Here is a 121,896-nt window from a genome sequence, read left to right on the forward strand (position 1 = left end):
CACTTCTTAAATATCTCCACACTCACTTATGATAGGAATATGTGGCCCTGGCTTCTCCATGAGTAATAGATAATGGCCCTGATTGTATATATCATAGCTCATGTGCCGCTATCCCTCCCCCACACATGAACACACACATACACACACACATATATACACACCTACACATACATACACACAGAGACACACATACACACATATACAAACACATACATACACACATACATACACATACACACGCATACATATACGCATACATACACATACATATACATACATATACATACACATACATACAGATACATACACACATATACACACATACACACAAAAATAAATACATACATACACACATATACACATATACATACACATACACATACATACACAAATACATACACACATATACACATACATACACATACACATACATACACAAATACATACACACATATACACACATATATAATACATACTAAGACTCACACACATACACACATAATACACACATGCACACATACACATATATACACATATACATATACATACATATACATACACATACATACACAAATACATACACACATATACACACACATATATAGTACATACTAAGACTCACACACACATACACACATAATACACACATGCACACATACACATATATACACATATTACATACATACACACATATTTACACACATGCATACACATGCACACATATTTACACATACACACATATGTACATATTTATACACATACATACATACACACATGCATACACATACACATTTACACACATGCATACACACATATGTACATATTTACACACAGACATACACACATACACTCATATACATACACACATATACACACATAATACGCACACACACACACACACACACACACACACACACACACACACACACACAGCTCTTGTGTGTGCTGGACAAGTGATCTATTACAAGGCCCTAATTTGACTTATTCAGACTGACTTGCTTCACTAATCCCTGGAGCTAGGATGGTATAGAATGTTGCTATTTGAAAGGTGAGTTCTGGAAATATGAAGATGTTAGGAGATGCCTTAAGTTAAAATACACGTTATATGATTATAATCTCTCCTTTTCCCTGTAGGAGTATCTGCCCCGATAAGGTCTCTATTCATTTTCCTTAATGTGGTACACGGTTCTTACTTGCCAATATTGCCTTTAATTTAAAGATTAATTTTCCAAGAGTAAAGAAAACCTGGGTGGGTTCATGGTTAACATAGTGAAAGCAGGGGAGTCTTGCTTCCTCATAATCTGCAACCTGGAAGGATCAGGCCAGTTAGACCTGCTGGACTGAAACCTCCCACTCTTCCAGGCAGTGGTCTCGCAGGAGCCCCGCCCTCAGCTGTGGAAGGAGGAGCCCCGCCCACAGCTGTGGAAGGCAGGTCCCTGTTCCATCCTTAGCCTGACTTTGCTGGCTCTTCAGTGAGCAATGTCTTCAGTGAGTGTTCACTGTGGAACGAGGCTGCGAGGGGGTGCCTGCTTCAGACTTCCTCACTCTGGAAGACTGTAGGAAAGGCTTTGGGAATAGCTCAAACTTCAGTGCGCATCAAGATCCCCAGAGGGGTGTACAGATGGTTGGCCCAGTACTGGAGCTTCAGATCACTGTGTTGGGGTTAGATAGGGACTTTGCATTGGAAGCCAGCTCTCTAGTGACTCTCTGGTGTGTTGGGGCATAATTACTGAAGGAAAGTGACTTTTCTCGTGTGGGTACTTCTTTCTGCCCACAGAGACACATCTGTGGTGTTTCAGGAAAGCCTGAGAAGCCCTGGTTTCTGGTCAATCCCCCTGCCCCACGAGTGCTGATAAGAGGAGGGACCTTCCAAAGCAGAGACTTTGCAATGAAGGAGTCCTCCTTCCGGTTGTGTATAATTTAGCAGGAGCCCGTTCATTATCTTCCTCTTCTTGTCTTCTCTGTCTAGATCCTTCATTGCTCTGGGCCTGGCTATTCCAGGAGAGATGACAAAAGTTTTAAGACACCGAGTATGTGTGACTTTGCTTGACTCTTCAGTGACTCTTGACTTTTATTCATGCCTGAGAACTTCAAGGAAGAGCTGCCGGCTGCCTGAGAGGTGGTTCAGAGGCTAAGAGCCTGCACTGCTTGTCCAGAAGTTCTGGGTTCAGTTTTCAGAAGCCACACGAGCAGCTTACAACTGCCTGTAACTCAGGCTCCAGAGGCTCTGATGCCCTCTTCTGACCTCCATGGGAAACTGCGCTCACATGCCCACACACATAAATTTTAAAAATAGAAAGAAAAAAAGAAAAGAAAAGAAAAAGAAAGAAAAAGAAAAAAGAAAAGAAAAAGAAAGAAAAAGAAAAAAGAAAAAGAAAAGAAAGAAAGCGAACTGAATTGCGTGCCCTTCCTTGTTACCACAGAGACCACACACTTTGAGAGAAGGGATAACGGCTCATTGTCATCATGCCTTCTTGGAGCATGTCCTGCAGAGTTCATCCTCAGTGCTGGGAAGCCAAGGAGGTAGTGTCTGAAGAAGGGATTTGCTGAGGAAGTCATTGTCCCAGCGACTGATGCCATGGCTGCTATTCTGAGTAGGTCATTCCCCTCCATGCTCTTGTCCTTGTGTCTGTCTGTCTCTGCTTCCATGGTGGGGTGGGGCAAGGTGAAGGCCCTCTTAGGCTTCTGCTATGGCTTTGGTTGGTGTTTCATCACCACAATAGAAACCTACGAGGGCATGCACAGGTCACCCTCACATGTAGCTCCACTGCCATCTCACTCTCACACACACATGTACAAATAAATAAAGCACATGTCTACCAGAAGACATTATTTATTTTGGCACAGTAAGATATTTAGAGTGGTCGAGAAGAGTTCTTTAGCTCAGTTAAGTTGTCTGTGGAAGGCGTGTAGCCGTGGCCTTCACTGTTTCACGCTGGATCCTGTATGGATGGACTGTGGGTTTTTACCCTCTCATGTGTGCATATATGAGTATGCATGTGAGTGCATGTGTATATGTGCGTGTATGATTGTTCAAATATGTATGCATGTGCACATGTGCACAAGTGTGTATGTGTGTGTGTGCATGCTCCCATGTGTGTGTGTGCCAGAAGTTGAAATCTTGAATTTTTATTGATTGTTGTTTATCTTATTCATTGTATTAAAGTCTCACAATTGAACTCAGAGCTCAGTAGTTTGTCTAATTAGCCATCTTGCTCCAGAGAACTATTCTCTCTCCTTTTGGAATGCGATGAGTACAGGTAAACTGTCCTATTTACCCGCTGATCCTCACACCACTGAGCCATCCCCCCACCTCTTGTCTGTGACTTTGACACCTGAATTTGGGGAGCAGAAACGATGGAAGAGAGATAGAAACATGGCAGTCACTACCCTGATTCTTCCTGCTCCACCTCTCAGCTTTTTTCCACTGTCCTGGAACTTCTCCCTCCCTTGTTCTCCCTCAGCACTGACCCCGCCCCTTGCCTCAGGACTAACCCCGCCCCTTGCCTCAGCACTGACCCCGCCCCTTGTCTCTAGGCAGATGGAGAACTCAGTCCCCAAGGGTACCTGATTTCCCAGAGGCAGGCAGAGGCTCTGAAACATTGCTTATAAAGGGAATGGTTTGTTTTCAGGAGAACACGGACTATTGTTAGGCAGGCTCAACCCAAGCTCACAGTGAGTGTCTAACCTATAGACAGCTATGTGATGCCAAACAAAACGCAAATTGCTAGTCAACAGTGAGCACCCAGTGTTGGGAGACAGCATCTAATTCTCCAGCATGCTTAGACACAGTGTGGGTGTAATTGTCAGGATTAGAAAGCCACTCCTGTGAAGTGGGCTCTGCTGTGCATCTACCCCGGCAATTCAGCGAGCACAAGTCAAATCATATGGATTTGCATCTCTTTGCTAAGCACCAGCTACACCCACTCCAGAAGTCAAGAGATCCTAGCTAATATATGTTAAATAATACATCACCCAAGAATGGTTTACGGCCGACACCAAATTCCAACCTCTGCCCCAGACCTTGGTATGGTTGGGATATGGCATTTACTCTGCCCCTCTTTTTCTTATTCCAGACTCTATTAGCTATGTCTTTTTGGTGCCGCACATTTATAATGATATATATATATAATATATATATCATATACATATATATAATCATATATATATATATATATATATATATATATATATATATATATATATGCTGATGTCTCCAATGTGCAGTCTGTAGAAGTTTGTCCTGGGCAGAGTTGAGCTCTGATTTTTAGGTCTTCTTTCAGTTAGGTGTGGTTCTAAAAGACAAGCAGCAACAATGGCCTTTTCTCACTCTTGTTTGCTAGCTGGTATTAACACTCAGAAGGACACCGAATTCGTGTTTTAAAGCAATAGTGTTTGTCCACCTTGGTCCCCAGGTAGCATCAGCAAAGTCCGATTATAGGAGTGAGAAAACCCTTCTATTTTGTTAAATTGCTTCACTTGGGGATTTTCCGTTGTCACAGTTATCCAATGAGAGTGGCCCCCTTTCTCTACGGGAGATCTAATCCAAGACACTTGGTAAGGACCTCAGGTCACAGTATCAAATACCGTATATGCTCTGTTGTTTGCACACACACCAACAATAACATTTTCCTTATACGTCAGTGAGAAGAATAGAGTAGAACCACAGGCCAGCAAGACCCGTGTGATGCGTGCTGTTCCAAAAGGCCCAGGGAAAAGTTAGTTTCCAGACCAGAGTAACTGAAAGCCCTGAAAACCTTTGGATGAGGGCCATGACTACAGCATAACACTCAGCTTCACTGAGGATGAAGACACAGCAGTGTCCGCTACTCATTACAGCTTCCTTCAAGCTGGGTGCTGCTCAGAGCTATGCACTGTAGGCAGCTCCCCCTGACATCCCTGGTGTGTGCACTGTAGGCCTGTTCTCCTGACATCCCTGGTGTGTGCACTGTAGGCCTGTTCTGCTGACATCCCTGGTGTGTGCACTGTAGGCCGGTCCCCCTGACATCCCTGGTGTGTGCACTGTTGGACAGTCCCCCTGACATCCATGGTGTGTGCACTGTAGGCAAGTCCCCCTGACATCCCTGGTGTGTGCACTGTTGCCCGGTCCCCCTGACATTCTGGGGAGATCCTGGTTTCATTATTTTCATCGAGTAGACTGGGAAGCTAAAGCAGGAAGTTGTTGCAACTAGTGTAACAGATTATCCCTTCCATTGTCTCTGGTTATCCACTTGCTATGTCATTTTGTTGTTGCTTGTTTGTTTGTTTTGTTTTTTCTTTAAATCTTATTTTAGACTGGGTCGGAACATGCAGCCTAGGACATCCTGAACCTCTTTAAACAAACCAGGCTGGCCTCAAACTCATAGAGATCTACCTGCTTCTGCTTCCGGAGTATTGGGATTAAAGGTGTGTGCGACCATCAGACGTCCTGCACTTGAAGAAACTGAAGTGTGTGTATCATCATTGCTGAATGGCTTGTGTCCTCTCACTGTGCAGGAGAGCCACATTTCCATCCCATCAGCCACTGGCAATGGTGTGGCTTAGCTGACACTCTTCTTTCCCTTGCCTGGGAACAGAGTGTTCCAGACCAAACTGGACCTTCAGCCTGGATCTCTGAATGAGGAAGACACAGGGGCAGAGCCTCTTCTAGCCAGCAAGGGAGGCTCAAGGGAGTAATGAGCCTTTGTTTTACAGCTGCATTGACTCCACTGAATCCAGAGAGAAGGGACTAATACACTTATATCTCCATCTAAATACTTTTATGAGACTCCAGAGCCAGCCAGGGCTCTTAACCAAGGAACAAATTACCTGTCAAGCAATCTGGAACACACATATAGGAATTCCCGATGGATGAACATGAAGGAAACAAACAAACAAACAAACAAGTAAGTCAGTTCTCATGTTGCACAGGGAAAAAGAAGATGCCTGCAAGTTTAAAGAGAACAGAACCAAGATCTAACCTAATCCTGCAAATGGGTTTCTTGCACAGTGCCTTACTGCTCTCCGGTTGTCTCACGCAGCTGTCTCATGCGGCAGCTGTCTCACTCACAGACGTCCCCGCCAGTTCTTTTGTTAAGATCTGACACCGTAAATGAGGACTCTGTGGCCAAGGATTGGACCCTGGGGAGGAGGGTGGAGGAGACCTAGCTAAGATTTTATTCAGTAAAAGCATCATCAGTTCATAGTCCATGGTCCCGGATCAAAGCTGAGTAGTGAAGAGATACAAACATAGGAGGAAAGGGTTAAAGACCTCAGCTCAGTCTGGGCGCACCTGCACAGAGGGGAATCAAATCACCATTTGGATAAAATTTAGCATTAACTTTCTGAATTGCAATTAGAAAAGTTGATAGTCTTCCTGAATTTATAATTGTGTACCAATTCCAATGGCTATCTGAACACTGATCACTGAGTAAAGTGATTCTTCGAAGGTTTAAGTAACCATTTACCAATTAGCAAATGCATATGATTGGCTTGGGGTATGGCTGGATGAAGGCTATAGATTAAGGCACCTTTAAAGGTACCGAAGGCAGGTAATGTTGCCTTTAGTTAATGCTTTTGAATGGATCAAGCAGGTGCATATTTTAGGCAGCGTAAGGATGAGGCTTGAATCCCATTAGCATGGTGACAGTGATTTCCAGGACCCTCTCTGTAGTGCATCCTAGTTATTTCTAGAAGCAACTATTTGTCACTATTCAAAATACATTTTACCCCGAATGGCTGCGTGCCGCTTTGCTAGACTCCCAAGTACTTCAGGTACCGTGAGTGGAGGCTACAGCTAACATGAAGCTTCTAAGCTTTGGAAACATTTCGATACCTTCTCAGCATAACAACCGATTTCCACTTTCCTGTTAAGAGCAAATCTCATAGTTTGGTAAAAGCCCAGGATGAATTTATTTTCTTTCGGCATGTACACGACAATTATTACAAAGTGAGGAGATCACAGGTAACATCTCATTAAGTTCTAAATCTGAATTAATTACATTCAAGCATCCGACTCCATCAGGCGTAAAGTTCCCATGCAAACTATTGCAAATGTGATTTGGAAAGAATGATCGCTTTGGAGAAAAACAAAACCTGCCTTTCTCCGTGCTCCTTTCCCTCCTCTTCCTCCGCTTTTCTCTGGCCTGCTTTCCTTTCAAGCCCACACGTTACTTCCGTTTTATTTGATGGAAGGTGAGTTTTTGTTCTGTTCTGTTTTAGGGAGAGCTTCCCTTTATGCTGATTCCCATCAGCACTGAACCCTGGATGGCAGACTCACTTTTTACTTGTAAACATCTGGGGGATGGAGCTAAGGTTCAACAAGCTTATTCACATAAGCTAATGAGCCTTCCTGATGTTTATTCTAAAGCTGTTTTCCCATTTTTAAACAATCTGCAAAGTAGAAAGGGTTTGCAAGAAGGAGAGAACAAAAGCATTTGCTCAGCTCAGAGGAAACCATCTATATGAATCCTGCAGACACAGTAAAGACCTGGGCTGTAGGCACAAACATGCTGCTTGTTGTTGTTTCGGAGACACGAAAGTAAGGCATCCGTGTAATTTTTCAAAAGTAAGAATCGGAACTACATGCAGGGACGGACCTTAGGAAGTCACTCCTTAACTGATCCTATGTGCAACGGGTAAACTGCTTAATCTGGAGTGCGCTGTTGACCACCGCAGGCACCTCATTCAGTAATAAGCCACCAGAAAGTAAGCAAGTCATAGTTCAGAAAATTAGTACCGAATCTATGAGCATGGGATCACTATGAATAAAGGCTATTGGGCAAGAAATCAACTGATTATCACACGGAATTCACTGGAGCTAAAGATAGAGCCGTTTCCCATTCTCACTTTCTATATAGCCTTCTTCTCTTTTAAAGTTTGCGAGAGAACTTGAACTTTAAAACGCATAGGCAGGCCACTTTCTCTATCCAACAGCCTCTGCTGTTCTGTGCCTCTAATCTCCACTTTCCTTCTGTTGGTAATAGCAGATGGATCGAAGCCAGAGTACAGCTTGTTTAAGTCCCAAAATATTCTACACATCACTTCTATTTCAGATAGCAAGCCGTATAAATTAAAACATGGACAAACTTGTCAACAGCCATCAGGATCTGAAATTCAAAAGCCAGTGTAACCCCTTACCCCTTTCCCCATGGTCAAAACACACAGCCCCAGCTTCACCAGCTAGAGGTGAGTTAAGCATCTAACAGCTGCATACATGCACACTGCTTTAACCGCCTTCCAAGGGCTCAGCATGCATTTTCTTTAGGAAACATTAACATGTCCGTGGTGTTGGAAGCCCAGTTGTATACCAAGTTGTGTTTGCCTTTATGTATAAATGACAGACAAGTCAGTACCACCTTAAGATCAACACAGAGATGTTTCCTCAAGAGAGGATTTCCTTAGAGCTGCTCCTGGCACTTCTACTCCCTAAACCTTGGTGATTTGGTGCTAATTTTAAGTTGTACCCACTGCGTCCGGATGCCACTGCTTAGGGCCTTTTACCTGACTGGTGCGGTAGCCTGCGTTAGTTTTCATCAGCCCTAATCAGTTGGGCCACAGTCTCTGAAGGAAAAAAGCTAAGGAGACCAATGTCTAGTAAGGTAAGATGGAGTGGATCTCCGTACTCACCTGAATCAATGTCCAGATGAACTTGAATGCTTAGACTCTCTCCCTGTACAGGTTCTCCTTTGTTTATATCAATAGGAATGGTTCCTGAACACCTTACTGTGTCTGCAATCATGGAAACCAGTTACCTCGCTCATAAGCTGGCTAATAGAGCTCACTACTGGCTTCTACCTCCCTAACTCCTGCCCCTCATGGTGCTGAGGATCCAGCCAAGAATGGATGAAGGGCAGACTGTTTCTCTACCCTCTTGGATCTTAGGCCCCTAGGCAGGAGTTGTTGGCTGGTCTCTTACTGGTCAGAATGCTATCATGGCACCTTCCCAAAACTCTATGTCTAAAAGAAAGTTACAGAAGGTTGTGGGGGAGGCAGGAACCCATGGATATTTTCTGTGAGTCAGATACTTGGTTCAAATACAACTGATTTCTTTGGGATCTGATTGTGTGTGTGTATGTGTGTGTGTGTGTGTGTGTGTGTGTGTGTGTGTGTGTGTGTGTTTCCTTTCACTGAGGAGGGATCCTCTCTATGTTCTCAGGTCAGCTTCAGTCTTTTGTGGTTTTGGTATTTACTTTGAGCAGTTACTCTGAAGCACCATCATGCATGAAATGGTTGATTTGCTAGCTCCTCCTATGTGCCATATAATTCCACGAATAATCTGACACCCGTATTCAGCACGGGCAGGGAATTTTATAGGAAGAGATTGCCTTCCCATGACCAGAAAATCTAGTGCATGCTAGGAGCAGCTAGCTATCCTACCAGGGAGGTGAACCCGGGGCACCTTGCTCTGGCCTTGGTGCTGAACCCGGAACCTGCTCAGAAAGGCATCTATGGACAAGAGAAACTTTGCCATGTTGGAGGAGAGCCTGAGCAGGATCTAAGTGCCCTCTCGTGGATCACTCTTAGGGAGCTGGACCCAGCCGATACCCTAGGATACCCATAGGGCACACGGTGGGCATATCTTTGCCTGGAGCCAAGAAAGTTTTGTCCAACGGTTTTTCCTATCACTGGAGCTGCTATGTCCCCTCCCACCTGGGTCGCCATGGAGACTCAGCTCCTTCCTTCTCCAGGCAAAATGGGCGAAGCTTAGTTAGCTCAGCCCTGACTGTAGCAAGCCCACTTTCTCGGACATTGTCCTTCTCCATTTTTCTTTTCTCATCAAAAGAAAGGTAGCCAGGGCATAGTGCTTGCATGGAAGTGCATAGCTCTCAGTACCTGAGAGCTCACCAGGACCCCGGGACTTTGGAGAAAGCAGTTGGGAGCACACTGAAGCTATAATGGATTGCCAACTCCCAGACACTGGAGGGTTTCCTCCCCCCACCCCTGCCCTGCTTTGTGGGGAAAGTGGAGGTGGAGAAGGGATTCTTTGGAAAATTCTGCTGTTCCCTTTCCACTAAGCTCAGATTGTTTCTGTGACCTTTTCTATGAAGATCTGTTCTCCCCCACCCCAAGACTCTCTCCATATTGAACCCTGTATATATACCTGTGGATCCACCCAGGGCTTCACTGGGCTTGGGGAATAAGAATACCATTTCAGTTAAAAAAACTAACCCAAGCTTAATGTCTTGATGCAAGTGAACCCATACCCAGGAGAGAAGCTAAGTCGGTAGACTCACCTAGCCCACACTTGGTGTGACCCTGGTGTTTCCTGCTTTCAGTTAGTTTTACTTGTAGGGACATCTTAGTCCCTGTCTTCCATCAGCGGCGACACATCTCGGGTTTACTGATGAAGACCATGTGAAGTCCTCCCCTGTCTCACAGCTTTCGCCCTTCCGCTCACTTTTCCTCCTTCGCATCCTCTCCTCTTTATGCCCAAACAGAACAAGGCTACTGAACAGCTTTCCACCAAGACAATGGGCTTTCCCAACTCTCCCTGCCTACCCCGCCAGCCAGCCGCCCCTGCCTGCGGGATCATCTGTGTGTTTGATCTTCACTAGGGGTGCGGAGTGAGGTCCACAGTAGCTGACCCATTCTCTCGCGCCCAGGGCAGGCAGACCCCTCCTCCTGCCACCCACCCAGGCGAGTTTTTAAGCTGCTAATGAAAATCCTATGAGACACATTTCCTTTTGGTTATGTAACCAAAGGCAGCTTTTCCTGCCTCTGGTGGACTTCAGCATCATGTCTCCGCTGAGAAGGGAATGCAAACAGTCACAGTGGGGCTGGGGACCTGGGAGCCAGGACCTGAAGGCTCGCTCGGGGATCCTAGGACACGGAACATCTGGCTGGGATCCATGCCAGCTCCTCGCCTTGAACAACTCAACGCACTGCTTACCTTGTGGTGGACAGGGTAGGTTCACTTCATCCTCATCGCCTCTCTTGGAACGGAGCAAGATTCAGTAATTCACTCCACGGTGGATGGCAAGGGAAGAAAATACAAGAAGAGGAGGAAACAGACCAACTGGAAGCAGATGGTCCAATTTCACATCAGCCCCGGCAGGCTTTCGGGAGACTCCATTCTGCTGCTAGCGGTTGGTCCAGCTCCTGCTCCAGCTCCGGCTCGCCTGTTCCCGCGGATCCCCACCCTCGGCCCGCCCAACCTCTCCAGCCAGGTGCTGCCGTCTGGTGACTGGCTCCCTCTGGCTGGAGGGCTGGGCGCTGGGGCCACCGCGGGGCAGAGGAGTGCGCGTGTGGGCAGGGACGGAGGAGGGAGCCCTGCTGCGAGGAAACTGGGGGAAAGCCTTGAGTGGCAGGGGGAATAAATCCTCGTTTAGGAGCAAAGTGATAGATCTCGTAGGGAAACGTCATGAAAGCCGCAGATTCAACGAATGCTACTCGGTTCCAGCCCCACGGGCTGAGCCGCGCTGTCAGCGCATGAAGCGACGCGTCTCTGGATAAAAGCGGGCGCAGCGCCGCGCGCTGGAGAACCAAGGCGACACAGTGATCAGCGTCGCTGCGAGGCGGAGGGGCGGGGGGGGGGGAGCGGAAGAGATGGAGCCAGACCCTAGCCGCCCACCTTTCGCCCAGCCTCTTGTTCTTTTTAACCTGGAGTGAACTGGGGCGCTGAAACGGGGGCGCCACATCCCTCCAAAGTGAACCGAGAAGTAGGGGTTTCTATTGTTGGTGTGTGTGTGTGTGTGTGTGTGTGTGTGTGTGTGTGTGTGTGTGTGTGTGTGTAGTCTTTGACTCTTAGATGCCCAGGGACACCCCCCCCCCGCCCCATGTCACTTAATAAGTCCTAAACTTGAGGATCTGTTTATGCCTGCCTGTTATAGCTTCTCTTTTGGCTTTGACGAAATGTGAAGAGTGGGGTTTCTTCACTGCTTTCCACTGGCTGAAATCCCTCTGGAGATCATATGTGGTCAGCATAGCCCAGAGGGGCCTTAGCCAACAAGATGGGCCTAAGGGTGGGGGACTGCAACCCAGGGCTTTGATCGCACAGATCTAAGACCAGGTCTGGTGCTATGCTTAGTCCATCCTATCCACCGCTCCTGGGACCTAGTGCTAGCTCCCCCCCCCCACTTTAGTTAAGCTTTTGCGAGCAGGTGAGCTTTCTGAGTATAATCCCACTGCCTAAAACACACTCCTCGTGGACAGCCACCTACTTTGGGTTAACCTGCTCTGTATGGTTCTTTCAGGGGTGATCCCACAGTGAATCCCAGTTACAACTTGACGTTCCTTTGCGGACACTGCAAGCAGTAGTTCCTTTCCAAAGCCTTCTCACATCTAGCTCCCACCCAAGTGCAGACCCGTTTATGCATTTTTTAACCCAAGGAGAAATGGTTTCGCAAGGAGACTGTAAAAGTAATTGACACTATTGGCCGATAGCTCTATAATGGCCCGATTAATAACAGGCTATTCTGTTTACTTAGCAGCCCAAGTAAAGAGGCGACACAACTCAAGAAGGTGACCCTTTCTGATGAACAGACTCACCAAGATCTGCTCTTAGCAGATATTTTATTGAATGATATTTTAGTGAATGATATTTTATTCTGAACTCATGCTCTAAGAGTACTTTTAAAAGCTGTGCATGCATGTTCATGCGCAAGTGTGCATGTGTGTGCCCGCGCGTGTGCCTGTGTGCATGTGTGCATGTGCGTGTGTGCGTGTGTGTGTGTGTGTGTAGGTGTATGTGCATGTGTGTGCATGTGTGTGTGATTACCCACAGAGTATAGAAGAAGGCATCAGGTCATCCAAAGCTTGAGTTACAGGGGATTCTGAGCTGGCTGGTGTGGGTGCTAGGAGTAGAATCTGGGTCCTCTGTAAGAGCAGAGCAGGCCCTCATGCACTCAGTCATTTCTTCAGCTCCTATTCATACTTTTGTTTCCCTTATTGGTCACAATTTATTGTAAAGTCATGAAAGGCCAGCAACAGTCAGTCTAGAGAATACATACTTTTTATTTAAAGTATAGAATAGAGTTTATTCAGGGCATAGGGAGGGGAGTTAAGAGGGTGGTAGGGCAGAGAGAGAGAGAGAGAGAGAGAGAGAGAGAGAGAGAGAGAGAGAGAGAGAAAGAGAGAGAGAGATAGAGAAATAGAGTAGAGGCTGGCCATGAGCACATGGAGAGAAAGGGGAGGGGAATGGGGAGAGAAGGGGCAAGGGGGCAAGGGAGAGCAAGAGGAAGCAGGAGCAGGAGCGAGAGCCAATCCATACTTTTTAATGGCACAGGCATCTAGCCTCTCAGGAAGCTTGCTTTCTGAGATAACTTTGCTACAGAAAGGTGTTTACTTCAGTTTGCATCAACAGCTGGGTCCTCCTTTCCCACACAGGCTACAAGTTTGTATTTGCTGATGATTTTTCCCTGAGGGGTTGCCATCTCAGTTGCTCACGCCTCAGCTTTTGTGTGGCATTCGGAGGCATTACTATGCACGCCATGCGATCTCACGCTACATAAGGTCTGCTGGGCTTAGCAATTGTGTCAGAAATGAAGACAAAGCGAGACCCTGGCAGAACAATGCCCTAGGGGCCTAGGGGTGTTAGCTCTGGAACATTAGATCAGTTCTCAGTGCGCCTGTGTAGAGAGCGCTTTATTTAATCCACAGTGCTGCTGTGGGCATGGCCAGTCTATATTTCCACCAAAGTTTCCAAAGTGTCTTTCTCACAGGGCACTCACTGGAATTAGAAAGTGGAGATGTGTTCTATCTACATTAACGCCACCCCTTCTCCCAGCATGAAGCTGCAGCTAGGGTTGTGTGGTCTACTGAGCTTCAAGAATAGTGCAGAATTGTGCTCTGAATGGGACAGGTCACATTTAATTGGTATGGTACGGTATTCCCTGGAGCTTGTATAGGGATCTGCTTGAGTGTAACTCAAGAATCACCACCAACACCGGGAGGGCAGGTCAGCTGTGCTCAGGGCCTGCAAGATGCTACCTCAGAGCCCTCAGGGACCCATCGCACCTGCTGTGTCTGTGTTGTCAGATGCCAATCAAGTGGAGACATGTCACAGTGTCAAGTGCAGGCCAGGCAAGGGACGAGGAGGATTTCCTCCTAGGGGTAGAGCTGTGCTCTGAAGCTGATATTGGCCCTGGCTTTTAGGATTAATTAATTATACAGATGAGTCTGACCCCTCCATATATCAAACCTTAATAGAGGTCTATTAGCCAGTAAAATCAACAGAACAAATGATCTCTGTGGGGCACCATTTGTTTTGGCCTAGCCTTTCCTTCAACATTAGCTGGGTCAATTTACAGCTCAGTTTATCTTCTTGGTGCATATGTAGACCAGCCTTGCCCTGAACTGGTGTGCAGGGGTTTTCTGGTGGCTTGGTCAGGGGCTTGTTACTGGCTTAAAATCTTGGGTTCCCATGGAAACACAGTTCTGCTCCTGACAACTCCCCTACAAGTAATATCAACGCCCACCCAAACTTAACTCCTAATATATCAGAGGTCATAGATGAGCTTTAAATTTTGATTGTGGTGGTTGAAGAGTTTTAATTTATCCTAGGGGCTGGAGAGGTTGCTAAGTAGTTAAGGGCACTGAATACTCTTTCTGAAGACCTGAGTTTGATTCCTGGTATCCCCATGGCAGTGTGGATAACTCTGGCTCCAGGGGACACAACACCCTCTTCTGACTTTCTCAGGCAACAGGCATCCAATGGTGCACAGACATATGTGCAGGCAAAACACCAAACACATAAAGTAAAAATTTAAAAATACATTAGAAAGTCATTCTTTCCTACCATTCTGCTTCCAAAGGACTGGATGATTCTGTCAGGTTTGTTAGGGGGAATAGTTGAACTTCTTTTTCCAACCCTGTCTACGCACTGCAAGATGCGCTCTTAAGACCCATTCCCAGGCGTACATAAGGAAGAGTCTTCTGCTAAGTCATGTAGACCATCTGCCTCAACCTCAGTATTTTTAGGGCTCACCTTTAGCACAGTCACCCCCAGTTATCAGTCATAGTTTCTTTTTCCCTTTGGCACACTTCAATTTTCTACACTGCTTTCTCGTGTTGGAACAATACTCAGGATCTTAGTTAATATTAAATTAGAATCATTTGTAAGTATTTTGACATGCGTTTTTTTTTTTTAGTCTAGTTCCACGACTTTGTAAGTGAGTATAATCCAGAGACTCCTTTGATCGTCTCCTCCCCGTAACGATGTGTTATTAGCTCACTCTGCAGCAGGTAGAGATCCTTTCTAATCACACTGTTCCCCCAAGAATTCATTAAAGTACAATTAAAAAATTATAATAGCTTCAAATACATTTCAGAAGACCACCAGGGGCGAGGGTGAGATGAACAATTGTGTAAAGGAAGGCCATTAGTCTTCCCGCACCTCTTCCGAGAGGTTGTTCCAATTATCACAGCATTTTCAGGGAAGGAGAACTCAAGGACGAAAATAAGCAAATTGAATGTGTGAGATGCTCTTTCCTTGGTTAATCATTGATGAGATGATCCAATTCTTTGTGTCTTTTTCTCCCTGACACCAGTAACAACAAGGCTGAGTTGCAGAGAATGATGTCAAAATCTCCTCTCTGGGCCATCACCTACCTCTGAGTCATCGCCGCGCAGGAAGCAACCATCAGCAGAGGATCTAGTTTGCTCTCAGCGGAGGTATTTGCCTGGGACACCCTAGCTTCTGAGTCTCTTCAGGAGCCTGCTCCTCTGCCTACTTTGCCTCCTTCAGTTAAGACAACAAGATTCAGACACTTGGGCAGGCAGCCCCAGCCACCCAAAGGCATACCAACCAAGTGATGGCCCTGGGTAGGAGTCTCCTGCATTGCATATGAGACTCAGACATGGAGCTAGCATACTGAATCTTCATTAGAGATATTGCTAATGGATATATACATATACACATACACATATACATCATATACATATACACATACACACATACATAATATACAAATACACATATGCATCATATACATATACACACATATCATACACATATATATCATATATACATATATACATCATATGCATATACACACATCATATACATGTATACATATACATCATATACATATACACATACCCATAATCATATACATATACACATACATCATACACACATATGTATATGGAGAGGAGGACAAAAGAAGGGATACTGGACCTTTACCTTGGCTGACAGCATATAGAACTCTGGAGCTAAAATGGCCTTCTGAGTTGCCCTGCGTTGGACTGAAATGGCCTCAACCAGTTGGGTTACTAGATGGGTCAGTGAGGCAAAAAACAGGGTGTTGGTCCAGGTGGCCCTTCTGTATCTGACAGAATACTGATTGAAATGGTCTTCTAGTATCTAGGTCAACAAGTCTGCTTTGGAGACAGTTCTGGCATGTCATGTCTACTAGTGTATGTGCGTGTGTGCATGTGTGTGTGTGTGTGTGTGTGTGTGTGTGTGTGTGCGCATTACTAATTCCCAGTGTCACTGTGACTATTGCGTGTGCTATGCATGTCTACATATGTGGTTCAGGGAAATAGAACAATCCCACACAGAAAATGATGAAGTGGATGGATAGATGTTTAGGAGTTAGAGTGAGCTGAACACCAAAGTCAAGAATAGATGCCCAGCATAGAGGTAATCTCATTTTCATGTGGTCTATGTGTAGTGGACCCAAGAGATTGAACGTTTTGCTTAGGTGTGACCCCAGAAAGACAAACCTTCTAGGCTGAAGTAGTGAGTGATGTCCTATGTTTTGGCTCTTTTGGCTAGCTCCTTCCTCCGTCCAGAGTGTGCTATATTCTAGTTCATCCTATGAACCACAGGTGAGAATAGAGGTTTGTCTGGGACGGTCTAAGGTTACTCAGGAAGATGTCCTTCAATCAGAGGTTGGAGTACAGTAGCTCAATAAATGCCATCTGTTCATAACAAGCTTGTCATGTGACCTAGAACTGACACCTATCTGTTTTCTAGAAGGTCAGGAAGTGTATGGGTTCAGCTCCAAGTCCAATGAGATTTCAATCTAGTCTCACCTTTTTCCCCTTGGTAAAATTGGAGGAAACTTCTTGCTAACTCTTGGTTAGCAAGCTTGATTTCAGAATTAGACACCATGGTAGAAGGATGATGTGCCCACAGCAGGTAGTTCATAGCCACCTAGAATTCTGACTGTAAGGGATCTGATGCATGAACTTGTCCATGTCATCTGTTTTGTAGTTTCTCCTGAACTTTGGAGGGGGAAGTCCCATTTGGGGTCAACTACCCCATGCCACTTGGAATAACAGTGTCTTGTACTAATACTATTTTTATAACAAAATTGCAACAAATACAATAGTTTTAAAAAAGATCCATTTGTTTAGCGCACAGCTGAAGAGTCAGAAGTCTAACAATTCTTTCCTGAGTTCTCTACTTAGGAGATCCATGTTAAGATCAGCAAGCCAGACAGTAGGTTCTTGTCTGTACTTCTGGGGAAGAATTCACTTCTAGGTCATTGGTAGAATTCAATTGCCTGCCTTTGTATAACTGAGGTCCCCGTGGTCCTACAATGGAGGATGTTCCCCAAAACCCCAACTGCAACCATCAACGTATGTATTATCTGTCTGAGAGCCAGGAGTGGAACACTGAAACTTCCCCACGGTTCATTTCTCTAGCTTCTCCTTCTGAACCAGCAAGAAGTCTCCTCGTCTAGCTGGCTTATGTGGTTAGGCGAGGCCCACCCAGGTCATTTATTTATTTAGTGATCAACTGACTTTGAAACCCAAATCATGCCTGAAAAACCCCTTCACAGTAATGCTTGGCTTGAGAACAAATAGAAGCAGTATTTGATATTGGATTTAATATCAAATTCAGTGTCATAAATATTGGGACATCTTGTAACTCTGCCTACCACATTACTATCTAAGGGCATTTCATTTTTGTAATGTATAAGTAGACATAATTTGTTCATCTTGTTCTCAGTAATATCTGATATATATATATACACATATATATCACAGACACAAACACACACATATGTCGTATTCATCTCGTTTTCATTGTCTGATATGTGGCAAAGAAAGAAACATTTGTTACAATAACTGTTGATGTCTTTGAGCCTTTCAAACATCAAAATATTTGATATCTGATCAAGGTGAATTTGCTAAGTAGCCGGATGGATGCTCTATTACACGGTACGGTGCTCCTGATAGGCGAGAGTTATGCATGCAAACTCTTACCATCTCCATCTGCATGGATGCATGAGGGAGCACATGCCTGTGAAACTTTTTTTTTCAGATGATTGGTGTTTTTTCTTGGATAGTTTATGTATTTACATTTCAAATGTTATCCCCTTTCCCCCTCTTCCCTCACCCCCCTCTCCTGCTTCTATGAGGATGCTCTGCCTCTCACCTCAATACCCTGACATTCCCCCACACTGGGGAAATGAGTCTTCACAGAACCAAGGGCTTCTCCTCCTATTGATGCCACACAATGCCATCCTCTGCTACATATGCCACTGGAGCCATGGTCCATCCCTGTGTACTCTTTGGTTGGTGGTTTGGTTCCTGGGAGCTCTGGGGCATTTGGTTGGTTGGTATTGTTGTTCATCCTGTGGGGTTGCAAACCCCTTCAGCTCCTTCCCTCCTTCCTTTAACTCCTCCGTTGGGGTCCCATGCTCAGTCCAATCATTAGCTGCAAGCATCTTAATATGTATCAGAAAGGCTCTGGCACAGCCTCTCAGGAGATGGCTATATCAGGCTCCTGTCAGCAAGCACTTCTTGGCATCAGCAGTATTGTCTGGGTTTGGTGGCTGCGTATGGGATAGATCCCCAGGTGGGGCAGTCTCTGGATGGCCATTACTTCAGTCTGCTCCACTCTTTGTCCCTGTATTTCTCCCCATGAGTATTGTGTTCCCCCTTCTAAGAAGGACTGATACATCCACATTTTGGTCTTCCTTCTTCTTGAGCTTCATATGGTCTGTGAATTGTATCTTGCATTTCACTTTTGAGGCAGAATCTCATATAGCTCAGCCAGCCTCAAATCCATAAGTAGTCAAGGCTAACCTTGATCTTGGGTCCTCCTGCCTTCTCATCCAGAATGCTGGGATTATCAACAGGCACCCTGATGTCTACTAAATGATAGCATCAGATGGACAACGTGTCCAAAGTGATGTTTGGATGAGAATCTAAGAGACATGTTATTACTGATGGGGCAACAGGTCTGCAATGCTGTATCTTTCTCCTGACCCTCAGCAAATCTAATTCCACCAAGGCCAGAGGCAATTAAAATGAACAGAAGGTACTTCATTTACATGGGCTTCCGGCATGGACCGTGGTTTCCAGCTGGATCTCATCACATGATTTCACAGCCATATTCTTCACATCTGTAGCTGGTCCTACGGTTTGGAGAGGAGAAGGGGCGTTCTGCAGATGCTCCTCACTACCCAAGCCAGTGCATAAACCTGACCATGGGAGCTGTTTGGTTGCTCAACAAATTGAAAGACGGCCATACATATTAACTTGGTAGGGCAGAAAAGAATGAGTTCTAGGAGAACCATGTGGGAGATTCTGCAGGTTTTGGGGTGTCAGGTTCATGCAGTGACAGAAGCAACTAGATCTTTCTTCACTCATGTTGGTTAGTGTGTAAGCAGGTTTGTTGTTGCTCGAGGGTACACCTTTGTTAGGCATTATACCAAGGAACACAGAGGAGTGTGGTACCCCCAATTCTTTTTAAAACTTAGATTATTTTGTTCCTACATATGGGTGTGTTTTGCGTGTAGGCATATCTGTGTACCAAGTGCATGCTGTGCCCAGAAGAGGTTGGTAGATCCCCAGAGCTGGAGTTATGAGCTGACATGTAGGCACCGAGGATCAAAGCTGGGCGATAGAGCAGCCTGTGCTCTTAACCACCGAGCAGCTCTCCAGCCCCATCCCAGCTACTTTCTGGGACTGCTCTTACTCAGATTTAAGAGGCTACAAGGCATTTGAGCCATAGGCATTGTCTGATACACTGAGGCAAGTCAATGTCTGCAACCGAGATGATTTTAGAGCATGTTTACTTGAAGGGAACTGAAGAAGAAAAGCAGCTCCAATTTCTGGACCTGTGTGTGCAAACCAGAGAAAACGTTATATAAATGGCTGGAGGTGAAGGGCTCTGCAGCCTCTGGCTGACATCGTCACTAGGAATTGCGGATCACCAGTTTGCAATGGTTCAGGACCCTGGACAGAGGCAGGGATGTGGGCGTACGCCTTCCCGCTGGACTTCAGACGCCAGACTGCCTGTCATTGGTGCATAGGTACGGGCTCTCCAACTCGTAGAGGAAGCGTAGAATTATTATCTCTTGGTGTTTTTATTTCTCTTCTGATGTGTGTTTTTGCCTGCAGACACCGACTTCACAGCCAGGGTCATGTAATTGGATTTGAAGGCACACTTGCTACACATCAGCGAGTTTACAGGAATGGAGAATTCTACTTGATCTTGCCATTTCCTTGAACCGGGACAAACCATGCGCCTATTTTACCTTCGACGATACATCCTGAGAACAGCAAAGACTTGGCGCTATTAATTAGAGCTGCTGAAATATTCAGAGTGCTTTAGAGGGAAAATATTCTCGGAGATTGTGTTCTTAAGTAGTTCTGCTTTCTAGGGATTTAAAAACAAGCTACAAAAACAAAACAAAACAAAACCCTTTACACACTAACATAAAAAAACCTACATCTCCTGCATGTGCTCCGTCTCACTCTACCGAGCAGCGATTTCGGGTGGAGTTTAGATTCTATCAGTCTACACTGCCAACTGCGTTAGGAGGGCAGGCTGTTTCCTTCTCTGGGATTCCGACTACAGAGAACAAAGGCCCTTGGATGAGGATGCAAGCAATAGCCGAGGGGTGTCTGTTTCACGAGTGCAGGGGGTCTCGTGTGCAACAGAGGTGAAGTCAGTCTTGGTCTGCAAAGCTGCCTTAATGACTCTACAAGGAATGCTCCCCTTTGTCCACTTCCTCCCTCACTATGTAATTTGATGTGATCCCTGAGAACCTAGGGAAGGGTGTGTGTGTATGGGTGACGATTGCCAAATAGCTAATATCAACGGCAGAAGCAGGTGTTCCTGCATCTGGAACTGGCACCACTACAACCCCACCTGTTGTAAGTTGTCCTCTGACTTCCCTATGCATCATGGTATGCACACATAGTTGAACATAACACACGCACAAGCTCACACGCACACATACACACATGCACACACTTGCACTTGCACATAACACAGGCATTCATGCACATGCACACATGCACAACAGGAAACAAATAAAATGTAAATAAAAAGAACTCAATTGGTATTATTTGTCTACAGCTAGATTACTGTGAACACACATCTGATCTCATCAAACATTAGCATCATACTGTAGTGGATTGAATGAAAATGGCTCCTATGGGTCCATAGGGAGTGGCACTAGAGGTGTGGTCTTGTAGGAGGTGTGGCCTTGTTGCAAGAGGTGTGGCCTTGTTGTAGGAGGTGTTCTTGTTGTAGGAGGTGTGGCCTTGTTGTAGGAGGTATGGCCTTGTTGTAGGAGGTGTGGCCTTGTAGATATGGCCTTGTTGCAGGAGGTGTGGCCTTGTAGGAGGTGTTCTTGTTGTAGGAGGTGTGGCCTTGTAGATATGGCCTTGTTGCAGGAGGTGTGGCCTTGTAGGAGGTGTTCTTGTTGTAGGAGGTGTGGCCTTGTTGTAGGAGGTGTGGCCTTGTTGCAGGAGGTGTGGCTTTGGAGGAGGAGTTCTTGTTGGAGGAGGTGTGGCCTTGTTGGGGACTGGCCCTGTTGTCAGAAGTGTGTCCCTGAAGGTGGGGGGTGGACTTTGAGGTTTTAGAAGCTTGAGCCAGTCCCAGTTTCATCCTCTCTTCCTACTCCTGCTGAACCAGATGTAGAACTCTGAGCGTCTTCTCCCATACCACGTCTGCCCTGCACACCACTGTTTTCCCCCACGATGATAATGGACTACACCATGAAAACTGTAAGCCTGCTCCAATGCAATGTTTTCCTTTATAAGAGTTGCTCTTCACAGCATTAGAAACCACGACTCCGACACATACTTTGAATGCTGTCAATAAAACTCAGTGCAAATTTGTTTTCTCCCTTGTATAAGAACTAATACAATATTTTAGATTTTGCCTATTCACTCAATACTTCTATGTAGTCATTTTCCAAACAGAAGATAGTCACTTAGCTGGCATAAATATAATATGTGTATGCACAGTATGATAATTAGAATAAGTGTTTTAACACATCTCTTTATTAAGCCATAGATTCAGTGCAAAAACCAAGGGTAATTTGAGCAGAAACATTGATAGCAAGTGACCAGTTGAAAGATCAAAGACTAGAGCATCGAAAACAATACTGAGAAAGCAAACACAGAGTGCATACAAGCCAGACTTAAACACTCCCCGGAAAGCTACAGCACTGAGCATAAGGCAGAAAATTGCGTTAAAATGCTGGACGTACCAGGAAGGAGGAAAACAAAATCCTGAGGTTTGCAACATAGTTCTGGCAATTTAATTTTGACAGATATGCAAAGGCAAATGAATGGAGAAATCAGAGTCCTGCAGACAGTCATGGAGGGATGGAAGAGTCATCTATGGACGAATGGGCCTAGTCTACATCTTCTCCTGCATATACAGTCAGCTCAGAATATATCATAGCACATGATGCCATTAGCTTTCATAGCGACATGTCGAGAAAAACCCTTGTGACTTTTGTTAGTTTTTATATATCACAGCCTCTACTGGGGCACATGACGCCATTAGCTCTCATAGGGACACGTCGAGAAAAACCCTTGTGACTTTTGTTAGTTTTTTTTTTAAAACCTTTAAATATGATATGAAAATGTGATTCAATTTAATTAATTAAAATAAAAAGATTTTGCACTTTGAAACGCTCTTTTAATCAAATAAGAGACAATCCATAGGCAGGGAAAAGTCTTGACATGAACAGAATCTGTCAAGAAATATCTATATCTATCTATCTATTTATCTATTTAATATTGTATAATATAATAGATATATGTACATGCATGTGTACTGCATATACATGTATATATGCATATGTATAGATAGGTGTGTGTGTATATATGTATAAATGTACATACAATACATATACATCATATACATAATATAATTTATATGCATATATATAATAAAATATATTTATATTTGAATTCACACATATAACAGACTTTTAGCAATACTCTCTACTGAGGAGTTAGAGACAGCAGACTCTGGCTCACTGGCTATCCAGTCTACATTATTTGGTAAATTCCATTTTAGTTAAAAACCTTGTCTCAAAAAACAAGGTGGATGTGTCCTGCGAAGTGACACCTGATGTTCTCCTCTGTCTTTTATATGCATGTGTACACGCATGCATGCACAGCCCACACATGTACACACACACACACACACACACACACACACAGAGGATCTTTAATTTACACCACTGAATAACTACCGATAAAGCATGGCGGTGCACAAAGTTCTACGATCCCTATGATGACAAGGTCGAGTCTCCGATGGTCCAGGCCCAATGAGAGCATCAAGCCCAGAATGGCTGCCTATGCCTGGGTTCTCACAGGGCTGATGCAGCACGAGGACCAGAATCAGAGATTTACGGTGATGAACGTGGGCGAGCTGGGCTTGGACAGGCCCATGCATGTTGATTTTGAATCCAGGACTGTTTGTATCTTTCAAACTACACAACAGAAAGGGATAATTTTTAATTTATGTAAATCATACCTTAGAAAATGTGGCTTAAAATAACCTAAGGGAAAATGAATACAGTTCCAGATAAAGAATCCTGGAGTAAGTCATTGGAGGCACACCTGTGCTACACTGCTGACACATGACTCCATACGGTGACTCAGGGCTGCAGGAAGTAGTCCTGGGACTGCAGGGCCACGAGAATGTCCTTGCCTACTCATTTTGGTTTTGTAATTAGTTTATAAGCGTGTAACTATAAAATGATGTTAGTACTGTTCATGTGTGATACACGTGAGCATACAGTGTGCGCTGGTGGCTCTGCGAGAAGCAACATGTCCACATTTCACGTGAAAGAACCCACGTTGAAAGTGTACATTTTGATCAAACGAAAGGGAGAAGAAGGTAAATAAGAAAACTAGGATGCCAGCTAGAAAAATTAAGTGCATACCAGGAAATACTTAACATAAAAGAGAGTGGTTTAAAAAGAAGGAAGAGGGGAAAAAAGAAATCACAGAAGGAGAATTTGCAGGCCTAAATCCACACAGCATGAACAACCATATTAAATGTTTGCTGATACTCTGTTATAAAAACGGTCATTGTCTTAGTGGATGGGACATCAAAGCCTAAGTTTGCTTCGCCTATGAAAGTTGTACTTTACACTCACATGGATAAATTAGTTGGGCATAAAAGGATAGAGAAGAGTTTACCACATGAGCAGAAATGTCAGAGGCCTGGATGGTTGCACTAGAACCACACAGAATAGACCTGGTTATGAAGAACATCCTTGGAGACAGCTGGGGCATTGTGTCCTGGTGCGAGGACAGACATAACCACACTGGTCTCTGTCTTTTGTATTTCTATATGAGATTTTTTTCCCACCAGAATCATGCTAGATTTTGATGGAAGTTGTGATGGATTCATAGAATGCTTTCGTAGAGTGGTCATTTTCACAGAATTAATCCTGCCACTCCATGGGCATGGGAAGGAAGGGTCTTTCTATCTTCTGACATCTTCTTTGGTTTCTTTCTTTTTCCTTTTCTCTCCTTTCCTTTCCTTTCCTTTTCTTTTCTTTCTTTTTTTAAAAGCATCTTTAGATGTTCATTATACAAATCTCTCACTTCCTAGCCTTATTCCAAGATACTTTTAGGATACTGTGAAGGATAGTATTTCTGATTTCTTTGTGTTCGATGAGGCTAACCATTTTCTTGCGTTAACTTTATATCCTGCTTCTTTGATGAATGTGTTTACCATCTATAGGAGTTTTCTTGTGAAGTCTTCAGGACCTTAAAATCAGGTCATCTGAAAATAGATACTTTGACTCCTTCATTTCCTACTTCAATCCCCTTTGTCTTGATCTGTTCTGTCTGCTCTGTTTGCTCTTGCTAAGGCTTGCTGTAGTCTACTGAGTAGGAGAGCAAAGAGTGGGCGTCAACATCTTGTACCCCATCATTATAAATTCTTTGAATGTTTTCCTGTTTAGCCCGACATTAGGTGTGGGCCTGCTGTTCAGGGCTTTATTCTGTTGAGATTGCATCATGAGGGGATGTTAAATTTTTCAAAGGCCTTTTCTGCATCGAATGAGACAATCGCCTGTTTTATTCCCCCTTGAGATAATTTATGACGTGGATTACATCTGTTTATTTATGTACGGTGAACACCACACCCACAGACTTGATCTCGCTGGATATGCATGTGTAGACAAATGAAGCTGGAGCCTCCTCTGGAAGAGCAGTCAATGCTCTTAACTGCTGAGCCATCTCTCCAGCTCCACTGTTGTACTTTCTAGAGCCCAACCCCCAGTATGAAAATAAACAACCTTTGTACATTCCCGTAAATCCCCTAAACTCGCACTTCGTGCATTTATTACAGACTCCTTGCTGACTTTTGCTTTAGAGGATGCAAAGCAAACTTGATTAGGCTTTGTCTCACAGCGAATGGAAACGTGAGGGCTTAAGAAAATACCCACTAACGCTGTAAAAAAAATGGCTGATTTAGAATACAAATGGCGTTTATTTCATGTGCTGTACTAAACCACCACGATCCATGAGGAAACCTTTAAATTGTATTTATTGTCTCTTTTTAGAGAGAAGCAAACCACACAGCATAGTTGGATCATTTTTCATTACAATAGTTGGTTGTGTAGATCCATTTTAATACTGAAGAGAAGATCGATTACCAGTAATAACTTGTATATCTCAAAGTGGCTGATTAGGCCAGATGACCATGCTACTTCAGCCAGATTCCGTCCCTCCTAGTATGGTACAGGTTTCCCCTCACATCCGCCAATACTCCATTGATTCTGGAACTTTTGTTTTTTAAGTAAATAGTGGGTGTTTTAGGGTCTACTGAGGAACTTGTGGGCTTTGACAAGAAAGGGCTCATAGTGTTGGTATTATGTCTAAGCTCCACCCCCATGGCTGCCTGGCAACAGCCAGGTATGCTCCGCCCTACGGTTGCCTGGCAACAACCAGCTGTGTCTAACACTATATAAGAGGCTGCTTGCCCCCTCCTCATTCGCTCTTTTCTCTCTTCTCTCTTCTCTCTTCTCTCTTCTCTCTTCTCTCTTCTTCTCTCTTCTCTCTCCTCTCCTCTCCTCTCCTCTCCTCTCCTCTCCTCTCCTCTCCTCTCCTCTCCTCTCCTCTCTTTTCTCTCCTTGTGTGCCCTCTTTGTTCCTGTCCCTTCTCTCCTCAACCCCCCCCTTGCCCCCACGTGCCCATGGCCGGCCTTTGTTCCTTTCCTTTTCTACTCTTCTTCTCTCATTAAACCTTTCCACGTGGAACCATGTTGGTTTGGTGTGTTCTGTTTGGATGCGAGCCGATATTTGAACCCTAACAGTGATTGCTTCTCCCTATGTGGAAGAAGCCTTTGCTAGGAAAGCGGAAGGGAACAGTCAGTGTGGAGTACTGAACATACAAAACAGGCATGTTTCCAGACTCTGTCTGCTGAGGGTCAGTGTGAGAAACACTCTGTAGTCTATCCTAAACACCTCGATTTACAAGCTGCAGGCTGAGGTGCCCAGTTTTTAAGAAAGGCAGCACACTATCCTACCCGGCTGCATAGCAGCAAACCCCAGGGCACCCTGGGAGGTTGAGCGCCCTGGAGAAACTAGCTATATAAGAAGTGGTAGCTTATCCCTCCTGCTTTCTACCCTGCTATGCACAGTAACTGGCTCCTGGCATTTCTTTTATTTTTATGAAATTATATCTTTTTGAGAAGAGTAGGCACCAACCGGCATATAGGTTTTACGTTGGTATCGTGAGATTGTAGAGTGAGGTGGGTTCCGGTCAGCTAGATAGGCACTTGGGTTACCCAGTTGTTCTGAAACTCTGACCACCTCTTTCCATGTATAATTTAAGCCTTAGATCTTACAAGTAGACCCCAGTTCTGTTGCCGTAGCTGGGTGACTCCAGCAGTTGTGTTTGCTCTATTTATTTATTTTTAGCCAGTTCACCTATTTATACAATGAGGTTTGTGATAGTTCTAATAAATGGAGTTGCTATGTGAGATTAGACAAGACAGGTTTTGGTGTGTTCACTTGGCCTCATGTTCGCCACAGATACACACCCAGTGCATGATGGGATGTACTCTTTCTTCCCTGGGGCGCTGGCAGAGACTATCTGCTCACACACCATCCCTCCCCCCCCCCCCCCCCGCTCCCGCCCCCCCCAGTCTCCCAAAAGCTCCCTGCTGTAGGCCATTCTCTCTATTCAGACTCTGTGAGGGGCTTTGGAGTATCAACACCCTACAAAGATACTTCACAATGGAAGTGTGCAATTGTGTAAAAACTAAAAGATCTGTCACGTCAATCAAATAAGAACTTGTCCATCGCCCCATGCCCCTCCCACGCCGACAATGCCGGCTGTGCCCTGTCACTTCAGACACATTCTCTTTTCCAGAATATTATATAAACAGAAAATTCATTGCATTCTCCTCTGCCATCCTGCATAATTACTGTCGAGCTGACAGACGTTCTTCCCATCAGTAGTTCACCCCTCCCCCCACTCCGAGCCTGTCGCGTGCATATGGACGTTTTGGTTTTCTTCCCATCCAGTGATGGGTCTCAGAAGTTCTGGGTTGTTTTCTGTTTGGGGATAATGTAGTGAGAGTTGTGGCTTCTTTAGAAACCCAGTTATAGTACGTGAATGCTTTTTGTTTCAATCCCACGCTGCTTCCCAGCAGGTAATTATAATTTACCTAATGGACTAGAGGGGGCAAGACTTTAGTCAGCCGCCGCCGGTAGTTTAATTCTGGGGACTCTGGAGAGGGTGTAAATTGGAGAGCCCTGAGAGGGCTGGTGGCGGCTGCTGCCCCTGTCGCTCCTGGTTGCTGTTGAGGTTGGTGAAGAAGTTGGAGATAACCTGACAAGGAAGATTGGGCTTGCCCCAAGGAACCCAAGGCCCCTTATTAGCAGGCAGTAGTCTGTTTTATTGCCTGAAAGAGTCCACGCCCCCTTCCCCCTCTAGCCTTTCTTTCCTACTTAGTTTTGGGGGGTTAGAAGGGAGTTAGAGATAGGAGAACCCAAAAAAGTACTGTAAAAATAGCACCAACGGGGTAATATAAAACAAACCACTATGAACATTTGTGTGTACAAGTATTTTTATGCATAAAGTTTGTTCCTGGCTAAATGCCTAGGCATAGGGGGCCTGGATGTTATGGTTGGTGTGGATTTAGTGTTTTAAGAAACGACCAGACTGTTCTGTGATGTTTACATCTTCCGACCTCCCATCCCTGGCAGCGACTGCCTGTCTGCCAACACTAGATCTCATGGTAGGCACAACCAAGTGTGGTCAGCTGTTTCCTGTGTGTTTATTTGCCATCTGGACATCTCTGATACAGCAACCAAGTAATTCTCCACTTTTAGAAGTGTGCTTTTAAAAACGTTTTTGTTTTATGTGCAGTGTGCTTGCCTGCGTGCCGGCCTATTGCCTGCAGAGGTCAGAAGAGGGTTTTGTATCCACTGGGACTGGAGTAAGAGATAGTTGTGGGCTGACAAGTGGGTGCTGGGAATCGAACTCAGGTCTTTTTATAAGCGCATGTGTTTTAACTGCTGAGCCATTTCTCCAGCTCCTAGACACGTGCTTTTAAATCCTATTTGTTTCTTTATTATTTTTTTATGATTTATCTTAATTTGAGTCTTTAAGATAATGAGGCTTTTTTTTTAACCCCTCTGCTGATTGATCACTTTTGTTCTTTTTTTTTTTTTTTTTTTGGTTCTTTTTTTTCGGAGCTGGGGACCGAACCCAGGGCCTCGCGCTGCCTAGGTAAGTGCTCTACCACTGAGCTAAATCCCCAGCCCCCACTTTTGTTCTTTAAGGGTGGCTTTACTACAGGTTTAGGTCCACAGATGACTGGAAAGCACAAGGTTTCTTAAACTCTCCATTCTCCCTGCTGTCTTGTCTTCTAGGATCTCATCTCAGTACTGTGCAGTCTGTAGTTCACATTTAAGCTCCATCTGGTCCATTTTGTGGGTCGGGACCAATGTGTAATATTATCATGTTGAATATTCGCATCCCCTTAAAAATCTACTCTCTCTGCCCGCCCCTCCCCCAAGTCCCCTTTTATATCTTTATATTTTTGCCAATTCAAGAATGTCCTGTGGTTGGAATCTTATAGAGGAGGCTTTTCTGACTGGCTTCCTCCACTAGGCTATACGCACCCACGGTGGTCCTTGCATGACTCCTAGGGCTGGGCAGGTCCTGTCCTTCATCAACAAATTTCCCTTGAGTGAGTTGTGTAGGCCTGTGACCGTCCACCATCTGAAGGATATCTTGGTTTCTTCCAAGTGTTTTGACACTAACACTGCAACTATCAGCATGTGAACTTTTATGTGGACAGAAAATGTCAGCTCCCAGATAAATGTGAAGAAACACAACTGTTAGGCTGTGTGTGAGTTGTAGAAGAACCCATAAATAAAAAAAAAAATAACGGTCATGTTGATTCCCAGGAAGCCCCATCCCCACTGACCGTCTCTTCCCAAGCAGATTACTTTGGCCTGGTGACATCCGATTATCAGTCTCTCTCTCTCTTCATGTTTTAGCTGTCTATATAGGAAATATTTCCCATATTTCAAGTCACAAGTATCTATTTATTTTTATACTTTCCCTTAGAAGTTTTACATTACCGGTTTTACAAGCAGGTCTAAGACCAGTGCTAGATTTTATTGTTGTCGTTTTGTCTGTGGCAAAATGAATGGATTTCTATTTTCTATGTGGTCAGGAAGTTAATAGTTCAGCGCCATTTGATGAAAAGACTTCCCTTTAATTGTTGGATTGCCTCCAGACCTGCATAAACATGTGAATGATGCATTTACCCGTGACGTAATTCTGAGGCCACCATTATAACCCACTGCGTCCTTCCTCCTGATACCAGTTCCACAGCCCTTTGGTTACGATAGTTCTACAGTAAACGGGACCGCAGCCCTTATTTTAAACGATTCGATCCTGAGAAACAGCCACCTCAGCCATACTTTCCATTTCAAACCAAGTGTTTATAAAACACGCAGCAAGCCAAAGAGGAAGAGCAAAAAGCAGGCAGCAGAGAGCTCTCAAAAACCCAGAACGCAGTCTTGCGACTTTCACGGCATCTTGCAGGAAGACCAGAGGAGCCCTGCAGAAACAGCCAACCATGACAAGGTCCAGGTAGACCCTGAAAGGATGCCTTCAGCTTCCCGTTTTCCTCTCCGATCCAGATGTCTGTAGTTTTCCCCACCTCGTCACACAGACGACCATTTACACAAGCATGGAAGGAGGGGCGATTCTTGCCTCTGATCCAAAGCATAAAGTCAGGCTGTGGCCTTCAAAACCAAGCCATTGGTGGGATTTTGTAGATACTTTTAACCCGCCAAGACAGTTTTCTTCTGTTCTTTGTTGAAAGTTGTTTTCTGGGGTGGATGCTGGGAGTCTGCTAATATGTCTGTCTATGGTGATGATCGTGTATTTTTAGCTTTTTAATACAATGAGTTATTTTATATGAATTCTTCAACATTTTCACATAAATTATACATGAACATAACACATTATGGTTTTCATATAACTTTGAATTCGAAGTCATATATTATTTTTAAGCTTTGCTCTTTTTTTGGATTGCTTTTTTTATGTGTCAATTTGATTTTTTAAAACAAGATTTATTTATTTTATGGATGTGGGTACACTGTCACTGTCTTCAGACACACCAGAAGAGGGCATCAGATCCCATTACAGATGGTTGTGAACCACCATATGGTTGTTGGGATTTGAACTCAGGACTTCTGGAAGAGCAGTCAGTGCTCTTAACCGCTGAGCCACTTCTTTAGCCCCAAGCTTTTTTTTTTTTTTATGCAGCACAGAGAAATTTCAAGTGGGTAAAGGTGCTTGCTGACAAGCCCAGTGACCCAAGTTTGGACGCTGGGAGCCACATGCTGGGAAGAAAGAACTGACCACCACAAGTTCTCCTCTGACAGCTGTGTTGTGGCACACTATGTAAGCCCCTGCACACAAATTAAAAACAAATGATAAGATTTTAAAAGTGGAAGAAAAGCTTTTGCTTTTGCTATGGTAGAAACTGGTTAACAATTTTATGTCACTTGTTTGCCTGGTTTTAACCTCAGGTGACATCACTGGGCTTAGTGTCCCCCTCCCTCCTCTAATTTCCTCCAGGGGCTTGCACAGAACTGGTCTGTAATTTTTGCATTCTCTGGTGAAGTAGCCTAGGCTTGGTGTTCTCTTTGAAGAGAGGCTTAAGCTATAAACTCACTTTCTTTAACCAATACATGGCTACTATAGTGGATCCCTACCTGTGAAGCTGTTTCCTGATGTTTTCCCTACTTTTCACTTGGGTCAGGGGGATCATACAAGAGGTCCTCTCTGTCTCTGTCTCTCTCTGTCTCTGTCTCTCTCTGTCTCTGTCTCTGTCTCTCTCTCTGTCTCTTTCTCTGTCTCTCTCCGTCTCTGTCTCAAAGAAGGAATTTTGCTCCCCTCTCCTCAGAAGGAACATTTTCACCTAATTCTCACCATTCTTTCTGACCTAAATCCCTGACTATTTTCCCTGACTTTTATTTCCGTGACATTTCTAGAATGTTCTAGGGCAATCTTTCATTTGTTTACGTTCTTGTTCTATTTTAAAAACTTGTTATTTTATGCATACGAGTGCTCACTCTATCTGCATGTACACTTACCTGCATGCCAGAAGAAGGCATCAGATCATACTATGGGTGGCTGTGAGCCGCCATGTTGCTGCTGGGGTATGAACTTAGGACCTGTAGAAGAACAGAGAGTGAGTGCTCTTAACCGCTGAGCCATTTCTCCAGCCCCGTGTTCTTTGTTCTTAATCCATGTCTTGGTTGTGTCCCGTCTTCCTCACCTTTGCTGGGGTCCCTGTAGGAGACTTGCAGTTCTCTTGGTTGGAACGGAGGATCTTCAAGCACAAAGGCTCATAAACTGATGCAAGAAAACAGAAAAGGCACACTGGTCAGCACTGTCCGGTCCATTCGTCAGGCAGACATCTTTGACCTTGCTCTTCTGGTGTGCTATGCCCTCGTGGTCCTCATTGTTAGTTCTCCCCCTTTCTACTGCTCCCATTTTTCTAGTGCTCCCCCTTTCTAGTGCTTCCCCTTTTTTAGTGCTCCCCTTTGTCTAGTGCTCCCCTTTGTCTAGTGCTCCCATTTGTCTAGTGCTCCCATTTGTCTAGTGCTCCCATTTGTCTAGTGCTCCCTTTGCCTAGTGCTCCCTTTGTCTAGTGCTCCCTTTGTCTAGTGCTCCTTTTCTCTAGTGCTCCCTTTGTCTAGTGCTCCCCTTTCTCTAGTGCTCCCTTTGTCTAGTCTCCCTTTCTCTAGTGCTCCCTTTCTCTAGTGCTCCCTTTCTCTAGTGCTCCCTTTGTCTAGTGATCCCCCTTTGTCTAGTGATCCCCCTTTGTCTAGTGCTCCCCTTTGTCTAGTGCTCCCTTTTCTAGACTTCTCTCTGAGGATCCATGAGGCAGCCCCAGGTAGCTATCAAGTGACAGGAACATCTGATCCTCTTACCACTCAGCCTGTCTTACTCCATAGCAGCCATTAGAATTATCTGGAAGGATTGTCGTTACTGGGACCCGTGTGGCGTTTTCTCAGGTTTGGTCCAGGATGAGGCCTTGCCTGGGATGGGGGAAAGGTACAGGAATACCACACTCCTGTGCTTGCCGACTGCCATAAGCCTCCTCCCAAGTAGATCAACCTGGGCAGGCTTTGGCCTGGTAACCATGGTAACCGTGGTTATCTTGGGTACCACCCCTCAATAATACTGCAGTAAGAGGATCCTTACTCCACTGGAGAGTGAGCAGGAAATGGGAGGGGGTGGTTCTTCCCAGACTTGAGTTGAGGCTGGGCAAAGGGATTGGTCTGCAGACTGAGCTTGCAGAGTTGTGTTCCCTGGCTCCCGGAGGCCCCTGCTACTTCTGTCCCATTGATAATTATCGTAAAGGGAGATGACATCTGCACTCACATAGCTTCCACCCACCTCATTGTAAACTCTGCCACAAGGAAGGGAGGAAGCCACTGGGCCGGGAGAAAGTTAGAACTTCTTTTTTAGTGTGAGGACCTCCGGGAAGTGGATTGGCTTAGCAGCCTGCAGCCTTGGTTATTCCTTCCAACTCTTGCTTGATCCCACTATAGGGAGAAGGTGGGCAGATGTGGATACTGCGAGAGACTTGGGGAAGCTGCAGCCAGTGACTGGCTGTGTAGTATTGGGATTCACTACAACCCTGGGCCTCAGTGTACCCAGCTATATACGGACATACATTTCTGCATCTGTTTCTGTGACCTTTTATGTAGAAAGAATATTTGGGTCTCAATTTACCCTCTTTTGAGAAATTCATAATAAATGTGTTTTTGTTTGTTTGTTTTGTAACAAATTCTCTCACAATCAGCAAATGAAGTATCTATTGATTTCTGGGTATGACACTGTGGAGAGAAAACATTTGTGTGACCAAAATCATACAACTGCCTTGGCAGGAAAACGAATGGCTGGCAGGTTATTCTAGCACCTGGTCTTCACCTTCCTGACAGGTTAGATGCACAGATCAGGTGCCTGTTCTCAAAGGAAGCAGGACAGCGAAGGTGTAGATCAGGACTGTCAGTCAGCACTTGCTCTAAGTGACAGGCTGCATGCACTGTGACTACAGCCACACCAATTTGTGCCCAATACACAATCAGATTTGGCCACCAGCCTGGGGAGATTCAGAATAGGAACAACAGAATTGGTCCTTCCCCTCCAGGAGGACAAGAGGGGATCATCGTGGTAGCACAATTGAATGTCGGAGTCAGTGACCTCAGAATGGAGCTTCATGTGGAGCGCCATGGAAGACCTCTGACAAAGGCACGGTCTGCCTTTCTGAGCTCTGGTTGGGGCAGATGAAAGTGGAGTGCCAGTCACTCAGAAAGCGGTGAATGATTCGTCAGTTTCCATTGACATTCCTTTGAGAGCATCAGAGATCCTGCCCCCTGGGATGGAGAGATTTTCTGCACAGTCTTTGCAGCAGCTGGTTCCACAGGAATCTTCTCCCTAGGAAGAAAGCTTGGAGGTGGGGGCTGGACATTCCCACCATCTGAGAGGGGGCTCCTACCTTGGACTCTGCTCCTTGTGACCTGATGCCTAGTTCTAAGTGAGATTTGACGGCCATTAGTACCTTCTTAGGTGATTGATGGATGTCCTTTAAGACTTCAAGTCCACGTGCCCTCTCAGATAGTGGCAGATAGAGTAAAAGGAGAAAGATAAACCTTTGCTTTCCCAGTTTGATTTTGATGAGCAATTAACAGTGAATTTCTTTGACGCCATCTTACCTAAGATAGTTTTGGTTCACTAAAAATCCCAACTCATATGTGTGTGGGTGGGGGTTGTTGGGGGCAGCTATGAGGTAAGGGCCGTTGGCTTTTTATATGCAGTCACATGTCCCAGCTGTATTTAGTGACAGGAATGTCTCTCTAGTCTTTGTCAGAGCCCGGTGCTCCCTTCTCATGAGTCTAGCTCTTCTCTTTTGATTCTGTATAGAATTGTTTGTAGGTCTAACTGCACCCCAACACCACATTGCATTGGTTACTAAAGTGGACATTTCTGGTTTCTTTGGAGACTCAGTTCTGCATGTGATATTTTTCTGGAAACTGTGTTATGAGCGGATGTTTTTCTAGAAGCTGCCTGGAGAAAGGGCATGTGGTGTTTTTGCTAGGGCAGAGCTTGAGAGAACACATGGCATTTGGAAAGGGTACAGATATAGCCCAGGGGGCAGTAGATGATGATGCAGTGTGGCATTGGCTCACCGTGCCACGTTTTGCTGATCATCATCTCTCATGACTTCTGTCTTAGTCAGGGTTCCTATTCCTGCACAAAACATCAGGACCAAGAAGCAAGTTGGGGAGGAAAGGGTTTATTCAGCTTACACTTCCACATTGCTGTTCATGACCAAAGGAAGTCAGGACAGGAATTCACACCGCTGGGCAGGAACCCGGAGGCAGGAGCTGATGCAGAGGCCATGGAGGGCTGCTGCTTACTGACTTGCTTCCCCTGCCTTGCTCAGCTTGCTTTATTACAGAACCTAGGACCACCAGCCTAGGAACGGCACCACCCACAATGGTTCTCCCACCCTTGATCACTAATTGAGAAAATGCCTTACAGCTGGGTCTCATGGAAGCATTTCCTCAAGGGAGGCTCCTTTCTCTGTGATAACTCCAGCTTGTGTCAAGTTGACACACAAAACCAGCCAGGACAACTTCACAGAGAGAAATGCACCAAAGAACTTCTGATGGTGCTCTAGAGGCTTCTGGTAACTTCCATGGACTCAGGCCAATTGACAGAGCCTCAAGGTTTCTTCTGGATCAAACTGCTGTTGCCCATTCATTCATGGTGTTTGCCAGGAGATTGAACTACCACTGCCGATTCGTGTGAACTGAACTGCTGGCATCCTGACAACATAGATCGATTTTTCTCCAAGGAACTATTTCTAAACAAGTTCACATCCTCCTTTGCCCTAGTAACCTTCCCTTTCCACTACCTCTGGTAGGTGGTGGGCTAGGAGGGAGGGTCGAGCATTTAAGTACAGTTATGAAAGTAGGTTTTGAAAAAAATATAATCCTACAGGTTACTGCTATTTAACCATCATTAATGAAGTCAAGGAGTGGCCTTCACCAGCTAAAGAAAGGAGTTGAAGCCCCCAGGGAGAGGTAGGATGAAGCATCTTCTGGCCCAGTACTTGATGGTGCTCAGAATGGGATGCTGAGATCCAGTTTACCTTTAATGAAACAAAAGTCCAAAAGACTTGAGAGGTTGGCCCACAGATGTAGCACGTAATGGAGAAAGGTGTAGAACCCAGCTTCCTCCCCATCAGAACCTTATTAATAGTCAAATAATGATGTTTGTATAATGAGTTGACTTTTCTTTTCAGCTCACGAACCAGCTACACTATTTGCAGTATTAAATGCAACCCTATATGGTAGCCCTATATGTATTTCTACAATGGAGTACTGGTGTATTGTTTATGTTACAAGTGAGGAAACTGAGGCACAGAGAGGTTAAGTGATGTGTGAAGTGTTGTGTAGTCGCTGGGTTGCTGGAATGAAACATAAACTGGGGTGGGAGGGAATGACCAAGCCTACGCGTGTTCTAAAACAGCGGTTTTCTGTGCAGTTCTTAGGCCCGACGTGTCAGCAGCATTTGGGGCTTGTTGGGAGTTCTAAGTTCACACCCAAGGTAATTTCCACAAGGGAAAGCATCTGAGAACAGTGATGGAAGCCATCTTCCAGTAGTCACTGCTTGCAGGGAGCCTCTCTGATGGAGGGGTGTGTGTGTGTGTGTGTGTGTGTGTGTGTGTGTATGTCTGTGTGTGTGTGCGCGCGCGCGCGCGTGTGTGTGTGTGTGTGTGTGTGTGTATGTCTGTGTGTGTGTGCGCGCGCGCGCGCGCGCGCGCGTGTGTGTGTGTGTGTGTGTGTGTGTGTGTGTGTGTGTGTGTTCTGTGTACAGACCATTGGTCAACCTCTAGTGTCTCCTACTTTGCTTCCTATTACGTTTTGAGACAGGGTCTCTCTGACCCTGGAGCTCAGCAGTTCAGTGAGTGTGGGCAGCTGCTGAACTACAGGAGCCACTCATCCCTGCCTTCCCGGTGTGGTGCAGTGATTGTAAGTGTGAGCCACCATGCCTGGCTTTTATGTGTGTGCTGGGGGATTTAAACCCCCGTCCTCATGCTTGCCTGGCAGGAGCATCACTGAAACATCTCTCCAGATTCCAAATTACATTTTTTATCACTCTGATTTAATTTCACATAGACACTACAAGACCATAGGCTGTCCAAGGAATGCTGGCTTGGATTTCTGACTGGCAAAGCTTCCGCGTATAATACAGAGCTGCCTGGTTACAAGCGGATAAATAAGATTTTTTTTAGTATAACTCATGCAATATTTGGGATATACTTGCATGAAGTTTTTGCTGCCATTGGTATGTGGGATTTAAATTTGAGTTCCTTGCTGTCGTGTGTGGTGAATATATATCCTGCTGAAAAACCTTCCAGCAACAGGCTCCTGGTAGGAGAGTAGGAATTCCTGCCTCCTATGTCCTACTAACTAGATCTTGTGGTGGGCGTGCTGGCTAGCTTTCTGTCATTTTGGAAGAGGGACCTTCAATTGAGAGTATGCCCCCATCAGATTGGCTTGTGGGCAAACCTGTGGTACATTTTCTTGACTGATGATTGATGTGGGAGGGGGATCACTGTGGGTGGTGCCATCCTTAGGCTATAAGCAAGCAGGCTGAGCAAGCTGGGAGGAGCTGTCCAGTAAACAGCACCCCTCCATGGCCTCTGCATCAGCTCCTGCCTCCAGGTTCCTGCCTTGTTTGAGTTTCTGCCCTGACTTCCTTTAATGATAAATGGTGGTTATGGGAATGTAAGCCAAATGTACCCTTTCCTTCCCAAGTTGCTCTTGGTCATGGTGTTTTATCACAGCAGACGAAAGCTTAACCAAGACAGTGGGGTACAGGCTATGTTTATGTTGCCTATAAAGCTTTGGCATGGCAGACACTCGCACCTGCCTCTGTATTCAGTCCCACACAATGGAACCACGAGACAGAGAGGAACAGGGTGATTCAGGGACCTGTAAAAAGTGACTCTAATTTGGCCGACTCCAGCTGGAAAACAAAAGCTGGGCTGCTTTGTTCTGGGAGGACGGAGGCAAAAGAAAATCAACAAAAACAAGCAGCAGACACATCCGAATGCCTGAGCGGTTTGTTTAGCCCTCGGAAATGCCTTAATGTGGGGCTAGATGCTCTGTTTTATAAATCTGTAATTACAAGTAGCTTGTGTTGCGGTGATTATAAAATTGCTCTCTGTTTATTTAGAAACTAAATGGCATTAATTGGAGAGTGGGGAAGTGATGTTACTTAATTAACCTGAGATGGTAGCCTCTGTTGAAAACCTACAACTACCAGCGCAGGTGAGTGAGTGACCGGGGGCAGCCATGTTCTGCTACTGAATGGACTTTTAATGGTATCAGTGGTTGATGGCTCAGCGGTTGCTTCTGGAGAGAAGAAGGTTGGTGACTGACTAGGCCGTGAAGCTGGAAAGAGCTTTATTTGCAAAGGTGACAATATGGGAGGGCATTTTCCAGAAAGATAATAAAGGCTCCCTCTCTCTCCCCTCCTCCCCCCTCTCCCATCCCTCCCTTCCCCCACCTTTCGCCCTCTCCTTCCCCTTCCCCTCCTCTTTCTCATTATCTTTTTATTCATTTTACTCATAAGTAGGATACTCCAAAGCAAGGGTACAGTATAATATACACAAACCAGTAACATCCTCACACCATCTGCAAGTACTACATATTATACATGACTGTGTAAGCTAATTTATAATTTTAATTAGCTAGTTAATTCACTACAATAATTTTGTGTCTGTGTGATGTGTGCGTGTGTGTGCTCATATGCACATGTGTACGAGTGCACACTTTTGTGCGTTACTGTGAAGGCCAGAGGCTTAGTATTCACCTCAGTCACTTTCCACCATGTTCGTCCTTTGAAATGGCATCTCTTAGCGAATCTGGGGATCACCAACTCATCTAGACTGGCTGGCCAGAAAGCTCTAGAGGTCATCCTGTGCTTTTCAGCCTGTGCCACCATGTAGCATTAGACTTACAAAGAAGAGCTGCCACATCTGGCTTTGCCATAGGTCTTGGGCTCCAGACTCAGATCCTCATGACTGCACAGCAAAGCACTTGACCCATTGTGCTGCCCCTCCACCCCAGCTTTTGTTCATGGACTGCAGAGTAAGTCGGTTTGAGAAAGCAGAATCACCATAAACCAGCGAGGGATGTGCTGCACTGTGGTGTAATCGTGGCCATGACACCACTAAGTGTTAAGAGTTCCTCAGTCTACTATTGATAGAACTGTATGCAGTCTACCATTGATAGAATTGTATGCAGTCTACCATTGATAGAATTGCATACAGTCTACCATTGATAGAATTGTATGCAGTCTACCATTGATAGAATTGTATGCAGTCTACCATTGATAGAATTCAGTCTATCATTGATAGAGTTGTATGCAGTCTACCATTGATAAAACTCTATGCAATCTATTGATAGAACTCTATGCAGTCTACCACTGATAGAACTTCATGCAATCTACCATTAATAAAATTGAGTTTCTGAACACATGACTGTGCATTGTTGACTTAGCTCCACACATTTTCTTATAGGAATGTATTATATATTGAACATAATCCCCCTGCCCCACTTTTATGCCCTCACCCAAGAAGGGATTCCTTACCATACTTCTCAGCACCCCAGGTCCCCATTCTCCAACAACCCTGCAACTCTCCATTCTCCCTGGTTATCAGCTTCTCCACCAGCCCTGAAACTCTCCATTCTCCCTGGGTATCAGCTTCCTACTGTCACAGAGAAGGGAGGTTTAGGAAGGAACACCCTAAGCTATAGCCATCCAGGGGCCAGAGCAAGACTGAACAAAAGCTAGAAGTGTGAAGGAAGCTCAGGCTTTGTGGTCTCGCTGCTCTCTTCCCTCCTATTCGAGTGGGGATTTCATTCTTCATGCTAGTTTCTTTCTTCCTCCCTGGGATTGTCTTATGTAATTCAGGCTAGTGAAGGAGCCAAGCTTAATTTGGTGGAGTGAAAAGAAATGCACCTTTGTTTTCTTAAAAAGAACTAATGTTTGCTTTGTCTCTTATTTATGAGCACAATAAACAGAGTTCTACTGGAGGGAGACGGCAAATGTGCTGGAAAAGGACAACATATTTATAACACTATGATTGTAACATTAGAAATGGGCAAATTAAAACCATCCCTCAGCACAAGGGATGTGTGCATGTGTAGAAAATCCCATGCATGTGTTTCAGACTTTTCTATGGGGTTGTTCGCACACTGAGAGCCTTGGTAATGGGGGAATTGGATCTGAAGCTGATGTATTTAAAGAATCATGTATTCTCATGAATGAGCAAAAGCAAAGCAGAAAGCCCCAAAGCTTCTGGCTTCTGGAAGCTTTGTGATTTGAAAATGCGGTCATATACCTGCCTCACAGGGCCTCACTATCATCAGAGCCTTCAAATGCTGAGTGGAACACCCAGAAGGTTCACTCATAGCTACTAGGGTAGAGAGAAAATGAGCACATATTTCAAGAGTCAGAAGGCAGGATGTTTGTCATTCTTGAGAGAGAGAGAGAGAGAGAGAGAGAGAGAGAGAGAGAGAGAGAGAGAATGAAAGAGAAACAGAACTAGAGAGACAGAAACAGAGATCAAGAGAGAAAGTGAGAGAAATAGAGATAGAAACAAAGAGCAAGAGAGAGAGAGAACAAGAGAGTGAAAGGCAGAGCAAGAGAGAGTGAGACACACACAGAAAGTGAGAGAAACAGAGAGACAGAGACAGAAAAAGAGAAAATGAGAGATATAGAGAGACAGAGAGAAACACACAGAGAGCGTGAGAGAGTGAGAGAGCGAGAGAGAAAAAGAGAGAAATAGAGAGACAGAGAACAAGAGGGAGAGCGAGACACACACACACACACACACACACACACACACAGAGAGAGAGAGAGAGAGAGAGAGAGAGAGAGAGAGAGAGAGAGAGTTGAGTCTAATTTTTTCTAAGGAAAAGATTGAATTGTTGGTGTTCAGAAGGGAACTGGGTAGGCTGTACCAACATTTGGCCTTGAAGCTCATTTACTTTCCTGGAGGGAGTGTGGATGGATGCAGGCTGAGGGTATTTTAATTTTTGGTTGATAAGATTTTGTTGCACTTGATTAGTAGAGACCTTTGGCTTCTCTGCTAAGTGTGAGTGGAACAGAGGGGAATGTTAGAGGACCTTGGCCAAGCCTTGCAAACCTTAGGCATGTCTGACCAGTGGGGAGTCCTGCAGAGCAGGGCAGGAAGCTGAGATCCAACAGCATCCAGTCTCGTCAGACCGTATCGCTGCTGTGGTGTAGTTACATAAAACTCTAACATAGGAGAAGGCTGTAGTATAGAAAGCAGGGGCAGGGGTGGGGCAGGGCTGTGTGCAGGTAGACTCTTGACTGTGCTGTGTTAGACCAGCCAGGCTTCTGGAACAACAATGTTGATGGCTTGGCAAGAGTAGATACTCGTTGCTCACAGTGTTGGAGAGTGGAAAGACCAAGGTTGTGGTACACAGATTTGGTGTCTGGTGAGGTTTTACTTCTGGTTCACAGAGTGCATCTTCTTGCTAAGTTCCCTTGTGGCTGAAGGGCTGTGGGAGTTCTCCGTGTCTTTTGCAAGAATACTAATACAAATTGTCAAAACTCCATTTTTGTGGCCTATTGACCTCCCAGAGGTCTCACCCCCTGACATCACACATGAGGGTCTCAACATTTGAATCTTGGTTGGCAGAGGGATGGCAAATGTACAGATACCATGTAAATCAAAGCCCAGTAAAACTGATCTTTGAAAAGAAATGTCAGATGGTTAGACGATAGTAGCCGTGAGCTCAGCAAGGGGGCAGACAGATGTGAGCTTTTGTATTACAGATCCATCACTTATGAGCTGAGAGGCAGATGTCTGACAGCTGCTTATCCTGACTAAGCAGTGTTTTCCCCACTACTGCCAACCTCCCAAAGATTGCTGATAGCTCTAATGGCGCACACCAAGTGAGAACAGAGACGCACCAACCAGTATTGCTTTCAAGTGTTTCCACACATTTTCCACACAGGTGTCTCTTGGGTAGTGCAATACAGGGGAAAGAAAGAGCTTTTCAGGGAGGATTTTGGGCCGGAAGATTCTTAGCTCGGTGTCTGCAGCAAGAAAGCAATGAGTGGGTATTGTGTTACAACCTGGCTGTGAAAATCAAATGTGACAATGGAGGTGGAAATTTCCACAGTCTCACAAATAGGAACCAGCTAAGCAGATCATGTGTGACTCTCCCTTTCTTCTTTATGCCCCTGGAGTTTCTGGTTACAGAGATGAATCATCCTTATTATAAGGAAAAGAGTAAAAGATGCAGTGGGTCTGGGGTAAGTGGTTGGGTATTGTTTTGAACGTGACTATGAATAGGGATGATGGGCTATGTTCTGAGGTAAGTGAGAGAGGGAACTATATTACTAATTACACCATGATAACTGCTATTAGTGGGGATGATCTGGGCACATGGAAGACAATTGCTCATCTACATGTAAGGGATGTTTAAGTAATGTTCATTCTGTGCCGCTGGAGAATAAAGGACCCCAGTCTGGGGACTTGGTTCATGGGTAAAGCACTTGCTGTGCAAACATGGCAAACATGAGGACCCAAGTGTGGATGCTTAGAACCTATGTAAACAGCTGTGTGTGGTGACATGTGGCTGTAACCCCAGCAGTGGGAGAGGAGAGACAGGCAGGTCCTGGGACTCACTGGCCAGCCAGTCTAGGTGAAAGAAATGGTTAGCTCTGGGTTCAGTGAGGAACACTGTCAAAAAAATAAAACAAAGCACCTTAGGGGAAGACACCTACCACCAGTATACACGTACACATGTACATACAAATCACACACACATACCACATAGGACACACACACACACACACTCACACATAAATTCACACTCATACGCTCACATGTATACTCACACATACACACTTATACTCACATATACACACACACACTCACACGTATACTCACACACACACACACACATACATTCACACACACACACACACACACACACACACACACACACACACACCAACCAGCCAAACAATCAATTGAAAGTGGCTTTAAGGTATTTAGAAGAATCTAGGTTTGCAGTGCAAGTTGTACATGGTCCTGGCTCACCTTGCTCTGTACTACTACTTGACTTCCCCATCAAGATGCCTGAGGAAGTGCACCATGGAGAGGAAGAGGTGGAGACCTTTACACTTTATGCAGAAATTGCTGAGCTCATGTACCCCATCATCAACACTTTCTACTCAAACAAGGAGATTTTCCTCTGGGAGTTGATCTCTATGCTTCTGATGCTCTGGACAAGATTCAGTATGGGAGCCTGAGGGACCCTTCCAAGTTGGGCAGCGGGAAAGAGCTAGAGATTGACATCATCCCCATCCCTCAGGAGTGCACAGTGACTTTGGTGAACACAGGCATTGGCATGGCCAAGGGTAACCTCATAAATAACTTGGAAACCATTGCTAAGTCTGGTACAGAGGCATTCACAGCAGCTCTCCAAGCTGGTGCAGACATTGCCATGATTGGTCGGTTTGGTGTCAAATTCTAGTCTGCCTATCTAGAGGCAGAGACAGTGGTTGTGATCACAATGATGAAGAACAGTATGCCTGGGAGTCTTCAGCTGGTGGATCCTTCACCGTTCGTGCAGACCATGGTGAGCCCATTGGCCAGGCTACCAAAGCGATCCATCACCTCAAAGAAGACCAAACAGAGTGCTTAGAGGAGAGGAGGGTCAAGGAAGTGGTGAAGAAACACTCACAGGTCATAGGCTACCCCATCACCCTCTACCTGGAGAAGGAAGGAGAGAAGGAAATCAGTGATGAGGCAAGAGGAAGAGAAAGGTGAGAAAGAAGAGGAAGATACAGAAGATGAGGAGAATCCTAAGATGGGAGATGTGGATCTGATGAGGAGGATGGCAGTGGCAAAGATATGAAAAAGAAAACAAAGAAAATCAAGGAGAAGTACATTGACCAGGAAGAACTGACTAAGACGAAGCCTATCTGGACCAGAAATCTGGATGACACCACTTGAGGAATATTGTGAATTTTATAAGAGCCTCACCAATGATTGGGAAGACCACTGGGCAGTCAAGCACTTCTCTGTAGAAGATCAGTTGGAATTCAGGGCATTGCTCTTCATTCCCCAGCGAGCTCCCTTTGACCTTTTTGAGAACTAGAAGAACAACAACAACATCAAATTGTATGTCTGTTGTGTGCTCATCATGGTGAACTCACTCAACTTCATCTATGGTGTGGTTGATTCCGAGGACCTGCCCCTGAACATCTCCCGAGAAGTGCTCCAGCAGAGCAAGATCCTGAACGTCATCTGCATAAACATTGTGAAGAAGTGCCTTGGGCTCTTCTCTGAGTTGGCTGAAGACAAAGAGAACTACAAGAAATTTTATGAGGCGTTCTTCAAGAATGCTTGGAATCTATGAGGATTCCACTAACCACCTTTGCCGCTTCTCTGAGCTCCTTCACTATTACACCTCTCAGTCTGGAGATGAGATGACTTACCTGTCAGAATATGTGTCTCTCATGAAGGAGACACAGATACCCATCTACTGTATCACTGGTGAGAGCAAAGAGCAGGTGGCCAACTCTGCCTTTGTGGAGTGTGTGTGGAAACATGGCTTTGAGGTGGTGTACATGACTGAGCTCATTGATGAGCACTGCGTGCGGCAGCTCAAGGAATCTGATGGCAAGACCCGGTCTCAGTGATGAAGGAGGGCCTGGAGCTACCAGAGGATGAGGAAGAGAAGAAGAAAATGGAGGAGAGCAAGGCAAAGTTTGAGAATCTCCGCAGGCTCATGAAGGAGATCTTAGACAAGAAGGTTGAAAATGTGACAATCTCCAGTAGGCTTGTGTCTTCACCCTGCTGCATTGTGACAAGCACCTATGGCTGGACAGCCAACATGGAACAGATTATGAAGGCCCAGGCACTGCGAGACAACTCTACAATAGGCTACATGGTGGCCAAGAAACACCTAGAGATGAGCCCTGACCAACCCATTGTGGAGACCCTACGGCAGAAGGCTGGGACAGACAAAGAATGACAAAGCTGTCAAGGACCTGGTGGTGCTGCTGTTTGAGACTGCTCCGCTCTCCTCTGACTTCTCACTTAAAGATCCCCAAACCCACTCCAACCACATCTACCACATGATTAAACTAAGCCTGGGCATTGATGAAGATGAGGTCACTGCAGAAGGGCCCAGTGCTGCTGTTCCCGATGAGATCCCCCCACTGGAGGGTGACATGATGCCTCTTGCATGCAAGAAGTGGGTTAAAGGCTCCTGGGAAGCCCCTGCCCTCTGTAGCATATCCCTATGGCTCCCCCAACAGCCTTGACTGGCCCTCACCCACCTGGCTCTCTGCTCAGGTCTACAAGAATCTTTTCTATCCTGTCCTTGTGCCTTAAGGCAGGAAGATCCCCTCCCACAGAATAGCAGGGTTGGGCGTTCTGCATTGTGGTGTTTTTGTTTGTTTTATTTTGTTCTGAAATGAAAAGTATGCAAAATAAAAAGGTATCTAACAATCAGACCTCAGAATTAATAGAATATGATCACTCTTGCCCTCGGATTGTGGAATTCAGAGAGTCCATATTAAACAAGATCTGCTCAGCTGTGATGAAGGTTTTCCAGTGGCTAGGAATATAAACTCATTCTGGGCTTGGGCAGTCACTGTTTCTTTTCAAAGTTTCTCTACCTGAGAACTAAGCCCTCTAGGAGTCTTTTCCCCCTAACCACATGAGGTCTGGCTTTGATGTTGCAGAAATGTTTCTTTAGAAGAAAAGAAGCTCAGAAGAGTCAGTGTCTTCCTTAGGTGTTAAAAATAGCAAGCACCCGACCTTAGGCTGTTGATTAAAGGATGTTATTTTAAAACCCTGAAGCTTGTGCCTTTTGATGATCACAATGAAGACTCTTTTGGGCAAATATCATCAATGAGTAATATATTTACGGAAGACCATGGTTTGAAACATCCCCTTTTGATCATTTATTAATTGCAAGGGGTAAGTTATTACTGTACGGAGGAGAGTGCACACAATCCCTTGCCAAGGTGATAAGCAAACACCTTTGAAAGGGAAGAATGGACGCAATGTGCCTATTGCACGTGCCCAAGAAGGAAGAATCATGCCACAGTCCAGCTGGTGATGTATCGCAATGGCACATGAAGGAGACACATTTTGAACAATTTTTAGAGGACAAGTGACCAATATTCTAATGACACTGTCACAATGATAAAGGAACCCTAGAGTCAATAGCCCAAGGAAATGATGAATAAAGTCAGTGCATGATAGTCAACATGGCCGTGTGTCGGAGGGAATATTCCACAGAGGATGCATTTTTGACAATCAAAACATTGGAAATCAATCTTTACTTAGACAGGTCTATTTTATCAATATCAAATTTTCTGAACTGATAACTTCTCTTTTAAAAAATAACATTTTTAGGAAACACGTGGTGAAGAAGAAATGACAAGGCATGATGCATACACATCTCCTCACAGTTGGTCCGGAAAACTCAAAATTCAAGTGAGTGTGACTTCAGAGGCCACGGGCCAAGTGGAGTGAATGTCATGTCCGTGTTGTAGTGTTTAGGAAGTGGCGTCGTTACTACTTGCTCATTTTGGCCAGGTTTACAGTGAGCAGCCAGAGTAGAGAGTGGCGTAGAGTGGAGGACTACAGTGTGCAGTTCGATGAGGAGAGGATTGTTAGAGGCATTGGCAGCTGCAGACATGGTGGGCATGAGCAAGGTTCCAGTGGTTTCTAAAGAGGTCAGCACATTAAACAGAAATGTTCTGTGTTGTGCTCGGGCAATACGAACAGTGTCCTGAGGATGCAGCTGTATCTATGAGCCACCCCAGCGGGTGCCAGTGTACACTCACTTGGAGGCTTTCACTCAAAAGGTAAGCTCCCAAATAAGACCGTATGAATGACAACTACTATCCAGGTACCCGGCTCGAACAGCCTCGGAAGGCGTTTCTGCTGATTCAGACACAGGGGTTTTTGAAGGCTGTTTTAAGCATGGTCCAGGGGAGGCCAGCTATACCTTGAGCTGACAGCAGAACTTGCCCAACCTGAGCTATTTTACACAGGAGTCTGTAAGAGTTCCTGCATGGATTTCTGGAGTATGTTGTGCATTAAGCTACAAGAATGAAGCCCAAGCAGCAATGGAGAACTTGGAATACTGGTATTGTGTAACAGTTCTCTCCAGGATTAAAACCTGTTTTGGAGGCAGGCATGCTAATACACAGGCTGTTAAGAGGGAGGTGAAACAACTGAATATTTTAAGATGGGATGCTTACAGGAAGGAAGCCCACAGGCTAGGGGAAGGGAAACTCTCCATCCTACAGTAACTCAAGTTTAGGAAACAAACACTCAAAATAGCCTCAGGAAGTCCACAAAACAGACCATATTCACTGGTCCTCTCCCTAAGCATACATAAGCAGTAAGCACTGCAGGGAGATGCTCTCAGACCATCTGGCCTTCCTAGAGGAGGCTCCAGAGAAGCTGAACAGTCTGGAACACACGGCAATTGATCACTGTAGACCAAAGATCAGCCTAGCTGCTTGGTAGAGCTCAGACCAGCTAAGTCACCCGTAAAGGACTCACCCACCCTCTGAGCAGCCTGCAGGTTGCGTAGTACAGCCCTGTTTACGTTTTCATGAGCCATCGCCCATGCTGGGCTATCCTGTTGCTGCTGTCTTTGAGTCATTTCTGCTCCTGTGAGTAACCTCTCTGTCAGAGTTCCCCAACGGAACTCACTGGTTCACAAAGTTAGATTTCAGTGGTATCAGTACTCTAGCCTGTCAGTTTCCTATCGAGGGTGAGTAGACATTTGTTCATGTCTCCATTAACAGTGGAGTATCACACCGCAGCTAGACATGCCAGAGATGTGAGAGGTTTGCTAAGGAGTGCTGCTGGCTCGCCTATGAGAGAAACCACATGTACTGACCATGTTAGGGTCAGGGTGGAGGGGCTGCTCAAGGCCTCTGGAGCTCAGATAATAACATGGATCTTGGATGCCAGGCATGGAAACAGGTGGCTTGGTATTCTCACCATGAGTGTTTGATCTTGCTTTGATCTAATCTTCCCATGCTAGCTTCGCATCCCTCCTTCTGTAACTGGAAAGTTGACACCATGCCACTGTGGGATGGGAGAATGTATCTTGTTTTCCTGATTTTACAAGGACTCAGTACTGAGAGATTGCCATGGATCTCAGAAGAAGGTTAAGATTCTCAACTGGCTTTGTTTAAGGGACTGGCGAAATGGGACACACTCCTCTCCTGTTGCTGTAGCTTGGAACTTGGACTTCAACTTTTACAAGGTCTGATGGTGTGTATGTGTGTGTGTGTGTGTGTGTGAGAGAGAGAGAGAGAGAGAGAGAGAGAGAGGCAGAGAGACACACAGAGAGAGACAGAGAGAGATAGAGAGACAGAGAGACAGAGAGACAAAGAGAGAGCTAGAGAGACACACAGAGAGAGACAAAGATAGGAACAGAGACAGAGAGAGACAGGGACAGAGACAGAGACAGACAGAGACAGACACAGACAGAGAGAGAGATGCTTATACGCAGGTAAGTGCCAGGGAGTCTGACCCTTTGGGGACCTGAGTTCCTCTAGGACATTGAGATTGTTTAAGGTGGAACCTTAGTGTTTTACAAATTACGACTCTAGATGACAATACCAAGTGACTATCACCCAGGAAGGGTCACCCTTACAGCACATCATGCTGAAGTCACTGTCTACCCAAAGCCACAGGTAGAGTTCCACGGTAGACCAGGGATTGAACCCCGAGAAGGCCTCATCCTAAAGTACTTGAGCTGTCAGGTATCATGGTGGGCAGCCAGCACAGTGAGCTCAGCTGAGAGCAGAAATCATGCTGTACCCCCCCCCCCACCAAGTGATGTGCAAACAAGAGACAGAAGAGGAGGTGACAACTCACTAGAGTCCAATTTCCCCCAGAACAACATCCGGGTGAAAGTCAAGGGCACGGTGTGTAGGACCGGGTAACTGTGAAGGAGTCTCTGGAGAAGGCCTCCTCTCCATGGCTATGGGGACTAGAGCAGGAGGAGGCCTGAAGGCTGGGAGTTGGAACATCAGTAGAAGGGAGCAAAGGTCTTCATCCAGGATGCTAGCAGGGCCTCTAGGCATGCAGCTGTGGGTATGAGGTGGCTGGCCTGGTAGGGTCAGAGTCCATGGTTGTAGCTTTTCCACACTGTGGCAGTTCTTTGAGTTACTAAAATGTCAAGAGGGACACTTCCTCCAAGTAGTATATAAGGACAAGTCCTGTCATGTCAAACATGACTATGCAGGGACTTTTTTTTTTTTTAACTTGGAGATGTCTTAATATAATTTTTGAAGAGAAAATCTGAGCTAAGTCTAAGTGGATGCCCTCCAGGAGAGATGAGTTGATCTTTCTACTCACTAGAGCAAGCCCACTTAGGATCCTGAGATTTCACTCTTAGACTGTACATACTCTAGTTCTTCTCAGACCTCAAGAGCCCTCCCTGTAGATGCAGGATGGTAGAGGAGCCGGCCACCTTGCAGCAATGCACCCAGCCTCAGTGGTTGTGTGAAGGCCTTGTGGCACCATGGGCCATGTATCACCCAACCTCTATGTAGGATCTGGGGTTGGTGAAGGCTTCTAACGGTGTCATGCACAGCGTTTAACACAGAGCCAGGACCACCAGCTGCTGATAGGACTCTCAGTCGGCACACCAGGTGAGGCAGATCCCACTGCAGCAAGTAACAGAAGAACAACCTATACTTTTCCAAGATGTGGTTTAAATTTACTTCATAACAAGTGGGACAGATGAAAAGGTGGGAATTTGACTTTAGAACTTATAAGGTAGTGGATAACAACCACAGAGATGCCTCATTTTCCAGAGAAGGAGGCGTGTCCTTGGTAACTGGAAAGATATCACAGAACAAAGATATGGGCACACAGAGAGCCAGTGTTAAAATTGGGCTATCAATCTTGTTCAGTAGCTTTGCCACCTCAGGCAAAGAACTACAGCAAGGTGAAGGCTTCCTTGCTTGTAGTTTTGTGGTTTCAACAGGACTTCCTTGCCAGGACTGTAGAGAGGATTAAGAGAAATGGTGCTTTAAAAAATGGGGCCATTCGGATGCCTTAGAATTTCAGTGTGCAGTAGTTGTAACTACAAATTCTTGGCATGTATATTGGCTTATGCACACACATTATACATTTGTATACATAATCATTCTATGTAAATGTATTTCATAATTTCATTAATGTATGCTGTTTTATACATATATGCACATATAAAATATAAATATATACATGTGTTATACATATAGACATATATAGAATAATATACCTATGCATATAGAGTGGAAGAATGTATAAATATGTCTGTAACCAAACTAGAAAGTAGGTTTTGACAGATAGAGGAGATGGCTTGGGCATGATTTAAAAGAAATTATTCACTGAAAATGTGGCATAAAGTTAGACATTGAAGAAGGTAAAATTGGGCTAATTTTTTCTTAGAAGACACACATGTCACAGGACATATTTGTTAGGTTCACTGGCTGTGGGGTCAAAGTGGGCACTTCCCTATTTTTAACATTTTATCAGGGTCTAGAAGTAAGGAATGGAAGGTTCTCATGGTTTATGTTGCTAGCATTGTGTGTGTGTGTGTGTGTGTGTGTGTGTGTCTGTGTCTGTGTCTGTGTCTGTGTCTCTGTGTGTGTCTGTGTGAATTTGTGTGTGTATAGGTATGTGTATATGTATGTATATGTTTGTGTGTGTACAAATGTGTGTGTCTGTGTGTGAATGGTGTGTATATGTGTATATATGTATGTGTATATATGTATGTGTCTGTTCATGTATATGTGGATATGTATGTGTGTGTTTGTGTCTATGTGAATTTGTGGGTTTATAGGTATGTGTATATGTATGTATATGTTTGTATGTGTACAAATGTGTGTGTCTGTGTGTGAATGGTGTGTATATGTATATATATGTATGTGTATATATGTATGTGTCTGTTCATGTATATGTAGATATATATGTGTGTATTTGTGTCTATGTGTGTACGTGTGTGTGTATGTATCTGTGTGTGCATATGTGTGTATATATATGTGTGTCTGTGTGTGGCTATGTGTATGTGTGTGCAAATGTGTGTGTCTGTGGTTGTCTGTGTATGTGTGTACAAATGTGTATATACATGTGCATTTGTGCATGTGCCTATGTGTGATATGTTCATGTGTGGGTATGTGTTTATGCATGTATGCACATGCACATGCCGTGTGTGTGTGTGTGTGTGTGCATGTGTGTGTGCGTGTGTGTGTGCGTGTGTGTGTGCGTGTGTGTGTACAAATGTGTGTGTCTGTGTGTGAATGGTGTGTATATGTGTATATATGTATGTATATATATGTATGTGTCTGTTCATGTATATGTGGATAAGTATGTGTGTGTTTGTGTCTATGTGAATTTGTGTGTATAGGTATGTGTATATGTATGTATATGTTTGTGTGTATACAAATGTGTGTGTCTGTGTGTGAATGGTGTGTATATGTATATATATGTATGTGTATATATGTATGTGTCTGTTCATGTATATGTGGATATGTATGTGTGTTTGTGTCTATGTGTGTAAGTGTGTGTGTATGTATCTGTGTGTGCATATGTGTGTATATATATGTGTGTCTGTGTGTGGCTATGTGTATGTGTGTGCAAATGTGTGTGTCTGTGGTTGTCTGTGTATGTGTGTACAAATGTGTATATACATGTGCATGTGTGCATGTGCCTATGTGTGATATGTTCATGTGTGGGTATGTGTTTATGCATGTATGCACATGCACATGCCGTGTGTGTGTATGTGTGTGTATGTGTGTGTGTGTGCGTGTGTGTGTGTGTGTGTGCGCGTGCACATGTGCATGTGTGTTGGACTGGGACAGGGGTCACCTCCCTCTTAATTTCCTCTTGTCAGCCATTCCTTCTCTCCTCACCATTTCCTCTGTGTTCATCCCAAGCCTCGCTGCTCACTGCTGTGTTTTCTTGGGTGAGCCATTTGCCTCCTTGACGCCTACATTTATTCATCTTGGAGTTTAAGAGAATATAAGAAGAAAAGTACTGTGTAGCCTAAAAGTTCTTCTCTGCTGGAAATATCTGTCTGTGTTCAAAAATAGTCTTGAAATGTGGGTCATGTGGAGGAAGGACATGAAAGGAAGTGGGTTCTGATTCGCCTCTCACTGGGCTTGAGAGCTCCATCCCCACCCGCCGAGGATACAGAGGCCAGTGGTTTGTACGCCCCGGGGCTGCCATGCTGCATCTGACAGCTGTCTGGCATGTTCCACGGCTGGAGTCTCCATCAGGGCCCTCAGGCCTGGTTGCTACATCCCCACACCCCTACCTGAGTGGGAACGTTCTCTTCCCACTCTGGTCCAGCTTCTATCCTTTCTCAAACCTGCCCTGGAGTGCTTGAGCATTTCAAGCAAGGAGAAAGACCTCCACTTGCAGGACACTTCATGGAAAACGTTCTACATCAAGGATATAAGGTGAAACCATCAATGTGAAGATGGACTGCAGGATGAGAGGAGCTGTGAAAGAGGCAGTGCAGGCAGTGAGGCTGTGCGATCCCAGATACTCACGCCGTTCTCAAGAGAACAGAGTCCTTACTTCCTTTGACTCTCACTTCCCTATGTCTCTGCAATGCTGACAACCGACAGCAGAGAGTGAGTTTGGTGGGCTCTGCTACAGCCGAGAAGGTGGAAAAATCATTTCAATGTCTTTTTCTTTTTTCCGTTTACTCTCTTCCTGTCATCTGTATGCTTGGCTCAGGCATTCATTTCAGAGTTCACTGAATATGCCATTGAGTTCAAAGTGGGAACTTGGGCACCACTGATTCGGATACAGCCTCCCAAACCCAGGCACGGTGCCCGTTTATCCACAGTACTGAGCGAACGGGAGCACTGCCATGTCCACTGTGCTCAAGGGGACGTCATTTCACATGTTCACCTCAAATGCTGCTTAGGTTTGAGAATGTGTTTGAGACTCTCAGCTCTCTGGTCTTGCCTTTTACTGCCTTTCTGGGAATGTTCCCAAACCCAGTGTAGGATGTTTGTCCTGCTGAGTGTCTACCTCGAAACTGGCCCTTGTCTTCTCAAAGTTACCCATCAGTCAGTTGATCCAGGGCTCTGATAATGCGCCAAGTTGCTCATTGGAGGATATTCTGTATTCACCAGCACATCACACCAAGTCCCATTGTCTGGGAACACTGGGATACTGCAACAGGGGTCATTTTGGACTTCTGGGTGGCCAAGGTGAAGTTAGCTATATCTATTCTGTGATGAACTCTCTACATTTTAATGGCATTTAATATTCTAACACTCTGTGGCATTCTTTTTGTTATATCTCAGTGTGAGGGAAAGGTTAAAACCCCCAAAGCAGACAGGAGCCAATATGATGCAATCACAGTAGGGCCTTTTTATTTGAGCTACCTCAGGATGGTTTTGGTGATGGGGAGCCCCAAATATCTTCGGGGCAAGACGTTATAGAAGGCTACAAGTGGGGGAGGAGTGAGTGTGCAAGCATCTAACTGAGAAGTTACCACGGCCTTTAACATAACTGGCTGTTGCTGGGAGTCATAAACTTAATCTCTGCTCCCCTCTGCGTTGGTGGACATTAGACAGGGAGGTCAAGGGGCAGGCTTATAACCTGGGGGCGCAGGTTTGTTGGGGAAATAACCTGGTGATGCTGGTCTTGTTGGGATATAACCCGGAGACTAGTGCTAGGTTCTGGTTTTGTTGGGGGGTAACTTTGAAACTAATGTTAGGTACCGCTTAGGTCAGTTTCTATAAAACAGAGTCTGAACCTAAAAGATTTGGCCTCTCAATATCAAGGGAGAATTTACGCAAGCTAGAGATTAGGAACAGGAGAAAATATTTCATGGGCTGGAAGGCTCAGGTTTTTATGAGAAGGGCCTTATAGTGAGCTCTTCTTCTAAAGCTGATTGGTCCTTAGGTGTGGGTCATAAGATGGGACAGGTACTGCTTCTGATGAACACTTGGTGGTGCGTGTGCAGGTGGGAGCAGTGATGGATTCCCACGTGATACATGCTCAGGAGCTAGCAAGGACAGACATCCCTGGTCATCCAGAGCTCTGACAGTCATACCGTTGATGCTGCTTGGTGATGATGACCTAATGCTGGAGATGATGACCTCATGCTGGTGATGCTGACCTAATGATGGTGATGATGTAATGCTGGTGGTGATGATGTGATGCTAGTGATGATGCAATAATGGTGATGATGTGATGCTAGTGATGTTGACCTAATGCTGGTGATGATGACCTAATGCTGGTGATGATGATGTAATGCTGGTGGTGATGACCTAATGCTGGTGATGATGATGTGATGCTAGTGATGATGTAATGATGGTGATGATGACCTGATGCTAGTGATGATGAGCTAAGGCTGGTGATGATGACCTGATGCTGGTGATGATGACCTAATGCTGATGATGATGTAATGCTGGTGTTGATGATGTAATGCTGGTGGTGATGATGTAATGATGGTGATGATGTTGATGTGATGCTGGTGATGATGAGCTAAGGCTGGTGATGATGACCTGATGCTGGTGATGATGACCTAATGATGGTGATGATGATGCAGTGCTCGTGGTGATGATGTGATGATGGTGATGATGATGATGTGATGCTTGTGATGATGACCTAATGCTGTCTGATCTAAATATTACATTTCCATCCTCATGTTACTTCTGAATTACCCATGGTGTGTACACCACCTCTGTAGCATGATGCCTTTTATACTTTCTTAAAAAAAGATTATCTCATGTGTGAGAGAGGATGGACGCTCACATTGAGGTCGGAGATCTCTTCTGATTCTGCCACTTGTCACCAGGGAAGCAAACCCAGGTTGTTAGAATTGTATTGAAGTGCTCGTACCCACTGTCCCATCTTGCCAGTGCCTGTATCTTTCTCACAGGCTATGACTAGGTAGAAGCAGTTCATCAATCCAACCCCAAGGTCCTCCCCAACACAGCACTCTGGGCAGCCTCTTCCTCTTCTTGTGGTTGACCGTAACCACATCCTGGTCTGGATGGCGTAGCAATAAGAAGACCTGAGTGTTGTAGTAAACCAATCTGATTGATAATTTACAAGCTTCTAGAGTTTTGACTTTTACTGGGATACTGGGAATTGTGACTATAACCACAGAGGGCACGGATGCTGGGAATGTGAGCAGAGTCTGCAGCAAGAGAGCCTCGAGATAGGCCGACTCAGTATGGAACTGGCGTGGCAGCTACCCATGGTGAGGTTGCTGCAGGGCCCAGAGAGTAGCCAGCGGCGGCGGCAACATGGGACAGAAATTGGGAACTTGTTGAGTCGGGTACCCCACAGATGCCATGTGGCCCAACGGGTGCCGGCAATAGTGTGGGTTGGTGCTGTTTGTTTTTATTATTTACCGCTACACCTGACTACCTAGACATCAGCTTGTCAAAAATGTCAATTGATAATAGCCCCCTGGATTATGGTTTTTGGTAGCAAATTTCCCGTAGATGTCATGGACGTTAACATAGTTTATTGTTCATAGCCCTGTTGCCATTGCTGACCATATTTTACCCCTTGGATTGTCTTTCATTCCTTAGCAGCTCTGACTAAGATTTCTTGTGGAGCTGGCTGCCTTACTTCTGCTGGTCTAGATGGGAGGGCTCTTTGCTTTCACAGCACCCTCTCATACTATGACGGCCAGTAGGCTCTCGGGCCATGCAAACTTTGTCCTTCCTTAAGCAGAGGATATTCAAAATGAAGGCCTGACATTATCATCCTTATCTTTCATGTTAAACGTTTTATAATGATTTAGTAATGGAACTTGAACTTATCTCATATTGGATCCTCTTCTTTATTAATTAATTAATTACTTATTCACTTTAATCCTGCTCACTGCCCCCTCCTTATCACCCCCCCCCCACGATCCTTTCTCCCTCTCTCCTTCCCTTCTCCTCTAAGCAGGTGGAGGCCGTTGGTATTCCCCCAACCCTGGTACTTCAAGTTTCTCCAAAGGGAGGTGCTTCCTCTCCCATGGAGGCCAGACCAGGCAGCCCAGCTAGAAAACATATCCCATGTATAGGCAACAGCTTTTGGGACAGCCCCCATTCCAGTTGTTCCGGACCCACATGAAGACCAAGCTGCACATCTGTTACATATATGTGTGGTCCAGACTGTTGAATGTTCTGTGGTTGGTGGTTCAGACTCCGAGAGCTCCAAGGGTCTAGGTTAGTTGACTCTGTTGGCCTTCCTGTGAAGTTCCTATCCCCTTCGGGCCTTAATCCTTCTCCTATAAGAGTCCCCAAGCTTCATCCACTGTTTGTCTATGGGTGTCTGCATCTGAGTCAGCTGCTGGGTGCAGCCTGTCAGAGGACAATATGCTCCTGTCTGTAAGCACAACAGAGTATCATTAATACTATCAAGGATTGGTGCTTGCCCATGGGATGTAACTCAAGTTGGGCTCGGTTTGGTTGGCCATTCCCTCGGTCTCTGCTCCCTCCTCCGTGTCTGCATTACTTGTAGACAGGATAAATTTTGGGTTGAAAATTTTGTGGGTGGGTTAGTGTTTCTATCATTCCACTGGGGTTCCTGTGTGGCTACAGTAGGTGGCCTCTTCAGGTTCTACATCTCCAATGCAGTGAGTGACAGCTAAGGTCACCCCCAGTGATTCTTGAATGCCTCCCTTCTCCTGGGTCTCTATCTCATCCCGGATGTGGCTCCCCTAGATGATGCTGGGATTCCTGTGTTCCTGAAATGACAACTCATTCTGTTTGGTTCTTCCTGTGAATAGCAATGTGGCCCAAGGATGGTCTTAGGCATGGTTATCTATTAGGTACGTTTGAACCTGTGTGAGTTGTTTCTGCCAGAACAAGAGGGAGCCAGATTTGGGGTTCTGTAAGAAAGATCTGGGCTGCAGCAGACACACAGCTGGCTGCACCTCTCCGAAAGACATTTACTTTATCATTTTGTGATGTTGTCGTTGTTTTTTTTTATTGGCAAAGGAACTTGTCTTTGTTTAAGAAGGAGCAGCTTGGGGACAATGAGGGTGGCTGTAAAGGAAATGGAGATGCCAAAGGCTACCATGAGGCTGTGTTTGGCAGTTTGACAGGTCTGTAAGATCTGGATTTAGAAGAAGTGTGGTGGTGGTGTGTGTGCGTGTGTATGTGTATGTGTGTGTGTACAAATGGGTAGACTTATATGCATGTCTCTTTCAGTGTATATGTGAATGTATATATGCATTTGTGTGTTTATATAAATGTATGGATTTATGTGTCTATACGTATGTATATATGTATGTATGTATGAATCTCTGTGTATTTTTGTGTGTATGTATAAATATATGGATATATGTGTCTGTGTATGTATATATATGTGACTCTGTATTTTTGTGTGTATGTATAAATATATGGATATATGTGTCTGTGTATGTATATATATGTGACTCTGTATTTTTGTGTGTATGTATAAATGTATGGATATATGTGCCTCTCTGTGTGTATATGTATGTATGTGTGTATGTATGTATGTATCTCTGTGTATGTGTGAATATGAATGTTAAAATGAAAGTAGAGTTACTAATGTTAATATTCATAATAACAGTTAATGTACATGGGGTGCTAATGGTCCAGGCTCCCTTTTATTACTGACATCAATTTAACACGGTTGGAAAACTTATTAGATGCGAAGTTTCTCTGTACTCAGTATGGAAATAGCAGTGAGAACTGCTCTCCTCTGTTGTTAATTCAGCTTTTACAACAGAAAGCCTTGGCAAGACCCTGGCAGTAAACAATTTCAAACATTCCCTGATCACTGTGGCAGCCAGGAAAATGAATATTAATGAGACCGTGTCCTGCCATTGGTACAAACGCCCCAGGCTTTCTTCCTGACTGGGGAGGGAACGACCCCACTCCTCAGCTTGCCTTGGACGTGAATAATTCTACTCAGAGGTGTCACCACAGGCGTGCGGGGGACATCTTTCATTCTGCTCTGGACGCCCAATGAAGGTCACTGGACGCGTGCCACCAGCCCTACCAGTGACTGGCTCCTTGCTTTTCAGTGTTCGGTGGCAGAGAGACTGACGGATCTGTCAGACAGGCAGAGCTCTCGGAGGGAAACGATTTTATTTTTATTGTTGTTATTTTGTTTTTATTGGCATGCATTCATTGTCCATGGCAGTGAGTTTCATAAGGATGCGTTTATAGAAATATATCTTACACTTTGACCACGCCACTCTACCCCTGACTTCTTTCCTGCCTCCCGTTAATCCTCTTTGTCTTTCTGGACACGTTCATGTCTACGTCAGGTCAGGTACTCATGATGAGCTTATGTCTCTGTATAAATGTAAGATCCACAGACCAGAGAGGATGCGATGTTTGTTGAGTTTGAGTTGCTTTTCTTCATATGATGCCTCTCAGTTGTATCCATTCGTTGTACTGAAAACGAAGTAGTTTCATTTGTTTTTATGGATGAAAAGTCATATACATTTGTTTATATATACCTTTTTCTATATATTTATATAGACCATTTTCTATACATTTATATAGACCATTTTCTATATTTTATGTAGACCACTTTCTATATTGTTATATATACTGTTTTTATATATTTATATATACTATTTTCTGTATATTTATACACTGTTTTCTATATATTTATATACACTATTTTCTATACATATACCATTTTCTATATATTTATATATACCATTTTCTATATATTTATATATATACCATTTTCTATATATTTATACAGACTGTTTTCTATATATTTATACACACCGTTTTCTATATATTTATACAGATTGTTTTATTCCTCTGTACTTCTGTTACTAGATAGCACATCAGCTCTGTTCCTTTGCTAGTATGATCAGGGTTATGTTACCATCAATGTGAGCATCTCTGTGATCTGCTGCTTGGAGTTCTCTGGGTGAGCATCTGGGGTGCTATAGATCGGCCATGTCCTGGACCTGTTCTGAGTTTATTAGGGAACTCCCTCCAAACCAGTTTTCACCGGGTTGATCTAATTTGTAGTATCTCTAGCAGCTGGAAGGGGCTCCTCTCAGGGGAAATGAGTTTTAAATGATCTTAATTTGGCTCCTGATTCAGAGCTTTGGACAAACCCTTTGACGTAAGCCGGAGACCCGCTCCATCTCCCCTCATGCAGCCCACTCTTCCCCAGGATATCTGCTTGCCAGTGTTGGGGATCCTGGATTGCCATGTTAGGCACCACCATGCTTCATGGTGCCCACTACCACTGGGGGTGAGCTTGGTAATTCCAGACCCAAACATCCAAAACCATCCCTGTAAATTTCCAATACACGAAGTGATCCTGAGGATGTTTTTAAGGGTGACTGTTGGTCCTTTTGCCCCAAACAGGGTCCCTCAGACTGCAGACACAAAGTCTCTGTGAGCATCGAGTAAGGTATTGTGTTTGTGGGTGTCGTTGGATCTGAGGGGTGATGGCTGCAGTTTTGAGCCAGTGGTTATAGGTGGCAGGGCCCCTCGTAAGCATTTGCTTCCAGTAGGAAACACCCTGCTTGAGTGGTTGATCTTCCTGGGGCAAAGGTGGTCCCGCTACTGAGCTGTTTGCTAGGATTCACGGTGGTGTAATGGAAAACATTTGGGGCTTTTTTTTTTCTAAGTTTGTGTAACAGAACATGCAAGCAATCTTCTAGAGAAAGTCTTTGCATGTCTCAGAGTGAACAGTGACAGTGCTTAGAGAAGAGAGATAGGGATACTCGGGCAGCGCAGATCAGAAAGCTTGGGGACCACAGGGAAATCTGACGGAGGGTCTTTCAACATGTAGCACCAACATATGCATCGGTCTAGGTCTTGGAACTAGGATTCAGCACAGATGAGTTTGAATACAGGGCTTCTGTGTGACTCTGTGTGTGTATGTGTCTATGTATGTATGTATGTATGTATGTATGTATGTATGTATGTATGTATCATCTATCTATCTATCTATCTATCTATCTATCTATCTATCTATCTCTCTCTATCATCTATCTACCTATCATCTACCTATTTATCTAACTATTTATCTATCACTATTTCTGTCTATTTCTATATTTATATTTAATCATCTATCAATATCTATCTATATCATCTATATCTTTATCTTTCTATCATCTATGTATCTATGTATGTATGTATGTGTCTGTCTATCTATCTATCTATCTATCTATCTATCTATCTATCTATCTATCTATCCATCCAGCCTAACTGCTACACTGAAGCATCTAGAATGTTCTACAGGGCTGGTAAGAATCCCTGTGTCTGCCTTAGTGACAGACTGTTGCTGAGAGAAGCTTAGGGACACAGAGATGATGGGTCAAAGTGTGGTATGTCAGTTATGCTGGAGCTTGAGGCACATTCTGGTGGGTATCACCATATATTTCTGGGAGTTTCTTCTCTTCAACATAAAGCAGAAAACATCCTTTCATTGAACACTTGTCTTGCGCCACGTGCTAGCTGTATCCTGAGCACTGAAGGCTGTGGAAGGGACTGAGGAGAAGAAGTCAGGGTCCCAACGTTGCATGCTCATCCTGTAGCCTGCTCGGCTGACTAGCTCACAATTCCAGAGTGAGATTTAGAGCTCAGGGCTTTTCCCATCTTGTGTTCCCCTGTGCATTGGTCAAGATCACAGGCTGTGGGCAGATTGAGGCTGCGGCTGGCTATTTGAGGCTCTTGTCACTCCAGAATGCTCATCTCCTTATCCCTTCCTCTTCAGTGGCCCTCCTTTGACTAGGCACCATGCAGGTATTTCTCTACTGTGCCTGCCAAGCTGGCATTGACTTTCATGTTCCCGTTTAGTGAAAATGGACACTTCCATCTCCTTTTGACTTTATACAGCAGGGTTTTGAGCACTCTCATCTCTGCTCAGTCTACCTGCATCTCAAGAGATAATGCATCACACAAATAAAAGTGGTACCCACTAGCTGTACAAAGGTGGGCGAATTCTTCCAGCTTTCTGCAACCCGGCTTCTACTTCAAACAAAGGTGACACTATTAGTTTTCTATTAACCACTGTGATTGGAGAATGTGCTATAAACAAGGAGGCTCTCAGTATAGAATTTTATACACGCCAGCTACATCTATATTCCACCTGGCACAAACGCCATTTTTATGAGTTAGCCCACTAGGTTTTGGCAGATTCATGTCATGTAACCAAAAATTAAGACATAGGTGAAGGTTTTGATTGGAAAACTCCCTTGCCCTCTGTGAGGTGAGGAAGTTGTGAATTAAGTATTCCCCCAAAGGGTGAAGGGCCGCTTCGTCAGTAATAGTGACCAGCTGGGAGGTACCTGTGAGCAAGGCATATCTAATGAGCCAGACATTTGTGACTGCTTATAATGAGCACAGATCGTCTGTGCTTGGGGCTTCACTGGCTTTGTTTTCGGCCTCTGGGTTTTACTGCTTTGTGCTCTGTGTTGTGGCACAGCACATAAAGCTGGGGACCAAGCTTTTTAAAGTAGACCTTAGAGAGGCTCTAAGACTGTAGTACAGGGCTAGTGCCAGAGCCTAACGGGATGAGATTCAAAGAAGAGTGCTTCCGTGGAAAAGAAGGACTCAGTGACAGAGTGGACAGTCGAGTCAAGAGCTGGGGGTAGATGATGCTTGTCCCCAGGTCTCATGCCACATGTAACATGATTCAGAAGAGAAGGTCCCAACCCTGAAGTGCAAGGAATGGAACAGAAAAGAAAAAAAATGATCTATACATATTGATCTGGAAAAAATGTTTGAGGTTGACTGCTGAGAGGCGGAAACGAGCGAGCTGTGATGCAGTCAGCGTGCTCGCTCACTCTTTCTCCTCTGTCAATAATAAATGTGGAGATTAATGAGGCCGCCTCAGCCACAGCTGCACACGTCTCGGGGGCACCAAAGGGAACCTCAGGCCCATTTCCCTTTTTCTTTTAACTGCATTGGACAGGATGAAAGCCATTTTTGGGTGACATGCCCAGATTTCATTTCCATGCCTTCTGTCTGTGTACCATGGCCAATTCTGAAATTTCTAAGCCTCTATTTTTTTCTACACACATAAAAGTAAGTAATATTTACCTCTGTAAACTGTGAAGGTGGCATAACAAACCACACATGGAATATAATAACAGGTCTGGAGAGAAGGCTCAGTTGTTAAGAGCATTTGCTGTCTTGTAGAAGGCTGGAGCTCACATCCAGTACCCACATGGGGAGGCTCACAACTGCTGGTAATTCCAGCTCCTGGAGGTCTCACAGTGTCTTCTGGGCTAAGCTCACTCACTCCACCCATGTGCCCACACACATGAACACACACATGAACACACATACAGGTGCACACATGTACACGTAAGTTAAAAAAATAACTTTAAGGAAAAGAAATACTGTAAGAAGACATAGTTTTTTAAAAATAATAGTTATAACTATTATAAGCATGTTACTGTCTTTTATGTAACAAATTGCCTTATATTCAGGAAAAATATCCTCTTAAAGGAAGCTGCCTGGAGAGACAGTTACTCAAATTTTACATGAAAACAACTGAATTAATAAAGACCACATAGAATGACCTATGTAAGTAGAAGTTGGAAGAGTTCCCATGGATATTAACTGACTCAAACTTAAATTTCACAAATGAATTCACTTCTCCTTCTAGGGAGTCATAAAGCTGATTGCATTCATGATGTTTTACCCTGCCCGTTGTAAGCTCCTGTTGACTGATGTGCTATAGCCCATGCCTTGCAATATAGAAGGTAGGTACCTGTCACATCTCTGCCTGTTAGACTTGACCACAGACACTGAGGCAAGTGGTAGAGCTCTTGGCTTTGGAAGAGGACACAGGTGACTTTGGGGACAACCAGAACTCTGGAAAGTCTTGTCCTCAGAGATGACCTAGCCTTCAAATGGGCAAGACAATGACATTTCTGAGGCCAAAATAGATCATGTGAGACAGAAAATGGCATTGGCTTGGTATACCAGGTCAATTGTAGAAGATTTTTAATCCAGCAACATAGCTGCTCTGGCAAGGGATCCCATCCAAAGATATGATCCTGCAAGAAAGCAGACACACCCTGGATTACAGTATAATCTGGCTGGAATATAGACACACCTTTAGTACACGTCTTTAATTCCTAACAATGAAGGTAAAGTTAGTTTGTAGAAGGAAGAAGCCATGTTTGAAAGTGGTGTCTAATTGAGGGTCAGACAAAGTGGCAAATCAGAGAAAGATTTGACAGAATGAGTCAGAGATAGGATATGCTCAACTCACATGAGAACAGCAGAGGGAGAGAGGCTACATATAAAGCAGGGAGAGTGAGAAAAAAGTGTGTGGTGGTGGTGGTGGTGGTGGTGGTGGTGGTGTGTGTGTGTGTGTGTGTGTGTGTGTGTGTGTGTGTGTGTGTGGTGTGGTGTGAGGGTATGGCAGTTTCGCAGAGACAGTTCTGCAGAGATAGGTTACAGAGAAAACACGCTAGATACAGGTGAAGACAGAATGAGCCAGGGAACAAGAAGGATCCAGAAAATTAGAACAAATTGTCAAAGTTAGGATGAGGCCAGGCAGAACAATTCAGTCAGAAGCCAAGAGGAGCCAGTTTGAATCAGTCAGCTTGGAAGATTACTTTGTACAGAGGCTGGAAGCTTCTAGGCATAGGTCTAGGGATAGTTAGAATAGAGAAGGAAATACCCAAGCCATGTATTTGCACAGCTTGAGTACAACTCTCATCTAATCACTTCAGCTGAGGAAATAAAAGTGGCATTTATAGTCAATGTTGGTATACCAGCATATAGACCCAGTTAACTGACAATATGTTTTTGTGTTCAACTTTACCTTCTAAGATTGTATGAATGTGGAAATAAATCCCTACCAAGCCTCCAGATAAGAACATAGCCCAACCACCATCTCGATGTTACCAGGGATACCTTGAGAAGAGAACATAGATGGATCTCATGGAAAAGCACAACCCACAGAAACTGAAAACTAATTATGCATGCTACTGGAGCCATAAAATTGGTGGCAACTTGCTAGGCACTAGTAGACAGCTAACAGATCTGAATTAAAATAATGGTTTATGGAGGTTGCTGAAAAACTCAGTGGCTAGAGCACTCACTGCTCTTACAGAAAATCTGGGTTCTGTTTCCATCGTTTCACATGGCATTTGATGATTCCCTATCCCATGAGGACCATGGAATCCATCATGCTCTTTCAGTCTCTGGTGGTACACATACATGGAGCACACACACACACACACACACACACACACACACACACACACACGCACACAAACACTTGAAGAAATTAATCTTTAGTTTTTCTTCTCAAGGTTGCCTCCAAAACCATAAGGATCAGGACTATAACAGTGTTCAGAGTGTTGAAGTGTACTGAAAGAGGAGCATTACTTAAAAATGAGTCTGGCCATTGCCTTATGCCTGCAGTCGATTGTTTTCTGAAAGATGCTATCTCAGATTTGCTGAAGCTGTCCACATTGTCACCACTTTGCCTGCGAGGGAGGCACTTGGAGTATCTGACCACTTCCCTGGGTCCGCAGATGTCATGAACATTTTCTCTTCATAATGAGAAACTCTTCTTGAAGACTTGATGTGTGTTCAGTGCACATGGAACTGGGTTTCAGGAGGCTATTTGGCACAAGTTGATAATGTATTTTGAGCATATGCCCCAACCTACGTTCCCCTTGTTTCTACTTTCACTCTCTCTGTGTATATTTGTATATATGATCTGATAAATGATTTTCCATAGCTATATAAAATTCAGGAACTCAAAATAAGAGGAACACACACAATATCTGTCTTTCTGAGACAGGCTTAATTAGTCTGAAATGATAATCTCCAGTTTCATGCACTTTCCTGTAGATAATAGTTTTGTTCTTCTTTACAACTGGATAAAATTCCATAATGAATAGACACAATGTTTTCCTTGTTCCTCAGTCAGTGGGCATCAGATTAGTTCTGTAACTTAGATGTTATCAATTAAACTCTTTTTTTTTTTAAATCACACAGAGGCTGCTAGATCTATTTCAGCCTTACAACTTGCAAATTCTCTGTATCAGAACATCCTCTAAAGATCCATTCCCAGGTGTAAGACACACTATAAAATATAAACAAAATTTGCTTAGTTTATGACTTCCTGCCCCGTAGCAGGATGTTTGCTGGGTAATATTTCTACGTCATGGCCCTCCAGTTTGTGTGTGTAGATGGCTCATCCCTCCCTGTAATGAGCACTTTGTTTAGAGGAAATATCTTCTCTGCCTCCTGGCAAAGCCCCTGAGGCAAGAACCTGGGCGGTCTCTAGCCTTGTGCTTGTTTATAGGGTGAGTCACTTGCTCCAGGCTGCCTTCCAGGCTGCCTAAGGCAGGAACATGGATTCCGGAAGAAGTCATACAGAATGCTTCCTTGCGTTAGACTCTTTCTGCCTGGGCAGACAGTAAGCCCTTCCTTTGACCATTGGTCTCTGGTTTCCAACAGCAACATCCTTGCCAGTTTCCCATCACTAATCCTAATGTGAAAACATGACTTAGAGAGTCTTCACTAACTCAGAATTATACATACAATATACATGTGTGTTCTTTCATTGTTCAAAGATAATTTCTAGGGAAATAATTAGGCAGTAAACATGTTTAATAAGGTCATGAATGTGCCTAAACTTATGCTATCCAAAACTCGTTTTACTATTATTCTAAGCATCCTTTGGGAAGCCCTTGACATCCATGTTCTAAGCATCCTTTGGGAAGCCCATTGACATCCATATTGGCTCCCTTAAGCTTCTAAAATAAGATTTCACAGACTTGGTAGCTTTTAAAACCAAAATGAACCTTCTTGAGGCTCTGGGAGCTTAAAGTCTGAGACTGGATGCCATTAGACTTGACTTCCCAAGACCTTCTCTACTGTGGAGATGGTTGTCTTATTTCTGTGTCCTTTCGTGCTCTCCTCCTACAAGGATATAAATTAGAGTGGATGAGGACCCACCCTTCCCACCTTCTTTACCACAGTTGCCTCTAAAGACTATCAAGACAAGCTCGAATTCAGAAGTTCTGGAGGTTTTAACAGATATAGAAGTAAATCAGCGCATATTCACATCTCACTCAGAGCCAGTGGAATCGAGATAAACCCAGAAGGTGGAAGAAGTCCTGGGGACAGCAGAAAAGATGGTGGTACAATTGTTTTTATGGCTTAAGTTGGGTCCCTGGGGAGTGGACCATTGGTAGTGTATGGCCATTCCCCAGAGCAGAGATGAGCAGAGAGGGAGCCACTTTTCCTGAGTTCCTCAAAGACCCAAGGAGACAGAGGAAGCATAGAGTTTGCCTTTTCCTTCAGACATTTCTGAGATAGGGAAATGCTCCAGAGGAAGCAAGGAAAGGCTTCATTCTGTCATGATGGAGAGACTCTTGCAAGGGATGTACAGAAGAGTCAGATGCAGAAAGAGCCTCTACATGCCCTAGGACTTACACATAGTTACACAGAGAATTAAAAGTGCTGTGGGAGGGGTTGGGGATTTAGCTCAGTGGTAGAGCGCTTGCCTAGCGAGCACAAGGCCCTGGGTTCAGTCCCCAGCTCTGAAAAAAAAAGTGCTGTGGGAAATGGCCAGAAACTCAACAGTGAGGAAGGCATGCTTTTTAGTGAGACAGGATATGTTCTCTCCTCTAAAATCTAGTGAATCCTTACCCCTGAGGGTTGCTGCATTTGGAAATGGGATGATATCATTTAATGTGCCCTTCAAGAGTTTGTTTTATGCATTTAATCCCCAGATTCATGTGTTGATGGTATTTGGAGGTGGGACCTTGGGGAACTATGACTAAACTATCATGAGTGTCAGCTGAAAGAATGGGGGAGGCGCTCACATGCTGGTATTAGTGGCTTTATAAGAAAAGGAAGAGAGACTTGAACTACCTTTCTTTCTCTGCCTCAATGGTGTCTCTTAACTTGTTTTGCTGTTGCTGAGACAGAACCCTCTGACAAAAGCAACCCAAAGGGAAAAACTGATTTTGGTTCACAGTCCAAGGTTATAACCGTTGCTGTGGGGGAGCTCACAACCCAGGAGCTTGAGACAGCTGGTCACACTCTAGACACAGAAAAGAGGCAGAGAGAAACAAAGATCCATCTGTGCAAGCACGCCAGCTCCTTTTCTTCATGGGTACAGTGCATGATCCACTGCGTGAGGAACGGACCACACCAACCACTAACATGGGTGTTCTCAAGTAAAAGAACATCAAGGTAGCCCCCACAGACAAACTCTGAGGCTCATCTCCCATGCCAGTCTAGATCCTGTCAGGCTGGTAATTAAGAACAACAATTATGCCTCCACTCCTTGTCAACTCGACAACCAAATACACCACTTTTAATCCATAATCATCTGCCCCTTGTCCCCATTGGCTTATGACCATGCTATTAGGTAAAATGCATCCAATCCCAACTTTTTTCTTGCCTAGGAACTTGTCATAAAGAGACAATAACTTGGAAACTCTCATATTCCAGCCACAAAACAGTTCAAAGACCTGTCAACCACATGGTCAGCTTTATCACTACAATGGCCCTAGCTCTCAGTACCAAATTTTGTCTTGCTTTCTTTTCCTGATGCTGTGATAAAATGTTCTGAACATGCAACTCGAGGCAGAAAAGTCTGATTTTTAGCTCACAGTTCAAAGTTACCACCCATCAGGGCAAGGGAACTGTAGTGGCAGGAGCTTGAGGGAGCTGGTCACATCTCATCTGCAGCAAAGAGGCCGAGAACAACTGGTGAGTAGGTGAATCTCAGCTCCCCTTTCCACTCATGCAATACAGAACATTCTTCCCAGAGAATGGCATCTTCCTACCATTAAGATGGGCATTCCATCATTTGACGTAACTGTGATTATTCCCCATAAGCATACCCGGCGGCTCGACTCTCAGGTGATCCCACGTTCTGTGAAGCTGAAAGTCAACAGTGGCCATCACACTATACGGGCCCTCCTCCATCCTACAACGTAACTCAGGGCCTCACGGAAGCTATTTTTGTGATCTTGGAGTTGTCAGCCTTGATAACTGCGAATTAAACAAGTTTCTAATCTATAAAGTATCTGGACTGTGGTATTTAATTATAGTAACAAGAATCACCAACAGACCCAAGCCTAGAAGTCTTTACAAAGGAAAGTTAAGTGAGATCAATTAAAGAGTTACTTTGCTCCTGGATCTCTCAGACTGCAGAATTGTGAGAGGATAAATGTCTATTGATCAATATCCCCAGTCCATGGTATTCTGTAGACAGAGAGCAAGAAATACTTAGACACATGATGCAAGGATCCCTTAGCAACTTCCTGGTCAGACCTACCCAAGTGTCCAAGACCACAAACCTGGACAGTACACCCCAACCAGGTGTGCCCCTCTTCCTGTATTTGATAATAGAGTTTAGCTCTGCTTAATTGACAGCTGCCTTGGCTGTTTCTCTGGTGAATTAAGCTGCTGCAAGTCCTCAGCATTAGCTTCTGATGGGAAGGTCGGGCAATGACTTTGAACAAACTTGTAGGAAGTATCATCAATGCTAAGCAGCTCGTTTCTCTTTCTTGGATGCCCCACTACAGGTGGGATTATCTTTTCAGAAATCGAAAGAGATGAATGCTACATTCATCTTCGTGTCCTGCCCTCATGCCCACACTACCCTTGAGCAGCCTGTTTACTCCCATTGTGAAACCTGGTACCATGGACAGCGACATGAGGGTGGCCAGAGGGGATGTGGGGGTGGCCAGAGGGGATGTGGGGGTGGCCAGAGGGGATGTGGGGGTGGCCAGAGGGGATGTGGGGGCGGACAGAGGGGATGTGGGGGTGGACAGAGGGGATGTGGGGGTGGACAGAGGTGGTGTGAGGGTGGCCAGAGGGGATGTGGGGGTGGCCAGAGGGGATGTGGGGGTGGCCAGAGGGGATGTGGGGGTGGACAGAGGGGATGTGGGGGTGGACAGAGGTGGTGTGAGGGTGGCCAGAGGGGATGTGGGGGTGGCCAGAGGGGATGGGGTGGACAGAGGGGATGTGGGGGTGGACAGAGGTGGTGTGAGGGTGGCCAGAGGGGATGTGGGGGTGGACAGAGGTAGTGTGAGGGTGGCCAGAGGGGATGTGGGGGTGGACAGAGGTAGTGTGAGGGTGGACAGAGGTGGTGTGGGGGTGGCCAGAGGGGGTGTGGGGGTGGACAGAGGGGATGTGGGGGTGGCCAGAGGTGGTGTGGGGGTGGCCAGAGGGGATGTGGGGGTGGCCAGAGGGGATGTGGGGGTGGCCAGAGGGGATGTGGGGGTGGCCAGAGGGGATGTGGGGGTGGCCAGAGGGGATGTGGGGGTGGCCAGAGGGGATGTGGGGGTGGCCAGAGGTGGTGTGAGGGTGGCCAGAGAGGATGTGGGGGTGGCCAGAGGGGATGTGGGGGTGGCCAGAGGTGGTGTGAGGGTGGCCAGAGGGGATGTGAGGGTGGCCAGAGGGGATGTGGGGGTGGACAGAGGGGATGTGGGGGTGGACAGAGGTGGTATGAGGGTGGCCAGAGGGGGTGTGAGAGTGGACACAGGAGTCGTGGGAGTGGACAGAGGTAGTATGAGGGTGGAGAGAGGTAGTGTGAGGATAGACAGAGGGGGTGTGAGGGTGGATACAGGGGACGTCAGAAGGGTAAAATGGTCTGTTGGGATCTGAGAGCTGATTTCAAATTTGTTCCTGACCACAGGGGGCTTTTTGTCTCCTTTCACTTGTTCTGTGATATAAAAGGGATATGAATCTAACAAATATCCAATTCTTGACTCCTTTACTTCTGATCTTTAGATGCCAAGACTTGGGGTTTTCTTTAAAATAAAGTCACTCTAATTCTGGGAAACCTACTTTTAGTGATGTGTCTTATGGAAAACAGATGCTTCATGAACAAGAGAAAAGAAAAGAAAGGAAAATGTGAAGGGAGCAGAATGGAAGAAAGAAAGGGAGGAAGGAATATGAAAGATCTTCTTGTGTGAATTTATAGGAACCAGGAAACCTTTCTCTGAGGCTGGCATGCATCTAGCCTAGTGTGATTTCAATAAGTCAGGGCATTTACTGTCTCAATAGTGTTTGAAAAAGGCAGTTCAGTGGTTCAGCGGTGCCCAGGGAACTTGTGTTTCATGTCTTTTTCCCCTGTCACCCTTGGGGTTATAGGAGCCTTTCTCCCTATGGGGGCCATATAATTGCTCCATCACAAACACCACGTCCTAAAATGACTGTGTCTTATTATCAGAAGGTAGATGTGGACAACATGACTCCCTGGGAATTCTCAGTGGTATTTCAGAAAGCCTGCTCCTAAGATCCTTCATGAATCCCACACCATAGCTTCCAGTCTATACAGTTCAAGAGGAAATGAATTTCTCTCATCTCTTCCAAAGGGCAGAACAATTACAGCAGAATGGGATCCCTGGTTCAGCTCCTGGGATGTAGGATGCCTGGGAAAGCCAGCTTAGGTAGATATATGTTGCTTAGCAACAGGAATGTTCTGTGAAGCCTGTCATTGGGCCATTTGTCATGTAAGCATCATTAAACATACCTACAGAAATGATGTTATTGGATGATATAACTTTATGGGACCACTGTCTTATATGTCATTGTTATGTATGGACACACAATGTATGTATGGCAGCAGTATGTGTCACATGACTCTGTATTACAATGGGAAATAGAGTGAGGAATCCCCTCCCCCATCCATTCCCACTTTCATGTAGCTACATGGTGTGGATATATATATATATATATATATATATATATATATATACATATATGTGTGTGTGTGTGTGTGTGTATAAAATTTCAGGAGTGAGGAAAGACACTTTTAGATGGATAGAGGCCTTACCCCCATTTAGAAATAGTGTAAAATCATTTATTATTTTGACTCTTGCCTAGGGAGTGTCAGGTCCCTGTGTAGGAAAATCTCTCATTGGTTATTACTATGTTGCCTCTTTCGTAAGCCCCAGGGCAATGGGAACAGTGGTTAGACACATGCTTCACCATCAACCATTATTTAATGGGAAATCAGTGTCTGACCCACACCCCACGCCAAGGTTTGAGTTTTCTCTCTGAGGTGCACAGGAATCTTTATCTGCACCCACAGGTTGATGGATTTTTAGAGGGGTGTCTTTGAGAGATAATGGGGAAGAGATGAGGTCATAAGAGTAGGGACTCATGATAGGACCAGTGCTGTCTATGAAGAGGAAGAGAGTTGAAAGCTAGTGCCTTTGTTCTGCTCTCACTCTGTGATACCCTCTGCCGTGATGCAGGAAGATGCTGGGGTCCAGGCTGTGGACCTGCAACTTCTAGGACCATGAGCTAAGTGGACTTCTTCGACATTTTGTAAATAGAGCTTCAGATAGTTTGCTATAACCACTCTAGATGAATTTAATCACACTGTTTTCACAGCTAGGGTAAAATGAGTAAATATGACTATTCAAAATCTAAAATAGGGTGAGGTCTCTCTTCCTCTAGATCTTTGAATACAGAGGGAAATTATTTTCTAGAAATGAATCTTAAATTTTTGTTATAGCTCATTGGCCAGAACCCAGGTGTTATAAATCAACTTCTAATTATGAAATTGCAGGATTTGTAGTTTTAGCCTCCATCTTGCTTGGTGCAAGATTGGCCAGAAAAGGACAAGGACTGAAGTTGCAGTCATAAGCTGTGGTGGTTCAGATATGCTTGGTCCAGGGTGTGGCACTATTAGTTGTGGCCTTGGTGGAGTAGTTGTGGCCTTGTTGGAGGAAGTGTGTCACTGCGGGGGTGGGCTTGGATACTCCTCTTAGCTGCCATGCCAGTCTTCTCCTAGTAGCCTTCAGATGAAGACGTAGACCTCTCAGCTCCTTCTCTAGCACCATGCCTGTCTGGACACTGACATGCTTCCCGCCATGATGACAGTGGACTGAATCTCTGAAACTATAAGTTATTCTCAATCAAATGTTGTCACTTATAAGAATTTTGCCTTGGTCATGGTGTCTGTCCACAGCAATAGAAACCCTGACTAAAACATGCAGGCAATCAATATTTGGTTACTGAATATTCCCATTAATAGCGACAAAAGTGGTCTTTCAGTGGAGGCTATAGTTTCAGTACGTTTAAGAACTTTATTGTTTTTCCATAGTAAAATAATGCAAAATTTTATTACTTGTTCCAATTTAATTTTTCTTATACTAAAATTATATGAGGAAAAATATTGAATATTGATGGTAAGTGTAGCAACTCGGTCTTCTGAAAATATGGAGGCTGGTGAGAGTTCTTTGGGGCACTGGGTTTGCAAGACCAGGCTAACACTACATGTCCTCTCACGACAACTGGGTTCTGCTGTCTCAGTTCACTAACCCAAGATTAAGCAGGCAATTAAAGTGTCATTACTGTGTCTATGATACATGTCTCTTTGTCAAGCTGAAATAGCTCACCCATTAGAGTCTTTACACCACAGGTGCTGAAGATCTGGGTGCTCCTGTGTATCAGTGGTCCCCATCCCTCAGTGACCCCCCTTCCCTCAATGACCCACATCCCTCAGTGGTGACCAGAAGTATAACCCCCAGTCCTTAGTACCAGGTATCATTTACCCATGGCAAGTCAGGTATTTTGTGGGAAAGAATAGTAGTTTTATAGTCTCTTTGAAGCACTACACCGTGTGTGTGTGTGTGTGTGTGTGTGTGTGTGTGTGTGTGTGTGTGTGTATGTATATATTCACCAGCTTATTTTTCTGTCATTGTTCAGTTTGAAAACAATGTCCCAACCATAACTTGGGTGGCTGAGAAGCCAATGAGCTTCTGCCTACTTTTGCTGAGAGCAGATTTCTCCTTTTAAAACCTAATGTGTGGTTTACTTATGGTGCCTTATATTTGCCTGTCTTGTTTCCCGAGTGTCTTCCAGTAGATAGCTGGGCTTGGGGACTTCAGTGAGGCCATCCCTCATCCCCTTCTCCCCCGCTTTAGCTGATCTCTCTTTGACCTCTCCATGTCTAGACACATATTCAGTTGCTACAGCCTTGACTGCTTCTCATCTCAAACTGGTACCCACAGTATGACATGTGGAATATTTGCTCACAGCTGTCCATGGGTGCATGTATCCAGATGCTGTGAGCAGTGTGCTGATGGAGGAACCATGGGAGTGTCAAGTTAAGGCATGTGCAGTGAGTGTCAAGCCAAGGCATGTAAGAGCTGAGGTGTAGTCCCTGGGTCCCCTTATGGTGTCTCCCAGTGGGCTCTGTATATTTATGCCGGAGCTTCAGGTGGGAGCAGAGACATTGCTTCATCATTTGAATAAAGATTTTTTTCTTCAGCAAAACACGTGGCAACACTTTCTGTTATATCCATCTGGTCATCATCACATATCTCTGTTTCTAATATATATAAAGTGTGATTGCGTCTTAGCAGAGCATTTATAATGTTGATATTTAATTAGTATCACTGGATATTGTTTGTGTTGCTCAAAACTAGGAGCTGGGTGAAGGTGAATTCTTTGATGTGGTTTGGACCCCTTCCATCATTTCTACACTCCACACTTTTGACTGTCTCTAAGAACTGCATTAAAGTAACACATCATTTAGCTATTTTGAGTCACACATAAAACTTATTTCAAACTTTTTTGTTCAGTTGCCACCGCATAGACAGCTGCATTGTTCTGACTCTCTTCCACTATTGTACTTTATGTTTTATTGCTTGGGTAACACATGGAAGGTTTTAAATAATTACTTTCTGTGTTGTCTGAGGAAAAGTTACAAAGGAGAACATCAACTCTGTAGATATTCAGATCCAAAATTGTGCAGACATTTCCTCCAAATTAAACAACTTTCTCCTGGAGGGTGTCTCTTAAGACCCAAGAAGTCAACATAACTTTAAAGGCTCAGGAAGCTCCTGAAAATTACAAAATTAAATACTCCTCCCCAAGATTATACAGGTACTAAGAATTCCTGGAGAAGAGACTCTGAAGCAGCTATTTTCAGCAGGGAGGCCCAGATATGTCTGAGTGAGTGGTCTCTCACTCTGGGGGATAGTCTTTTGTGTGATGTGGCCATCCATGCTTCCGTAAGTCATCTGTCACCCTTGCTCTGTAAGTAAATCCATAAACCCATTGTTTCACTAAGTTTACCATGGTGGGATTATTTTTTGGTATGGTGTTAGTGCTCTGTTTGGGGTGAGAGGACTCCATCTTTTGTCTCACCAGGTAAAGTCATAGATGTATTCACTATCCCCTGATGCTATTCACATCACAAGTTCTTGGGAATGCCTCTGGTTCTTAATATGTTTGAAGTTTCATCCTCTCTATTAAACATAGGCAGTATGTACAAGCTGTATTTCTCACACAGACTATCAAGGACAAATTCTTTCTTATCATGTGAGAGTAAATTAATTAAAGTATTCAGCTAAGAAGAGCAGATGTTCCTTGAGTGTTCCCTACTTACTCTCTGGTGGGAACTCTTATTCTCTATTAAGCTATCTGGCTTTGGCTCTAGTTCAGCCCCGCATGAGTGTATCTTGGTCCCCCTGCTCTGGATGCTAAATCTTTGTTTAGTGGGCCATCTCTGGCTCCCTTCCTGCTGCAGAAAAGAGTTGAGTTATTGTTATAGCAAGTGGATGGTCCAAAAGTCCTAAAATGCCTACTGTCTCATCCTTTACATAAAATGCTTGCCAACCCCAGTTTAGATAAAATTCACAATGGAGTTTGGGATGGAAATAGATATGTATTAAACTCATTTCTCCAGTTTTCCTCGGATGAGCAAAGCTCTCTGTTTGTTCTTTGTCATATCTGTAAGTATCCCTTCCAAACAAATAATGCTCCTTGAAACAGAGCATGGTGTTTCCTCTCCATTCAACGTGCTTTCAAATTGAGCAAAGGGAGAAATGTCTATTAACACTATGGTTATGGTAGGAACTCTTAAAACACAATAGAGATGACACCAGATGGCAACAAAGGCCTCAGGCTTTAACCCTGCACCCACCGGAGTAGGGACACAGAGGTCAGAGAACCATGTGTCGAAGAGCAGTGTGAGCCTTGCTGGGCCAGAGGCAGGCTATTCTGTGCTGCCTTCACTGCGGACCAGAGACCGTGCTGGTCCACAGCACTCTTCTCCTATGTGCTGGATAGTCTTCTTCAACTTGACACAAGTTAAAATAATCTGAGAGGAGGGAGCCTCAATTGAGAGAAAGTCTCCAGTAGATAGGGTTGTAGGCAGGCCTGTAAGGCATTTTCTTAATTAGTGATTGATGGGAGAGAGCCAAGTCTATTGTGGGTGATGTCATCCCTGAGCTGGTGATCTTGGAAGAAAGCAAGATGAGCAAACCATGGGGTGCAAGCCAGTAAGCAGCACCCTCCATGATCTCTGCACCATCCCCTGCCTCCAGGTTCCTACCTTGTTTATGTTCCCATCCTGACTCCTTTGATGGTCAACAGTGACTTTGAAGTGTAAGCCAAATAACCAATTTCCTCCCTGAGTTGGTTTATTTTTGGTCATGGCGCTTCATCCCAGCAACAGAAACCCTGCCCATGCAACCTCGGTCTGGCCCCTGCAGCCTGGCCACATTGCGGCTCTCGGTTGTCATTTCCATCCTGAAAGAAGAGCAGTCATTTCTTTTTCTACTGCTTTTAAGATGGTTCTGATGACAAACTCTGAAACCAAAATGAGTCTCCTTTCCTTAAAATCATTTCTAAATTCCCAGCTTGATGATCACACATTATATATTATGTTAGTATAAGCAAAGCATATGCATCTCAAAGGGGGTCTGGCAAGCCAAGACGTCCCAGCGACTTCCACCACCTTGACAGAAGGGACAGATGGTTGGGCCAGGAGGCTGGAGCCTGTTCAGGTTGGAGAAGTAACTCCTATCATCCACTGCCTGTAGAAAGCCTGTGGGGTGGGCATGGAGCCACGGACTTATAGAGGAACTAGCCTGAAGGATGGTGTCTGTCTGGAGAGAACTGGGCAAGATAATCAGGAGGAAGAACAGGAGAGATGGAGAGAGAGAGCTGCAGGGACTATCATGTAGCCTTTAACCTTGAAAGTTTAAAGCAGATCTCAGCCCTCGGTCATGGAAGGTTCAGGTGTAGGCTTCCTCCTAGTGGGGGTTCTCATTGTAGTGGATGTGGGTTTATTTGGTGGGTGGAGTGGGGATGGGGTCATTGTGGGTGGAGTAGGGGTGAGCTCACTGTGGTGGGTGGAGTAGGGGTGAGCTCACTGTGGTGGGTGGAGTAGGGGTGGGCTCACTGTGGTGGGTAAAGTAGGGGTGAGCTCACTGTGGTGGGTGGAGTAGGGGTGAGCTCACTGTGGTGGGTGGAGTAGGGGTGAGCTCACTGTGGTGGGTGGAGTAGGGGTGGACTCACTGTGGTGGGTAAAGTAGGGGTGAGCTCACTGTGGTGGGTAAAGTAGGGGTGAGCTCACTGTGGTGGGTAAAGTAGGGGTGAGCTCACTGTGGTGGGTGGAGTAGGGGTGGGCTCACTGTGGTGGGTGGAGTAGGGGTGAGCTCACTGTGGTGGGTGGAGTAGGGGTGGACTCACTGTGGTGGGTGGAGTAGGGGTGGACTCACTGTGGTGGGTAAAGTAGGGGTGAGCTCACTGTGGTGGGTGGAGTAGGGGTGAGCTCACTGTGGTGGGTGGAGTAGGGGTGGGCTCACTGTGGTGGGTAAAGTAGGGGTGAGCTCACTGTGGTGGGTAAAGTAGGGGTGAGCTCACTGTGGTGGGTGGAGTAGGGGTGAGCTCACTGTGGTGGGTGGAGTAGGGGTGGGCTCACTGTGGTGGGTGGAGTAGGGGTGAGCTCACTGTGGTGGGTGGAGTAGGGGTGAGCTCACTGTGGTGGGTAAAGTAGGGGTGAGCTCACTGTGGTGGGTGGAGTAGGGGTGAGCTCACTGTGGTGGGTGGAGTAGGGGTGGGCTCACTGTGGTGGGTAAAGTAGGGGTGAGCTCACTGTGGTGGGTAAAGTAGGGGTGAGCTCACTGTGGTGGGTAAAGTAGGGGTGAGCTCACTGTGGTGGGTGGAGTAGGGGTGAGCTCACTGTGGTGGGTGGAGTAGGGGTGGGCTCACTGTGGTGGGTGGAGTAGGGGTGAGCTCACTGTGGTGGGTGGAGTAGGGGTGAGCTCACTGTGGTGGGTGGAGTAGGGGTGAGCTCACTGTGGTGGGTAAAGTAGGGGTGAGCTCACTGTGGTGGGTAAAGTAGGGGTGAGCTCACTGTGGTGGGTAAAGTAGGGGTGAGCTCACTGTGGTGGGTGGAGTAGGGGTGGGCTCACTGTGGTGGGTGGAGTAGGGGTGAGCTCACTGTGGTGGGTGGAGTAGGGGTGAGCTCACTGTGGTGGGTGGAGTAGGGGTGGGCTCACTGTGGTGGGTGGAGTAGGGGTGAGCTCACTGTGGTGGGTAAAGTAGGGGTGAGCTCACTGTGGTGGGTGGAGTAGGGGTGAGCTCACTGTGGTGGGTGGAGTAGGGGTGGGCTCACTGTGGTGGGTAAAGTAGGGGTGAGCTCACTGTGGTGGGTGGAGTAGGGGTGAGCTCACTGTGGTGGGTGGAGTAGGGGTGGGCTCACTGTGGTGGGTAAAGTAGGGGTGAGCTCACTGTGGTGGGTAAAGTAGGGGTGAGCTCACTGTGGTGGGTAAAGTAGGGGTGAGCTCACTGTGGTGGGTAAAGTAGGGGTGAGCTCACTGTGGTGGGTGGAGTAGGGGTGAGCTCACTGTGGTGGGTGGAGTAGGGGTGGGCTCACTGTGGTGGGTAAAGTAGGGGTGAGCTCACTGTGGTGGGTAAAGTAGGGGTGAGCTCACTGTGGTGGGTGGAGTAGGGGTGGGCTCACTGTGGTGGGTAAAGTAGGGGTGAGCTCACTGTGGTGGGTAAAGTAGGGGTGAGCTCACTGTGGTGGGTGGAGTAGGGGTGGGCACACTGTGGTGGGTGGAGTAGGGGTGAGCTCACTGTGGTGGGTGCAGTAGGGGTGAGCTCACTGTGGTGGGTGGAGTAGGGGTGGGCTCACTGTGGTGGGTGGAGTGAGGATGGACTCATTGGTGGTTGGAGTAGGGGTGGGCTTAGTGCAGTGGGTCTCTGCTGAGTCCTTGACAATGACTCAAATATTGAAATAAACTGACCTTTCAATGGGCACGGTGATGCCGCTGAAGCCATTACCGTTGGTCCCTGAGATGGAAGATGATGGACTTGGGTGTTCTGTGTGACATCTTTTACTTTTGTGAGTGTCGGCAGAGACAAGCTCAGAGGTTGTAGCATATTTTCATGCGAATGAGACCCTTCACAAGAGTTGAGGCCTGAAGAAGGGAACACCACAAGTTGCTTATACATTTAAGCAAAACAAATGCAGGAAATTTGAGAATGGCACTCAGAACTTAAACAGAACATTTTAGAGACATCACTGAAAGATATTAACACACCAGGGGCATAACGTACAGCAGATGATAACAGCTACCCCAGTAAACTTTTGTACTCAGGTTACTACAACCCTAGTGATCGAATCTGGTGTTAAAAGCTATTTTCCAGCTTGGTAACCAAGGGATGTCCCTTCTAGAAGAATCTTCAGAATGTATCACATGTAGAAGGTGGACCACATGTCTCTGACATCTGTTCCTCAAGAAGTTTCAGCTTAAATGGTCAACTCACCAATCAACGATGGCTCGCCTTTAATGTTCCAGAGAACTCAGTGCTTGCACAGGATCCTCCTCTTCTGACAAGGAGTCACCCTCTCAGCTGCTTGATTAGGAAACTTGTGTGAGCTCAAAGCTTCTGCAGGAGGAAGAGTCTCCTCTCACGACTGAGAGTGGAAGTTCTTACTGGAGGAAAATTCAATTTGACGGATAAGAGGTAATATCTTGATTTGAGCAAGGCCAAATATTTCAAGTTAATTGGACACGATTCTTGCCTATTTTTTTGGGTTGTAAATATTTTATACATTCCCTACTCTGAACATTTTATCTGTGATGTTTCTAACGCGTTTTCTGTCTCATTTTGTCCTTTAACATTTTTCATTTTTTTTGATGTATGGACATCTCAATTTTTATGACTTTTCCTTCGTTATGTCTCAAACTCAGAAGTTGGCTTTCTCATCTCTAGATCAAAAAAATTTTTATGAAGGTTTTTCATTATTGACATTTTTTTGAATCCACTAGGAATTTTCTTTTGAGAGCAGTATAAAGCTAGAGTTTCAATTTTTCCTCTCTAAATATTTAACTAGTTATTCTACTCCACTTCAAAAATTACTATTTTTCTTTTTGCAATGAATTCTATTCTCATTCTCATGTCCAGGACTGCTCTACAGGATCCTTTCTGCTTCACTTTTCTTCCCACAGAGTTTTCACCTGGAACAGTTGCTTGATAAGTTACTATTACTTTGCTAATATTCTCGATACCTGATAGACTTTGTCATTCATTTTTTAAATCAATAATTTTTCAAGGTGTTTTGCTATTGATCCATTCCATTTAAAGGTGCAAACCACAGTAATTAAACTCCGCATAGTTAGCAAATCAGGAGGAAGTTCCTCAGGAAGAGAAGAGGATGGTGGGTGTGGCCATGACAAAATACCTTAAGTGTGCTTACAAAATTGTTAAAGATGACATTTGAGCAAAGGTGTCTCAGCATAGGCCGTTTAAAAATCTGTAGCATACATATACATATTTTTGTCTCCGAAAAAAAAAAAGACTTTGTTGGGTTGAACATGTAATTTGAAGAATGAACATCTCTGTTATATTGAGTTTTCCTACCCAGGAATATGAAAGTCCATACTATGTTATTTCCTTGAAGTTTAAAGTATTTCTTCATATGGGCTCCATATGGTCCTTCTTTATGTTATAATGGTTAGTATTATCAACTTTGCATGATGTAGAATGACCGGGGTGGCAAGCACCTCAGAAGATCTACTGGATTATGTCAGGACAATTCATGGGCTAGGATCCCAGACTCAATAAAAAGCAGGAAGCAAATTGACCATCAGGATTCCTTCTCTGTCTCCCAATGGTGGATTGGATGTTGAGCTCTCTCACACACCCACCTTCATGCTTTCCTGCAGTGATGGACTATAGCCCTTCAAACCATAAATGGAAATAAAGTCCTTCTAAGGGTTTTCTTGTCAAGTGTTTTGTCAACACCAACAAGGGAAATTACACCTTTATTAGTATATTTCTCATTGATGACTACTTTAAGTTTTGTTACTATTGTTATCCAAAGATCTTCCCAATCATACTTTTTTAATTGGTAGTGAATTACTCAAGGGAAAACAGCTGATTCTTTGGTATCATGCATTTATTTCTCATTAACTAACTCTTCATTGACAAAAAGGTGAATTCTACTGTTTTTTTATACATATATGGAGACATATAACAATGATTAGCCACCAAAGATGCCTTCTACTTGGGGGCAGAAAGAGCTTGCTAAATACTGTCTGATTCCAAGCCCCTTGAATACAGTTACATGTTGTTATAGCTCATGAGTTTTGTCTTGTGTAGAGTACAAATCTTCAAGTCCCATGTAGTGAGGCCTTCATCCGGGGACCAAATGCCCCATCCTCTGATAAGCCAACGCTGAAGGGCAGTGTCTGTACTACGTGTTCCTATTGTTACTTCCTCTCAGCGTGTTCTGGAGAGGATGTTCTAGCATCAGGACAACTTGCTATTAAAGCTGAACACAATATAGGCAATTTCTTAACAGATTGAGCAACCAACTAAGAGAATGAGAGACTTGCAGTTTGTAGACTGAAGGAAGCCTCCTTCCCAAGATGCATTGCATCAGCTTTAAGTGGCCTCAGAGGCTGCCAAACTACCAGCCTGGGAACACTTGGTGGATTGCTTAGTCAGCCTCTGATGCAGCTCAAAACCCCTCCTAAGGTAATAGTGCCATGGTAGCCCAGTCTGGGAGAGACAGAGCTGTGATTTGAAATATGGCTCTTGACAGAAGTTCCCTCCAGAGAACTGACAAAGACAAGTGACTCTCCTCATTTTTTTCTCAAGATGTCTGAAGGCACAATTCCCCGGCAGGGCATAGTCTTGGTGTCTCTTGTGATAGGATGTGGCCAACTGAACTGGAAACTCGACCATCATGGGTGATGGGGGTGTGGCACTGATGCTGACACCTCACTACTTGACTTCCTTACCTTTGGACACATTTCCTTCTCTGACCTTGTGATACAGGGTCACTGTATATCGACATTCTACTGACAGACAGGAAAGCAATATGGCTGCCATCCAGCTTCTAGGGTGCAATAATGCAGCCTGCTCAATGGAGACCATCACCAGCTCTTTGCTTCGTCTGAGAGCGAGTATTCCTGTTAATAGTCTTTCAGGAACACTTACGTCTGACAGAAAATTTTAAAATGCTCATCAACTAGCAGATGGCTAATTCAAAGACCCAAGTACAATATGAGCCCCCAAGAGACAAAATTGGAAGGTGCATTCGGTAGGGAAGGAGAGTAAGTTTGAAGGGCACTGATGGAGAGAAAGTAATCCTAAAGACAGCTGCTTCATGTGGTCTGCCAAGGGCTGGGATCACTGTCAGGATCACAAGGACTGTTGTGCCCACCTGTCATGAAAAATTTGTGAGTTCACACAGGACTTCTGCTTCATCACATGCCTAGAAGCTTTCATGTGCTCACCATATTTATTGAGTTCACTACATGGGTCTGATGAGCAGACTGCAGACCAGAAGGCAACATGTTATTAGTACAAAGAGAAAAGAGACAGCCTTTGAAGACCAAGGGGGATGTCTCAAAGGGATGAAAAGGCTACTTAAAAAAGAGATTTTAAAATTTCTATGGCCTGAATTTCTGAGCTTGAAGGAGAAGGTAGAAACTCTGTGGTAACCTCACAAGGAAAATTGCCTTAGGGCATTAAATAAATAACTGCACATCTCTGGATCCCACATTTGTGTATTTAAAGGCATGAAGGAGCGAGCTTGCCTTCTGAAGCACCCAGAGGTGGATGAACGCTTGGAGGTGTCTAGCTGCGACTGCACTGAAACCAGCCGAAATGCTGCAAGCCAAATGAGATGACCCTGCTTTCAGCTCCCTTTCATTTGCACCCATCATTTTCTGTGTGTGTCTCCACATAGTTCTGCACCACACTGGCCCAGGCATAGTTCAGGGAGTCCTTTTATGTCCATTGGGAGTTTGTGCTGGCTTGGTGGGCACCAAAGGGGAAAACAGGATAAGATGGACTTCACTTCCTAGAGAAGATTCTAAAATTATTCCTACTTTACATGTATATGTATGCATTTGTTTAGATGCATGTGGGTGCATGTGTCAGGTGTGTGTGTGTACATCTGCACAGGTGCACATGCACATGTGTGCCCATGCATGCAGAGGCAAGAGGTTGACATTGGGAATCATTCTTAATCACTCTTCCATTGAACACTTTGTCCCCACCTGGTGGTGCTGTTCAGGAAGCTTGTGAAGCTTTTAGGTAGTAGAGTCTTCTTAGGATGTGGGTCACTGGGAGGCGGGCCTTAGGCCTTTGTGGTCCAGATCTACTTCCTGTTTATTGCTCTCTTCTTTCTGACTGGATCTAATGTGACTGCCTGCTCAATCCTTGCTTCTCCCACCACAATGGACTGGATGGAGATAAAGAACTCTTTCTCTCAAGTTGTTCATGTACAGGGTATTTTATAACAGCAACATGAAAAATACTGAGAAAACATCAGTCTACCAGTTCTTCAAAAAGATTTACACAGAATGCAGGATCCTGTTCCTAGGTATACACCTAAGACACAAGATGGAGACACATCGGCCTGTGGGGGTTTTCAGGGACTGCTACAGTGTTACTCTTGTGGGCAGCCAATGTGCATACAAGTCATTTATCTCATCCATTCAATAAATAATGAGGATGTGCATTTGTTAGGCACTGGAACATAATGAACTAAAGATAATAGGTCCCAGCTTTACAGAGCGGTTGGGGTTGTAGCTCAGTTGTAGATTCTTATATAGAATGCTGAAGGTGCTGGGCTTGGTCCCCAGGACTGAAAACCAAACCAAACCAAACAAACAAAAAAGCAAACAAGAAAGAAGGAAGGGAAGGGAGGAAGGAAAGAAAGAAAGAAGGAAGGAAATTTACTTAGCTTACAACATAGTGAAGACCTAGGTAAAACCATGAACCACACGGGCAGAACACAGACTCCATCAGATAAGCATGCTGACTGACGTGTGCACCGCCATCTTTTACATAGTGGTTGGAAAAGGCCTCCCTAGAAAAGGTGGATGTTGAATGATGGATGATATGAGGGAGGCAGAACACAGACTCCATCAGATAAGCATGCTGACTGACGTGTGCACCGCCATCTTTTACATAGTGGTTGGAAAAGGCCTCCCTAGAAAAGGTGGATGTTGAATGATGGATGATATGAGCTGTTACCTGGAAGAATGGTCTAGACAGAAGGGTATCAAGCGCAACAGTCTTGAGATAGTATGTGTCCAGTCCAGGGTTCACAACACTAAGGGTCCAGATGTACAGCTGCTGGTAGAATATGGCTTTTGTCTGGATGAGCTGAAGGCTGTAGACATGGGCTGCCATGCAAGGACTTAGGCTTTAAAGGAATCATCCCAACAGCTTTGTAAGAGAACAGAGATGGTTTCCTTTTTACTCATGATGACAGGGGCGGTCAGGAGACCACTACAACACTAGCCAGGAATTAGAACATCTTGGTGTGTTGGACAATAGCTGCGGAAGTGCTGACTCAGATGATGTCTCTGGAGGAAGAGAGGGGTTGGTGGAGGGAGGGGTGCTGGAGCATGGGGAAGAGAACAAGAGTGAGTCTGAGAAAATAACATCATGATGATCAAAGAAAGCTGAGAGGTGGCCCACAGACAACAAAAGGACTTAGTCAAAGGACTATAGCTGTCGATCAACCTGTCATTCCATAATGGAAGAGACTCAGCTGCTGGTTTGTTGAGACTAATGACAGTGAGTATTGTAATTCGAGGAGATTTAATTACCTTATCAGTTTGGTTTCTAAATAATGGAAGGGAAAATTCCCACATCAATCCAGGGAATAAACATACTTCCAAAGCCAAGCAGAAAGCCGCTGCTATTTGCTTTCATAACTGATTCAGGATCGGCCAAGTACGTGATGCTGTCTTTCCCTTTTGTAGCAAGAGTAGAACTCAGAATAGCCCTTTGTACTTCATATGCTCATCTCAATATTTTGGGGAGGGGGGCTGTTACAAGCACCTTTGGATGGCTCAAAAGTGCATTCTGTTGAAAATAAAATCAAAAACTACAAAATGGATAAACTTAGAATCGTGCTTCTAAGCTACGTAGTGGAACACACATATTTGCTTAAAGGAATGTGTGCCTTGAGTGAACATGACCTGTCGTGTGGGTTGATTTCCAGGCGAATGGTTAGCACTGAACAGCATAAGCTCACTGTCGGTGATGAGGACTGTAGGATGATGTCACACAGGTGAAGGCAGGTACAAGATAGAACGAGGCCTGTCATTAAACAAGAAGGAAGGAGGGGCAGGAGAAAAGTTTTAGAGAGAGGAGGAGACTGGAGTGAGGGAGGAGAGAAGCAGAGGAGAGAACAGGGAGGCGGATGTTAAGACTCCTCTCTGCACATGTACAGGTTGTTATGAATGTTCTTAATGGATGGATGTGTACAGGGCTTTGTATGCCTAGGTGGGCAATTATATCTTATCAACTGGATCAGAGGTTATTGTGTTGTGTGTTCTTTCATGTGGTGATTTAAGTTCAAGAGAGTATGTGGTGGCTGGAGACACTAGGCCGCCACGGAATTGGGATGTATATTTCTGGCATGGAAGAAACCTGCCTTGGGAACTAGAGAGATTGCTGCCAGGCTCAGAGAGAAGCCATCGGCAGTGTGATATGGGATGGAGCAAAGCAGGTGAGAGGCTTTGCTGACTGAGATGAAGATGTCTACCAGATATCTTGGGGCACTGCAGTGCTGGACCTAGTGTGGGATAAAAGACAACATTTTTTATAATTTTACAGCAACAGAGGACATGGTGGATGTTACCTAGTCATCTCCTGGTTGGGTTGGAGAGGTAGGAAAGAAAGAGGCACAAGTGAGATTTCAGATTCAAAGTGTGTCATCAGGAGGAGCCACTTCAGACACAACATAAAGCAGCACGAAGTCTTGATCAGGGGCTTTCAGCTACCTGAGAAACCTAGATCTGCAAAAGGGTACTGAAGTGTGGGGGCTGTGCAGACTCTGAGGAAAGAGGGCAAGGCAGATGACAAGGTCTGGAGGCAGCAGAGTGTTCAGCCCTTGTTGCTGGGCTGAGTTAGTAACTTGGAGTAATTATAGATGAAGTGAGGGCCCTTTTTTTTGATGGCACAGGACTTTAATCCCAGCACTTAGGAGGCAGAGGTGGTGAGTTGTGCCTCCTAAGTGCTGGGATTAAAGTTCCAGGTCATACAGGAACTCAGGTGAGTTCCAGGTCAGACAGGGCTACATAGTGAGACCCTATCTTGCAATAAACACAGACACATCTAGAATCAACAACAGCAATAAGGTTGGGCTATACTGGCTAACGTTTATTGTCAACTTGACTAGATTTAAGATGACCTACGAGTTGGGTCAGATACACAACACTGGGTATGTCTGTGAGATTGTTTCCACACATGATTGATTCGGGAGGGAAGATCTACCTTGAAGGTGTGTAGAGCCTTCTCAATAGAACAGAAAGTGGGAAAGACAAAGCTAACAGTACACTGGTATTTCCTTCTGATGAGCTGAAACCTCTGAAATCATGAACTTTCTTTAAGTTGTCTCTGTGCAACATTTGGTTGCTGGGCTATGGAGGTAATTAACACACTGCTGGTCATTTGGGGGACAGACATCTTCTAAAAGCTACTATAGTGGTTGTTGCACAGCTCTGTGGATGTCTTAAGACCCACTGAACTGTAGACTTAATCACTTCCTGTGTTTTCCGTGTCTAATGTGTTTGGGGTTTGGGGGCCAGAGCTTGATGTCAAGTGGCTTCCTCAACTGCTTCTCCACCTTAGTTTTTGAGATGGTTTCTCACTGACTCTAGAACTCAACAGTTGGCCAGAGTAGGTGATGGAGAAGTCCCAGGGGTGCTCAGTCCTGGGGTTCCAGAAGCACCGCCATGCTTAGCATTTTTATGTGGACTCTGGTGGTCCAAACTCAGGTCCTTATGATTGCACGGAGAGTACTTTACTGGACCGAGCCATCTCTTCAGCTCTGAGTGAACACTTTCAGCGAGTGAGTTATAAAATATGTGAATTAGGTTTTCACACTATTGTTAGAACATAACAATCTATCCAGGATGCTGCTTTAGGTGACTCCTGATCAGGGCTGTCAGGGGGAGAGCAAGGACGACGGCAAAGGGGCGCTGCAGATGGAGGAATAGAGAAGTCCCTCATGGTGCATCGTGATGGGAAAGCTAAGAGCAGCTTCTGGGTTGGAACTGGTGCCAGCTGGGGTGCTGGGGTGCTGGGGTGGCTGTTCCTGGTTGCCAACCTGACTCCATCTGGAATTAACTAAAGCCCGTGCTGTTGGGCACTTCTGTGAGGCATTTCTTTCTTAATTAAGCCATTTGAAGTGGGAAGCCCCATTTTTAATCTGGATCTTCTGAGCTGGGAAGATCCAACTTTAATTTGGGCCACACCTTCTGTTCCAGAAGCCTAAATAAGGATGTGGAAGAAGACGGCTTGCTGTTTGCCTCTTTGTCCTTGCTGGCAAGCCCATTCCTCCACTGGCACTGAGGCCCACTTTTTCAGAATCCTGGCATATATGGAGACCAGCTGAGGCGTTTAGCCTCATGGAACTGAAGAATTACTGGTTTCTTGAACCTTCTGCGGCTGGACAGTCATTGTTGGAGTAGCTAGACCACATCCTATAAGCCACTCTAATAAACCTCCTTTACATACATACCATAGACATATAAATCATATATACACATATGATTACATACATACTATATACACACACCCTTATACATACATGTATATATGTATACACACATATAAATATGTACACATATACATTATATACATATACATGCACATTTATACATACATTATATATGCACATATGTATACATATATAAAAATATACATCATACACATACATGCACACATATACATATATACACACATATTATATAAATTTACATTTATACATGTATATACATCACACATTATATACACACATGCACATATACATACATACACATATACATTATATACATAACACACACATATATACGTATGTACACATACATTATATACGTGCATATTTGTATGTACACATGTACATTATATACACACACATTTATACATATATACACACATACATACATATGTATGTATGCACATATGCCTCTCACAGTTCTATATGAGGACAGGAAGCAGCATCCAGTTTCCTTCCCAACTCCCTTCCTATCAGGGTTCCTTCTATCAGTTCCCTTCCTCTAGAGAATCCTGCTAATAGTGTAATACAGGTAGGAAGGGGCTACCTGCATCCTCACCCCTTTGGGAAGACTGACTGCAGTGCCTGAGGCAGGGGAATAGAGATTGGGGCCTGGCACCTCCCACTGGAAGGCAGTACACAGGTACCCGGAAAAGTGCACAGGAGCCGAGGCTAGTCCTTGTCTCCGGAAGATAGCAATCCAAGTATGGATGTCAGCACAGGAAGACAACAGGAGTTAAAGCAGGACAAGATCTTCCTCAGAAGATCAGACACAAGAGACTCCAGCAATGTGCAGCGCACGGTCTGGCCATAGAGACCCAAATGTTACTGCAGCAGGCTGCAGAGGAAGAGAGGGGCACACAGTGGAGCAGTAACAGGAGACCCCTGTCCTGGGGGATTAGGGAGGCAGAACCCATTGCCTCAGGGTACTTTACACATGGAAACCAAGGGAGGTGGGGCTGTGGAGAGCAGGGGACAGCAAATTTCCTCCTCTGAGACAGAGAGAAAAACGCTGTTTCTTCCATTTGACTTGTCATGAAAGTGAAATGAACAGTTTTGTTCCAGATCATAAACAATTGGCCTCCTATGGAAGGGTAAATGCCACGAAGGCCCACTAGCTTGCTCTGGGCTGGATAACCAGCACAGCTCCTGACAGATTGCCCAGCAAAGAGTCAAACAGTGCATGGAATCCCTGTGGAGAGGGTGCTGGGAGGGACCAGCTGCTGCTTCCTGTCCACCTACAGAACCGGGAGGGGCTTTTTGTCTTTTAGACAGACATTAACTTCGGTGTTGTGGGACTGGAAGGAGCAGCTCACTTACATCAGAGTGCTCAGTGGGCTTGGAACTAACTGCCAGCTCTTCTCCCAAAAGTAAATATGGTGGCCATGTCATTATCTCAATGAATGGAAACGTCCCTCAGATTAGATAGTATTTTAATTGTCTGGGAGTAAGAAGTGCATCCCACATCAGGTTATTAGAATATTGGACATGGTCTTGGGGCTTACTTGGAGATTCTTCAATCTATAAAATGTTTGCTGTGCGGGAAAGAGGCCCTGGACTCACTCCCCAGAATGCAATAAGAAGGTGGCTTACATGCTCTCATAATTCCAGGGCTGGGGAGACAGAACCAGGAGGATCCTTGGTGTTTGCTAGCTAACTAGCCTCAGGCACTTGGCAAGCTCCAGGTTAGTGAGAGACTCTGTCTTAAGAGAGGTGGGTGGCACCTGGGAAATGATGCCTGACACTCAACATCGGCCTTGATATGTACAAGCACAAAGTGTGCAGACGAGACATGCATGTGCACATGTACAGAGAGGGAGAGAGAGAGAGAGAGAGAGAGAGAGAGAGAGAGAGAGAGAGAGAGAGAGAGAGAGAGAGATCTACAAGTCAGGAATCTGCTTCTTAAAGCCATGGCTGTCTCTGTTCTTCTACTACTCTATAATCTCTCTGTGCCTCAGTTTCTTCATTTGCACTATGGAAGACTGTAACTGAAGATCTTTGGGGCAGGCCTTACTGGGAGCACTGACTTATCACTAGTGCCACCCTTTGAGGAAACAATTCGGAAACACTCTGCAAATGTTACTCGGGAACAAAACCCACTTCTTTTCCTGTCTGTCCTGTTCTTCATTATAGCTAAGTGATATCTTAATTCTTCATCGCGATTGTCTTATGCTTCCAGTTGAGAGGTCGCTGGCCTTCCCCAGGGAAGGGACTGGTCTTCCCACTGAGGGATGGAGGAGCCTTGCATGAAGGTGAAGGCAGCAGTGCACAGGGAAGGGAGGCACCGAGGGGCAGACGTCAGGGGTAGGAAAATGTCCTGCGCGCTGGGGAAACTGAGGGCGGCACAGCTGACACAGAACTTCCTATAACAAACCAGGATCTCTCCTATCAAACGAAAGGTCAGCTGGGGTTGGAGGTGGGATAATGTTGAGCACACATTTCTCCACAGAGGACTTAAAAAAAAACCCAACTAAATCTAAAATGGGTTTTTACCATGACATATGATTCTCAGATATAAAATATTACACTCTGAAGGGTACTATCTGTTCTGCAAAATGTCGAGGAGGTCTGTCACCTATGGTTTTGATAACGTAAACACCACGATTTTCTTATAAAATAATGCAGATTTGTGGCAGAAAGCCTCAAATCAGGCAAGTAATAAAGGGAAGAAATGGCGGGGAGGGTGCTTGGGAGCAGCAGGCTCCTGAGTGCTCACCTCCTGAAAATTAAATTCTGCTCAGATATTAGATTTTGTTGGTAGATATCAGGAAATGTGAGTTTTGGTATGGATATACAGATTTATACTTTGTTATTAGCTTTCATATTGTGTTAGGCTCATGAGTAAACAAGACAGAATTAAACTCAAAAAATGGGATGATTTTAGGTTTTCCAAAGAGTTCACAGAGCTTCCTTCTGTATCCCTTATCCACAGTCCCCTAATGTCACCCTCTCATGTTACCATGGCAACAGTCCAAGATGCTAGCCTATGCTGTTTGTTACAGTCTTGTTCTTATTTCTGTAGCTACCACCTCAGACAATCAACTTACTCAGAAAACACACTGATTTGGATAATTTATGGAGGATTTCAACTGACTGTTTGGCCTTGGGCCATGTCTCGTGGTAGTAGATCACCATGACAAGACCTCATGGTTGTAGATCACCATGACTACACCTCATGGTTGTAGATCACCATGACAACACCTCAAGGATGTAGATCATCATGACAAGACCTCATGGTTGTAGATCACCAAGACAACACCTCCTGGTAGCAGATCACCATGACAACACCTCATGGAAAGTTACCCTAGTGGAGCAAATGTTCACCTCACATCTGGGACATCATTTCTTCCTTGGGACTCCAGGACCAGAAGACGCCCTACAACATCTGCCTCTACAGCTACAAACTAGTGACCTCTACACAATGTCACACAGGACCCTTATGACCCCAATCACACAGGTGCTTGTCTGTGAACTCTGCAGTCTTATTTGGACTGAGGTTTGCTTTTGGATAATTGCCACACCTCCCTCCTGATCATTTCTCAGAGCAGGTGTGATGGCTACTGTTGAGTGTCATTATGACTGGACTGAGAGGCTTTGATAAGGACAGAGCTCTGGGTGTGTCCCCAAAGGTGTTTCCAGGAGAGCCCCCAAAGCTGGAAGCAGACTGACTGGGGAAGACTCATGTATCTTGGGCACTTCCCAGTAGGTCTGAGACTTGAGAGCAGAGGGAGAAAGCTATACGATTCACCTCAGACTTCCTCCCTCCTCCCACCTACACTGCCCTACACTGGAGTTCAGGTTCTCCAGCCTTTCATCCTGGGATTTGCACCGAAACCCCCAAGGGCTCTGCGGCATTTGACCTTGAACTGGGGCTTCTGTCAGCATCCTTGGGAATGGGGATCCTGGACTGGGACTGAGCCATCCTCTCTAGCTGTCTGAACTTCACCCATAGGCATTGTTAAGGCAAGTTCTAATAACCTCACTCTAGTTTATTTGTGCCTGACCAATGCAGTATCTCTTGAAGACCTTAGACGTGCTGCATGTCCTGCTTAAATACAGTAAATTGTTTGACAAGAATCACTCTCCTCATGTTTCTGAGCCTCATTTACATTAAGAAAGAACATGAGTGTTATCAAACATGCTCTTAAGAGCAGTGCTGTGGACAGGACTCTGTAGGAACAGCACAGCTGGTGACCTCATGCTGGTGGCAGCCACCTTTACTAAGGGAATCCACATACTGAAGCTCCCATCTGTGTCAGTCACATGACTGTGGCTCTGATAAAACACCATTGCCAAAAGCAACATAAGAAGAAATGGAGTATTTAGGCTCATAGTTCCAGAAAGGGTAGGGTCCTCCGTGGTGGAGAGGACACTGTGGGGAGGACACAGTAGGGAGGACATGGTGGGGAGGACACGGTGGGGAGGACACAATGGGGAGGACACGGTGGGGAGGACATGGTGGAGAGAACACAGAGGGGAGGACATGGAAGGGAGGACACGGTGGAGTGGACACTGTGGGGAGGACACGGTGGGGAGGACATGGTGGAGTGGACACAGAGGGGAGGACACGGTGGGGAGGACATAGAGGGGAGGGCATGGTGGGGTCGACACAGAGGGGAGGACATGGAGCGGAGGACAAGGAAGAGAAGACACAGAGGGGAGGACACAGAGGGAGGACACAGAGGGGAGGACATGGTAGGGAGGACACAGAGGGGAGGACATGGAGGGGAGGACACAGTGAGGAGGACTCGGTAGGGAGGACACACTTGCTGAGACCATGCAGGAGGAATGACAAATACCTTTAGAACTCATGGAATGCAGCCTATAGGTTACCACGGCCACATGGATGGGTCTTGGTGTGGCCCAACCCCAAGGACTCTGTGTCCTGAGGACCTTATGCTGTTATAGATAGAGTTCTGCTCTGCTTGCTGCCCTCACATCCCTCCTAATCTAAGAATTATGTAGGAACTTTAAGTGGGCAGTGTCTCCAGCACTCACAATAATAGTGCTTGGTCTCATTCAGGCACTGCTGCTGGAGCAGAGTAACGATTCAGTCACCACTCTAGGAAAGAACTTAGAGATGTAGACTGCCAGCTATGTCTACCACTCTTAGAAAACTTTGGAAGAATAAAGTTGTTAGTGAAGCTAGGTTGAGATGGTTTTGCTATTGGCTCTGATGTAGAAAATCTTAGGGAACAATTAGAAGTTCAGAAAGGCACACTCTTATTAGTTAAGCTAGGGACGTTTTATGATCAGGGAACAAGAACAACGGCGGCACTGGATGACATGACTCTCACTGAAGCTGCACTGGTGATGACTGATTTCTTGTACCCACGTTTGCCCTCAGCTTCCTGATATGACTTACTAAGAATTTCTGATGAGTAGACAAGTGTTCTGAGGATTTAAGATAGATATGACTGACTTTTATATAAAGGTTTAAGATTTTTACAAGATCACTCTTAAAGATGAATAATAAAACAGTTACTCCTTTCTTTGTAACCACACGTTGCTGCCTGCCAGCAAGAGGAACTGGCTGAGAAAACTACCTTGCTTGCTCACACTTTGTTAATCTATAAAAAGTCTGTTGATTGACTTCTCTGATCGCTGGCTGCTTTTGGCAGCAGCCCCTGTAGGTATCTGGATCCACCCTGGTCAGTGGCCCTAAGCACTGACCTCCAGTGGCTGGCTGCCTTGGTTTACCCACCACACGGATGCCAAAGCCTGTCATTGGCACACAGTGTGGAGGACACGGTGCTAAGCAGGCATGGTAGCAGGACCAAGAAGATGGATGATCACAGTTTTCCACAGCACACAGAGAACAGGAAGTGGGGTCTAAAACCTTAAAACCCCACCTATTTCTTCCAGCAAGACTTTATCCCCTAAAGGTTCCCTAACCTCTCTTCAAGCAGGGTCCTAGTAGAAAGAGATGGCACACTCTATTGGGGCAGCAGAGGACTCTGGGAGACAGCTCTTTTGCAAAGAGCCCATCTCCCTTCTTAGCACAACTTATGAAAGCTCATTGTATTCCTTATTGTGCAGCCTGACTTATTTTGAATATCCCACATATTTTAAGATTCTCTAATCTCTAACCTAGCACACACTCCATTTCCATTTTTAATTGCTTGACAGTTTTATACATTTATATAATGAAGTTCAGTCATTCCCACACACCATTCCTCTGCCCCCTCATGTCTAGCCATCTCCCGCTGGCTACCTTTTCATTCAGTCTTTACTTACTACTCTATGAGGAGTGGGCACCCTCTATTCTTGACTCAGCCTTAGGGTTTTACTGCTGTGAACAGACACCATGGCCAAAGCAACTCTTACAAGAATGACATTTAATTGGTGCTGGCTTACAGGTTCAGAAGTTCAGTTCATTATCATCAAGGCAGTAGCATGGGAGCATCCAGGCAGGAATGGTGCAGGCAGAGCTGAGAGTTCTACATCTTCATCTGAAGGCTGCTAGCAGAATACTGACTTCCAGGCAGCAAGGCTGAAGGTCTTAAAGCCAATGCCCATGATGACACACCTATTTCAACAAGGCCACACCCACCCCAACATGGCTACTCCCTCTAATAGTGACACTCCCTGGGCATATACAAACCAAGACACTAACTTTATCACATCTTTCTGGCAAAACAACTAAAACTGTCTCCTTAAACTTTGTTCCTAAAATTATTTGAATTATATAAAATCATTAGTTAATCCAACAGCATTAATTCATGAAAAGGTCAACTTCAGGTTGATCTGCAGGAAACTTGCCCAATAGGGTGGGCTGATGACCAAGGACCATTAGGCTATGCAACAATGACAGGAACGACATCAGCGGTGAGAAGCAATCCTGGAATGAAGTCTCCAGAGTGCACCCATGACAGCCACGCAAAATGGTGGGCCATCTCCAGGAAACTCACTTGCTTGCCATAGCCTTCCCTAGATGGCTTCTGTCAGTCCATGAAAGCGAGAGAGAGAGAGCTTATTGGAAAGTATGTGGTACCTCATAAACACCCCTCAATATTCTGTGTGTGATTACCTCAGGAGGATGCAGGGTTTGAAATAACTCGTTTTTGGAGGAGAGTTTGGTTAATGTTTCTTCTCTGTGAAAGAAGTGCTGAAATGTTACCCCTCTGGACACAGAGTAGGAAGAAAAGGTGCTAAGGGGGACCCCGAAAGCTGCCATCATGCCTTCAGGCCTGGGCAATGGGAAGGGCTGCTGAGACGTGCTTGTGTAGGGTTGGTTCTCTGGGGGTGTTCCCTAAGGAGGTCATGCCTAGCCTCCCATCTCATTGCTGAGTCTTTCTAAAGACCCCAGGAGCTTCAGCCTTTGTGGTTTCCCAAGGCTGGGTGTGGTTTGCATACAACCATAGTTTCAGAGGCCAACTCACGCAGTGGACAGCATGGTGGTCTACTCTATTCTCACCCAGCCTTAGACCACGTCTTAATTTCTCTTCTGTCACTTTAATAAAACATCCCGACAAAAGCAAGTTACAGGCGACATGCTGTATTTTATCTCAGCTCCGGTTGCAGTCCATCAGGACAGGAACATCTCAGTACAGTCAGAATACAACCTTGGAGGGTTCATGCAAGTGCTCAGCTCATTTTCTCCACTTTTAATACAGACCAGGATTGCTTGCCTAGGGAATGCTGCCACCCACAGTGGACAGGTCTTCCCATTTGAATTAACAACATACCTGGAGGTCCATCTCACTGGTAACCAGAGATTCTGTCAAGTCAACAATTAACACTAACCATCACAGGCTAGAAGGTGATCAGAGAGATTCAGATCTAAATGAAGTCAGAAGCAAACACCTCCAGAAGCAGACACCTCCAAAAACCACAGGGCAAGCCAGGTGGTAAGATCAATGGTTTTTGATTCATCCCCTGAGGTGGAGCTCTTCAGGTAGTAGAGCCACTGTGCAACAGACTATATGGTTGTATTCTATAGATCATGGAGAATCATTTGCTTTCCCTAGATACTCATTTAATTTGCTATTTAATAAATTAGACTATATACATAAATGTATCATATAATATTCACTAAAATTCAAGTGGGGAAAACCTAGAAACTGAAGCTAGGATGTTTGCAAAATTACTGAAGTTCTGTTTCACAATAAGGGAACCAAAATTTATAGTTTCACACTATCCAGGGTCCCCTAGCTTCCCTCCATGATTTGTTAACCAATTTATGCTTTGTGTTCAAGTGATGCCAAAAATAATTGAATTCCCTTTTAAAGGTAAGAAACATGTATGGGTCTAGCAAACATAACAATATAGGAAGAAAGGATGTCTGCAGGTTGGTGGATTGGCTATTTGTCCCACTAAAAGGTTTTAGGAAGCCAGTAAATAGCAAGAGAGATTGGAAAGTACAGTTAGGATGAACTGTGGAGAGAGAAAGCCCCTTCAGTCCTTACCTGCCAATTCTAATGAAAACCACCACAAACTCTCCAGCTGTTCTATTCCCATGTTTCACTGCACTGGTTCTTTTTTAATCTTCACTTTTAATTCACTCATTTATTTTGTCTTGAGAGCTTAATTAAGCCCTAAGGTGGGCAGACATTTCTGAACACAGTGATCCACTCTTTAATGCAATGCTGTGGTTGGAGACTGGCCTCTTAGGAAGCATAAAGGGGAAGGGAATATTTGGTTTTCTTCACTTGCTAAAGGGATTCAAGGACCAATTCAAATGCTGTTGAAATTATAACAACATTTCCAAAAGTGACACTTAAAAGCAAATGGTCTGTATAAGTGTAAGCATTAGCATATAGGAGCCTTGACCATTGCAAATGTCCCTCAAACGAACTGTGTATTTTTGTGAGTATAACAGACAGCGTTAATGATTTAGAAGGCTGCTGACTGGGATTAATGTCTAGAAACCTCTGGATATTTTAAAATACAACGACTTGGAACATGGTATTTTTCTGCCTGTGGGTTTTACTACACAACAAATTATGTGATGTAGTTTTTATTGTAGGGAAAAATCAGTTAACATTAAAATGTCAAAGAAGTGCTCTAGCAGAGGACATTGGCACCAGCCTGCAATCCTGGCTACTACAGAAGCTGAGGCAGAAAGATTGAGGGCCACCTTGTACAACTTAGCAATATCTTGCCTCAGAATAACATTTAAAGCGTATAGGTGAGGCTCCATGGGGCACTTGCCTATCATGTGTAAGGCTCAGTTCTATCTCTGACCATGCAAAACAAGTCTCAACACCCCAATCACCAATCACCAACCACCAATCACCAACCACCAGTCACCAATCACAAATCACCAACCACCAACCACCAACCACCAACCACCAACCACTAATCACCAACCACCAATCACCAACCACCAACCACTAATCACCAACCACCAATCACCAACACCAACCACTAATCACCAACCACCAATCACCAACACCAACCACCAACCACCAACCACCAATCACCAACCACCAATCACCAACACCAACCACCAACCACCAATCACCAACCACCAATCACCAACCACTAACCACCAACCACTAATCACCAACCACCAATCACCAACACCAACCACCAATCACCAACCACCAATCACCAACCACCAACCACTAATCACCAACCACCAACCACCAACCACCAATCACCAACCACTAATCACCAACCACCAATCACCAACACCAACCACCAACCACCAACCACCAATCACCAACCACCAATCACCAACACCAACCACCAACCACCAATCACCAACCACCAATCACCAACCACCAATCACCAACCACCAATCACCAACCACCAATCACCAACCACCAACCACTAATCACCAACCACCAATCACCAACACCAACCACCAACCACCAATCACCAACCACCAACCACTAATCACCAACCACCAATCACCAACACCAACCACTAATCACCAACCACCAATCACCAACAACCAACCACTAATCACCAACCACCAATCACTAATCACCAACCACCAATCACCGACCACCAATCACTGACTACCAATCACAAACCACCAATCACTGATCAACAACCACCAATCACCAACCACCAATCACCAACACCAATCACCAACCACCAACCACCAACCACCAATCACCAACCACCAATCACCAACCACTAATCACCGACCACCAATCACCAACCACTAATCACCAACCACCAATCACCAACCACCAATCACCAACCACCAATCACCAACCACTAATCACCAACCACCAATCACCAACCACCAATCACCAACCACCAGTCACCAATCACAAATCACCAACCACCAACCACCAACCACCAACCACCAACCACTAATCACCAACCACCAATCACCAACCACCAATCACCAACCACCAACCACTAATCACCAACCACCAATCACCAACACCAACCACCAACCACCAACCACCAATCACCAACCACCAGTCACCAAACACAAATCACCAACCACCAACCACTAATCACCAACCACCAATCACCAACCACCAATCACCGACCACCAATCACTGACTACCAATCACAAACCACCAATCACTGATCAACAACCACAAATCACTATTATAAGTAATTGGCTTACAGTCCTATGTCATTAGTTAAAAAGGGTATCATATAATAATATCATGTATAGTTCATTGACTAAAAGATCTCATAGAATATTCTTCTAAAAATAAATAGTTATTAATGGCTGACTGATTGTTCATGTACCAGGTAGCAGACATGAGGAACCAGGGATATTATGGGTATAAAAACGTTCTTGTGGAACTGTGATCTGTCAGGTTATTAGAGGACAGGCACTGATGAAGCAGCGAAGTGAGTGTGGCTGGTGTGGGAGCTGGTGTGGAAACTGGGTGAGAGTTATGGTGGGGGCTGGGGGTTACCTTATATCATTTGGAGAGTCAAGAGGTTTTGCTTGGAGAAGGGACCATTGGTGGGACTTAGCTAGGGAGAGTGGGTCCACCAGACAAGACAGTTGCAGCACCTTCTCTTCAGCACTAAAGACCACATTGTGTTTATTTGCCACATTTCCTAACCCATTTCTCTACTGCTTACCATCAAGGCTTCTTCCATAATGGAGCCATGGGGATAGTGCTGCAGTAAACACTGAGAGGTGGCATCTCTGTGCTATGCTAACTTGGAGTCATGTGGGTCAACACCCAGGACATGTTCTCTTCATATCAGTAACCACAGAAGACCCATTTCACCCATAGGCACTGACTGGCCTTACACTTGAGAGAGCTGTCAAAATTCAACTGTTGTATGTGACTAATTAGCATAGTGTCTGTAAGATACTTAATAAAGATGAAGGACGTCACTGGTTCTGTGTTTCCAGGATCCTGCATCTAAGACACATGCCATGAAAAATTAAAATAGACAGAGTAGATTCCCCCCACAACTCCAGTGCATCTCAGAGCACCACATTCCAAGAAAGAAAAGGGAAATTGTGTATTGGATGATGAGTTAATTTCCAGGATATATACGTAACTCCCATCACTCAAAAACCTAGCTTAATTAAAAGATGATGGGCAAAGGATTTTAAGAACCATTTTTCCGAAGATGATTTGCAAATGGCCAGCACACATTAAAACTTTCAATGCAGCCAAATCCAATAAAAATTACAGAAAAGTATCTCCCCCAAATCATTAAAATAGTGACAACTGGCAAAACAAAAGCAAAATTAAAACCCACAAAAATAGCAATTGCTGGTGAGGATGTAGAAAAACTCGAACCCTGGTATTTTGGTAGCCCTGTATAGCATACAGCCACTATGCAGACACAGTAGGGTATCCCTTAAGAGAAACGAAAGAAACACAAAACAAAACAAGAACAAGTGCCCTAAAACTGAACCAACAATATGGCCTGAAATAAGAATCTTAAGAAAGTAATTACCCAACTGTCTTCATCATGGAACCAGCAGCAAAGCCAAGGAGGGAGCAAGGCAGGGTTCGCCCTCAGGGAAATGGATAATGGTGATGTAGTAAAGCACACAGTGATGTTGCTTAGTCTCACGAAGGAGGCTCTGACACATGCTACCGTGTGGAGGACACCGGCGATATCATGTTCAGCAAAGTCAGCCAGTCACAAAAGCATAAATGTAAGACCTATCCCTGCGGAGTCACCAGAGTAACGAAGCTCACAAAGTCTGAAATGGTTGCCAAGGCTGGATGGAGGGAGTTTAACGGGCAGAGTTTCAATTCTGCAAGATGAAAACACCATGGAGTTTGTTCCACAACACGACTACACCAAGAGATGCATTTGGAAATAACTAAAGTGCTAAATTCAATTTTGTGCTCTTAAAAATAGAAATGTAGAAAGAAATAATACCAAATAGTGTGGCCTGAGAGGCTGAGTGTTCTTTGATGAGGAGGACGTAAGAAGTGGCAGTGTGTCACATATGTCCTCTTCCTTCTGAACAGAGATCCTCAGATGCAGCCACCAAGCAAGTCGGGAAAAAGAGGACTCCACAGGCCAGACGAAGGGCCAGTGTGTCTCTGTAACTGGCTCTCATGGAACTCCAAGAAGAGTTTCATGACCGAAGCCTGAATTGGCTGTGAGAATTGCTGCCTTGTTCCTGGTTAATGTAGTCAGAGTTATTTTATATGCTAACTAGGTCATGTCTTTCTGGAATAAATATAGCGTCCCCTCCCCCAAATGTGGAAGAGAAAGATTCATTTTCAAGTCGGGTTGAATAGAATGTTGAACGTGTTTGTAGTTTGAATGCAGTGCATGGTCTCAAGCAAAGAGATAACGGTTATGAAGGATTAACAGAACAACACTGCTCGAATCATATTTACCCACAACCAGGGATAGAACTCTCATTCTAGCATGACCTGGGAAGAGAATCCCAATAGAGATTGCCTACTGTTTAGTTAGAATTTTTACTGCTGCGATAAAAGACCCTGACTACAGGCAACTCGGAGAGGAAAGGGTTTATTTCAGCTTCGAGTTCCACAATACAGTCCAAGACCGAGGAAAGCCAGGGCAGGAACTCAGACTAGGCAGGAATCTGGGCCAGAACTGATGCAGTGGAGGCTTAGAATTTTTTGCAGCCTATTTTTAATAAGGATTCAACCTCTGCTCTAGCCCACCACCCAGCCAAGGTAGTAGAAGAGAAAAGCTGTTAGGATATGGGAGAAGTGGACCCGTTCAGCAATGGTCCTTTGGGGGACGAGATCGGTCTTCTTCCTCAGCAGTCCAGTCCCATAGCAAACACCGAATATGACTTATCGGCTCCAGACCAGTCCTCTAGACAGGCAATCAGCACAAAGAAGCTTTATCCAGCGTCTGCTGTCCAGTGCTGAAGTCAGGCAGCCGGCACACCCAAAATGGCAGCTGCTGTCCAGTGCTGAAGGACGCGTTAGGCTCACCAACCGGCCTGTCGTGAGGCTGTGCAAGCAGCAAACTGCCGCAGAAACCTCACGAGCAGTTCTTGGGCAAGCTTCTCTCAATGGCGGTATTCGGAGCAAACCAAACCAATGCTCAGTGCTCATGTCCAACTGTCTCTCAGTCATCTCCACTTCAGAGGGTACTGCTCACTGGCTCGCTCCTCATGCCTTGGTCAGCCTACTTTCTTACAGCACCCAGGACCACCAACCAGCCCAGGCGTGGGTGCACGTACAGAAACTTGGCTGCGGGCTGGCCCAAAAACCAATCTAGTGGAGTCATTTTCTCAATTGAGGTCCCTGCTTATGAAATGACTCTAGGTTGTGTAAAGTTGACACAAAACTGGCCATCACCTCTAGATAGGACCAGTCTGTGGGTATGTCTTTGAGGGAGTATCTTATTTAAGTTAGTTGATTGGGAAGGCCCAGCTCACTGTGGGAAATACCATTCATTCCCTAGGCAGGGCTCCTGAACTGAATAGGAATAGAAAAATTGAGCTGAGCTCAAGGAAACAGGCAAGGGAGTACACATTCATTCATTTTTCTATGCTCTTTACCGTGGATATAATCAGACTGTGTTTCAAGCCCCTGCTTTGACTCCCCACAATTACAGACCTCAGCCTGGAGTTGTGGGTGGAAATGAGCCCTTTCTCCATTAAGTTGACTTTTTGTAAAGGTTTTCATCAGAGCGTCAGAAGTTAAACTGGGGAAGACTCTGTGAATGGAGTCTGGGACATGGGTGCTCCTGTTGCTCCACTAGAATAGTCCTTGTTTATTGTGGGTCAGCCAACAGGACCCAAGGGAGGCCTAACGTGGTGACATCTCCAGAACAAATGGCATTTGGTCCTCAGCTCCGATCGAGCACCGTAAGAAACGCTATGGGTGTGATAGCAGATGGGAGGGGGGAACTAGATCAGCCTGGGTGATGTCACGGCTCGGAAGAGGGAGCTGTTTCTGTGTTACTCTCTCCTGTGGGCCATAGGCTGACCCTCAGCTATTGGAAACATGCGCCCTTTCTACAACTGACTATGTCTCAGGCCTACTTTCTCCTCCTCAGCCTTGGCTTCACGCCTGTGTTCTTTCCCGGGAGCTCTGAGAAATATATCAAACCAGATGCTGTTCATTGCTTCTCCGAGGGATCCCTCCACTGGGACATGGCATTTCTACACAGGTCCTAACTCCTCAGTATTATTCATTGTGATTTCAGCCTGCTTTTCTGAGGATCCCGTCTTGACGTTCCCCTCTGCGCTCCACCAGGACGTGTGAGCCAAAGCCACATGACTCCAGAGCTGACCTTCCAGAACACACCCTGTACAACCCCCCTCCATGCTGGGTTCCACGTGGGATCACCATCTTCATTAATCCAAGGACACAGCATGTCTGCCGCAGGTCTAGCCACCAGTTCCTGCTTTCCTCTCAGAGTCGTAAGATTTGGCAGAGAAAGACTTCAGGATACTCTCTCTGGTGCCAGGTGCTGTGAACTTCCTTCCTGTGTGTGATTTTGGTGAGGAGTCTCAATTGAGGTCCCTGCTTCTGAGATGACTCTAGCTTGTGTCAAGTTGACATAAAACTAGCCATCACCTCTAGATAGTTTCCCCAGCTCACTGCGGGAAACACCATTCATTCCCTAGGCAGGGTTCCTGAACTGAATAGGAATAGAAAAATTAAGCTGAGCTCAAGGAAGCAGGCAAGGGAGTACACATTCTATAGCGTACTCATTCTATATATGAGGAGTCTTTTCTATAGTGTGACCTAACATCTGTCAAGGAACAACTTAAAAGAATTAGGGCTTTTTGGGCTCACAGTTAGAAGGTATACAGTCTTGCAGCAGAGCTGGCGCAGTTGTAGTGGGAGGCTGGTTGCGTGCATCCAAGAAGGTCAGGTGTCAATGTTGACACTCAGATGAGACCTATCTCATTTTATTAAGTCCAAGACTCTAGCTTTCTGCCACTCTCCTGTAAAGTGGGTCTCCTTATCTCAGTCAGTCCTCTCTGGAAATGACCTCAGAGACACGTCCAAAGGTGTGTTTCATGAACATCTTGAATGTTACTGGGTCTCAACACATTGGTCATTGAAGTTAACTGTCTCTAGCATGCAGTAGACCTTAGGAGTAGTGTATTCCCTCTCAGAACAGGTCTGTGGTGTCAAATGCAAAGAGCTGGCTGGCTGTTTCCTCTCCAATGCAGGGCTTAGTGACAAGGAAGGTGTAACTCCTCTACAGAGGCTTGCAGGGCATCTTGAATGGGGCCGCTCTGTTCAGCCAGTCATGGCTCTGTCTAAGGTGCTGAGTTTCCAGTCACAATGACTTTCCCTTTCTGTTGTCTGCACTGATTTTTGCCTCTGATGGTGGAGTCGCAGCTGCCACAGGATTTACAGAAGTGTTTTCTGAGAAGGCATGAGGATGTGTCCAGGATCTACCTTTTTGGGGGTTTTGCACAGTTGGGCACTGTCTAAGCAGCCCAGCCCTGTAGTGTGCCTTCATTTGCTTATACAGAACACACATGTGAATCCACACATCTGTTATTATGACGCTGCTACATCTGTCCTGCTCAGTAACCATGGAAGCTGAGGGTCCATCTCTTTCAGAAAGGTTTTTATCCGCTCCTAACTGCCCCTCACCCCCTATGCCCTGTTATATTTCTGTAATTTTACCTCTTTGGCGCTGCCAAGACCATTTTGTCCCATTTCTATTTTTGGTATATGCCCCTTAAAATATCTTCGGGTAAAATATCTTTTCCCACCTGGGAAAGCGTAATGAGTACTTATCTACAGAAGTTCCGGACACCTCCGGAAGCTTCAGCGAGCAGAGCCTGGGTAAACAAAGCCTTCCTTCCTATTAATTATACCTGGATATTTGACTCATCCAGGAGGAGAAGAAAATTAATGAGAATAAAAATTAAAGGTAAAATAAGGCAGGAAAATCTCGCAAAAGTAACAGGGGGAAATGGCCACTATTACGAGTCCAAATTGACTAGTGGAGTGTGTGGGTGACACGTACAGGAAGTGGTTGCAGGGGGCAGGGTGGGGGGAGAAACCAGGGTGAGCAGATGACTCACACATCAACAGAACAATAAGCCTCACTGTGTGAGAGATGCCGCCCAGCCAGCTCGGTCCACCATCGGGCTTACTGGTCTGCTGTTTTTTTCATGGAGTCAGATTCCTCCACCTTTTTAAATTGTCTGTTTTACTTTAAAATGACATCTCCACCATGCTTAAAGATGATGGGAGGAAACAGGTTCATAAGAAGAATCCTCCAGGCACAAGAGAATTTCCTAAGATATTGTGATAGTTTGGATATGAAATGCCCCCCGTGGGCTTACGTGGTGTCTGAATACTTAGTTTCCAGATGGTGGCACTGTTTCAGTTAGTTGTAAGATATACAGGAAGTGAGCCCACGATGCAGGGAGTGAGTTGCTGGGTATCAGGCCTAAAGGGTTATAGGTTGGTCCCAGCTCCCTTTTGTTCCTGGCCCACTGAAATACGAACAAGCATCTGAATACTCCTACCACCCTACAGCTTCCTACTGCCATGGCTTCTCTGCCATGGTAGACTGGGGGCTCTGCAAACTGTGAGTCAAACTAAACTCTTTTTGTCAGGTATTTATCCCAGAAATGAGAGAAAAAATGGAGGTGGGCAGATGTCCTTCCAACAGCAGAAGCAAAGCAAAAAGAATAACACAGAACATTGGGAGATTTTATAGATGTAAGATTTAGGACAGTGACCCAGGCTGGACCTGAGAGCTGAGCAAGAAAGAGCATCTTACTGTCCTACTCACTCTGTATAGCATTCTTAAGATGGCTCTCTGTCCCTGTCCCCTCCCCCTCCTCCATGTTTAAGTTCTCTGTTTCAAAGTTTCGAATTTCAGGACAGAGTGGATCTGCCACGTTTCCCAACCTTATCTCCCCATTCCTCGTTTGGCATCTCACTATTGAGCTTTTAATTTTTTTTTTGCTTATTTATTTACTTACTTATTTGTGTGCATGTGTGTACACATACTCATGCATGCCTGTTTGTGTGTGTGCACACATGTGTCTCTATGTGTGTGCACACGCATGTGCATATGTGTGTCTGTGTATGCATGTGTCTGTGTGTGTGCATGCATATGTGTGTGTGCACATGTACATGTGTCTGTGTATGTGTGTACGTGTGCGTGTGAATGTTCACATGTGTATACTAGGATGTACATGCGGAAGTCAGAGGAAAAGCTGATGAAATTGGCTTTCTTCTTCCACTGTGTGGGTCTGAGGGAACAAACTCAGGTCATCAGGAACTTTACCCACTGAGCTGTCTCTTCCGTCCCCACTGCTGTACTTTTTAGTGTTCCTCTACTATTTCTGTCCCATGGAACTCTAAATATGACCTGGCCTGCTTAGCATGGGCACACAGATGAGACATGACCAATTAGCCTAGTCCACATCTTTATCTAAAAGGCTTAGAAAAGGACCAGCAATTCAGACGTAAAGCAGAATGGATCAGGGGAAGCAGAAACACCTTCTATTAAGGTTCCCGGACAACAAGACCCACCTTACATATGCTGGGCTCCTACAGAAGGAAGGCTGCCTAAGAGTGAACCTTGCCTAGAAGAGAAAGAACTAAGCCAAGGGCCCTCTTGTCTCAGGCCCAGCTTTGTCTGGCCACATGTGTGAACTTGGAGCTTTCTCCCAGTCTCTAACAGTGCTTCAGCATACAGAAAGAACTCCAGACATTAGTGTGACTTGTAGCTTGTGGCTGCTGTTCCTGGGTACAGTGTGTTTTTGTGGGAGACCTGGGTTGGGGGAGTGACTGGCTGGGTAAGATCTAGAGTTCTCAGCGCCATGGCTGTCACCTCAGCTCTGTCACACTCCACCTGACACTCACCACTGAAGCCACCAGCTTTATTGCTCTAGAGTACGTAGATTGTGAGTTCTCTGGTTTCAGTGTCTGCAACATCACTCTGTTCTAATGTTGCTGGCTCCTGGTGGCATCTGTTTTAAGTGACCAGTTGCTTGTCCCTGGTGGCATCTGTTTTAAGTATCCTGTTGCTGGTCCCTGGTGTCATATGTTCTAAGGGCCATGTGGCCAGTGTCTGGTGCTGTCCTCATGGTAAGAAACACTAATGATTTGAGTTTTCAAACCTGTAAAAATGTGAGATAAATGTCAACAAATCGGTCCTCTGAGATGCTGGCCTCTGTCAGTTCCTTGTGGTCCTCTGAGACCCTGACACCCATCAGTTCCTTGTGGTCCTCTGAGATGCTGGCCTCTGTCAGTTCCTTGTGGTCCTCTGAGATGCTGACACCCATCAGTTTTTTGCAGTCACCACAAATGACTTCAATCCAAACAAGACAAACTTTCTGCAATAATTCAGCACCTGCCTCAATCCTCCTGAGATCATTGCTAGCTGAAGAGCAAGCCTGGCAACTCTCTGCTTCTCTCTGCATGCTTTCCATAAATTAGATACCAAAGAGTCCACCAAAAAGTCCAACCCCTTACCTATGCCTTGGTGCCCCTGGCCTACAGGAATGAGGAGGTGCTATGCTGGTGGCCACTGAAGGATTCTCAGGTAGGAGTGCAAGCCACTGGTGAGCTCCCAGGCTCTTCTGACTACAGAGATCATCTGTGTGCTGTATGGATGCCTCACCTGTCAATTAAAATACCTATGGCCTATGGCTTAGGAAATAGAGGTGGGACAGAATTCTGGGAGACAAGGAGGTGGGGAGAGGAACCCAAAAAGAGGTTAGGAGATGGACACATGGACACATGGACTCCTGGACACAGGTAACCAGCCATGTGGCACAATGTAAGTTAAAATAAATGGGTATCTTTAGTTATGATCCTGTCAGAGTGGAGCCTAGCTATATGGCCGAGGTGTTTGTAAATATAATTTGAGTCTGAGTCTTATCTCTAGGAGCATAGGGTTGGTAGGCAGAATCGCCATAAACACCACAGGCATGCTCACACAGACAGTTCTGTTAAACCCAGTAGGTCACAAAACGAAACAAACAAAAAACCACATGGACATAGGAAAGGGGCCTGTGAGGACTTGGGGAGCAAAAGGGGTGGGGTCAGCATGATCAAAACATTATTTTATGGGTGAAAATATCAAAAAGCAAGTTTAATTAATAAAAAACTATGCTTGATAGAAATGAAAGTTTGAAAAACTGCTCTCTCTCTCTCTCTCTCTCTACACACACACACACACACAGTATGTTTTATGAAGTGAGAGCTTTTACGATGACATAAATCTGTGTGCTGTAAATGATAACACATTTTGCCTGCTGCTTTAAACAAATCTATGGCTCATGAAAGTACTCTAGACTTAATTTTTATACTCGTATGCAAACTCCTAAGAGAAACATATATTTCTTTCAAAACAAGAGTGCTCCCTTTTGCTACTCTGCCTCCCCAGGCTCCAGGCCATACTTTGTGCCCAGTGACAAGAATAATGCTTAAGCCATTAGCCCTATAAATCCCTTAGGAGACAAGATGTGAGTGGTCCGATAGATAAATCGAGTGGAATTGAGCAAATTAGGACTTTGTGGCTGTTGTTACCTTTATTTATTAACCGCAGTAACTCTGTCCTAACCTCCTGCACAACACTTAATCCATTACATGGCTTGGAAGCTCTTCAAGGGTTTCAGCTGACTTCTGTCGTCTTCCACAAGGGCAGATAGAAGAAGCTCCAAAGAGTGAAGAAGTCACAAGTCATTGTGTCTCTTATTGTCAGGGTGTCACCCTCACCCAGATGAGAGCTGGTGTGGTGAGCAGTAGACGGGTTATAGCCCACGTAGCACATGCAGGTAGTCACTCAAAAGAGACGTTTTCAGGAGTCTTGACTGGCTGCAGGAGCTTTGTTGAGACTGAGCTTGTCCCTGTTGCTGGGCCCAGGCATCCCTGTGAGTCAACAGGAGACTGACCAAGGGGCTCCAAGTGGGAGGAGCCTGTCAAGGGTTCAGTAGTCTTTCCTATTGATGGCGCCACAACGCTCAAGGAAATGGTGGAAAAGGATAAGACTCAAGGACCACACTGGAGACCAGGCACTTTGTCGCCTTCCCACCCTCCTCTGTATCACAATATCGCGATCACCTTCTCAGCCCTGGGGAGTCTTCCTCATGCAACTTCCTGTGGTTCGTACTTTCCCACGGTGGTTGGGCCATCTATCTTTTGCGTTTCAGAGTCTTTTATTACTTAAATTAATTTTATCCGAGCGAAACGCGTATAATCTGTAATTTGCTATCATAGTAGCTGTTTTGTTGCGTGCTAAGTCAGAGTGCGGTAAATTCCACTCTTGCTGTCTCTGCCCAGCAGTCATGATTCTGGTTTTTGCTTCTGCAGCTTCATCTGTTCTAAACACCACATCTAACGGGCTAACAGTACCCATTGCGTTGTCCCTGGGTCCTCAGACTTAGTGCAAGGCTTTCAAACAGCATCTGTGCACATGCTAGAATTTCCCTTCTTTATGAGGCTGGCTGGAGCTGGGCCGTGCCAGGCAGGGACCGTGTGAGGCGTATGAATATCACTGTCCCAGCTTCCTCTGAGGCGAAGGCACAATCGGCAGTCAGCAGTACAGACGCAGATGAAAGGGAAAGACAGCACTAAAGAGGAAGCTATTCTCCAGAGATATAATGGAAAACTCCCCAAGCTGCTTGTAACTTACTTCTAAGAACCGGCTTTGCATGACTAGATTAAAAATAAACCGTCTCTGCTCTGTCAGGGGGGAGGTAAAGATCACAGGCCACTCGTGACTACTTGTAAGGTTAAAGATGACCCAAAGGCAGGAGCATTAAACTGTCCTCAAAGCTCAAGGCTGAACTGGTGACAGTAAATTAGCTGCTCTTTCCTGGCCCAAAGCCAACAGAATTAAAAGGTAAATACTGTCAGCTACGGCCTCCAGAACACGAAGCTAAAAGGCAAGCTGAGAACAATAAATATAGCTGGTTATTATTTCCTCTTAGCTTAAACACAGTCTCAGTCCTAGGCCACACAGAGTGCTCCCCGCTGACCGCAAGGGTAAACCAATAATGTGTCAGGTAACCATTCACTTCCTGGTGGGCTGAAGGGTAGGGGGAATGCTTCTTACTCAAAGTTCAGGTCACACTCAGGTGTTATCACCCCTCCCCCTTTAAAAAGGGGGTGTCTGGTGGAGAGATTTCTCAGAGCTCTTCCAGAAGACCAGGGCTTCAATCCAAGCACCCACGTGGTGGCTCACAACCATCTGTAACTCCAGTTCCAGGGATCCAGAGCCTATTCTGGCCTCTTCGGGCAGTGCTTGTACATGGTGTGCAGATATACATACAGGCAAACCACCAACACACATTAAATACATAATAATAGCAATACCACCACCACCAACAATGACAATAACAACAATGACAATAATGACAATAATAATAAACTATAAGGAACAAAGACCCAGGCTAGCCCAGTTCTTTTCACCGTGTCCTGGTGGGCAAGCCTTACAGCTCCTGCTTTCATTGACCATATTTATTTTATTCCAGCTCACTTACTTTTCTCTCTCTCTCTCTCTCTCTCTCTCTCTCTCTCTCTCTCTCTCTCTCCCTCCCTCTCTCTCCCTCTCCCTCTCCCTCCCTCCCCTCTGTAGGTTATTCAATCATAATAGCATACCTGATTTGCCCGACTCTGACAAAAACATTATCTTGAAATGGATCTAATACAAGCTGCCAGGAGCAGCCCGTTTTAACTCTATTTCTGCGTAGTCTGAGAATCTTGCCTGCGTGTCTCTATTTGTATCAATCGTCACTGTACATGTTTAAATAATATTTTGAGTTCACAAAATTTAGCTGCCAAGCAGATTCACAGATACAATGCTGTTTAAAAAAAATGGAAGTTTCTCACGGTGGCCTGGAGAGATGGCTCAGCTGTCAAGAGTGCTTAGTACGTTTGTAATGGACCCCACTTCATTCCTAACATCCACAGTGGGTGGCTCACAGCCTCTTGAGACTCCAGCTGCAGAAGATCCAGTGCCATCTTCTGACCTCTGCAAGTACTGTACACTCTTGCGCGCGCACACACACACACACACACACACACACACCACACCACACACTTAAACACAAACACAAATTGGCAATTGAAAAATAAATCTTCTTTTTAAATTTTTCCATTATTTGATTAAGTTCCTTCATGTGTTCCTGTCTTATCTCTAAGTGTTACCACAATCTATGCATATAAGCCTCAAGAAGGATGCTAGCATTCTCCAGACTGTGTTCTACATAACCCAAGTCTTCCAGGAAGTCAAAGCTACTGCAGATGTTGGTGTCTTGAAAATTATGTCATTAGTGTGACCCTTGCCTTCGGTCCAGCCACCAGCTGTCAGCTCCTGTGGTGCACTGTCACGGACTCCGTCTTGCTCCATAGATCCCATCTGTGTGTTTTGGAGGCCATGCGATCTGTAGTCAATAAGCAGAAGGCACAGTCTAGAGGCCAGGATGAGAAATTGCTTGATGGGTCACGGCTGATTACCTTTTACCTACTCCCCTATCCACATTTGCTTTGATCATTTTCTAAATGGCTGCACTGTCCTGGAACATCAAGGAACCTTCTGATAGGGGTTCAGATAGAAGAACTGTATTGAGTGAAGATATTTCAAGGGTCCTGTGTTTGGTAACTGCCACGTTAAGAAGCAGGTAGGTTTCCTGGCTGTAAGGCTTCAAAGACCATGGGATTCATTACTTCGAGAATCTAGAGATGAAAAGTAGGTAGCCCATCCAAAGTTATTTGGCAATATGAAAATCAGTGGGCACCTGCTCACGTGAAAACACAAATGGGCATCCTTCTCAGGACATAGCACAAGAGCTGGCGGATGGTGGCACCTGAACCAAGTGCTCCAGGCAGCAGGTGGATGGTGGCACCTGAACCAAGTGCTCCAGGCAGCAGGTGGACGGTGGCACCTGAACCAAGTGCTCCAGGCAGCAGGTGGACGGTGGCACCTGAACCAAGTGTTCCAGGCAGCAGGTGGATGGTGGCACCTGAACCAAGTGCTCCAGGCAGCAGGTGGATGGTGGCACCTGAACCAAGTGCTCCAGGCAGCAGGTGGATGGTGGCACCTGAACCAAGTGCTCCAGGCAGCTGGTGGAGTGTTCTAGGCAAGGCAAAGTCTGAGGGTTTTTCCATTCACCTTCCCATGATATTATTCCTAGTGAAATGTATAAACATTGCTAGTTCAAGGTTGCAAACACACTTGTATCCTAAACATGTTTTTCAAGAAGCCAGATGAGTTAGTGAGCAGAACTCAATGTAATTTGATGTCTGGGATGTCTTGTGCATTTGAGGAGTCTGGGGAATGGACTGGAGGTATGGGGGACTCAGACCCGGCTCTTATAGAGCTCCACAGTGGGCCTGTGCTGTATACTTAATTGAGAAATTCTCATTGCCCTTCAAGGAGGAAAAAAATCACTTGGAGTATCAGGAATATGGCTACATCCTCCCAATTTATCTAGATCTGCCTTGGTAACTAGGCTTGGCCCAGGGAGTGGCACTATTTGGAGGTGTGGCCTTGTTGAAGTAGGCATGTCACTGTGGGTGTGGGTTTAAAGGCCCTGCTCCTAGCTTCCTAAAAGTCAGTCTTCTGCTAGCACCTTTCAGAACTCTCAGCTCCTCCTGCACCATGCCTGCCTGGATGCTGCCATGTTCCTGCCTTGATGATAATGGACTGAACTCTGAACCTGTAAGTTAGCCCCAATTAAATGTTGTCCTTATAAGAGTTGCCTTGGCAACATGTAGAAGAATGCAGATCGATCCATGCTTATCACCCTGTACAAAGCTTAAGTCGAAGTGGATCAAGGACCTCCACATCAAACCAGACACACTCAAACTAATAGAAGAAAAACTAGGGAAGCATCTGGAACACATGGGCACTGGAAAAAATTTCCTGAACAAAACACCAATGGCTTATGCTCTAAGATCAAGAATCGACAAATGGGATCTCATAAAACTGCAAAGCTTCTGTAAGGCAAAGGACACTGTGGTTAGGACAAAACGGCAACCAACAGATTGGGAAAAGATCTTTACCAATCCTACAACAGATAGAGGCCTTATATCCAAAATATACAAAGAACTCAAGAAGTTAGACCGCAGGGAAACAAATAACCCTATTAAAAAATGGGGTTCAGAGCTAAACAAAGAATTCACAGCTGAGGAATGCCGAATGGCTGAGAAACACCTAAAGAAATGTTCAACATCTTTAGTCATAAGGGAAATGCAAATCAAAACAACCCTGAGATTTCACCTCACACCAGTGCGATTGGCTAAGATCAAAAACTCAGGTGACAGCAGATGCTGGCGAGGATGTGGAGAAAGAGGAACACTCCTCCATTGTTGGTGGGATTGCAGACTGGTAAAACCATTCCGGAAATCAGTCTGGAGGTTCCTCAGAAAATTGGACATTGAACTGCCTGAGGATCCAGCTATACCTCTCTTGGGCATATACCCAAAAGATGCCTCAACATATAAAAGAGACACGTGCTCCACTATGTTCATCGCAGCCTTATTTATAATAGCCAGAAAATGGAAAGAACCCAGATGCCCTTCAACAGAGGAATGGATACAGAAAATGTGGTACATCTACACAATGGAATATTACTCAGCTATCAAAAACAACGAGTTTATGAAATTCGTAGGCAAATGGTTGGAACTGGAAAATATCATCCTGAGTGAGCTAACCCAATCACAGAAAGACATACATGGTATGCACTCATTGATAAGTGGCTATTAGCCCAAATGCTTGAATTACCCTAGATCCCTAGAACAAACGAAACTCAAGACGGATGATCAAAATGTGAATGCTTCACTCTTTCTTTAAATGAGGAAAAAGAATACCCTTGGCAGGGAAGGGAGAGGCAAAGATTAAAACAGAGACTGAAGGAACACCCATTCAGAGCCTGCCCCACATGTGGCCCATACATATACAGCCACCCAATTAGACAAGATGGATGAAGCAAAGAAGTGCAGACCGACAGGAGCCGGATGTAGATCGCTCCTGAGAGACACAGCCAGAATACAGCAAATACAGAGGCGAATGCCAGCAGCAAACCACTGAACTGAGAATAGGTCCCCTATTGAAGGAATCAGAGAAAGAACTGGAAGAGCTTGAAGGGGCTCGAGACCCCAAAAGTACAACGATGCCAAGCAACCAGAGCTTCCAGGGACTAAGCCACTACCTAAAGACTATACATGGACTGACCCTGGACTCTGACCCCATAGGTAGCAATGAATATCCTAGTAAGAGCACCAGTGGAAGGGGAAGCCCTGGGTCCTGCTAAGACTGAACCCCCAGTGAACTAGTCTATGGGGGGAGGGCGGCAATGGGGGGAGGGTTGGGAGGGGAACACCCATAAGGAAGGGGAGGGGGGAGGGGGATGTTTGCCCGGAAACCGGGAAAGGGAATAACACTCGAAATGTATATAAGAAATACTCAAGTTAATAAAAAAAAAAAAAGAGTTGCCTTGGTCATGGTGTCTGTTCATAGGAGTAAAAGCCTAATGAAGACATCCCCCTAGTTACCCATTGTCAAGAGGACAAAGGGTACAGCATGACCTAGAACTAATTTAACATAGCAATATATATACAATGTGATTAGAATTTAAATTAAGTTTATTTTAGCCCAAAAGCCAATTTGCTTCTGGTCTGAAGACCCTTGGGCTCCCTAAGGGCCACCTGGGCCCATGAGGATGTGATATCAATTCAATGCTGTAGGGGTTTCAGGATGGCTTTCCCAAATCTATCTCTACCTTTACCTCTGATGTGACAAAGCAAACCAGTGAACCATGAACTTGTAGGTCAAATTTAGCTATCAGCCATGGTTCACTGATACAGCTGGTAATCTTCTCCCATGATAAACAAGGACGGTGAAAGAGAGGGAGGGATGGAAGGGCAGAGTCAGAGAAGAGGGACAAGAAATTACCACCCCTCCCCAAACCGTACCTACAAGCTAAACTATAAATACCCGAGAAGCAGGCTTACATGGGCTACAGTCCAAGAACGGAGGTCACAGCGCAGCTTAAGGGAACTTGTTCCTTGTGTCTACTGTGTGGGTTCCGTCAGCCTTGGTAACAAGAACCTCTATTTACAAAGACAGTCTCCGGTGTCAAAGCTTTACAGGAAGTGGAATGTTTGGATCAGGAAGTAGAAAATCTGCAGTATCCCACTTGGAAAATGCTTGTTCCGTGAACATCCTAAGTATCTTTGAACTCACATGGTGAAATTCTATGTGTCCGTATGGTAGCATTAGGGGGTGGAGCCTTTGGGATTCACTTCAGTCAGGAGGGTGGAGTCCTAAAGAGCGGGAGGAGTCAGCCTAGGGAAGAAGAGAATGAGCTTTGTCTCTTGATCCTCTGAAGATAAAGAAGAACGGGCATTGAACACCAGGAAGTGAGTCCACCCAGCCCCATGACCTCTTCAGCCCCCAGAGCAGTGGAGACCTGGTCTGCTGGTTGTGCTGTCCTCCTCCAGCAGCTTGAATTGGTTGGTGCTACTCTCACCTTATAGTAAATTTCTTATTGATATTTTTCCTGACTCAATGTGTTAGCTGCTTTTCTCATTGCTCTGGCAAAATGCCCGATAGATCCAGCTCTAAGAAGAAAGTGTTCAGTGTGAGGGTTTAGTCCATTGTGGTGGCAAAGGCACAATGTTAGGGGCGTGAGGCAGCTGCTCACAGTGCCCTGTGCCAGGAAGCAGAGAGACAACTGCTGGTCATCAGCCTTTCCTCTGAGTCTCTGCTAAGGGATGATGTCACCTGTTCTCAGGGTCATTCTTCCCACCTAAGCCAATGGAATCTAGAAAATTCCTCACAGACTCACCCAGGAGTTTGTCCTGCCCAACTGACAACTAAGGTTAAGCATCACAGGCAAGAAGCTCTTTCTTTTCAGTCAGGGCTGGTCTGGAACTCACTGTGTAACCCAGGCTGGCCTCAAATTCAGAATCCTTCTGCCTCTCTCTTGTGTGTGCTAGGGTTACATATGCTGGCTAGCACGCTCGGATCCACTCCTAAATGATTATTAAGACATCACTTGTTTTGAGAGGGAACATTAACTGTTCTTTTCAGAATACCTGAGAGGGTCGTCCATCACTGTCACTGGGTTTTCTGGAGCACTTGCCATTTTACCAGAGAACTTAATTGATTGTTTTCTAAATTGGCAACTCTTTGAAGTAACTTGTCAAAAAAAAAGTAATTGGAACTGTGCAATACATAAATAAATAAAATCTCCTGCTCATTCCAGAGTGATTATAAGACAGGTAGTTTATTACCACATTACACAGGTTGTGACAGACTGCCTCTAAGTTGCCAGGCATTCCTACCTCCTGCCATGGGCCTGTACAATGAACCTCCTCTGCCTGCCCGTGGGTGGCAAATACGGTGTGCTTGACCCAATCGAATATGGGATGGCATGTCTATAATCATATGAGTCAGTAGGCATGCTTTCTATGAGCTCCCATCTTCTGGTACAGGTGAATGATGAGGTCAACTGGGAAGGCCCATATTACCAGGAGCTAGAGACAGCTCTGGGCTGAGCCAACAGCCAGAGATAACCTGAGTCTTGCCGGCAGTCCCTTGGGTTCGGAGACTGACCTTCCTCAGTCAGGTCTCAGGCAAGCCCCTACTCCTGCCCCTGCCCAGAATGCAAACTCTACATCCATTGATTCAAAAGGTACAGGTACTGGACTCCTGACCTTAAGAAACTAGGAAACTAAACATGTGTCCATGTAAGCCTCTTAATATAGTGATTTGTTGATCAGCTGTTGACACCAGAGCACAGATTTGCCTTTGTGTGTGCAAGTGTGTGTGAACCCATGGTTGGCCTCTGAAGGGTACACACTCATATCACCCAGCATTCATTCTGTTCTTCTTACCCAGAAATCTCGGCATCTGCAGCAGAGGATCTCAATGCCATTTCTACATTGTAGGTTGTTTTCATCTTGAAAATTACTCTGACGGGGTGTCCTTCAATGAGTCTCCCAGTCAGTGAACGGCTCATTTTAAAAGATGCTCCATGTCTTTTGTCTGTCCAGAATGGGAATAGAACCTAGCAGAACACAGTTTCCCCAAACTGATAGTTCAATATTGCTCACTGAGAAACCACATTCTGGAGTTTTTATCTTTAAGATTGTTGTTCTTTGCTGTCTTGGGGTTTTACTGCTGTGAACAGACACTATGACCAAGGCAACTTTCATAAGGACAACATTAAATTGGAGCGGGCTTACAGGCTTAGAGGTTCAGTCCATTATCATCAAGGTGGGAGCGTGGCAGCATCCAGGCAGGCATTGTGCAGGAGGAGCTGAGAGGTCTACATCTTGTTCTGAAGGCAAACAGGAGAAGACTGCCTTCCAGGCAGCTAGAATGAGGGTTTTAAAGCCCACACCCATAGTGATCACTTCCTCCAACAAGGCCACACCCACTCCAACAAGGACACACCCACTCCAACGAGGCCACACCTCCTAATAGTGGGCTTAGGCATATTCAAACCACCACACTTGTCTTTCACAAGTGTCGACCAAGAGTAATGTTTGCAGTTGTAGAGATCCAGTGACCCAGCATGTTGGATAGCCAATTAGGCTGCACGTGGTGTGTTTCCGTAGGAAGGTTTTTTCCTGAGTAAAAATATTTCAGAATCTGAAAGGAGCTTCTAAACCAATGATGGAAGCCAATCATTTTAACTTTAAGGAAATAAATGACTAAATGACTAAGTAAATGTTTGTTTTCAATAAGGTTTTGGATTTTAAGCATCTTAGCTTTCAGAGCCTAAGGGCCTTGCTGTATTGATGGGGCACGGATGAACACTAGCTCAGGGCAAGCTAGAGGGACTAGGTATGTATCCATATGGCGGTGGCAGGTGTTGAGCACCTGACAGCCACACAGCCATCCCTGTCTTAATCAGGAGCTGTAACTACTGCACTCCAGCCTCAACAAGATTGAAAGTTGAGGTTCTTTTGTAGAAAGAGTAAGCAAAGAGGATCCTTAGACCCTCACCTAGAGTCTCAGCTGTTACTCCTATGTGTCAGTGTCCTCTTCTACCTGTTGCATGTGGACTTGCCGGTGCCAGAGTACGTAGAGGCTAGAAGGCTAAGTGTGTGTGTGTGTGTGTGTGTGTGTGTGTGTGTGTGTGTGTGTGTATGTATGTATGTATGTATGTGAGTCTATATGTAAAGCTATAGGGCGTCACTCAAGATAGCATGAGACTTTCAATCAGTGGAGGGTCAGTCATGCACCTGTAAGAAAGCCCCTACCCATGTACCCAAAGTAAGACCAACTATATTCACTGTCCATTGAGCTAGGGCTTGGCTGAAGAGTTCCCTGGGTTTGTTGTTAATACTTTACCGGGTCCTCCTAAGAAAAGTTTGTGCCGAGCCACGAGGTGGTCTGGTCATTCCGGGCCCACTGTTCTTCTTTGCCATCAGCTCAGAGTCTGCTCACCCTCATGTGGACCTCTGGTACCTCCTCTTCCCATTCACAGTGAAAGCCAAGATCTTTTCAGGCCCCTGAGCTACTTCACTTTAATCAGCCTCCAGTGCTTAACTGGATTGCTTGCATCTGCCTCCCCCTTGCCTCCCTGACTGAGCTGAGCTGATCAAAGCAGCCTCTCTCCAGGCTTTGCCCCTGTCCATCCTTTTGCCTGGAAGAGCCTCCCTTTGATATCCACAGGATCCTACTTCTTCAGTGTCTGCTCCAGTGTGTCCTGTTAGAAAGGCCACTCTAGCACTCTGTGCAGAGACATGGCTACCATAGCTGCCCAGCTTTGTCATTTGCATGCATTTATCACCTTGGGGTGAGACAGGGCTACATTCAACCCCATCCCACCCTACTGCCTACACTGTAGGAGAATAAACACTCATGAAGAGAAATACTATATTTCAAATAGGCTTCTTGGAAATGATGGCCCTTTCAGTGTTCTCCATCCCGGTAGAAGAAGCCAACATTGCTCTAATGTGATTGGATACCTTTCCTGTCATTCTTTAAGGCAGTTTGTGCTGGCAATCCTTTGCTATGTTCTACAATACGTAAGTTTAACATCGTTGCATTTTTACTGCAACATTGTTGCACAGCTTTATTGTATATATCATAATTAGACACATGTGTTTACTGTGAAATGAACAAACAGAAGTGATGACAGTTCTGCTTGTGTGTATGTGCAGCATGTTTGTTTGTGCTTCTGGGGGCCAGCGCTCAGTGCTGGGTATCTCAATCACGCTCCTTATTTTTGAGGCATGATCTCTCACTGAATCTAGAACTTGCTATTTTCCAGACTGCCTAGGCCACAGGCTTCAGGGATCTGGTGGTCTCCACGTCTACACAATGCAGCTGTGAATCAACCACCACACCTGGATTTACTGTGGGTGCTGGGGTCCAAACTCAGGTCTTGATGCCTGCTAAGTGGGCACATAATGCACTAGGCACTCCCCAGCAATAAGAAACTTTATCTTTTCCAGGATCAGCTGCTTTTATGTGCTGGGAATTCGTAGTCACCGTTACTTTGAAAGATACCACAAATTGTTTTTATCACTAGCCACCCCAGTAACCATAGGGCATCAGTTGCTCTTTATTTAGTTTCTTTCCAACCTTCCTCCCTGCTAATCAACCAGTCTCTAGTGACCTCTGTTAGGAGATCAGCTATCTAGTTTCTGAAAATGATCGACAGCTCAGGACTTACCGTTCTACAACTGGCTTACTTCACTTAACACGATGACCTTGGGTCCTAATGACATAGTTCATTCTTTCTGTGTATGAATGTTCTCTGTATGACACTTCTATATTTGTGTGTGTGCACATCTGTTTGTGTGTATATGTTTGTGTGTACCTGTTGTGTGTGTACCTGTTTGTGTATGTGTGTACCTGTTTTGTATGTGTGTGTATGTGTGTGCACCTGTTGTGTGTGTACCTGTTTGTGTGTGCGTATGTATGTGTGTACAACTGTTTGTGTGTGTGTGCACCTGTTTGTTTGTGTGTACCTGTTTATGGGTGTGCACCTGTTTGTATGTGTATGTGTGTGCACCTGTTGTGTGTGTGCACCTGTTATGTGTGTGTACCTGTTTATGGGTGTGCACCTGTTTGTATGTCTATGTGTGTGCACCTGTTGTATGCGTGCGCCTGTTTTGTGTGTACCTGTTTGTGTGTGTGTGTGTGTGTGTGTGTGCATGTGTGTGTGCACACACCTGTAAATTGCTGGAGGCAAAATAAAGCCCCAGGAACTTGTCCTATGACCCTCTGCACCCAGCTGAACTCAGGCCCCTGTGCTTGCACGGCAAGTGCTCTTACCCTCTGAGCCCTCTCTTCAGCCCCGTTGCACATCTTCCTTATGCTGGTAGGCATTGCTGTGCAGTAAGCTCAGCGGTGTGAGCGTCTCTGGTGTGGTAGCCTCACCCACCTGGAAACAGGACTGCCGGATCTATGGCAGCTCTGCTTTCAGTTTTTGTTTTTGTTTTTTTGTTTTTTGTTTTTTTTCTAAGAATCTCCATCCTTTTCCTAAAAGAGTATTTTATTTTCTGTGTATGGGTGCTTTGCTTGCATTCATGTACATGCACCACATACAAGTATGGCGCCCCTGGAGGCTGCAAGAGCACATTGGAACCCCTGGATCTGGAATTACAGATGATTGTGAGCTGCCTCGTGGGTGCTGGGAAGCAAACACGGGCCATCTGTAAGGGAAGTCAGCTCTTAACAAGTCACTTTCGTTAGGATCCTCTATCCACAAAAAAGTTTATTTTTAGTATTTTAAAATTGTGTGTGTGTGTGTGTGTGTTTGTGTGTGTGTATGTGTGTGTGTGTGTGCGTGCATGTGCCTGTGATTATGTGCGTGCAAGGACATTGCCTATAAAGCTCAGCAGTGTCAGATCTTTTGGGAACTGGACTTATAGTGGGTCGTGACCCATCCATGACAGCTGCTGAGAACTGAACTCAGGTCTCCTGTGAAGCCGTTGGTGCTGTTAGCCACTGAGCCATCTCTCCAGCCCACAATCTTAGTTTTAGTTAATTAATTTTCATGTATGTGTATGGGCACCACATGCATGCCCGGTGCCCATGAAAGCCAGAAGACAGAATTAAATACCCCGAAACCAGAGTTCCAGGCAGTTGTGAGCTGGGAACTGAACACAGGTCCTCTGCTAGAGCAGCCAGTGCTCTTCACTGCTGAGCCATCCGTTATGGTTTATATGTGCTCGGCCCAGGGAGTGGCACTATTAGAACGTGTAACCCTGATGCAGTAGGTGTGGCCTTGTTGGAGGAAGTGTGTCACTGTGAGTGTGGGCTTTAAGACCTTCATCCTTACTGTCTGGAAGCTGCTAGCAGCCTTCCAATGAAGAAGTAGAATTCTCAGCTCCTCCTGCGCCATGCCTCCCTGGACACTGCCATGCTCCCGCCTTGATGATAATGGACTGAACCTCTGAACCTGTAAGCCAGCCCCAATTAAACGTTGTCCTTTTAAGACTTGCCTTGGTCATGGTGTCTGTTCACAGCAGTAGACCCCTCGTCCTTTTCCCACTGCACTTATATTAATGTGTATTCCTACCAGTGTTACATGGGAGTCCTCTTCCTCCTCATTTCCTCGGCTTTTATTATTATTATTTTTTTTATCTTTGAATGGTCCAACTATGGCGACATCATCCCTTATGGTAGTTTTCCTCCTCGTGTCTCCCTGACCATTAGTGGTGTGGAGAACCTCCAACTGCTGGAGTTTGCATGCCTTCTATTTGAGAAATGTGTGCTCATTTTTCCACACTGATTATTTGGGCTTCCTTTTGGTGCTCAGGCTTTTGAGTTCTTTATCGTGTATACAAATCCGTCATCAGGCAAATGGTTTGCAAACGCATCCCCCACTCTGCAGGATGCCTCTTTGCTCTGTTAGCTGATTCTTCTGCTTGCTAAAAGCTTGATACTTTGATGTAATCCCATTTATTTGTTTTAAATTAAAAAGAAATCAGCCTGTGCCTTTGAGATCCCATTAAAGAGTTCTATCCACACAAACGTTTTCAAGAGTTTCCCTCTGTTGTCTTATAGAGCTTCCAGAATCGGGATTTCCGATTTGGTCTGTGGTATGTTTGAGTTGACGTGTATGGTGGGAGGTTAGCACATGGCTTCCTGCTTCTGCATGTGCGTATCCGTTTTGCCAGCACTATTTACCCAAGAGGTGGTTCCCTCCCACTGTATACATTTTCTTTCATTTTTGTCAAAGGTCGGTTTGCTGTGTTCACACAGAACTCTGTCACTACAGGAGCCCACGTGTCATCTGTCTTGCTCCTACCACACCTCGATGATTTCTATATAGTTTTAGGAATGTTTTGAAGTCAGGCACAGTGATGCCTCTGCTGGGCCTTTTGTGGTTCCCTGTGAGTTTTAGGATCATTTCCCACTATTTCTGTGAAGAAAATCATTGGTATTTCGAAGGCTTTCTTTAGGACCGTTTCTCATTTTGCAAGAGTTGATTTACTTAAATGAGAAAATGTGTCCCTAAATTAGACCGACTGGGTACATATAAATACAGTTGGCTAGAATATGCGAAATCGAGCAAATGACAGAAAGCGCCAGCGTTTGCCCGTTCAGTGCCACAGCATGGCCAGTAGCTACTCCCTCAAAGAAAAGGTTCCCTTCGCTGCACACAGCACGTAAGAATCAGACTGTAGAGTGGAGGGAGCATTCCTTATAGAGGTGAGAGCACAGTGTGAGATAACCCATCCCTAACCTGGGCAGTGTGTCTTGGCACATAGGCACTCTCCTGGCCTGTCGAGCCTCTTGTGTGACACCGCCTTTAGGGTCAGGACATCACTGAATGGGACACAAGTGAGAGTGAGCTTCATTGGCCAGATCCAAGTCACATGACTGGAGCCATGAAAGAAGCTTGGAGATAAAGGAGTTCATTGGTGTTGGGTCAGTGTCTTAGTTTATCAGGCCATGGGAGACTGGATGCTTACAGGAGGTATCTATTTGGGTCATGGCTGTGGAAGTGGAGGCCAATCACATGGAGCTGCTATTGGGGGGGGGGGGGCGCTTCGTACGGCTTCGTGACATCAGGTGTAAGAACAAGAGAATGCCAGGCCAAGTTCATTTGCTTCTTCAAGAATTCATTCACTCTTGGGGTGACAGCGTCCATGGATTACTTTATGGGGGTGGAGCCTTGCAGCCTAATCACCTCCAGGGATGCCCCACCGAGCAGTGTCACTCTCCCTGTTAGTTTTGGAGAGGACGTTCAAGCCAGAGAAGATAGCATTAGAGATCTCTGTGACACAGATATGACCACAGGAAAATGGAACTATTTATTTGTCCAAATTAATATGAAACTTTCCCTGAGGTGTCTCAGCGTTTGTTGCCACCTAGCAGCCTGGCGTTAAAATTCCCGTGTTGGAAACTCAAAACAAAGCAACCATTTGTGAGGTTTCTGAGGGTTGAGGGGGCATTGCGAAGTTGCCTCAGTTGTTCAGAACACTTTCTCTGAGGGCACAGGGCTGGAATTCTGATCCCAGCATTGGTACAATCAGCCGTATGGTCCTACACACATGTAGCCACAGTTCCAAGGACAGAAACAGATTGCCAGGGTCTGCTGCCTCACAGACCATCTTTATCCAAACTATAGAAAGAACTCAAGAAACTAGACATCAACAAACCAACTGATTCAATTTAAAAAGGAGGTCTCTAATGAGATCCAAACAGAGAATTCTCGTTAGAAGAGTGTCAAATAGCCGAGAAACACTTAAAGATGTGTTCAACTTCCTTAGCCATTGGGAAAATGCAGATCGAAATGACTTTGACACATGTCCATCTTACACATGTCAGAACGACTAAGATCAATAACACGAACCCCAGAGGATGTGGAGCAAGGGGAGCACCCTCCGTTGTTGGTGGGAATGCAAACTCATACAGCCACTCTGGAAATCAATATGGCAGTTCCCCAGAAAATTAGGAATTGATCTACCTCAAGACCCAGCTATATCAGTCCTGATTATATACCCAAAAGATGCTCCATCATCCCACAAGGACGCTTG

At 45.2% G+C, this 121,896-nt stretch overlaps 1 protein-coding gene, 1 long non-coding RNA gene and 1 pseudogene across 6 annotated transcripts in view; 1 reads left to right on the plus strand and 2 right to left on the minus strand.

Moving 5' to 3' along the window:
* Kcnj6 (potassium inwardly-rectifying channel, subfamily J, member 6) overlaps positions 1-11,063 on the minus strand; it is a 247,037-nt gene extending 235,974 nt beyond the window's left edge. For 2 of the 3 annotated variants that reach the window (NM_001393803.1, NM_013192.3), the window contains 1 exon segment: positions 10,871-11,063. The gene's annotated coding sequence lies outside the window, so the exon portion shown is untranslated. 3 annotated transcript variants of the gene reach the window in all.
* Positions 11,064-42,900: 31,837 nt separating this feature from the next.
* On the plus strand, positions 42,901-45,038 carry Hsp90ab1-ps22 (heat shock protein 90 alpha family class B member 1, pseudogene 22; annotated as a pseudogene).
* Positions 45,039-57,888: 12,850 nt separating this feature from the next.
* On the minus strand, positions 57,889-113,161 carry LOC108352313 (uncharacterized). Of its 3 annotated transcripts, XR_001840475.3 has the most exons (5): positions 112,894-113,161; positions 78,325-78,494; positions 77,802-77,975; positions 75,098-75,294; positions 57,889-58,212 (listed from the first exon to the last, which is right to left on the minus strand). It is a non-coding gene; the product is annotated as an uncharacterized LOC108352313 (long non-coding RNA). The 3 variants fall into 3 exon arrangements; XR_005491273.2 differs by lacking the exon at positions 78,325-78,494; XR_001840476.3 differs by lacking the exon at positions 75,098-75,294.
* Between the last annotated feature and the right edge of the window lie 8,735 nt (positions 113,162-121,896).

The sequence above is a fragment of the Rattus norvegicus genome, chromosome 11 (genome assembly GCF_036323735.1).
Source record: "Rattus norvegicus strain BN/NHsdMcwi chromosome 11, GRCr8, whole genome shotgun sequence".
Lineage (NCBI taxonomy): Eukaryota > Metazoa > Chordata > Mammalia > Rodentia > Muridae > Rattus > Rattus norvegicus.